General features: G+C 36.0%; 6 protein-coding genes and 3 pseudogenes across 9 annotated transcripts; 8 read left to right on the top strand and 1 right to left on the bottom strand.

Moving 5' to 3' along the window:
- Nucleotides 1–25,118: 25,118 nt before the first annotated feature.
- LOC110668126 (uncharacterized) lies at nt 25,119–59,400 on the top strand. Of its 2 annotated transcripts, none has more exons than XM_058144437.1 (6): nt 25,119–25,366; nt 56,213–56,287; nt 57,127–57,215; nt 57,455–57,539; nt 58,358–58,439; nt 59,098–59,400. In XM_058144437.1, exons 1-6 carry the CDS (start codon nt 25,181–25,183, stop codon nt 59,187–59,189), a joined length of 609 nt encoding a protein of 202 aa, XP_058000420.1. In that variant the 5' UTR covers nt 25,119–25,180; the 3' UTR covers nt 59,190–59,400. The 2 variants fall into 2 exon arrangements, with proteins under 2 accessions (XP_058000420.1, XP_058000422.1); XM_058144439.1 differs by lacking the exon at nt 25,119–25,366 and adding an exon at nt 39,970–40,199.
- A 494-nt stretch (nt 59,401–59,894) lies between these two features.
- On the bottom strand, nt 59,895–78,278 carry LOC110668163 (DNA-directed RNA polymerase II subunit 4). 2 transcript variants are annotated; one of them, XM_058144442.1, is made up of 7 exons: nt 77,828–78,278; nt 62,358–62,407; nt 61,752–61,860; nt 60,975–61,052; nt 60,690–60,723; nt 60,531–60,599; nt 59,895–60,142 (listed from the first exon to the last, which is right to left on the bottom strand). In XM_058144442.1, exons 2-7 carry the CDS (start codon nt 62,404–62,406, stop codon nt 60,065–60,067), a joined length of 417 nt encoding a protein of 138 aa, XP_058000425.1. In that variant the 5' UTR covers nt 62,407; nt 77,828–78,278; the 3' UTR covers nt 59,895–60,064. The 2 variants fall into 2 exon arrangements, with proteins under 2 accessions (XP_058000425.1, XP_021684994.2); XM_021829302.2 differs by lacking the exon at nt 77,828–78,278 and adding an exon at nt 63,051–63,186.
- On the top strand, nt 63,345–66,363 carry LOC110668125 (uncharacterized). 2 transcript variants are annotated; one of them, XM_058144440.1, is made up of 8 exons: nt 63,345–63,695; nt 63,788–63,847; nt 63,927–63,974; nt 64,440–64,733; nt 65,538–65,636; nt 65,722–65,792; nt 65,881–65,971; nt 66,058–66,363. In XM_058144440.1, the coding sequence occupies exons 4-8, from the start codon at nt 64,605–64,607 to the stop codon at nt 66,166–66,168; spliced, it is 501 nt and encodes a 166-aa protein (XP_058000423.1). In that variant the 5' UTR covers nt 63,345–63,695; nt 63,788–63,847; nt 63,927–63,974; nt 64,440–64,604; the 3' UTR covers nt 66,169–66,363. The 2 variants fall into 2 exon arrangements, with proteins under 2 accessions (XP_058000423.1, XP_058000424.1); XM_058144441.1 differs by having other exon boundaries at nt 63,345–63,847.
- Nucleotides 63,495–64,583, top strand: LOC131178442 (uncharacterized). The gene is made up of 4 exons (XM_058143399.1): nt 63,495–63,695; nt 63,788–63,847; nt 63,927–63,974; nt 64,440–64,583. The coding sequence occupies exons 1-4, from the start codon at nt 63,495–63,497 to the stop codon at nt 64,581–64,583; spliced, it is 453 nt and encodes a 150-aa protein (XP_057999382.1).
- On the top strand, nt 68,879–70,320 carry LOC131178756 (putative B3 domain-containing protein At2g27410). The gene has a single exon (XM_058144436.1). The coding sequence runs from the start codon at nt 68,916–68,918 to the stop codon at nt 69,813–69,815; it is 900 nt and encodes a 299-aa protein (XP_058000419.1). The 5' UTR covers nt 68,879–68,915; the 3' UTR covers nt 69,816–70,320.
- On the top strand, nt 70,228–72,406 carry LOC110668124 (uncharacterized; annotated as a pseudogene).
- Nucleotides 76,449–77,379, top strand: LOC131178757 (putative B3 domain-containing protein At3g24850; annotated as a pseudogene).
- Nucleotides 78,276–81,236, top strand: LOC110668164 (uncharacterized; the record flags this gene model as incomplete). The annotated part of the gene is given in 9 exon segments (XM_058143401.1): nt 78,276–78,467; nt 78,560–78,619; nt 78,696–78,743; nt 79,220–79,352; nt 79,437–79,531; nt 80,304–80,402; nt 80,488–80,558; nt 80,662–80,752; nt 80,839–81,236. Coding segments are annotated over 9 exon segments (900 nt in total), but the record flags the coding sequence as incomplete, so codon positions are not given.
- Nucleotides 81,237–87,280: 6,044 nt separating this feature from the next.
- On the top strand, nt 87,281–88,345 carry LOC131178443 (uncharacterized; annotated as a pseudogene).
- Nucleotides 88,346–144,179: the final 55,834 nt, after the last annotated feature.

Here is a 144,179-nt window from a genome sequence, read left to right on the forward strand (position 1 = left end):
CTGTCTAGCCCAAGTTATGACCAAATGAACAAACACTATTTATTTGGTCATTATTGTACAGAGGCAGTGCACATTACCCAGATTTGACCTAATTGTTCACTATGTTAATGTCATTTTCTGGGCATGGTTTCCAAATAGAAAATGTGCCATTATGTATCTATTTTCATTCCCAATTGGCCTCACACCAATTGGGTTGGTAAAATTTCAGTTTTGGTCCCTGAAAGGGACCTAGGTCAAGCTGCCAGATTATGAACCCTACCCAATCCGAATTGCATTTTGTTTCCACTCATTCAAACACATCACAATTGGTCCCAATTGACCATTTCTAACCTCAATTAAGGTCATTTGCATCAATTGACCATTTTCTCTAATTTTTCTCCCAATTTCAACACTAAAAAACCCTAATTCTAATTTTTATTCACTTTAATGAAATCAAAGTGTAGATCTTTAATCTGCATACTTCATTCAACCTAATTAACACTTCAATTTCATCAAATCATGAAATTTCTACCCCCCCTTATTGCTGGCCGAATTTCACTATGAGTCCTCCCACTTGATTTATTTCATTTCTTTCATCAATTCTAAGTTACTTTAACTAGAAACACATAAATTAAACTAGAGATTACAAGTTTAGCTCACTAACCTTTGTTTGATTTTCCAATTCCTCAATTCTTTCCTTTTCTCCTTTCTTTTTCCTCTTCAATCTCCTTCTCAAGTGAATATAGCAAGGATTTATAGAGTAATTTTGGGGAATTTAGGGCTAATTTATTGGATTAAAAGCTTGCATCAAGCTTTAATGGAGGATGGAAATGGAGGTGGGAGTGAGGGAGGAGTTGGCGGAAACTCTTGGGGGAAGACAAGTGATTTTTCCTTTAATTTTTATGTATTTTATGTCTAATTTAAGTTAATTTTGACTTGGTCAAAAATTCCAATAATTAAAATTTCATTTTGACATCATACATGATGTCACCTAAATGATGTAATAAAACCAATTTTCATTGTTTTTCCTTTTCCTTTAATTTTTCTATTGTTCTTTAATTTAATTATAGATTTTGAAATTTTTGTTTCTCTGATTTTATTGGACAATTAGGTCAGGAGTCACCTCTAGGGGTAAACTGACCAATTTTCCTCTTGCCGGTCTGATTCGGTTTGTAAATAATTCGATATTTCTTTCGAATCCCTGACCTAATTATTTGACCTTCTTATCAGCTCTTTTCTATGAGTTTCTCTTTTCTGCTAGGTTCGCAATAGTCCTTAGGACCGCAACGTCACATTTTTCGGTTCAAAAGTAGGGTTAAGACTCACCTCGCAGTCACTTCCCGGTAAGGTCACCCATCGCTGTGACTCTCGGCTCATTTAACCTTTTATGCTCTGTTTTTCTTATTTATACTTAACTATCTGGCAATCACTATTTATTTTCATTCAGGGTTTTTCTAAGTGTCTTAAATGTGGTTCTAATCCTCTTAATTGTCCGGACCGACACCGGTCTCCGGAACAGTGTAATATACCAAGCTATGCATATAGGAGTGTTACAATTCTTTCCCCCTTAAAATAAATTTTGTCTCAAAATTTTACCTGGTATCAGTCTCTGAATAGCTGTGGGTGCTGTTTTCTCATGTCCTCTTCTCATTCCCAAGTAGCTTCCTGGCCTGAGTGATGGTTCCACAGCACTTTTACCAGCGGTATCTGCTTGTTTCTCAGCTGCTTCACCTCATAAGCCAGAATCTCTATGAGTTCTTCCTCATATGTGAGGTCTGGATTTACTTCAATCTCTTCTACTGGTAGTACATGAGATGGGTCTGATCTATACCTCCTCAACATGGACACATGGAAGACGTTATGTATCTTCTCTAACTCTGGAGGTAGTGCCAAATGATATGCCAAAGGACCCACTCTTTCCAGAACCTCATATGGTCTGATAAAATGAGAACTTAATTTTCCCTTTCTGCCAAATCTCATAATTTTCTTTCAAGGGAAAACCTTGAGGAATACTTTTTCACCCACTGCATATTCAATATCTCTCCTCTTTAGATTAATGTAGGACTTTTGACGGTCTGCTGCAGCCTTGAGTCGATCTCTGATCAATCTAATTTTTTCCTCTGTTTGTTGAACAATTTCTGGCCCAATCATCTTTCTTTCGCCCACTTCATCCCAACACAAAGGAGTTCTGCACTTTCTGCCATACAAAGCTTCATATGGAGGTATCCTAATGCTTGATTGGTAGCTTTGTTATAAGCAAACTCAATCAGAGGCAAGTGTGTGTCCCAACTACCTTTAAACTCAATTACACAAGCCCTTAGCATATCCTACAATATCTGTATTACCCTCTCAGACTGGCCATCTGTCTATGGATGGAATGTCGTGCTGAAGTTCAATCTAGTTCCTAGGGCTTTCTGAAGACTACCCCAGAATCTAGAAGTGAACCTAGGATCTCTGTCAGATACAATCGATATTGGCACTCCATGTAACCTTACAACCTTATCTATGTACAATTTGGCCAATCTCTCCAGGCTGTAGTCCATCCGGACTGGCAGAAAATGAGCAGACTTGGTCAGTTTGTCAACTATGACCCATACTGCATCATGGTTCTTCTGTGTCCTCGAAAGTCTCATTACAAAATCCATAGTTATCCGTTCCCATTTCCACTCAGATACTGGCAATGGATGTAACAAACCAGCTGGTACTTGATGCTCTGCCTTCACTTGCTGACAAGTTAGGTATTTGGAGACAAAATCAGCAACATCCATTTTCATATCCATCCACCAGTAATGCTCCTTTAGCCCTATGTACATTTTAGTGTCACCAGGGTGCATAACAAAAGGAGACTCATGTGCTTTTTTCATAATGATCTGTCTCAAGTCAACATCATTAGGAATGCACATTCTGCCCTGGTGTAGTAGTAGGCCATCACCTCTCACTGAGAATTTAGTTCTCTTGCCCTGCCAGACTTCTTCCAGTAGCTTCTGATATTTTTCATCATTCTGAGCAGTCATTCTAATCTGATCAATCAACACTGGCTGTACATGCCATACAACTACTGTCTGCCCCTCATCATTAATCTCTAAGCTAGCATGCAATGCTCTCAACTCATGTACCATAGACAAAGGAGAAACTCTTAGACTTGTCATAGTCTTGCAACTTAAGACATCAGCCACCACATTAGCTTTTCCTAGCTGATAGTCTATCAGACAATCATAATCTTTAATCAGTTCTAACCATCTCCTTTATCTCAAGTTCAACTCTTTCTGGATGCCCAGATACTTCAAACTCTTATGATATGTGTAGATTTAGCATTTTTTCCCATATAAGTAGTGTCTCTAAATCTTAAGAGCAAATACAATAGCTGCAAGCTCTAAGTCATGTGTTGGATAATTCCTCTCATGCGGTTTTAGCTGGCGTGATGCATATGCAATAACATTCCAATCTTGCATCAGTACACAGCCTAACCCATTATGAGAAGCATCACTATAAACTGTGTATTCTTTACCCGGGGTAGGTAAAGTCAGGACTGGAGCTTTAATCAAACATCTCTTCAGTTCATCAAAGCTCTGCTAGCATTTTTCCGTCCACTGAAATTTCACATCTTTCCGAAGCAGCTTGGTCAGTGGAGAAGCTAACATAGAGAACCCCTTCACAAATAGGCGATAGTATCCAGTTAAACACAGAAAACTATGAATTTCTGTGACATTCCTGGGTGGCTTCCAATTAAGGATAGCTTCAATCTTGCTGGAATCTACCTTAATGCCTTCTGCTGATACTATGTGCCCCAAGAAAGATATTTCCTTCAGGCAAAATTCACACTTTGATAATTTTGCATATAGTTGTTTCTCCCTTAAAGTTTACAGCACAATCCGCAGATGTTTATCATGCTCCTCTGCACTCCTTAAATACACCAAGATGTCATCAATAAATACCACCACAAACTGATCTAAGTATGGTCTGAAGATAGTATTCATCAGATCTATAAATGCAGCTGGAGCATTAATAAACCCGAATGGCATGACCAGGAACTCATAATGGCCATATCGAGTTCTAAAGGTAGTTTTTGGAATACTCTGCTCTTGCACATTCAGCTGATAATAACCCGATCTCAGGTCAATCTTGGAGAACATAGCTGCACCCCTTAACTGATCAAACAGGTCATCAATGCGGGGCAACAGATATCTATTTTTTATTGTCACCTTATTCGACTGCCGGTAGTCAATACATAAGCAGAGAGTGTCATCTTTCTTCTTAACAAACAACACTGGCACTCCCCAAAGTGACACACTAGGGCGAATAAAGCCTTTATCAAGCAACTCTTGCAACTGTACCTTCAACTCTTTTAATTCTGCTGGTGTCATTTTGTATAGTGTTATGGAGATTGGGTCCACACCAGGCATTACATCAATATCAAACTACACCTCTCTTTCTGGAGGTAATCCTGGCAACTCATCAGGGAATACATCTGGAAAGTCACATACTGTAGGGATGTCCCCCAATGCTAGACTCCCCACTTGGGTGTTTATCACATGTGCTAAATATGCTTCATACCCTTTTCTGATCATCTTCCTGGCTAGTGTAGCGGAAATGATGTTTGATGGCAATAACTGCCTCTCCCCGTGTATTACCACATTACCGTATAAAGGGAGACCAAAAGTGACTGTCTTCAGTCTACAGTCTATCATTGTATGATGCCTGGCTAACCAATCCATGCCCAAGATGATATCATAATCTCTGAAGGGCATTTTAATCAAATCTGACAGAAAAATATGTCCTTGGATCACCAAAGGATAATCTCTATACATTCTGTTGACCCTGACCTCTTACCCTAACGTCCTTGTTACTAGCACTTCGAAATCCATTTTGACACACGGAATAGCAAGGGAACTAACGATGCTAGCACTTACATATGAGTGGGTAGAACCCGGATCAAATAATACAAATACATCTTGATCAGAGATAGAGAATATACCGGCCACAATGTCAGAAGTCTCAGCTTCTTCCTACTGTCTCATAGTGTAGACTTTAGCCGGAGCACTACCTTGTTCTGACTGGTTTACTGTACCCTGACTGCCTGAAGTGCTGACTCTACCTCTGCCTCTTCCTCTGCTAACTGGTTCTGAACCTCTGATAGTAGAACTCTGAGTGGATCCTTCTGCAGTAGTAGGAGGTGGCCCAAATCTATGAGTACTGGTACAGTCTTAAGCTAGATGCCCCGTACCCCCGCAGTTAAAACAGGCTCCCGAAGCCCAATAACATATCCCACCATGAGTCTTACCACATGTCTCATAAGGGCAAGGAGGGTGAGAACTCCTAGTCGTCTGCTGACCAGACCAAGGGGGTCTCTGCCCAAAAAATCTACCCCTACCAGACCTTTCACCTCTGCTTGATCCCCCAAATTTCTTTCTTTTTCTATTATTGCCACTGGAACTTTGATCCGCTGACTTTCCACTTTTCTCTTTTTCTGATTTCTCTGTCTTCTCTGTTTTCTCTTTCACCGGTGCCCCTTCTGACTCAATTCTTTCTAACTCAAGTGCTTGACAGATGAGTTCAGAGAAGTTATTATGTCTGAATCCAACCACTTACATCCTCAGACTAGGCTTCAGGCCGATTTCAAACCTCTTGTACCTTTCTCTGGTGGTAGAAAGTAAACTCCCTGCATAGTGGCTCAAGCGGGAGAACTCCCTTTCATATTCTGTCACTGATCTGCTTCCTTGTTTCAGGCTTAAGAACTCCTGTAGCTTATGGTCCATATAGGCATCGGGGACATACTTTTGTCTGAACTCTCTGAGGAAGTCTTTCCATGTCAGTACTGGAGGTTCTAGCAAGCTATGGGGGATGGTTTTCCACCAATCATACGCATCCCCTTACAGATATGACACTAAATACTCAAATTTCAATTCATATGTGCAGCACAGTTTCTTGAACACTTTATCCATTCTCTCCAACCACTGCTCTACCTCCAAAGGGTCCACTGTACCCTTAAACTCTGTAGCCCCAAACTTCAGTAGTTTATCATACTGTTTGGCTGGAGCCTGAGGTTGCACCACTAGTGTCTGAAGTGGAGCTTGAGCAGGCATACTTCCGGCCATTTGTTGAAACATCGTAGCCATCTGCTGGGCAAATTGTGCTGGAAACTGCAGTATTGGAGGAACCGGAGTGGCTGACCCACTCACATTCTGAAGAGTTGGGGCTTCTCCTTGTGCCTCAACCTCTACTGATTGTTCTACAGAATGATTCCATAGTTTATCAAAGGGTATTCTATCTCTTGAGCAAATAACACAAGGAGATTTTCCTCCATTAGTTCATATTTATAATGTAATACACTGTATGTATCAAATAAGGACATTGAGCAGTTGTACTTATCAAAGAAAATATAAAAATTCACAAGTCAAAGCATACTTTAAAAATTTGCTCTGATACCACTAAAATATGTCACACCTTACCCCTCTGTAAGGCATAACATGATCCCGTAGTATACCTAATAAATTACCGACTCCGTCTACCGATAACTCATTAAATACACTATAAGGGATTTTAAAACAATTTTCTTACTTTTTGAAAGTGGTGAGCATTTCTAGCAGGCATTAAAAACATATAATTGAAGTTTAAAAGTTATGTAAAATTTTTGTCTATTTTTATTTTTCCGCAAATTTTGAAAAAATTTCGGTAGAGTGCCGGCTATAATTGAGAAAAACAAAAAATTTTCACCTGTAGAAAATACTTTCAATTTATGCACTTCATTAAAATCAACCACCATCATAGCTCAATTCATCACAATTTTTCCCAAACTCCACAATTCAAGTCAATTTTCAACTCAAATATCTTCAAAAATAATGCTAAATAATTTCATTCACATTCTATTAAAGAAAAATTAGTTTACATTCATCAGTATAAATTTATAGTAGAAAATCCAAAAATAATATTATTACAGTTCCTGTACAAACTGCTCAAGACCAATTTACAATGTACATATAGTCATTTACATCAAAATAAAGATATACAATGAGGGTATAATGTAATACCCGACAAAAGATCCAAGGTAGTACTATGATCTTCAGCAGCTCACTCGGTTGCTTTACTAGTCTCTCTACTTGCGACAGCAATAAAAGCCATCGCTGGGTACAATGACTCAGTGGTGCACAACATACTAAAAATACTCCTTTATGCATTATTAAATCACAAATATCCAATTATAATGATGAAGTCAGCAAATAGATGCAAAACACAATTTTGAATTTTATTCAAAGCATTTTTGTTTCATAAGTCACAAAACAAACTTTATAAAAATATACAATCATATCATGCCATCAATATAGTGTTCATCTCAATAGCCAGAGGCATATGAGGCATACCAAGGCTAGTTAGCTCAAACTATAGGTATCCATTCAAATTTCTTCCTCTACTGGCACACACCTTAACACTTCGGCTAGAAAGGGAATTCAAAACTATTTCCTCCCACTAGTCATGCTAATGAGGCATTCAGATGTATGGTCATGACACTATGGTTTCAAAACTATCTTAACAATTTTCTAAACATTTATTTGCAATTCATCACATACCACTAAATTTTTCAACAATTTAGGTCAAAAGCATATTGTTCCATTAAATCACAATTTCCATTACAATTTCCATTAAATTTAATTTTAATTAAATAAAAAATTAAAATATAAAAATATTACTATAATAAAAAATTTAAATGAAAACCTGGACGTCAACATAAGTAGCGTCCAGCTTCTTATTTAATTTTTTAATTATTTTATTTTTATATTTTAAATAAAATATAAATATTATTTTAATAAATAATATTATAATAACTAATATTATATATTATAATATTTTTATTATAAAAAAATTATTTTTTAATTTAAAATTAAATTAAATTTTAATTAAATAAAAAATTAAAATATAAAATATTATTATAATAAAATAATAAAAAATTAAAAGAAAAAATCTGACACGATTTATAACAGCGTACAGATTTTATTTTTAAATTTTTAATTATTTTATTTTTATATTTTAAATAAAAATATAAATATTATTTTAATAAATAATAGTATAATAATTAAAATTATATATTATAATTTTTTATTAAAAAAAATTATTTTTCAATTTAAAATTAAATTAAATTAAAAAAATATAAAAAATTTTTAATTTAATTTAATTTTAATTTTTAATTTAATTTTAAATTGAAAAATAATTTTAATTTTTTATTTAATTAAAATTTAATTTAATTTTAAATTGAAAAATAATTTTTAATAATAAAAAATTATAATATACAATTTTAATTATTATATTATTATTTATTAAAATAATATTTATATTTTTATTTAAAATATAAAATAAAATAATTAAAAAATTAAAAATAAAATCTGGACGCTATTTATAATAGTATCCATATTTTTCATTTTAATTTTTAATTATTTTATTATAATAATATTTTATATTTTAATTTTTTTATTTAATTAAAATTTAATTTTAAATTAAAAAATAATTTTTTTATAATAAAAATATTATAATATATAATATTAATTATTATAATATTATTTATTGAAATAATATTTATATTTTATTTAAAATATAAAAATAAAATAATTAAAAAATTAAATAAGAAGCTAGACGCTACCATAGGTAGCGTCCATATTTTCATTTAATTTTTTTAATTTTTTATTATAATAATATTTTATATTTTAATTTTTTATTTAATTAAAATTTAATTTTAAATTAAAAAATAATTTTTAAAATAAAAATATTATAATATATAATATTATTTATTAAAATAATATTTATATTTTATTTAAAATATTAAAAAAATTAAAACAAAAGCTGGACGTTACTATAAGTAGCGTCCAACTTTCTTTTTTTTTCTTTTTGAGACATTGTTAAAATCAGTGTCCCGACTACTTCGCCTTCGCACGCTATCTTTAATAGCGTCCCAACTAAAAATGTTATTTTGACTTTCGTCTGTATTTTCAACTCACCCCGTTCTTGCAAATTTTGAATGTTCAACCCTTTTTTTGTATTTTCATTCCCATGACACCCTCGCACGGTAATTAACCCCTATTGATATCTATCTATAAATTCATTAAACAGACCAATAATAGCCCTGGACCATGTAGATAGTGAATCGTTGTTCAAATGTGTTAATATAAATATATTATAAATTAATTAATGATTAATTTATAATTAATGATTAATTTACAATTAAAAAAATAAATTGCTTTTCTCTCAATACTTAAAATTTTTTTATAATATTATTATTTTAATAGAAAACCTTAAAATAATAATTAAATGATTATCTTATGAAATAATGTCAAAAATTAAAAATTTAAAAATCTCATCATCCTTTTTGTAATTAATTTTTTTTTCACATTTTCAAAATTAAATTAACTATCGAATTGGATTGAAATTGAAAGTGCTTTTACGTAGAGTTTAGAGGAAGAGAGGAGGAATTCGTGGAGGAAGCTTGGATAAAACAAAAAATACAAGTATAGTGAGTGATTAATGCTAGTTAATATAATCTGTTTGATTTGATAATTATATATTTTAGTTAGAATAGGAAAGAGTCAAAGGTATTTTAATTAGTTAATAATTCTAATGGTAAATTAATAATCACTATAGAAACTTTAATTATATAACAATCCCTTCAAGATTATGATTTTATTTGAATATATCTTTTACTTAGTTTATTAGCATTAATACCATAAAATTTTTAAAGTTTAAATTCAAACCATTCAGCATTTTATTTGAATATCTAGTATCTTATCTATAAATTAATAATTAAAATGTTTAATAATTTAATTTTAATTTTAAACCATGTATTTTTATTTTTAATATTCATAATATTATTTAAAATTGTTTATTATATCTATGAATTGATGAATTGCCAGCAGAGCTACTTGCACATCCAGCAGACCATGCCACCATGGTGGATTGGGGTGGCGAAGTGGTCAACTCTAGGGCCAATGGCCATCACACTTCAACCCATATGGGCTCAGGCCACTTTACCGAAGATGGGTTCGGAAAAGCAAGCTATTTACGGAACCTGGAGATTGTCGACTCCGACAACAGGCCTAGCTTAGCCCAAGCTATCTCTATACTTGCCGAGAGCACAAATTGCTACAAAATCCAGAGTTCCTACAACAATGAATGGGACACATATTTTTACTATGGGCCCCTGCAAACAATCCGCAGTGCTCGTGATCACATCTATATCATCACCACTATCATTATTATTATTATTATTATTATTATTATTATTATTATTATTATTTAAAAAAAATAATTTCTTAAAAGTTTACGATAAATTTTCTATTATCAAATACTTTTAAAGTGAGAAGTAAAACTTTCAACAAATGAATAGTCAAACAAGGGCACCATTCCCTATCTTTGAAACTGTATTTCCTATATTGAAATTGATACACTCAAACAAGGCCAGATGCTTCAGGACTAGGAGCAACTAATTTCTGCTTCGGGGGTCTTCAGGTTGGGATTCTATAGTACCAACCCAACATATTCAGCTTAGCATGGCCCTTCAATTCCCCTGCCACTTGGGAATATGATTTGATCGCATACCATTTTATTTAGTATGGGTAGCCAACCAAGAAGATCCTGTTCTTGATTCCTCTGGTTGTAACACCCCAAAAATTTTAAATTTTATTATTTTATGAGTATTATTGATATTTTAATTTTAATTAAAATATCAGAAATTATTTGAGATTTTTCGGATTTTAAAAATCGGGTTCGATTTTTCGAAAATATAAATTTTGATGATTTTTAAAAATTAATTTAAAGACCACGTGGCAAAACTAAAAATATATTTGGAGTCTACGAATTTTTCTGAGTTTTCTGAAATTTTTTCGGAATTTTTGGACCTCATTTTCTGTCCCGAGGCAGAGTAAAAATTCAAAATTTTGTATCCTAAATCGGACCGGCCGAATCGAACCGGACCGGATCGGACCGGTCGAATCGGACTGGCCTTTTCTTTTTCTTCCTTCTTCCTCCCGCGCGCGTCTGACCTCCTCCCCTTCTCTCTCTCTTTTCTCTCTCCTCCCTCCTCCCCTTGCCGCGCCGCCACCTCCCCTGCCTCCCCACCTCGCCGGCGCACCACCTTGGCCCTCCCCCATGGCCAGCCGCCGCCTGGAACCCCCGGAAAACGGCCCCAGAAGCAACGCGCAGTGCGCGCGTAACCGTTCACCTTCCCAACCAAAATCCGGCCGATCCGGCCACCAATCGGACCGGGTCTTGTGTCTAAACTCATCTACTCATCGAGAGCTTTCCATAGACACCAAGAACACCGAAATCCATCGAGCGGTTTGTCCAATTTTTGCCCGGGAAGTTTTAGCCCATTTTGACTTTTGGGCTAGATTTCTCACAAACCGTAAACCCCACGAGAAAACCGAGAGTACCCGAGCGCTCCACTCGTCGAGAGCTTCGCGGCGACATAAATTTCAAATTTTTCCGACACCGTTTTTCGGTGGGTCCCACGAAACTTCGTAGTGTTTTTCCGAGCATTTAACGAGCTTAGAAAATTCTGAAAAATTTATGTGCTAACCCCCGTGTTATGGGCTTCGTGTAGGTATCCTCAATTCGCGGAAATTCGACAGTTGTCCGAGTTTGTGAATTTCCGCTGCATGCACTGATTCTGGAAAAGTCTCCGAATTGGACCGAGGTTTTGGCTACCCCCCCATTGTCAGACATCCCGAGCGCGTTCCCGAAGTCGGAATCGGCAAAGGTAAACTCGAACCTTGCTTTTTCGTAATTTTCTAGTGCTTAAATAGGATTAAAAATTCATAAAATATTCGTGGTAGCTTAGAAAATTATGATTCTTTTTGCAATAGCCTAGTAATATTGCTAGGGACCGCGGGGCAAATTTTTAGAATTTTTAGAGCTTGTTTGGGAAGTTTTTGCAAAAATGATCAATTATAAGGACTAAATTGAAATTTTACATATTGTGATGGATGACTGATTTGATGGGCCCAGGAGGGGCTGTGTGATATGATTGGGCTGTGGATATATGGATTGTAAATATGGAAGTGTGTTTTGAGCCATTTTGCAGGTTGGGTAGGTCCTAGGTATAGGGGAGACTCTGCCGGATTTTCGGCACGACTTAGGACGTATTTGGTCTTTTTCTTTGTTTGTATTGAGTCAAATTTATTAAATGATTGTAATAAAATTGTCAGGTGAGCCGGGACAGCCTTCTTCCTCCGCCCAGCCGCCTCAGTGACCACCGTCAAGTCTGTGAGTAAAATATTAATTTTAATTGTAATTTCACTATTATTATATGTTCAAGCATGCTCATGCATCACTTATCTGCATATATTTATGTAGATAAACTTTAGGCTCGATTTATGTTGCATTCATAACTGTGAAAGTGCCATGTATGTTGTTGTGGTAATTTAGAGCAGTTTGCGTGCGTTGGCGTGCGTGTGATGTGGTGTGGACTATGGATAGGACGGGTAGTCACGGCTTGAGTTCTTCGCTGGGACCCGATCCTTCGGGGGGTAGTCACGGCTTGAGTTCTTCGCTGGGACCCCCGATTTGGTTTATTAAGCGAAAGTCCGACTTGAGTTCTTGGCACCAAAGTTGGATTTAAGAGAGTCAGATAGGGATCAGCTCCCATATATTATGATTGATATTACTGGGTGTGTGAGTGCTCCAAATTACCTTTTTGATGTTATGATGTGAAAATATTGTTGATGTTGCATTTCACTCTACAGGGCGCATTAGTTTTAGATAGTTATAGAGATTATGGTTAAAATTGATATTTTACTCTCTGAGTCGAACGCTCACTCCTGTTCAATAAATTTTTTCAGGCTACAGGAGGATTTTATTGTGGTTAACCTGCTTTTCTCCTTCGCAGGTTGTTTATCAGTATTTGTGTAATTTTATTTACTCCTAGAATTTCCGCATGTGTTAGAAATATTTAACTGATTCGGGTCTGTAATGTAAATTGTTATGTGGACCTGTAAAATTATTATATGCATGTTTGATGGACTGGATGAGGGAGCTGAGCTCCCATTTATCTTTATATTGATTGAGTTTGTGAAGGGTGAGCTGAGCTCCCCAATTGATGATATATTTTGTTTACAGGTCGGGTGAGTCAAAAACTCCCCGTTGAAAGGTCCACTTTATGGCCGGACTTTGTCCAGTTGGTTTCTTAAATTTGGGCCCAAATGGGCCTTAGAGTTGGGTTAATGAACAATTAGGCTTACTACGGGCCTCGGGGGCTTTAGGCTGGCCCAGGTCCTAGTGCCGGTCCAGCCCATAGGTTGGGTCGTGACAAATGTGGTATCAGAGCTTAGGCTTCAGATTCTTAGGGAATGTTTGTCTAAAGTGTTGGGAAGAGTCTACTAGGGGTCACATGCGGAAAATAGGGTTCACATTCGTCTTGCATTGTCATCTTTGCTTCTAGTTTCTGCTCCATATATTGTGTATAAATATGAGTCTATAGAGCTGTGTAATGTGCAGTTTTGAATTTTGTGGGCTAATGCTGCTGAATTTCAGGAAAATGTGTAGAAGGTGAGAGCCGCCATCGCACTGTAACTGGATGTGCCTGACGAGGTGTCAGCACAGGATGAGGCGCCTGCCTCGAGGAGGCGGGGTAGGAGGCCTAAAGCTGCTCAAGTAGAAGAGCAACTGCCAATAGTTCAGGATCAGTCTTTCATGGCACAGGGTCCCATGGACCCCATGGCAGCTACCCTAGCTGGGTTGTAGAGAACCATCGATATGATGGCGCAATATATGGTTCACCCTCCACAGCAGCAGCAGTCCACCGCACCATGAGGAGAACCTTACAAACAGATCATAAATTTCAAGAAGTTGGTGCCTAGTACTTATGATGTGTCAGACGATGCATATCGGTTTTTGGATTCTCGCATGTGCAGAATGCAGTCTGATTGACTGATAGAAGACTAATAGAGTGTATACAGCATGTCATGGGGCCTATGCCTAGGCAATGGATGAATGACTACGTGTTACCTCGGATGGAGGGTTTGTCGTGGGCTCAGTTTGTGGAACTGTTCATCAATCGGTTTGTGCCAGAAAGCTTCAGAGATCAGAAACAGTGGGCCTTTGAGGCCTTAAGACAGAATGGCAGGTCTGTAGATGAATATGCTACAGAATTTCTGGAATTGAGCAGATATGCCCCTACAGCAGTAGCTACAGAAACTATGAAGGTGAAGAGATTCCTAAAGGCGCTTGACAGGAGGTATGCGAACCTGGCCATGATGTCTGATCAGTCTTTTGATGTGGTGGTTGATCGAGCCAGACAGATTGAGATTAGCTATGCTGTGGATGACAGCGGAAGAGCAAAGAAAAACAGAGCAGAGGGTTCTACCGGTGTTCCCCAAATGGGTACACCGGATAGTGGTGGCCAGAGTAATTATAGAGGAAAGAGTAGGAACAAGAAGAGTAATTTTAGACACAAACCTCGAGGATTCGCACTGAGTACGGATCCAAAGAAGGGTCACGCTCAGTGCAGCAGCCTGGTCTGGTTCAGGATCCTCCTTGGCACCTTGTGCACAGTGTGGAAGAGGACATTCAGGACTTTGTTTGATGGGTTCAGGAGTATGCTTCAGGTGTGGCCAACCAGGTCACTTTGCTAGGGAATGCCCCGTGTTCAGCGAGCTACAGATGGGGTCACAAGGTTCTGTTGCAAATGTTCCTCGTCAGTTGTATCCTGGTGCTTCCAGCATGGCAGGTAGTCAGTTCAGTGGCCAACAGGGCCGAGGACAAGGGGGACATGGATTTGGAGGCAGATCAGGAGGTAGAAGTCAGTATCAGGGTTCAGCCACTCAGGGTAGGGGTCAAGCTCGGGTTTTCACCCTGACCCACTAGGATGCTCAGGCTTCAAATGCAGTTGTAAGGTGTATTCTTCCAGTGCATTCCTATGAAGCTCGTGTTTTGATAGATCCGGGTGCTACGCACTCTTTTGTCTCCCCTGTGTTTGCCATGAGGTTGGGTAGAAACCCTACAACTTTAGAATGCCCTTTGTCGGTAGCTACCCCACTTAGTGACAACATAGATGTAGATATGGTTTTTCTGGGTAGCCCAGTGGTAGTGGGTGGAAAGATCCTCCCAGCAGACTTGGTTCCTCTACCAGTAATGGATTTTGATGTAATTTTGGGGATGGATTGGTTGGCAACTCATTATGCCACCTTAGACTGCAGGAACAAAAAGGTGTATTTCCACATACCGGGTGTGGAAGAATTTAGTTTTGATGGTGACAGGAGCGTGGCTCCATATAATTTAGTGTCAGCAATTAGTGCTAGAAAAATGTTGAGGTGTGGATGTCAAGGGTATTTGGCATTGGTGAGAGATACATCTGTAGAAGGTGTTAGAATGGAAAATGTTCCTGTTGTCAGAGAATTTATGGATGTCTTCCCAGAGGAGCTTCCAGGGTTGCCACCAAGAAGGGAAATAGAGTTTTGCATTGATGTTGTGCCGGGTACAAACCCCATTTCAATGCCGCCTTACAGGATGGCACCAGCATAATTGAAAGAGCTGAATGAGCAACTACAGGAGCTTTTGGACAAGGGTTTCATACATCCGAGCACTTCACCTTGGGGCGCTCCTGTTCTATTAGTGAGAAAGAAAGATGGGTCATTGAGGTTGTGTATTGACTATAGACAGCTGAATAAGGTGACTGTGAAGAACAAGTATCCACTTCCTCGGATCGATGATTTGTTTGATCAGCTCCAAGGGGCTAGATTCTTTTCCAAGATAGACCTGCGATCAGGCTACCATCAGTTGAGAATTAGGAGTGAAGATGTGTCCAAAACGGCATTCAGGACAAGATATGGTCATTATGAGTTCTTGGTGATGTCTTTTGGACCACTAATGCACCAGCAGCCTTCATGGACTTGATGAACCGGGTGTTCAAGCCATTTTTGGACCGTTTTGTCATCGTATTCATAGATGACATTTTGGTATACTCCCAGACCGAGGAAGAACATGTGTGGCACTTGAGGATGGTGTTGCAGACTTTGAGGGAGCACCAGCTATATGCCAAATTTTCAAAATGTGAATTTTGGCTAGAAAGCATCTCATTCTTGAGACACGTGGTTTCTAGTGACGGCATTCAAGTGGATCCCAAGAAAATTGAAGCTGTAACTGATTGGCTTAGGCCTACAACAGTCATTGAGGTGCGAAGTTTTCTGGGTCTAGCTGGTTACTATAGGCATTTTGTGCAAGATTTTTCCAGGATAGCGGCTCCCCTAACTAAGTTGACCAGGAAGAATGTTCCATTCATTTGGACAGATGACTGTGAGGAGAGTTTCCAGAAGCTTAAGGAGTGTCTAACCACCGCCCCTGTGTTGACACTACCTATGAATGGTGAAGGATACACCGTGTACTGTGACGCTTCCAGAGTTGGCGTAGGGTGTGTTTTGATGCAGAATGGAAAGGTAGTGGCTTATGCTTCAAGGCAGCTGAAGAGGCATGAGCAGAACTACCCCACCCATGACTTGGAAATGGCGGCTGTAATCTTTGCACTAAAAATCTGGAGACACTACCTGTATGGTGAAGTGTGCGAGATATACACCGACCATAAGAGTTTGAAGTACATCTTCCAACAGAGGGATTTAAACTTGAGACAGAGGAGATGGATGGAGCTTCTGAAAGACTATGATTGCACCATCCAGTACCACCCTGGGAAGGCCAATGTAGTAGCAGATGCCTTGAGCAGAAAATCTTCTGGCAGTTTGGCGCACATTTCAGTAGAGAAGAGATCGTTGATTCAGGAAGTACTTGAGTTGATGGATCAAGGTTTAATCCTAGATCTGTCAGATGAGGGGGTATTATTGGCTCATTTTTCAGTGAGGCCAGACTTGCGAGATAGGGTCAGAGTTTCCCAGCACAGAGACCAACAATTGATGAAGATCATAGAAAGAGTACAGCAAGGTGAAGGTGGTGAGTTTGGATTTGCCAATGATGGCGCCCTAGTGCAAGGTTCTAGGATATGTGTGCCCGATGTGGACAACCTCAGGAATGAAATCATGCGAGAGGCACACTATACACTGTACAGTGTCCACCCAGGTTCCACCAAGATGTACCATGATGTGAAAGATAGCTATTGGTGGAATGGCATGAAGAGAGACATAGCAGACTTTGTGTCCAAGTGCTTGACTTGTCAGAAGGTGAAGTTTGAACACCAGAGACCGTCAGGGAAGCTGCAAGAGCTCCCTATCCCAGAATGGAAGTGGGAAATGATCACTATGGATTTTGTGACTGGGTTGCCTCGTACCACGCCAGGATATGATTCGATATGGGTAATTGTAGACCGTTTAACCAAATCAGCTCACTTCTTGCCTGTGAAGACTACATATTCTGTGGCACAGTATGCCCGACTCTACATTCGAGAAATAGTCAGATTGCATGGAGTTCCTGCTTCCATAATATCTGACAGAGGGCCCCAGTTCACTTCTCGGTTTTGGAGAAAGTTGCAGGAGGCACTTGGCACACAGTTGAACTTTAGTATGGCTTTCCACCCTCAGACGGACAAATTGAAGGACAATCCAAACACTGGAAGACATGCTTCGCATGAGTGTTATGGATTTTGGAGGTCAATGGGATGAGTAGCTAGCTTTGGTGGAGTTTGCCTACAACAACAGTTACCATTCCAGCATAGGAGTAGCACCCTATGAGGCACTATATGAAAGAAAGTGTAGGTCTCCTCTGTGTTGGACAGAAATGGGGGAAGCAAAGGTGCATGATGTAGACCTAGTGCAGTACACTTCAGAGGTAGTTCCTTTAATCAGGGAACGACTGAAAACAGCTTTCAGTAGGCAGAAGAGTTATGCAGACCCCAGACGGAGGGATGTGGAGTTTGCAGTGGGCGACTATGTATTCCTGAAGGTTTCTCCAATGAAGGGAGTCATGAGATTTGGAAAGAAGGGCAAGTTAGCACCTCGGTATATTGGACCTTTTGAGGTTACTGATAGAGTTGGAGCAGTTGCCTACCGGTTGGAGCTACCACCCAACCTTTCTGACGTTCATCCTGTGTTTCACATCTCCATGCTCAGAAAATACATTCCAGATCCTTCTCATGTACTACAGCCGGATGTAATAGAGCTAAAAGAGAACTTGACGATTGAGGAGCAACCTGTAGCCATAGTGGACTACCAAGTGAGACAATTAAGATCAAAACAGATCCCTATGGTGAAGGTTTTGTGGAGGAGCCAGTCAGTGGAAGAGTGCACCTGGGAGTCAGAACGGGATATGCGTAGCAAGTACCCTTATCTGTTCAATGTGTAATCATGTACTTTATTCTGCCTTGTGTAAAATTCGAGGACGAATTTTCTGTAAGGGGGGAAGAATGTAACACCCCAAAAATTTTAAATTTTATTATTTTATGAATATTATTAATATTTTAATTTTAATTAAAATATCAGAAATTATTTGAGATTTTTCGGATTTTAAAAATCGGGTTCGATTTTCCAAAAATATAAACTTTGATGATTTTTAAAAATTAATTTAAAGACCACGTGGCAAAACTAAAAATATATTTGGAGTCTACGAATTTTTCTGAGTTTTCTGGAATTTTTTCGAAATTTTTGGACCTCGTTTTCGGTTCCGAGGCAGAGTAAAAATTCAAAATTTTGTATCCTGAATTGGACCGGTAGAATCGAACCGGACCGGATCGGACCGGTCGAATCGGACCGGCCTTTTCTTTTTCTTCCTTCTTCCTCCCGTGTGCATCTGACCTCCTCCCCTTCTCTCTCTCTTTTCTCTCTCCTCCCTCCTGCCCTTGCCACGCCGCCACCTCCCCTGCCTCCCCACCTCGCCGGCGCACCACCTTGGCCCTCCCCCACGGCCGGCCGCCGCCTGGAACGCCGGAAAATGGCCCCAGAAGCAACGCGCAGCGCGCACGCGACCGTTCACCTTCCCGGCTAAAATCCGGCCGATCCGGCCACCAATCGGACCGGGTCTTGTGTCTAAACTCATCTACTTGTCGAGAGCTTTCCATAGACACCAAGAACACCGAAATCCATTGAGCGGTTTGTCCAATTTTTGCCCGGGAAGTTTTAGCCCATTTTGACTTTTGGGCTAGATTTCTCACAAACCGTAAACCCCACGATAAAACCGAGAGTACCCGAGCGCTCCACTCGTCGAGAGCTTCGCGGCGACATAAATTTCGAATTTTTCCGACACCGTTTTTCAATGGGTCCCATGGAACTTCGTAGTGTTTTTCCGAGCATTTAACGAGCTTAGAAAATTCTGAAAAATTTATGTGCTAACCCCCGTGTTATGGGCTTCGTGTAGGTATCCTCAATTCGCGAAAATTCGACAGTTGTCCGGGTCTGTGAATTTCCGGCCAAACAGACCCATTACCGGAAAAGTCTCCGAATTGGACCGAGGTTTTGGCTATCCCCCCATTGTCAGACATCCCGAGCGCGTTCCCGAAGTCGGAATCGGCAAAGGTAAACCCGAACCTTTCTTTTTCGTAATTTTCTAGTACTTAAATAGGATTAAAAATTCATAAAATATTCGTGGTAGCTTAGAAAATTATGATTCTTTTTGCAATAGCCTAGTAATATTACTAGGGACCGCAGGGCAAATTTTTAGAATTTTTAGAGCTTGTTTGGGCAGTTTTTGCGAAAATGATCAATTATAAGGACTAAATTGAAATTTTATATATTGTGATGGATGACTGATTTGATGGGCCCAGGAGGGGCTGTGTGATATGATTGAGCTGTGGATATATGGATTGTAAATATAGAAGTGTGTTTTGAGCCATTTTGTAGGTTGGGTAGGTCCTAGGTATAGGGGAGACTCTGCCGGATTTTCGGCACGATTTAGGACGTATTTGGTCTTTTTCTTTATTTGTATTGAGTCAAATTTATTAAATGATTGTAATAAAATTGTCAGGTGAGCCGGGACAGCCTTCTTCCTCCGCCCAGCCGCCTCAGTGACCACCGTCAAGTCTGTGAGTAAAATATTAATTTTAATTGTAATTTCACTATTGCTATATGTTCAAGCATGCTCATGCATCACTTATATGTATATATTTATGTAGATAAACTTTAGGCACGATTTATGTTGCATTCATAACTGTGAAAGTGCCATATATGTTGTTGTGGTAATTTGGAGCAGTGTGCGTGCGTTGGCGTGCGTGTGATGTGGTGTGGACTATGGATAGGACGGGTAGTCATGGCTTGAGTTCTTCGCTGGGACCCGATCCTTCGGGGGGTAGTCACGGCTTGAGTTCTTCGCTGGGACCCCCGATTTGGTTTATTAAGCGAAAGTCCGGCTTGAGTTCTTCGCTGGCACCAGGTTGGATTTAAGAGAGCTGTATAGGGGATCAGCTCCCATATATTATGATTGATATTACTGGGTGTGTGAGTGCTCCAAATTACCTTTTTGGTGTTATGATGTGAAAATGTTGTTGATGTTGCATTTCACTCTACAGGGCGCATTAGTTTTAGATAGTTATAGAGATTATGGTTAAAATTGATATTTTACTCTCTGAGTCGAACGCTCACTCCTGTTCAATAAATTTTTTCAGGCTACAGGAGGATTTTATTGTGGTTAACCTACTTTTCTCCTTCACAGGTTGTTTATCAGTATTTGTGTGATTTTATTTACTCCTAGAATTTCCGCATGTGTTAGAAATATTTAACTGATTCGGGTCTGTAATGTAAATTGTTATGTGGACCTGTAAAATTATTATATGCATGTTTGATGGACTGGATGAGGGAGCTGAGCTCCCATTTATCTTTATATTGATTGAGTTTATGGGGGGTGAGCTGAGCTCCCCAATTGATGATATATTTTGTTTACAGGTCGGGTGAGTCAAAAACTCCCCGTTGAAAGGTCCACTTTATGGCCGGACTCTGTCCGGTTGGTTTCTTAAATTTGGGCCCAAATGGGCCTTAGAGTTGGGTTAATGAACAGTTAGGCTTACTACGGGCCTCGGGGGCTTTAGGCTGGCCCAGGTCCTAGTGCCGGTCCGGCCCATAGGTTGGGTCGTGACACTGGTGCTCTAACCATAGACGGGGATGGAAAACTGAAGATCACATATCAAGGAGGCCTGCCAATAGTTATGAATTCCAATATGGCTGTAAAAACTGGCAATAATATTACTGCCACCCTATTCAATTCTAGAAACCTTGTCGTTCAACAAGTTGATTCCAGTGGAATTGCAGGACCTGTTTTATGGCAGAGTTTTGACTGTCCCCTTAACATGTTACTGTCTGGAATGAAACTAGGCATGAATCTCAAAATTGGGCAGAACTAGTCACTCACTTCATGGTTAAGTGAAAAAGCTCCTACTCTAGGGGCTTTCAGGCTAGGCCTGGATCCAAGTGCCGCTAACTAGCTACTTGTTTGGCAACGAGGTGACATTTACTGGTCAAGTGGGGTGTGGCAGAATCGGAGTTTTCTGTCAGCACCTGAGCTGACAAAAAGAAATGATATATATGACTTCGAGTTTGTAGCAAATGAGGGGGAGAAGTACTTCTCATATTCTATCAAAACCAAGTTCGTATTATCTAGATGGGACTTGGACACATTAGGCCAAATTACAGTATCATTCTAGAACAGAGAGATAATTTTAGTACTTGGATATTTGAAACTACTGGTCCATGCAAGTACAGTTCCAAGAATTCAACCGCAGTTTGCCTAACTGAAAAGCATACAAATTGTAGGAATGGTTTAGAGATTTTCGTGCCAATAAGAGGGTATTTTGATTTTAATGAATATAATACATATTTTGATTTTTATATGAACTCTTCTCCTAGTGATTGTCATGCCAAATGCTGAAAAAATTGCACTCGTGTGGCTTATAAGTCTGCATCTAGTGATGGAATTGGATGCCAGTTTTTGGAGCTAAGGATCAAAGTTCTAGTGAAGATAACTTGGACTTTATTTACCTTCTTACTCATGAGAAAAGTGAAGGTAATAGAATTTAAGGTGTTATTTGAGTGTGGGCAAATTTAGAAAAAAAAAAAAAATTGTTCTAGAAATAAAGGCATAATTAGCCTCTTAGTGAAATCTGTAAGCTTTTTCTTGATTGTATGATGTTTTATTTTTATAAACTATTAATAAGTTAAGAGGTGAAAAGCACCTATATTTATCAGAATATCTCAGAATGGATGAATAATAGCTCCAAGCCAATTGTCTTATTATTGCTTGGAATTAAGAATAGCCAAGACCAAAGATTTCCATGCTTTTCCAAGCCTGCCTGCTTCTTCTTCTTCTTCTTCTTTTATTGTTGACTTTAATGTTACTTTGAAATATAAAGCCATGAAGTCTGGGTGTGGGACGTTATATTTGGGAAATTCTTTCCTCTAGTATACATTTATTTTCTTCAGTATAGATTAAGATACAGACATATGATATTTATATATTTAATAAATAAATTTTATTTATATTTTATGTCATAAATTTATAATAAATTAAATGTAAAATTTTTTTTTATTTTATTACGTAGGTCATGCTGGGATAGAATGCAATTGCTGTTCTCAACAAAATTGCTTTCCAAGAAGAAAGGGTGATTAGCGGACCAATAATATCAGGGAAACGTATGTCTTTTACTCAATATAATACTGATCTCTGTAGCATTCCAGGTGGCTTAAAGTCCAATTTTTCCCCCCAAGCTTAAAGTTCCAATTGACCAGGTAATATTAACGCTAAAATTGTAGCTCCATTTCTAGTAGTCAAGGTGGTTTTGGAAGTTGTTCTGGGTTTATTTGTCCATTGATGTTGACTCATTTTCCAGTAAATCATTATTTATGTATTCAAGAGAACCATATCATCACCAGTTCGTTAACCATCATCTGCCGCTGCTCCTCCTAAAGGCCTCGGCATGAAGCTTGGTAAAACCAGAAGGACAAACCAGTTTTTGGAATCACTGAAAGCAGAAGGTGAAATGATTCTAGACGAATTGCAGTCAAAAGAAGGCCAATCCAGATCTGCTGCGGTGCTACCCCACCACTGACACAGATACCATTGCTTTGATTGTTGAGAAACTCAATATGATTCTAAGACCAGATGGTGGAATGAATAGCTTTGATGTTAAATCAAGTTTTATGATATATTTTAATTGAAGAGACTTAGATATTATGCATATTAAAATTAAGTAGTCAACCTAAAATATTGAAACTCAGGGATAAGGTGCAATTCATAAACAAAATTTTATTATTTCTGACAAAGATTAATCCTGCCTTGGCTCCAAAGCAAAAGATGAACCACTAAATTGCATTGAAGTTCTGGTATAAAGCTGCATGAATCCAAACTCATAATGTGATGTGAACACTTTCATCCTACAGCGATTGAATTATATAGGCTAACCATTTGATTGATTAATTAATTAATTTCCATCTCATAATACTCATGATTGATGAAGATAGGTTTGATTAGTTAGGATAAAGCTTAGCTTGATGGCCAAAAATCAAGGCAAAATAAGCCAAATTAAATTGTCAATTTCTAAATATTAGGGGGAGGTGCTCCTATAGTATTAGGGCATTAAATTTTCCATGCAAGAAAGAGACAAGTTCATAATAAAATGGAACCCACAAAGGAAGTCACCCAAAGATTGATAAGATATTGAGAATGGAATCATATCATTCTTTAGGGGTTGAGTGCATGGGGGCATATTGGCTGAGGCCTGAGAGTGAAGTAACTTTGTAGCATGTCTCCTACTCCTTGTCAGGAAAGGGAATGCAATGTTTTGTAGCATCTTCCGTAGGTATGTGGACATTAAGACTTTAAAGAGGGCATATATCATTAAATTTGATATAATATATAACACATGAATATCAAAATTCAAAAACCCAAAAATCAAAATTTATTTCTTGATTTCTTGCTCTGTTCATGTGCCCATGCAACTCAGCTTAAAAAAAAAAAAAAAAAGGCAAAACAACGAAGACAACCACTTACCTGAATTAAAGTGATGATCAAGAATAAATCTCTGAACCCGCAGTAGGTTTATGATGCTGCAACAAAGTTTGAAGAGGGCGGATGAATTTTTTCTTTCTGATACGTTGCTCTATGCTCAACTTCCTAAGCTCCAACAAGCCTCACTCAACACTATATATAGTTTATAACCGACCCATTAATGTAATTAATGTATACTAATATAATCTATTTGATTTGACAACTATATGTTCTAATTAAAATAGGAAAGAAATAAATGTATTTTAATTAGTTAATGATTCTTATGGTAAATTAATAATCAATGTAGAAACTTTAACTATATCACAATCCCTTCAAGATTAGAATTTTATTTGAATGTATCTTTTACTTAGCTTTTGTTCTTCTTCTTAGTTCCAAACTCACTAAACGCAGACATGAATTAACGTCACAAAGTCCGTAAAGTTCAAGCCATCTATTGATTCCTACCTATAAATTAATAATAAAAATATTTAATAATTTAATTTTTAATTTTAGACTATGTGTTTTTATTTGTAATATGCATAATATGATTTAATATTGTTTGTTATGTGCGTGTATATACATAGAAAATACTTTTTAAAAATTATAATTTATACGTAAAATATAATTTAATAATCAATGTAAGAGCTTTAATTGATATGGGATTTTATAATCCTTTCAAGATTAGGATTTTATTTGAATAAATCTATTGATATCTATCTATAAATTTACTAAACAGAGTAATAATAGCCCTAGACAATGTGAATAGTGAATTCTTGCTCAAATAGGCTAATATAAATATATTATAAATTAATTAATGATTAATTTACAATTAAAAAAATTAATTACTTTTCTCTCATACTTAAAATTTTTTTTATAATATTATTATTTTAATAGAAAACCTTAAAATAATAATTAAATAATTGTCTTATGAAATAATGTCATTTTTTAAAAATTTAAAAATCCCATCATCGTTTTTGTAAAAAAAAAAGGATAACTTTTTTTTTCACATTTTTAAAATTAAATTAACTATCGAATTGGATTGAAATTGAAAATATTTGTATATAGAGTTTAAAGGAAGGGGTGAGGAATTCGTGGAGGAAGCTTGGATAAAACAAAAAATACAAGTGTAGTGAGCAATTAATGTTAGTTAATATAATCTGTTTGATTTGATAATTATGTATTCTAATTAGAATAGAAATAAGTTAAAAAGTATTTTAATTAGTTAATAATTCTAATGCTAAATTAATAAGGTATTTTCACGAGTAACCTGCCTACCCGTTTCCATCTAGAAGAGAATCAGACAGAGACAGAATCAGAGAGAATGCAAGACGAAGAACAAGAAGAAGAGATGGTGACACCAGGAGAGGTGTTAGGGAGAGCAGCTGAAGTGAAACCAGGGAAAGGTGCCTACTTGACACCCTATCGTAACACTGAAATCCTCTACGTCTACTCCTCCCTCACTGGTCTTCGCCGCACTCTATCACCTCCCCCGGACTCTCCCGACCAGGTCTCTAATCACTCTGTCCCTTGCTATCAAGGGTTTTCTTGCTTTTTACGTTATTTCATTTACTTTATCGTAGGTTCAATGCTGCTAACTTCTTTGTGTTCCTATCATTATGTTATTGTTTTTAACTTCAATGTTCAATTGAGCTATTTGGGTGATGAGTGAAATGGGGAAAATCAGATAAATTCAAATCTTCTTTGCATTTTTGTGCACTCGCTTCTGTGGTTTATGTGAATTGAAAGTTTTTGGTTTTGCTTTTTTGATGTTTGAATCTTTTCTCTGTTCTTAATTCTTGGTCAAGTTTTTTGGGGTTGCTTGGAGTGACGAGTAAGAAGGGAGTTGTTTTAGGGGTTGAGTGCATGGGGGCATATTAGCTGAGGCCTGAGGGTGAAGTAACTTTGTAGCATGTCTCCTACTCCTTGTCAGGAAAGGGAATGCAATGTTTTGTAGCATCTTCGGTAGGCATGTGGACATTAAGACTTTAAAGGGGGCATATATCATTAAAGTTAATATAATATATAACATATGGATATCAAAATTCAAAAACCCAAAAATCAAAATTTATTTTTTGATTTCTTGCTCTGTTTATGTGCCCATGCAACTCAGCTTAAAAAAAAATTAGGTAAAACAACGAAGATAACCACTTACCTAAATTAAAGTGATGATCAAGAATAAATCTCTGAACTCGCAGTAGGTTTATGATGCTGCAACAAAGTTTGAAGAGGGGGAGAAGTACTTCTCATATTCCATCAAAACTAAGTTCGTATTATCCAGGTGGGACTTTGACACATTAGGCCAAATTACAGTGTTCATTCTGGAACAGAGAGATAATTTTAGTACTTGGATATTTGAAACTACTGGTCCATGCAAGTACAAATCCAAGAATTCAACCACAGTTTGCCTAACTGAAAAGTGTATCAATTGCATAAATGGTTTAGAGATTTTGGTGCCAAAGAGAGGGTATTTTGATTTGAATGAATATAATATATATTTTGATTTTTATATGAACTCTTCTCCTAGTGATTGTCATGCCAAATGATGGAAAAATTGCACTTGTGTGGCTTAGAAGTCTGCATCTAGTGATGGAATTGGAAGCCAGTTTTGGAGCTAAGGATAAAAGTTCACCCCAGAAGATAACTTGGACTTTATTTACCTTCTTACTCATGAGAAAAGTGAAGGTAATAGAATTTAAGGTATTATTGGAATGTGGACAAATTAAAAAAAAATTAAAACTATTCTACAAAAAAAGGCATAATTAGCCTCTTAGTGAAATCTGTAAGCTTTTTCTTGATTATATAGTATGATGTTTTATTTTTATAAACTATTAATAAGTTAAGAGGTGAAAAGCACCTATATTTATCAGAATATCTCAGAATTGATGAATAATAGCTCCAAGCCAATTGTCTTATTATTGCTTGCAATTAAGAATAGCTAAGACCAAAGATTTCCATGCTTTTCCAAGCCTGCCTGCTTCTTCTTCTTCTTCTTTTATTGCTGACTTTAATGTTACTTTGAAATATAAAGCCATGAAGTCTGGGTGTAGGATGTTTTATTTGGGAAATTCTTTTCTTTAGTATACATTCCTTTCCTCTGGTATAGATTTAAAATACAAATATATGAGATTTATGTATTTAATAAATAAATTTTATTTTATATTTTATGTTTTAAATTTATAATAAACTAAACATAAAAAAAAAATTCTATTTTATTATATAGGTTGTTATATGACCTCTAGTTGTACGGTATGAGAGAAAAGTAAAATGTTCATGTACTTAAAACAATTAAATAGCCTTTTATAAGACACTAACACCATGCCAATGAATTTTAAATAAACTAACTTATTAACTTTGAATTTGAATGTCACACCTTACCCCTCTGTAATGCATAACATGATCCAGTAGTATACCTAATGAATTACCGATTCCGTCTACCGATAACCCATTAAATACACTACAAGAGATTTTAAAATAATTTTCTTACTTTTTGAAAGTAGTGAGCATTTCTAGCAGGCATTAAAAACATTTAATTGAAGTTTAAAAGTTATGTAAAATTTTTGTCCATTTTTATTTTTCCACAAATTTTGAAAAAATTTCAGCAGAGTGCCAGCTATAATTGAGAAAAACAAAAAATTTTCACCTGTAGAAAACACTTTCAATTTATGCACTTCATTAAAATCAACCACCATCATAGCTCAATCCATCACAATTTTTCCCAAACTCTACAATTCAAGTCAATTTTCAACTCAAATATCTTCAAAAATAATGCTAAATAATTTCATTCATATTCCATTAAAGAAAAATTAATTTACATTCATCAGTATAAATTTACAGTAAAAAATCCAAAAATAATATTATTACAGTTCATGTACAAACTGCTCAAGACTAATTTACAATGTACATACAGTCATTTACACCAAAATAAAGATATACAATAAGGGTATAATATAATACCCGACAAAAGATCCAAGGTAGTACTATGATCCTCAGCAGCTCACTCGGCTGCTTTACTAGTTTCTCTACTTGCGACAGCAATAAAAAGCTATCGCTAAGTACAATGACTCAGTGGTGCATAACATACTAAAAATACTCATTTATGCATAATTAAATCACAAATATCCAATTATAATGATGAAGTCAGTAAATAGATGCAAAACACAATTTTAAATTTTAATCAAAGCATTTTCGTTTCAGAAGTCACAAAACAAACTTTATAAAAACACAAAGTCATATAATGCCATCAATATAGTGTTCATCTCAATAGCCAGAGGCTTATGAGGCATACCAAGGCTAACTAGCTCAAACTAAGGATACCCATTTAAATTTCTTCCTCTACTGGCACACACCTCAACACTTCAGCCAGAGAAGGAATTTAAAATTATTTCCTCCCACTAGTAATGCTAGTGAGGTATTCAGATATATGGTCATGACACTATAGTTTCAAAACTATTTTAACAATTTTCTAAACATTTATTTGCAATTCATCACATACCACTAAATTTTTCAACAATTTAGGTCAAAAGCATATTGTTCCATTAAATCACAATTTCTAATACAAATAAGTTACAATTTATTCATTCAAACAATTTGCCAAAGAAAATTTACAGAAAAATTCTATGTTGCGCACAAACCTCGTGCGAGTCGCCTCTAAGCCTTGACTCGGTGATTTATGTTCTTTTCCCATATTCTTTTCAACTGAAACACACAATTTGCAGTGTTTCAGTATCACAACTTATAATAAATTCAATAATAAATAAATTCATGTCTACTTAATTCTAATCTTAATATGCTTAAAATCATGTTCTTAAAAATTTGCATTTCGGGGTTACTATTTATAGTACTATTCAAGTCAAAATGTTAACTTTCTCATGCTTAATAGGTATGTGAATTCCAATTACATCCACATACCACATTTTGGGTACTTAATTTGTTAGTTTTGGTTGCCCCTTCATTTTTTAGGTCTCCTAATAACAATTTCAAATTTTTAATTTTTGTGCCATGTTTTATACTGTTCCATTGGCCTGTTTACTGTGAGAATTTGGTTAAGTGTCCTTCATCAAAGTTGTTCCTTATTGTCTTATTTTTAATTTCCTTTTTGAATCACTTCATTTGGAGTTTTGTAGCCCAAAATATGGTCATTTGAATAAGGCTAGCCAGATTGGTTCTTAACCCAGAATTCTGGGCTTGTTTAGGTTCTGGCAGTATTGGACAACTAAATTTGGGTGGCAAAATGACTTGGTTATGCGCAGAATTTGGGTTGGTGTCCTCCATGAAAGCTGTAGTGCTATGTCATACATTTTCAATGCCACAAAAATCAGGTCATTTGGACCTGTCTAGCCCAAGTTATGACCAAATGAACAAACACTATTTATTTGGTCATTATTGTACAGAGGCAGTGCACATTACCCAGATTTGACCTAATTGTTCACTATGTTAATGTCATTTTCTGGGCATGGTTTCCAAATAGAAAATGTGCCATTATGTATCTATTTTCATTCCCAATTGGCCTCACACCAATTGGGTTGGTAAAATTTCAGTTTTGGTCCCTGAAAGGGACCTAGGTCAAGCTGCCAGATTATGAACCCTACCCAATCTAAATTGCATTTTGTTTCCACTCATTCAAACACATCACAATTGGTCCCAATTGACCATTTGTAACCTCAATTAAGGTCATTTGCATCAATTGACCATTTTCTCTAATTTTTCTCCCAATTTCAACACTCAAAAACCCTATTTCTAATTTTTATTCACTTTAATGAAATCAAAGTGTAGATCTTTAATCTGCATACTTCATTCAACCTAATTAACACTTCAATTTCATCAAATCATGAAATTTCTACCCCCCCTTATTGCTGGCCGAATTTCACTATGAGTCCTCCCACTTGATTTATTTCATTTCTTTCATCAATTCTAAGTTACTTTAACTAGAAACACATAAATTAAACTAGAGATTACAAGTTTAGCTCACTAACCTTTGTTTGATTTTCCAATTCCGCAATTCTTCCCTTTTCTCCTTTCTTTTTCCTCTTCAATCTCCTTCTCAAGTGAATATAGCAAGGATTTATAGAGTAATTTTGGGGAATTTAGGGCTAATTTATTGGATTAAAAGCTTGCATCAAGCTTTAATGGAGGATGGAAATGGAGGTGGGAGTGAGGGAGGAGTTGGCTGAAACTCTTGGGGGAAGACAAGTGATTTTTCCTTTAATTTTTATGTATTTTATGTCTAATTTAAGTTAATTTTGACTTGGTCAAAAATTCCAATAATTAAAATTTCATTTTGACATCATACATGATGTCACCTAAATGATGTAATAAAACCAATTTTCATTGTTTTTCCATTTCCTTTAATTTTTCTATAGTTCTTTAATTTAATTCTAGATTTTGAAATTTTTGTTTCTCTGATTTTATTGGACAATTAGGTCAGGAGTCACCTCTAGGGGTAAACTGACCAATTTTCCTCTTGCCGGTCTGATTCGGTTTGTAAATAATTCGATATTTCTTTCGAATCCCTGACCTAATTATTTGACCTTCTTATCAGCTCTTTTCTATGAGTTTCTCTTTTCTGCTAGGTTCGCAATAGTCCGTAGGACCGCAATGTCACATTTTTCAGTTCAAAAGTAGGGTTAGGACTCACCTCGCAGTCACTTCCCAGTAAGGTCACCCATCGCTGTGACTCTCGGCTCATTTAACATTTTATGCTCTGTTTTTCTTATTTATACTTAACTATCTGGCAATCACTATTTATTTTCATTCAGGGTTTTTCTAAGTGTCTTAAATGTGGTTCTAATCCTTTTAATTGTCCGGACCGACACCGGTCTCCGGAACAGTGTAATATACCAAGCTATGCATATAGGAGTGTTACAATTCTTTCCCCCTTAAAATAAATTTTGTCTCAAAATTTTACCTGGTATCAGTCTCTGAATAGCTGTGGGTGTTGTTTTCTCATGTCCTCTTCTCATTCCCAAGTAGCTTTCTGGCCTAAGTGATGGTTCCACAGCACTTTTACCAGCGGTATCTGCTTGTTTCTCAGCTGCTTCACCTCATAAGCCAGAATCTCTATGAGTTCTTCCTCATATGTGAGGTATGGATTTACTTCAATCTCTTCTACTGGTAGTACATGAGATGGGTCTGATCTATACCTCTTCAACATGGACACATGGAAGACGTTATGTATCTTCTCTAACTCTGGAGGTAGTGCCAAATGATATGCCAAAGGACCCACTCTTTCCAGAACCTCATATGGTCTGATAAAATGAGAACTTAATTTTCCCTTTCTGCCAAATCTCATAATTTTCTTTCAAGGGGAAACCTTGAGGAATACTTTTTCACCCACTGCATATTCAACATCTCTCCTCTTTAGATTAATGTAGGACTTTTGACGGTCTGCTGCAGCCTTGAGTCGATCGCTGATCAATCTAATTTTCTCCTCTGTTTGTTGAACAATTTCTAGCCCAATCATCTTTCATTCGCCCATTTCATCCTAACACAAAGGAGTTCTACACTTTCTGCCATACAAAGCTTCATATGGAGGTATCCTAATGCTTGATTGGTAGCTTTGTTATAAGCAAACTCAATCAGAGGCAAGTGTGTGTCCCAACTACCTTTAAACTCAATTACACAAGCCCTTAGCATATCCTACAATATCTCAGATACCCTCTCGATCGCCATCCTGTCATGAATGGAATGTCGTGCTGAAGTTCAATCTAGTTCCTAGGGCTTTCTGAAGACTACCCCAGAATCTAGAAGTGAACCTAGGATCTCTGTCAGATACAATCGATATTGGCACTCCATGTAACCTTACAACATTATCTATGTACAATTTGGCCAATCTCTCCAGGCTGTAGTCCATCCGGACTAGCAGAAAATGAGCAGACTTGGTCATCACAACTATGAGCCATCTCGCATCATGGTTCTTCTGTGTCCTCGAAAGTCTCATTACAAAATCCATAGTTATCCGTTCCCATTTCCACTCAGATACTGGCAATGGATGTAACAAACTAGCTGGTACTTGATGCTCTGCCTTCACTTGCTGACAAGTTAGGTATTTGGAGACAAAATCAGCTACATCCCTTTTCATATCCATCCACCAGTAATGCTCCTTTAGCCCTATGTACATTTTAGTGTCACCAGGGTGCATAACAAAAGGAGACTCATGTGCTTTTTTCATAATGATCTGTCTCAAGTCAACATCATTAGGAACGCACATTCTGCCCTGGTGTAGCAGTAGGCCATCACCTCTCACTGAGAATTTAGTTCTCTTGCCCCGCCAGACTTCTTCCAGTAGCTTCTGATATTTTTCATCATTCTGAGCAGTCATTCTAATCTGATCAATCAACACTGGCTGTACATGCCATACAACTACTGTCTGCCCCTCATCATTAATCTCTAAGCTAGCATACAATGCTCTCAACTCATGTACCAAAGACAAAGGAGAAACTCTTAGACTTGTCATAGTCTTGCAATTTAAGACATCAGCCACCACATTAGCTTTTCCTAGCTGATAGTCTATCAGACAATCATAATCTTTAATCAGTTCTAACCATCTCCTCTGTCTCAAGTTCAACTCTTTCTGGATGCCCAGATACTTCAAACTCTTATGATCTGTGTAAATTTAGCATTTTTTCCCATATAAGTAGTGTCTCCAAATCTTAAGAGCAAATATAATAGCTGCAAGCTCTAAGTCATGTGTTGGATAATTCCTCTCATGCGGTTTTAGCTGGCGTGATGCATATGCAATAACATTCCAATCTTGCATCAGTACACAGCCTAACCCATTATGAGAAGCATCACTATAAACTGTGTATTCTTTACCCGGGGTAGGTAAAGTCAGGACTGGAGCTTCAATCAAACATCTCTTTAGTTCATCAAAGCTCTGCTAGCATTTTTCCGTCCATTGAAATTTCACATCTTTCCGAAGCAGCTTGGTCAGTGGAGAAGCTAACATAGAGAACTCCTTCACAAATCGGCGATAGTATCCAGTTAAACACAGAAAACTATGAATTTCTGTGACATTCCTGGGTGGCTTCCAATTAAGGATAGCTTCAATCTTGCTGGAATCTACCTTAATGCCTTCTGCAGATACTATGTGCCCCAAGAAAGATATTTCCTTCAGCCAAAATTCACACTTTGATAATTTTGCATATAGTTGTTTCTCCCTTAAAGTTTACAGCACAATTCGCAGATGTTTATCATGCTCCTCTGCACTCCTTGAATACACCAAGATGTCATCAATAAACACCACCACAAACTGATCTAAGTATGGTCTGAAGATAGTATTCATCAGATCCATAAATGCAGCTGGAGCATTAATAAACACGAATGGCATGACCAGGAACTCATAATGGCCATATCGAGTTCTAAAGGTAGTTTTTGGAATACTCTGCTCTTGCATCTTCAGCTGATAATAACCCGATCTCAGGTCAATCTTGGAGAACATAGCTGCACCCCTTAACTGATCAAACAGGTCATCAATGCGGGGCAACAGATATCTATTTTTTATTGTCACCTTATTCGACTGCCGGTAGTCAATACATAAGCGGAGAGTGTCATCTTTCTTCTTAACAAACAACACTGGCGCTCCCCAAAGTGACACACTAGGGCGAATAAAGCCTTTATCAAGCAACTCTTGCAACTGTACCTTCAACTCTTTTAATTCTGCTGGTGTCATTTTGTATGGTGTTATGGAGATTGGGTCCACACTAGGCATTACATCAATATCAAACTACACCTCTCTTTCTGGAGGTAATCCTGGCAACTCATCAGGGAATACATCTGGAAAGTCACATACTGTAGGGATGTCCCCCAATGCTAAACTCCCCACTTGGGTGTTTATCACATGTGCTAAATATGCTTCATACCCTTTTCTGATCATCTTCCTGGCTAGTGTAGCGGAAATGATGTTTGATGGCAATAACTGCCTCTCCCCGTGTATCACCACATTACCGTACAAAGGGAGACCAAAAGTGACTGTCTTCAATCTACAGTCTATCATTGTATGATGCCTGGCTAACCAATCCATGCCCAAGATGATATCATAATCTCTGAAGGGCATTTTAATCAAATCTGACAGAAAAATATGTCATTGGATCACCAAAGGATAATCTCTATACATTTTGTTGACCCTGACCTCTTACCCTAACGTCCTTGTTACTAACACTTCGAAATCCATTTTGACACACGGAATAGCAAGGGAACTAACGATGCTAGCACTTACATATGAGTGGGTAGAACCCGGATCAAATAATACAAATACATCTTGATCAGAGATAGAGAATATACCGGCCACAATGTCAGAAGTCTCAGCTTCTTCCTGCTGTCTCATAGTGTAGACTTTAGCCGGAGCACTACCTTGTTCTCGATCGGTTTCTGTACTCGATTGCTCAAGTGCTGACTCTACCTCTGCCTCTTCCTCTGCTAACTGGTTCTGAACCTCTGATAGCAGAACTCTGAGTGGATCCTTCTGCAGTAGTAGGAGGTGGCCCAAATCTATGAGTACTGGTACAGTCTTAAGCTAGATGCCCCGTACCCCCGTAGTTAAAACAGGCTCCCGAAGCCCAATAACATATCCCACCATGAGTCTTACGACTCTTACCACATGTCTCACAAGGGCAAGGAGGGTGAGAACTCCTAGTCGTCTGCTGACCAGACCAAGGGGGTCTCTGCCCAAAAAATCTACCCCTACCAGACCTTTCACCTCTGCTTGATCCCCTAAATTTCTTTCTTTTTCTATTATTGCCACTGGAACTTTGATCCGCTGACTTTCCACTTTTCTCTTTTTCTAATTTCTTTGTCTTCTCTGTTTTCTCTTTCACCGGTGCCCCTTCTGACTCAATTCTTTCTAACTCAAGTGCTTGACAGATGAGTTCAGAGAAGTTATTATGTCTGAATCCAACCACTTACATCCTCAGACTAGGCTTCAGGCTGATTTCAAACCTCTTGTACCTTTCTCTGGTGGTAGAAAATAAACTCCCTGCATAGTGGCTCAAGCGGGAGAACTCCCTTTCATATTCTGTCACTGATCTGCTTCCTTGTTTCAGGCTTAAGAACTCCTGTAGCTTATGGTCCATATAGGCATCGGGGACATACTTTTGTCTGAACTCTCTGAGGAAGTCTTTCCATGTCAGTACTGGAGGTTCTAGCAAGCTATGGGGGATGGTTTTCCACCAATCATACGCATCCCCTTACAGATATGACACTGAATACTCAAATTTCAATTCATCTGTGCAGCACAGCTTCTTGAACACTTTATCCATTCTCTCCAACCACTGCTCTACCTCTAAAGGGTCCACTGTACCCTTAAACTCTGTAGCCCCAAACTTCAGTAGTTTATCATACTGTTTGGCTGGAGCCTGAGGTTGCACCACTGGTGTCTAAAGTGGAGCTTGAGCAGGCATACTTCCAGCCATTTGTTGAAACATCGTAGCCATCTGCTGGGCAAATTGTGCTGGAAACTGCAGTATTGGAGGAGCCGGAGTGGCTGACCCACTCACATTCTGAAGAGTTGGGGCTTTTCCTTGTGCCTCAACCTCTACTGATTGTTCTACAGAATGATTCCATAGTTTATCAAAGGGTATTCTATCTCTTGATCTTCAGCAGCTCACTCGGTTGCTTTACTAGTCTCTCTACTTGCGACAGCAATAAAAGCCATCGTTGGGTACAATGACTCAGTGGTGCACAACATACTAAAAATACTCCTTTATGCATTATTAAATCACAAATATCCAATTATAATGATGAAGTCAGTAAATAGATGCAAAACACAATTTTGAATTTTAATCAAAGCATTTTTGTTTCATAAGTCACAAAACAAACTTTATAAAAATATACAATCATATCATGCCATCAATATAGTGTTCATCTCAATAGCCAGAGGCATATGAGGCATACCAAGGCTAGTTAGCTCAAACTATAGGTATCCATTCAAATTTCTTCCTCTACTGGCACACACCTTAACACTTCGGCTAGAGAGGGAATTCAAAACTATTTCCTCCCACTAGTCATGCTAATGAGGCATTCAGATATATGGTCATGACACTATGGTTTCAAAACTATCTTAACAATTTTCTAAACATTTATTTGCAATTCATCACATACCACTAAATTTTTCAACAATTTAGGTCAAAAGCATATTGTTCCATTAAATCACAATTTCCATTACAAATAAGTCACAATTTATTCATTCAAACAATTTGCCAAAGAAAATTTACAGAAAAATTCTATATTGTGCATAAACCTCGTGCGAGTCGCCTCTAGGCCTTGACTCGGTGATTTAGGTTCTTTTCCTGTATTCTTTTCAACTGAAACACACAATTTACAGTGTTTCAGTATCACAACTTATAATAAATCCAATAATAAATAAATTCATGTCTACTTAATTCTAATCTTAAACTCAACTCAACTCAACTAAGCCTTTATCCCAAAAATTTGGGATCGGCTATATGGATTCACTTTCTCCACTCTAAACGATTTTAGGTTAAATCCTCAGAAATGTGAAATGCTTCTAGGTCATGTTGTACTACTCTCCTCCAAGTCAATTTAGGTCTACCCCTTTTTTTCTTTCTATCCTCTAACCTAATGTGCTCTACTTGTCTAACTGGAGCCTCCGTATGTTTACGTTTCACATGACCAAACCACCTCAATCTCCCTTCTTTCAACTTATCTTCAATTGGTACCACTCCTACCTTTTCTCTAATACTCTCATTACGGACTTTATCTAGTCTAGTATGGCCACTCATCCACCTTAACATTCTCATCTCTGCAACTCTTATCTTAGACGCATATGACTCTTTCAGTGCTCAACACTTACTACCATATAACATAGCCGGTCGTATGGCTATACGGTAAAATTTTTCTTTCAACTTATTGGGAATCTTGCAATCATATAAAACTCCCGTGGCATGTCTCCACTTCAATCATCCGGCTTTAATCCTATGACTAACATCCTCCTTACATCCCCCATCTACTTGAAGGACTGAGCCTAGATATTTAAAGTGATTACTTTGGGACAGTACCACTTTATTCAAACTAACTCCTTCCCTATCACCAGTTTGGCCTTCACTGAACTTGCAATGCATGTATTTTGTCTTCGTTCTACTTAACTTAAAACCCTTTGACTCTAGAGTACTTCTCCAAAGCTCTAGCTTTCTATTGACTCCTTCTCGTGTCTCATCTATCAGAACAATATCATCCGCAAACATCATGCACCAAGGAATACTCTCTTGTATATGTTTTGTCAATTCATCTAAAACTAATGTAAAAAGGTAAGGGCTTATGGCTGATCTTTGGTGTAATCCAATTGAGATTGAAAAATCTCTTGTGTCCCCTCCCACTGTGCGCACAATAGTAGTTGCTCCTTCATACATATCTTTCAACACTTGTATGTACCTAATAGATACCCTCTTTTATTCTAACACATTCCATAAGACATCTCTTTGAACACTATTTTAAGCCTTCTCCAAATCAATAAAAACCCCATGTATCTATTTTCATTCCCAATTGGCCTCACACCAATTAGGTTGGTAAAATTTTAATTTTGGTCCCTGAAAGGGACCTATGTCAAGCTGTCAGATTAGGAACCCTACCCAATCCGAATTGCATTTTGTTTTTATTCATTCAAACACATCACAATTGATCCCAATTGACCATTTCTAACCTCAATTAAGGTCATTTGCATCAATTGACCATTTTCTCCAATTTTTCTCCCAATTTCAACACTCAAGAACCCTAATTCTAATTTTTATTCACTTTAATGAAATCAAAGTGTAGATCTTTAATCTACATACTTCGTTCAACCTAATTAACACTTCAATTTCATCAAATCATGAAATTTCTACCCCCCCTTATTGCTAGCCGAATTTCACTATGAGTCCTCCCACTTGATTTATTTCATTTCTTTCATCAATTCTAAGTTACTTTAACTAGAAACAAATAAATTAAACTAGAATTTACAAGTTTAGCTCACTAACCTTTGTTTGATTTTCCAATTCCTCAATTCTTCCCTTTTCTCCTTTCTTTTTCCTCTTCAATCTCCTTCTCAAGTGAAGATAGCAAGGATTTATAGAGTAATTTTGGGGAATTTAGGGCTAATTTATGGGATTAAAAGCTTGCATTAAGCTTTAATGGAGGATGGAAATGGAGATGGGAGTGAGGGAGGAGTTGGCTGAAACTCTTGGGGGAAGACAAGTGATTTTTCCTTTAATTTTTATGTATTTTATGTCTAATTTAAGTTAATTTTGACTTGGTCAAAAATTCCAATAATTAAAATTTCATTTTGACATCATACATGATGTCACCTAAATGATGTAATAAAACCAATTTTCATTGTTTTTCCTTTTCCTTTAATTTTTCTATTGTTCTTTAATTTAATTCTAGATTTCGAAATTTTCTTTTCTCTGATTTTATTGGACAGTTAGGTCAGGAGTCACCTCTAGGGGTGAACTGACCAATTTGCCCCTTGCCGGTCTGATTCGGTTTGTAAATAATTCGATATTTTTTTCGAATCCCTGACCTAATTATTTGACCTACTTATCAGCTCTTTTCTGTGAGTTTCTCTTTTCCGCTAGGTTCGCAATAGTCCTTAGGATCGCGACGTCACATTTTTCAGTTTAAAAGTAGGGTTAGGACTGACCTCACAGTACTTCCCGGTAAGGTCACCCATCGCTATGACCCTCGGCTCATTTAACCTTTTATGCTTTGTTTTTCTTATTTATACTTAACTATCTGGCAATCACTATTTATATTCATTCAAGGTTTTTCTAAGTGTCTTAAATGTGATTCTAATCCCCTTAATTGTCCGGACCCATACCGATCTCCGGAACAGTGTAATATACCAGACTATGCATATAGGGGTGTTATATTGAATTTTAATTAAAATCAAATAAAAAATAATATTAATTAATTATTATAATTAAATTAAAAAAAATTATATGCACCAATAACATTAAAGTTTTTATCTATATTAATAATATTAAACTAATATATAGATGGAACTCACTTATATTGAGTGGAGTCAATTGACCCATTTAATTAAAAAAATTAAAAAAAATGTATTATATAAGAATATTTATTAATTTAATTACCTAAAATTATTTAAAAAATATAAAATTAAAATCTATTTTATATGTTGACTTAATTTAGACTAATCAAATTTAAAAAATGGATAGTCTATTATTTCATTAATTTTTATTTTCAAAATTTAATCATTTAAATGATATAAAATTTTAATTATTTAATTATTTTTCAATGAAGTTAACTATTTATTATTTGTATTTTATTAATATGTTCTATTTTTTTTTATTGTGATTGGAAATTTTCTAAGTGCTTGATTTATAAGTTATTGTTTCTCAAATTATATTTACAAATTAATTATTTAAACACCACTTAAAATAATTTCTTACAAATTAATTATTAAACGCCGCTTAAAATAATTTTTAACTATGCAAAAAAACACTCAATTTTGTTCAAAAGCTTGAGCTTCAAAGATTTCCTTTTTTGGGTTTTTAAAAGCCTAAGCTATGAGAGGCCCAAATTTTAACATTAATTGGTATTTAAAACGCGTGTTACCGTGCGTGCGTGTCACATCTATGAAATTTTTTTTTTGTATATTTATATGAATATTAAAATATTAAATATATTTTAAATATTTTTATTTTTATTTTTATTTTGAAAATATTTATATTTTATATTAGTTTTTAGGATATGCGCATGGCACGTTAAGGTTGATTTGAGTAACATGCCTAAAAAGTATTGATGGGGATTTATAAGTAAGTTTCAAGAGCAAAAACAGTCTTCAAATTATTTTCTTCTTATTTTAAAAATAATGACTCAACATTAGCTTTTTTTCATATTTAAATGAGTGCTCTTATGAAATTGTGATATTAATTTTACTTTCTTCATATGTAAAAAATAAAAAAATAAAATTATTAATAGTGAAAAAAAGTGTAAGAACTTTAAATAACAATTTTTACATTAAAATATTAACGAAATTGTAATTTTAGATGGGTTGAACGACGACGTTTGGAATAAAGTAGAAAAATTTGCAATTTCCTCTAGGTCACTCCTCCAATGGAACTTTTCTGTGTAGGGAATTTGAGGCAATTCATTTGCTGAGCACATTCATGGAAGAAGAGAAGCAGACAGAGACAGAATCAGAGAGAATGCAAGACGAAGAATAAGAAGAAGAGATGGTGACACCAGGAGAGGTGTTAGGGAGAGCAGCTGAAGTGAAACCAGGGAAAGTTGCCTACTTGGCACCCTATCGTAACACTGAAATCCTCTACGTCTACTCCTCCCTCACTGGTCTCCGCCGCACTCTATCACCTCCCCCGGACTCTCCTGACCAGGTCTCTAATCACTCTGTCCCTTGCTATCAAGGGTTTTCTTGCTTTTTACGTTATTTCATTTACTTTATCGTACGTTCAATACTACTAACTTCTTTGTGTTCCTATCATTGTCACGACCCAACCTATGGGCCGGACCGGCACTAGGACCTGGGCCAGCCTAAAGCCCCCGAGGCCCGTAGTAAGCCTAACTGTTCATTAACCCAACTCTAAGGCCCATTTGGGCCCAATTTCAAGAAACCAACCGGACAGAGTCCGGCCATAAAGTGGACCTTTCAACGGGGAGTTTTTGACTCACCCGACCTGTAAACAAAATATATCATCAATTGGGGAGCTCAGCTCACCCTCCACATACTCATATCAGCATAAAAATAAATGGGAGCTCAGCTCCCTCATCCAATCCATCAAACATGCATATAATTTTACAAGTCCACATGACAATTTATATTACAGACCCGAATCATTTAAATATTTCTAACACATGCGGAAATTCTAGGAGTATATAAAATTACAAAACTATTGATAAACAACCTGCGAAGGAGAAAAGCAGGTTAACCACAATAAAATCCTCCTGTAGCCTGAAAAAATATTGAACAGGAGTGAGCGTTCGACTCAGAGAGTAAAATATCAATTTTAACCATAATCTCTATAACTATCTAGTACTAATGCAACCTGTGGAGTGAAATGCAACAGCAACAACATTTTCACATCATAACATCAAAAAGGTAATTTGGAGCACTCACGCACCCTGTAACATCAATCATAATATATGGGAGCTGATCCCCTATACAGCTCTCTTAAATCCAACCTGGTGCCAGCGAAGAACTCATCTCGGACTTCCACTTAATAACCAAATCGGGGTCCCAGCGAAGAACTCAAGCCGTGTCTACCCCGAAGGACCGGGTCCCAGCGAAGATCTCAAGCCGTGTCTACCCGTCCTATCCATAGTCCACACCACATCACACGCATGCCAACGCACGCACACTGCTCCAAATTACCACAACAACATCCATGGCACGCTAACAATTATGAATGCAACATAAATCGTGCCTAGAGTTTAACTACATAAATATTTGCATATAAGTGATGCATGGGCATGCTTGAACATATAATAATATCGAAATTACAATTAAAATTAATATTTTACTCACAAACTTGTGGCAATCACTGTGGCGGTGGGCGGAGGAAGAAGGCATCGCTCACACGACAATTATATTACAATTATTTAATACAAATGACTCAATACAAATCAAGAAAAGACCCAATACGTCCTAAGTCGTGCGAAAATCCGGTGAGTCTCCCTATACCTAGGACCTACCCAACCTGCAAAAGGGCTCAAAACACACTTCTATATCCACAATCAATCACATCACACAGCCCCTCCTGGGCCTATCAAATCAATCATCCATCACAATATGTAAAATTTCAATTTAGTCCTTATAATTGATCATTTTTGCAAAAACAGCTCAAATAAGCTCTAAAAATTATAAAACTCTGCCCCGCGGTCCTTAGAAATATTACTAAGCCATTGCAAAAAGAATCGTAATTTTCTAAGTTACCACGAATATTTTATGGATTTTTAATCCTATTTAAGCACTAGAAAATTACGAAAAAGCAAGGTTCGGGTTTACCTTTGCCGATTCCGACTTCAGGAACGCGCTCGGGATGCCTGACAATGGTGGGGTAGCCAAAACCTCGATCCAATTCGGAGACTTTTCTGGTAGTGCATGCGTAGGAAATTCACAGATCCGGACAACTGTCGAATTTCCGATAATTGAGGATACCTACACGAAGCCCCATAATAATATATAAAATCAGGGGTGTTACATTCTTCCCCCCTTACAAAAAAATTCGTCCTCGAATTTTACACAAGGCAGAATAAAGTACATGATTACACATTGAACAGATAAGGGTACTTGCTACGCATGTCCCGTTCTGACTCCCAGGTGCACTCTTCCACTGACTGGCTCCTCCACAAAACCTTAACCATAGGGATCTGTTTTGATCTTAGCTGTCTCACTTGGTAGTCCACTATGGCTACAGGTTGCTCCTCAAATGTCAAGTTCTCCTTTAGTTCTATTACATCCGACTGTAGTACATGAGAAGGATCGGGAATGTATTTCCTGAGCATGGAGATGTGAAACATGGGATGAACGTGAGAAAGATTGGGTGGTAGCTCCAACCGGTAGGCAACTGCTCCAACTCTATCAGTAACCTCAAAAGGTCCGATATACCGAGGTGCCAACTTGCCTTTCTTTCCAAACCTCATGACTCCCTTCATTGGAGAAACCTTCAGGAATACATAGTCGCCCACTGCAAACTCCACATCCCTCCGTCTGGGGTCTGCATAACTCTTACGCCATCTTTTTGTCGTTTCACGATTAAAGGAACTACCTCTGAAGTGTACTGCACTAGGTCTACATCATGCACCTTCGCTTCCCCCATTTCTGTCCAACACAGAGGAGACCTACACTTTCTTCCATATAATGCCTCATAGGGTGCCATCCCTATGCTGGAGTGATAACTGTTGTTGTAGGCAAACTCCACCAAAGCTAGCTGCTCATCCCATTGACCTCCAAAATCCAAGACACTCATGCGAAGCATGTCTTCCAGTGTTTGGATTGTCCTTTCGGATTTGTCCCGTCTGCATGCGAGGTGGAAAGCCGTCTTGAAGTTCAATCGTGTGCCAAGTGCCTCTGTAACTTTCTCCAAAATCGAGAAGTGAATCGGGGCCCTCTGTCGAATATTATGGGCCGGAACTCCATGCAATCGACTATTTCTCGAATGTAGAGCCGCGTCTTGTGCCCAGAATATGTAGTCTTCTGAGGCAGAAGTGAGCTGATTTGGTTAGACGGTCTACAATTACCCATATCGAATCATATCCTCGCGTGGTACGAGGCAACCTTGATCCACAAAATCCATAGTGATCATTTCCCACTTCCATTCTAGGATAGGGAGCTCTTGCAGCTTCCCTGACGGTCTCTGGTGTTCAAACTTCACCTTCTGACAAGTCAAGCACTTGGACACAAAGTCTGCTATGTCTCTCTTCATGCCATTCCACCAATAGCTATCTTTCACATCATGGTACATCTTGGTGGAACCTGGGTGGACACTGTACAGTGTATAGTGTGCTTCTTGCATGATTTCATTTCTGAGATTGTCTACATCGGGCACACATATCCTCGAACCATGCACTAGGGCGCCATCATTGGCAAATCCAAACTCACCACCTTCATCTTGCTGTACTCTTTCTATAATCTTCATCAATTGTTGGTCTCTGTGCTGGGAAACTCTAACTCTGTCCCTCAAGTCTGGCCTCACTGAAAAATGAGCCAACAATACCCCCTCATCTGAAAGATCTAGGATTAAACCTTGATCCATCAACTCATGTACTTCCTGAATCAACCGTCTCTTCTCTGCTGAAATGTGCGCCAAACTGCCAGAAGATTTCCTGCTCAAGGCATCTGCTACAACATTGGCCTTCCTGTGGTGGTACCGATGGTGCAATCATAGTCTTTCAGAAGCTCCATCCATCTTCTCTGTCTCAAGTTTAAATCCCTCTGTTGGAAGATATACTTCAAACTCTTGTGGTCGGTGTATATCTCGCACACTTCACCATACAGGTAGTGTCTCCAGATTTTCAGTGCAAAGTCTACAGCCGCCATTTTCAAATCATGGGTGGGGTAGTTCTGCTCATGCCTCTTCAGCTGCCTTGAAGCATAAGCCACTACCTTTCCATTCTCGCTCAAAACACACCCAAGGCCAACTCGAGGCGTCACAATACACGGTGTATCCTTCACCACTCACTGTAGTGCCAACACAGGGGCAGTGGTTAGACACTCCTTATCCTCATCATTATAACTGACTCTATCGAGCTCTCTTCCTGTCCTTTGCATCTTATCCACTTCCCTTTTCCTATTTTTGGTATTGTTGGTATCTTTTCAACCTGCTGTATTTATTCCTTAATTTTAGTCCTATCTCATCCTTACACCTTTTCCTTCGAAGATGTCTATCCCATCATCAACTTTAACTTTCTTTTTATTTCTTAGTCTTATCTTGATTACTAGTTCCGTTACTTGGGAATTCTAACCTTACGATTTTCTCCTACCAAAGACATTCTTCACCTTTTGTAACACTTATAATTAACCATAGAAAATTCGCTTTTGTAACCCCTTTCCCAACTTAACTATCGAACATTATCATTCCCTACCAGCCTTAGTAGGAAATTGCTCATCTGGATGGATAGGAGCTTCAGAAACTATAAGTTCCATCTGAACTAACACGGCTGTGGGAAATGTGTGTCATGCCTTAATTCTAAATAAGATACTTCACGTGTTTATTCTCCTTAATATAATCACATATCGCCCACAACTTTCCAAACTTCAACCTCAAATTACCCATTAGCAATAATTTCATCTATTGAAACTCATCCACAATTAGTATTTCCTCCAAATTTCATAGTTTAAAACAGTTGCAAGCCTTAGTAGCTAACTCAATTTAACTCATGTCATTACTGCTCGTCCTTTCATACTTAATACTAGGTATGCACTTACTGTCATTCTCATATCAGAAATTATGTATGAATTTGTGCCTACCAAACTCTCAATAACTAGGTCTCCTTGACTCATTGCATTCCTTATATAACCTTCTAAAACCAAAAGCACAAGCTAAACTTGAAAAGAAAGAAAAATATCCTTTTATATTCAACTACGCCAATTGTCCATATAATAACGTTTAACCTATGTTTCTTGGTATTTCTCTTCAAATTTCATCATCTCTTAGCACAATTGTGCTCTACCTATAAGATATCATCTGCATGAACACTTTACCGTACCATTGTCCTTCCTGACATAATATTTTATAATTTATTAACTTTACTTATACTCAACCAATGATTCATATCTATCATCGTTTATATTGTGCCATTAACTTTTGTTGATTCCTGAAAGATTTCTCTCACTAATAAATTCTTCCAACACCAATTCCACCCTTATCTATGGTCATTAATTTGATCCTTGAACTTTCTAGTGATTTATAACCACCCAGACTTGTCACTTTTCGTTCTACTCCTACTGTTGTTCTGTCGTTATTGCTTCACTGCAAAGTGATTCGGTTGATCACACTAAAAATGTTTGCCTAACATTCATAACGAACCTCTAACTACCTTCTCACTATCTCAAAAGTCTAACCTAAAACCTATGTGTCATTATCTATCATTCTTTTCCTCTCATCATACCTATTTGATCCCTTAGACTGACTTTTATTCAACTTACTGCTTACTAACTTCTCTTTCTCTACCTATTTAGGTAGTCCGCAATACCATCACACACCTTCTAACATTTACTCATTATTATTGTATTCCATACCTCCATCACTTTTCTCATTAATGTGGTCCCATTTTGGGTTTTCCATCCTTGTCATTCTCCTTGCCAAGAATAACACTTAGCCTATCCTATATCTTAACTCTGTTCCTTTTATTATGCGCTCTTTAGGTTGTCCTTTCATTTATTTCCTTTGTCTTACCCAAAATAGAACTTGACTATTCTATCCCTGGTTCCATTCTTCTTCCTAACATAACAGCTGTACTTGCTAACTATATCTTTCAGAGTCTCTATCGCGTTATCATATGTCTGTGCTACTCAGATTTGGTCCTTTGACCACTCTAGCTAGTACTCCCACTGGCACTTAGATTATATTGCATCTGTAATCAATTATCCCAATTTTCATTCTACACTTTCTCTATCTACTGGCCTTTTGTGATTTATCTTCGCTAATTTATTACTCTTAACACTATTATAATTAGATTTTACTACTGTTTGAACAATATGAAGTCAGAAAGGAACTCAGGAAATTGCAGTCATACCTTTATCGTATGATTTCTATTCTTATCCTTTAGCTTACATAATACCCTTACTACCTCGAGAACTGATTCTGCAGTAATTTTATTGATTATTATTTATTTTTTTTTATTATTATTATTATTTTCCATGTTTACTTAATTCCAAAACTTAAGATTTCGGGCACCCAAACCCGTCATCCAATTCAAAGGATTTACATCCATCGTGATCTGATTATATATGATTCCTATAATGGAACTTGTATCCTCTCCAGGATACCCGAGCCAACTACTCTCTACCACACTCTACAGGGAATCTGGTGCGCTATTTTGTGGGTCACCATTATTAGTAATAACTTTCGATCCCTTCTGAAAAGATAGGACTATACCCTAACTTGCTACAACAAAGGTACTACATTTACCACCTTGCCCAAAACCATGTCAAACTAATGTCTCTCTTATCATATCATAGCTCTGGAAATCATATATTCAGAGTTTCGACCTTCTCTAGGTAGTAGGGTTGTACTTTATTCCATACTGATACACACAAGGTATACTATTCTCACTAAGCTCTAAGCAAAATGTTTGTCATACTGCAAAAACCATCCAAAATTCCATACCGAAGACTAGATGGTCTCACTCTATAGGTGTCACCTTTACTTTGCAACTAGTCCGAAACCTTTGGTCTGATAGCAACTCCATCGTAACTCTAGCTCATGCTAGGTAATCAGTCACTGACTCTAGTTACCACCCAATTGTGACCTTCGATATTCTAGCTCTAGATCCCTAACCAGGAGTTCCCAACTCCTTTGCAGATATAGAACTCTGTTCTGGCATTACTGTACCAAAACAGAGACTGCCTACAACATCCTCATCATAAGCACTATAGGGAAGTACGCAGCTCTATACAATAATCTCATGTCGGCATCAGAATCTGCAATTACAGAGCGGACATCGAGAACATTGTATAGTTACTACGATACGTCCGGACCGACTAGGCCTCCTAATTTCTTATCTCTATTGAATCTTATATTATCATAAACTTATTCTGACGGGGTCATCCACTGATGACTGCATGCAGTGGTATCCTCATCCTTATCTAGGGCAACTGTACTTTCAAGACTCACGTTTATGTACTCGTGCCTTGCACGAAATGGGCACACCATTTAAACCCATCTGCATGAAACATAGCATTTCTTGGAGTACGTATCCTCATGATGGACCGCACATGTCTACTAACTCTATTTCACATTTCTGTGTACTCCACGAAAATCAAGACACTAACTGAGGTAATCTTATACTTCCCGAGGTATAACGTAGAATCTAGAAACAAAGAATTACAGGGAAAGACGAAATGTAATCCTATACTCCGCATGTGACTCCTAGTAGACTCTTCCCAACACTTAGATAATTTTTCCTATGAATCGAGCCTAAGCTCGATACCACATCTGTCACGACCCAACCTATGGGCCGGACCAAGACTAGGACACAGGCCACCTAAAGCCCCGAGGCCCGTAGTAAGCCTAACTGTTCATTAACCCAACTCTAAGGCCCATTTGGGCCCAATTTCAAGAAACCAACGACAGAGTCCGCCATAAAGTGGACCTTTCAACGGGGAGTTTTGACTCACCCGACTGTAAACAAAATATATCATCAATTGGGGAGCTCACCCTCCTCCACATACTCATATCAAAGATAAAATAAATGGGAGCTCACTCCTCATCCAATCCATCAAACATGCATATAATTTTACAAGTCCACATGACAATTTATATTACAATTCGAATCATTTAAATATTTCTAACACATGCGGAAATTCTAGGAGTATATAAAATTACAAAACTATTGATAAACAACTGCGAAGGAGAAAAGCAGTTAACCACAATAAAATCCTCCAGAGCTTAAAAAAATATTGAACAGAGTGAGCGTCGACTCGGAGAGTAAAATATCAATTTTAACCATAATCTCTATAACTATCTAGTACTAATGCAACTTTGTGGAGTGAAATGCAACAAAGAACAACATTTTCACATCATAACATCAAAAGGTAATTTGGAGCACTCACGCACTCGTAACATCAATCATAATATATGGAGCCGATCCCTATATAGCTCTCTCTTAAATCCAACTCGTGCCAAGAAGAACTCAAATTTCTGACTTCCACTTAATAACCAAATCGGGTCCAATGAAGAACTCAAGCCGTGTCTACCAGAAGGACCGGGTCCCAGCGAAGATCTCAAGCCGTGTCTACCCGTCCTATCCATAGTCCACACCACATCACACGCACGCCAACGCACGCACACTGCTCCAAATTACCACAACAACATCCATGGCACGCTAACAGTTATGAATGCAACATAAATCGTGCCTAGAGTTTAACTACATAAATATTTGCATATAAGTGATGCATGGGCATGCTTGAACATATAATAATATCGAAATTACAATTAAAATTAATATTTTACTCACAGACTTGACGGCAATCACTGTGGCGGCTGGGCGGAGGAAGAAGGCTGTCCCGGCTCACCTGACAATTATATTACAATTATTTAATACAAATGACTCAATACAAATCAAGAAAAGACCCAATACGTCCTAAGTCGTGCCGAAAATCCGGCAGAGTCTCCCCTATACCTAGGACCTACCCAACCTGCAAAAGGGCTCAAAACACACTTCTATATCCACAATCAATCACATCACACAGCCCCTCCTGGGCCCATCAAATCAATCATCCATCACAATATGTAAAATTTCAATTTAGTCCTTATAATTGATCATTTTTGCAAAAACAGCTCAAATAAGCTCTAAAAATTATAAAACTCTGCCCCGCGGTCCTTAGAAATATTACTAAGCCATTGCAAAAAGAATCGTAATTTTCTAAGTTACCACGAATATTTTATGGATTTTTAATCCTATTTAAGCACTAGAAAATTACGAAAAAGCAAGGTTCGGGTTTACCTTTGCCGATTCCGACTTCAGGAACGCGCTCGGGATGCCTGACAATGGTGGGGTAGCCAAAACCTCGATCCAATTCGGAGACTTTTCCAGAGTGGTTCGTCTCGCCGGAAATTCACGATCCGGACAATAATTTAATTCCGATAATTGAGGATACCTACACGAAGCCCCATAATAATATATAAAATCAGGGGTGTTACAATCATTATGTTATTGTTTTTAACTTCAATGTTCAATTGAGCTATTTGGGTGATGAGTGAAATGGGGAAAATCAGATAAATTCAAATCTTCTTTGCATTCTTGTGCACTCGCTTCTGTGGTTTATTTGAATTGAAAGGGAGTTTTGTTTTGGTTTTGCTTTTTTGATGTTTGAATCTTTTCTCTGTTCTTAATTCATGGTAAAGTTTTTTGGGGCTGCTTGGAGTGACGAGTAAGAAGGGAGTTGTTTTTGGGGGTGGGTGGGTGCGGTGGCGGGGTTAAATGCCCTAAAATTCGGGTCCCTTTTGCGTTAGTGGGTTGCTTTGAACAGCGCAAGAGAAGAAGAAATCTTTTTTTTTTTCTTAAATCAGCCTTGGAAGGAAAAATTTTTAAATGCAGGAATGTGGAAATAAAAGCAAAATTTTGTGCCTTTTTGCTTTGTTTGGCTGTTGAGAAGTTGGAGAAAATAAATTATTTGAGTAATAAATTAATAATGTAATGAAAATTAAGGTCTGCTGTGAAAGCAGACACAAATTCTCAAGGTTATTCATCTTTTGCGTCTGAAAGACCCATACGTAAAATATGCATAGAAAATGTTTGTAATATGCATAATATTATTTAATAATGTTTGTTATGTGTGTGTATATACATAGAAAATATTTTTTAAATTTTATAATTTATACGTAAAATATAATTTAATAATCAATATAAAAGCTTTAATTAATATGAGATTTTACAATCCTTTCAAGATTAGGATTTTATTTGAATGAATCTATTGATAAGGAAAATTATCGTACGGGTGTCTCATGGGAAAGAAAATACTGAAAAGGGGTTAAAAACTAAAAAATTATCAGAATGGGGTGAGTTGAAAATATAGACGCGAGTTAAAGTAACATTTTTAGTTCGGACACTATCAAGAATAGCGTGCGGAGGCAAACCTCGCAAGAAACACGACCATTCGCATCCAAATTTTAAAAAAAAAAAAAAAAAGCTGGACGCTACTTATAGTAGCGTCCAGCTTTTGTTTTAATTTTTTAATATTTTAAATAAAATATAAATATTATTTTAATAAATAATATTATAATAATTAATATTATATATTATAATATTTTTATTATAAAAAATTATTTTTTAATTTAAAATTAAATTAAATTTTAATTAAATAAAAATTTAAAATATAAAATATTACTATAATAAAAAATTTAAATGAAAACCTGGACGTCAACATAAGTAGCATCCAGCTTCTTATTTAATTTTTTAATTATTTTATTTTTATATTTTAAATAAAATATAAATATTATTTTAATAAATAATATTATAATAACTAATATTATATATTATAATATTTTTATTATAAAAAATTATTTTTTAATTTAAAATTAAATTAAATTTTAATTAAATAAAAAATTAAAATATAAAATATTATTATAATAAAATAATTAAAAATTAAAATAAAAAATCTGACGCGATTTATAACAGCGTATAAATTTTATTTTTAATTTTTTAATTATTTTATTTTTATACTTTAAATAAAAATATAAATATTATTTTAATAAATAATAGTATAATAACTAAAATTATATATTATAATTTTTTATTATAAAAAATTATTTTTCAATTTAAAATTAAATTAAATTAAAAAAATATAAAAAATTTTTAATTTAATTTAATTTTAATTTTTAATTGAAAAATAATTTTAATTTTTTATTTAATTAAAATTTAATTTAATTTTAAATTGAAAAATAATTTTTAATAATAAAAAATTATAATATACAATTTTAATTATTATATTATTATTTATTAAAACAATATTTATATTTTTATTTAAAATATAAAATAAAATAATTAAAAAATTAAAAATAAAATCTGGACGCTATTATAAATAGTATCCAGATTTTTCATTTTAATTTTTAATTATTTTATTATAATAATATTTTATATTTTAATTTTTTTATTTAATTAAAATTTAATTTTAAATTAAAAAATAATTTTTTTATAATAAAAATATTATAATATATAATATTAATTATTATAATATTATTTATTGAAATAATATTTATATTTTATTTAAAATATAAAAATAAAATAATTAAAAAATTAAATAAGAAGCTAGACACTACCATACGTAGCGTCCAGATTTTTATTTAATTTTTTTAATTTTTTTATTATAATAATATTTTAATTTTTTATTTAATTAAAATTTAATTTAATTTTAAATTAAAAAATAATTTTTTAAAATAAAAATATTATAATATATAATATTATTTATTAAAATAATATTTATATTTTATTTAAAATATTAAAAAAATTAAAACAAAAGCTGAACGTTACTGTAAGTAGCGTCCAGCTTTCTTTTTTTTTTTGAAACATTGTTAAAATCAGTGTCCCGACTACTTCGCCTCCGCACGCTATCTTTAATAGCGTCCCAACTAAAAATGTTATTTTGACTCCCGTCTGTATTTTCAACTCACCCCGTTCTTGTAATTTTTAAATTTTCAACCCTTTTTTTGTATTTTCTTTCCCATGACACCCTCGCACGGTAATTAACCCCTATTGATATCTATCTATAAATTCATTAAACAGACCAATAATAGCCCTGGACCATGTGGATAGTGAATCGTTGTTCAAATGTGTTAATATAAATATATTATAAATTAATTAATGATTAATTTATAATTAATGATTAATTTACAATTAAAAAAATAAATTACTTTTCTCTCAATACTTAAAATTTTTTTATAATATTATTATTTTAATAGAAAACCTTAAAATAATAATTAAATGATTATCTTATGAAATAATGTCAAAAATTAAAAATTTAAAAATCTCATCATCCTTTTTGTAATTAATTTTTTTTTTCACATTTTCAAAATTAAATTAACTATCGAATTGGATTGAAATTGAAAGTGCTTTTATGTAGAGTTTAGAGGAAGGGAGGAGGAATTCGTGGAGGAAGCTTGGATAAAACAAAAAATACAAGTGTAGTGAGTGATTAATGCTAGTTAATATAATCTGTTTGATTTGATAACTATATATTTTAGTTAGAATAGGAAAGAGTCAAAGGTATTTTAATTAGTTAATAATTCTAATGGTAAATTAATAATCACTATAAAAACTTTAATTATATAACAATTCCTTCAAGATTATGATTTTATTTGAATATATCTTTTGCTTAGTTTATTTTCTGTTAGCATTAAATACAGATAATAATTAATACCATAAAATTCTTAAAGTTTAAATTCAAACCATTCAGCATTTTATTTGAATATCTAGTATCTTATCTATAAATTAACAATTAAAATGTTTAATAATTTAATTTTAATTTTAAACCATGTATTTTTATTTTTAATATTCATAATATTATTTAAAATTGTTTATTATATCTATGAATTGATGAATTGCCAGCAGAGCTACTTGCACATCCAGCAGACCATGCCACCATGGTGGATTGGGGTGGCGAAGTGGTCAACTCTAGGGCCAATGGCCATCACACTTCAACCCATATGGGCTCAGGCCACTTTACCGAAGATGGGTTCGGAAAAGCAAGCTATTTACGGAACCTGGAGATTGTCGACTCCGACAACAGGCCTAGCTTAGCCCAAGCTATCTCTATACTTGCCGAGAGCACAAATTGCTACAAAATCCAGAGTTCCTACAACAATGAATGGGACACATATTTTTACTATGGGCCCCTGGGAACAATCCGCAGTGCTCGTGATCACATCTATATCATCACCACTATCATTATTATTATTATTATTATTATTATTTTAAAAAAATATAATTTCTTAAAAGTTTACGATAGATTTTCTATTATCAAATACTTTTAAAATGAGAAGTAAAACTTTCAACAAATGAATAGTCAAACAAGGGCACCATTCCCTATCTTTTCAGTCGAAACTGTATTTCCTATGCTGAAATTGATACACTCAAACAAGGGCAGATGCTTCGGGACTAAGAGCAACTAATTTCTGCTTCGGGGGTCTTCAGGTTGGGATTCTATAGTACCAACCCAACATATTCAGCTTAGCATGGCCCTTCAATTCCCCTGCCACTTGGGAATATGATTTGATCGCATACCATTTTATTTAGTATGGGTAGCCAACCAAGAAGATCCTGTTCTTGATTCCTCTGGTGCTCTAACCATAGACGGGGATGGAAAACTGAAGATCACATATCAAGGAGGCCTGCCAATAGTTATGAATTCCAATATGGCTATAAAGACTGGCAATAATATTACTGCCACCCTATTCGATTCTAGAAACCTTGTCATTCAACAAGTTGATTCCAGTGGAATTGCAGGACCTGTTTTATGGCAGAGTTTTGACTGTCCCCTTAACATGTTACTGTCTGGAATGAAACTAGGCATGAATCTCAAAATTGGGCAGAACTGGTCACTCACTTCATGGTTAAGTGAAAAAGCTCCTACTCTAGGGGCTTTCAGGCTAGGCCTGGATCCAAGTGCCGCTAACTAGCTACTTGTTTGGCAAGGAGGTGACATTTACTGGTCAAGTGGGGTGTGGCAGAATCGGAGTTTTCTGTCAGCACCTAAGCTGACAAAAAGAAATGATATATATGACTTTGAGTTTGTAGCAAATGAAGGGGAGAAGTACTTCTCATATTCTATCAAAACCAAGTTCGTATTATCTAGATGGGACTTGGACACATTAGGCCAAATTACAGTATCATTCTAGAACAGAGAGATAATTTTAGTACTTGGATATTTGAAACTACTGGTCCATGCAAGTACAGTTCCAAAAATTCAACCGCAGTTTGCCTAACTGAAAAGCATACAAATTGCAGGAATGGTTCAGAGATTTTCGTGCCAATAAGAGGGTATTTTGATTTTAATGAATATAATACATATTTTGATTTTCATATGAACTCTTCTCCTAGTGATTGTCATGCCAAATGCTGAAAAAATTGCACTCGTGTAGCTTATAAGTCTACATCTAGTGATGGAATTGGATGCCAGTTTTTGGAGCTAAGGATCAAAGTTCTAGTGAAGATAACTTGGACTTTATTTTCCTTCTTACTCATGAGAAAAGTGAAGGTAATAGAATTTAAGGTGTTATTTGAGTGTGGGCAAATTTAAAAAAAAAATTTAAAATTGTTCTAGAAATAAAGGCATAATTAGCCTCTTAGTGAAATCTGTAAGCTTTTTCTTAATTGTATGATGTTTTATTTTTATAAACTATTAATAAGTTAAGAGGTGAAAAGCACCTATATTTATCAGAATATTTCAGAATGGATGAATAATAGCTCCAAGCCAATTGTCTTATTATTGCTTGCAATTAAGAATAGCCAAGACCAAAGATTTCCATGCTTTTCCAAGCCTGCCTGCTTCTTCTTCTTCTTCTTCTTTTATTGTTGACTTTAATGTTACTTTGAAATATAAAGCCATGAAGTCTGGGTGTGGGACGTTATATTTGGAAAATTCTTTCCTCTAGTATACATTTATTTTCTTCAGTATAGATTAAAATACAGACATATGATATTTATATATTTAATAAATAAATTTTATTTATATTTTATGTCATAAATTTATAATAAATTAAATGTAAATTTTTTTTTTTAATTTTATTACGTAGGCTATTATATGACCTCTAGTCATACGGTACTAGAAAAGTAAAATATTTTGTATATTTATATAAATATTTAAATATTAAATATATTTTAAATATTTTTATTTTGAAAATATTCATATTTTTATATTAGTTTTTAGGATATGCACAAGGCACGTTAAGGTTGATTTGAGTAACATGGCTAAAAGGTATTGATGGTGATTTATAAGAAAGTTTTATCATCTGCAAATATTATTTCAAGAGCAAAAACAGTCTTCAAATTATTTTCTTCTTGTTTTAAGAATAATGACTCAACATTAACTTTTTTTCATATTTAAATGAGTGCTCTTATGAATTTGTGATATTAATTTTACTTTCTTCATATGTAAAAAATAAAAAAATAAAATTATTAATAGTGAAAAAAAGTGTAAGAACTTTAATTAACAATTTTTACATGAAAATATTAACGAAATTGTAATTTTAGATGGGTTGAACGACGACGTTTGGAATAAAGTAGAAAAATTTGCAACAAGACGAAGAACAAGAAGAAGAGATGGTGACACCAGGAGAGGTGTTAGGGAGAGCAGCTGAAGTGAAACCAGGGAAAGTTGCCTACTTGGCACCCTATCGTAACACTGAAATCCTCTACGTCTACTCCTCCCTTACTGGTCTCCGCCGCACTCTATCACCTTCCCTGGACTCTCCCGACCAGGTCTCTAATCACTCTGTCCCTTGCTATCAAGGGTTTTCTTGCTTTTTCATTATTTCATTTACTTTATCGTAGGTTCAATGCTGCTAACTTCTTTTTGTTCCTATCATTATGTTATTGTTTTTAACTTCAATGTTCAATTGAGCTATTTGGGTGATGAGTGAAATGGGGAAAATCAGATAAATTCAAATCTTCTTTGCATTCTTGTGCATTCGCTTCTGTGGTTTATGTGAATTGAAAGGGAGTTTTGTTTTGGTTTTGCTTTTTTGATGTTTGAATCTTTTCTCTGTTCTTAATTCATGGTCAAGTTTTTTGGGGTTGCTTGGAGTGACGAGTAAGAAGGGAGTTGTTTTTGGGGGTGGGGGGGTGGGTCGGTGGGGTGGGTGCGGTGGCGGGGTTAAATGCCCTAAAATTCGGGTCCCTTATGCGTTAGTCGGTTGCTTTGAACCGCGCAAGAGAAGACGAAATCTTTTTTCTTTTTTTTTTTTTTAAATCAGCCTTGGAAGGAAAAATTTTTAAATGCAGGAATGTGGAAATAAAAGCAAAATTTTGTGCCTTTTTGCTTTCTTTGGTTGTTGAGAACTAGGAGAAAATAAATTATTTGAGTAATAAATTAATAAGGTAATGAAAATTAAGGTCTGCTGTGAAAGCAGACACAAATTCTCAAGTTTTTGAACTTTATACTTTAATTTAACTGAAGTGTACGCCTTAGTGTATTTTGCATTATTATTGTTGATGATTCTAATAATTTCAGAGAGCAATTGTGGAAGTAATTGGACACAAGGCACAGGGTGCTGTTCCAGAGCCTGGTTATGTTGTCATTGCCCGAGTGAGTTTCTTATTATGTCTTAACTCTTTAAGGTTATTCATCTTTTGCATCTGAAAGACCCATGAACAGTGGCAGATCCAGAAAATTTTTTCACTGGGGGCAATATGCGTTAAGTATATAACACTATACACATGTATTCAAAACAAAATAAATATGAAAAATATCAAGAATAAAACTAATAAAGCTTATTAGAATTTTTTATATATTTTATGAATTGTTGAATTTCCATTTTTTTTGATTCCATCATCTAATAAGCCATTTATTATTGTGTAATTAACTATTTGAATTTTCACGTGAGAGTGAATTTAATTCTTTAGGGAAAGTTTTTTGGTTGGAAAGATAATTGAGAAAAAAACTAATATGTAATAAATATAAAGATTTTATAATATGCATAGAAAAATTTTTTTTTCTTTAGTTTAAGGATGAAGATTGACACATATAAGTTTGAACCTGGCAAAAATATATATTGCAATGAATAAATTAATCTAATTTAGTGGTAATTCTATTTATTTTCTAATTTTTACTAGCATTCTAACTAAAATTAAAATAATGATTTGTATTTAGTCTAAGTACAATAAATAAACAACTTAAAAGAATAAGTGAACTATGGGCCATAATTGATAAATTTAGTGGGGGCAAAATTAATAAATTTTATGGGGACAAAATTTTTAAATTTAGTTGAAAATATTAAAAATATTCTACCTATACAAACCCCCATTGTAAATCCGCCCCTGCCCATGAAGGTTCATGTAGAAATAAATTGTTAATGAGATTACTTCACCTTATAAGGTTCATTTAGAAATAAATAAATCTTATTTTGGTCCTTACAATTTGGATAGGTTACTAAAGTGATGGCTAAAATGGCTTCAGCTGACATTATGTGTGTTGGTCCCAAGTCTGTGCGAGAAAAGTTTACTGGCATAATAAGGTATGTAGTTCAGTTTCATCTGTTAAGTAAAACATTATCATGTTGAGTTGATGCCTTGTGGAAATAAAAAACTGTAGTTTGTATAGGACTCCTAGTAATCTTCATACCATTAACACAATAGAATAATTGTATTATTCCGTCTTGCATTTGCACTAATCCTCCTTTTCATTAGAATTACAATAGGATGCGTTATTTTGGGAGCTTAGTTGTATGTGATCTCAAACTCTTTATTTTAACAGGCAACAAGATGTAAGAGCTACTGAGATTGACAAAGTGGATATGCACTTATCATTTCGCCCTGGTGACATTGTCAGAGCTCTAGTGGTATCCTTTTCACTTGAAGTTCTGCTATTGTTTCGCGAAAGATAGATGTAAATATACATTTATTATTACGGTATTACAACAGATCATTGTGCATGCTAACCATGATACACTTAAATAAATCATGCAATTTTATTATTTTTTTTCTGTGTGTGTGTGGTTTAAATGCTTGGACAAGTTGGTTCCAAATAAAAAAATTTATTGAATTATAATAGTTATTGACAATTTTAATAATTGAGGTGGAATAATTAAGAGTATACATGTGACACTCTTGATATCCTATATCACAAACTAATATTACTGGATTATAACAACATTATGACTGGGGACATATGGACATGTCACAGCTGGAAAGGGCAATGGTTTATCCATGATGTCAATGGGTTCTTGCGGATATCCATATCAATGGTTTTATGTAGAGTTTAGAGGAAGGGAGGAGGAATTCGTGGAGGAAACTTGGATAAAACAAAAATAGAGTTTTTAATCTTGGGAATTAGGTACATCCTGGCATGCTAGCTTTATTGACTGCATAGGAGTGAAATGTCTTGGTGGACCATACTAGTTGCTCTTAGTTCAAGCGCATAACCAGGGAATTGTTGAATTGAGCATATGTGGCAGAAAAAGGGTCTATTCTGTGGATTATCCCAAATTAGAAGTTTGGCCCCTCTACCCCTCCCCCTTCTTTTTATTCTCTCTCTCATTCTCATCTGATTGCATTTTATGATTGTTCTTAAATTCTTTATGTGATTACATCAATTTGTATTTACCCTGACTTTTAAAGTTAGTCGTTACCGTATAAAGTTTTCTTTGATACTAAATAGCTGTCCCTTGGAGATGCACGGGCTTATCACCTTTCTACTGCCAAGAATGAGTTAGGTGTTGTATCTGCAGAGAGCACAGCAGGTAAATAATTGTTCCATTTTGGGTTATTGAACTGATTCAGCCAAATAAAAAAGACCAGCAAGCATGTTTTTTTGCTCGAATGTACAAGTCACTAGTATTTATGTCATTACCATGTTTTCTGGAAATAGGCGAAGAAGAGTCAAAAATTGGGTTTTAATTGTCTCATTATATATGAGTTCCTTTTTCTTTATTTTTTATATAGAGGTTTTCCCTGTCAACATAGTGATATTTTGTCCTATTTTTTGAAAGTCCAAGTCTAAATACTCGCAGGCTTAGAATTGCTTTAATTCTATAGATGTTTATGCTTTTATTTCTTTTACATTTCAATAGAATAGAGAGCACAATTTTTAAAGATTTGAAAAAAAAATGCAGTTTTGCTTTTGAGTTCACATGATACAATTTCAACCCCAAGTGCCGAAGGGATAATAAGGCTGATACTGAAGAAATTGCGAACCTTAGAATATTTTATTTGCTCTGTTTTTTTTTTTTTTCCCTTCTCCTTTTAATCTTTTTAGGAGCAAATTTTGATAGAATTCAGATTGAAACTTGTTTGTGTTTGATTGCTTTACACATTCTTCTCAAGCTTGGGTTTACACTGTCAAACATGATCTGCTTTGTATGACGCATCAATTTATCTGTGTTTGGTGTTTTGGTATAGGTGCAACAATGGTTCCCATAAGCTGGACAGAGATGCAATGCTCATTGACTGGCCAAATTGAGCGTAGAAAGGTTGCTAAGGTCGGAAGTTGACCCTACTGTAAAATCAAGCCACAGCAAGAGATACTTCCACACATGCATCGTCCTGAAATTTATACAGGAAGTGCACTTAGAATTTCTTGTTAGTTAGGGAGATCAATGATCTACCAAGTTGTTTTGGTTATTGCCATAATAAAACACTATACTAGGGATTAATTCCAAATCTCATTTCAATAATTTACAGGTTGTGTTGTTATCTCTTTCATTAGTCTCTTACTGCTGCTACTGAACTTAAGTAGTAAACACAGCAATTAACTAGAAGAACTTTAGTTTAGCTCAATTCATTTGTTTTACGGCGTATGTGTTGTAGTGGCTAATAACTCGCATATGAACATATTGCCAATTGAGAAGTGAATTTATAGAATTTTTACAATTTTGTTTTGTTTTTGTGTGTGTGATTATTTACTTTTTGCTTTCAACTTGATTAATTTTAATAATTAGAAGTGACAAACTTAAGTTTATAATTTTATAGAACTTGGCTAAAAAAACAAACTAATACATTCAGAAGCAGAAGAGCGATGGTTGTTTATTTTGAAATCAGAAAGTAGCAAACAGGTCCTTTCTTTCCTAATTCAGTTAAGTCCAGTGATGTCATTGTTTACTAAAGTGCTTGATTTTAATCTGGATTTATTGATCATTCCATGTTCTAGAATTATAGATCATCCCTGCTAACCCATGAATGCAGATTAGAAAAACAAATTGGCACCAAGTCTAAAACTAGCATGTCATCCATATTCTCATGTTGCAGTTATATCAAAGTAGTATTATAAATCAACATTTCCATAGCCACACAAGTGAATGTATTAATTGGTATGATCACAACATGAAATCCCATTTAAAACTGATATCAACAGAAGATTTTGCTTCCACTATTCGAATTTCTTGATCAATGACAGGTCGTTCAACATTTTCTCAATTGCCTCATCATCATGAGCCCTTCCTTTTGTCTGCATAACAAAGGCATTCAGGCAAAAACAAAGAAATTCCCATTTGAAGGGCTGTAACAAAAACTACACATGGCATAGTATTAGGCATTCCAATTTGTTTCCATAGATTATGCCACGGTAATAAGGATTCTAAAAATAGTTGCCTTCAACATCAAGGAAGCCCCGAGTCCCCACAGAACACCTAAAGTTATTATCATTTTTTTTTAAGGACACAGACAGATAATCATGGGGCTGAGCTTCGCCTATTTTGCTAGCAAATGAACAGGCTCAGATGCATCCTGTAGCTTATATTTTATTTGTTTTCAGCAATGTCTATTCTAATAAAACTATAGATCAATTTAAGCATGAGTAATCAAAGTAGAAAGGCCGGATTTTGAACAAGTAATACCTTGATAGAAGGCACCATGGCAATAGCTTCCTCCACAGTTTCAGGGCAAAGGTTGCCAAGAACACATAGCTGGACAAAAAGGGAGTAAAAGGTCAGTAGTTTTCATTTTTAACTTTCAGACCAAGTTTTATTAATTTCAGTTCATTGGGTTACACCTACCTCGAATTCAGCCAACTGGTATCGGCTAAGAATTCTAAGAATTGGTTAAGTTTCACACAGATGACGGTTGATACGAGAAGCAAGAAAATTTTGTTTTTGAACCTCAATCAAGTAAAAAGCTAAGGCACCTCAATCAAGTAAAAAGCTAAGGCGACTGAATTGATGCAAAATTCACTTTAAATGGTTAGATAAGAAATTTGATCCAGAGAAAAGGTCACATACAATAAATGTTCAAATATACGATAAATAGGGCTCTATTATCAATTCAACAATGTTCATGGATACTCTCGAACTTGTCTGACAGCATCAGGATTTTTATAACGGCTAAAGCGCTTCACATACTGTAGTGATTTCTCAAATACCCTGCAAAAAAGAAAAACCAAATTTTGAACTAATTTGGATGTATGGTTTTGAGGCATCCAAATTTTGTGAATCCCGAGTCTTTTTTGCACCATCCATTCTCACTAACTTGCTTATTTTTCATATTCTGAACATAATGCTAGGGCATATTACAAAACCTGAAAGAAAACACTGCATAAAAGTCCTCCCATTGATAGACTCATCATGGTTGTGTACAAAGTGGAATTAGAAATAGCCAGGGGAAAATGACTATAAACTTCTTATATTGCATAGACGATCACATATTCACGGAAACTTCAACAATGTGAGTTTAGTGGTTAATGAAATTATTGCTTTGTTCTTTTCCTATTAGGGAACAGAAATAAGACAGTTTGCAGGATAACAGATTGTTTCCCATTTTAAATCTTATAGTTCACTGAATTTAAGCCATTCAACTTTAACAGATACCAGAAAGTCAGCCGGCCAAGTGCCAATACAGGTTACACCAAAATGTTTCAGTTACTTTTGTTAAGTTTTCACCTAAGCAATATGATCTCACAGACTACAAAACACTGGCATCATAAACTTGAAAGTGTAACCTTGCGACTGGCTAGTCGCTACTAGCAAACCAAATCCAAATAGCTAAACTTCAGCCAATATTCTCAATGCATTCTCTGTAATACAGAGAGCAGTGAAAAAAGCAGTAAGTGGTCTATTACTTACTGAGAGATTTGGTTCATTGGATCATCAGACATTTGCTGAAGCTGCTCATATTTATGATCAAGAATTAATGCTACTTCACAATTCATTAAGCACTTGGCCTTCAAAAACTCTGGCATAAGGGGAAAAACAACCACAATTGTTATTTGGCACTTCAAGTATGAGTACGAAATAAAAAATAAAAAATAAAAATGTTCTATTCAATTTGGCTTGAAGCAATATATTTAAACACTTCTACACCAGAGAACAAATTTAATTTGTCTGCCTTTGAAAGTTTAATCAGTTTCTCATATACATTCAATACACACCATTAGCAATCATGGTTGGTTCAATTGCTACCCCTAGTGTCACTTTGTTATAGGGTTAAGGGGGGTTATTATTACTAGTAAAGGATTTACACGCATCATTCATTTAACCTTATAAGTATATGCAAACAAGTTAAACACTTAAAAATGTAACCAATACTCCTTTGATCATTACACTATCAACAAGAACTCCTGCAACTCGTGAACCCTGGTTTTAATACATCCTAATTGTCAAATTCCTATTTCCCATTTATATTCTTTCCTTCAAAATTTAATTTATTATCATGTGGGGGTATATCCTTACCATCTCCGATTTTGAGCTCAGCGGCATTTTCTTCCTCTTCTCCAGACATTCTGGAAAACAAAAGATTAGATTAAACAGAAGAAAATCAACATCTTATCTTAAACAAAGGATTCTAATAAAGTATAACCAATTAAATGTGAAAAACCCCAACTCATATTTTGATTTGAAACATATGACTTTGAAATAACAAAACAGATCAGCTGACATTTTCCAAAATCGTGAAAATACATATTTGCAGCCTAACTAGATTTCAAGGCAAATAAATTACCTAAGAGGGAGAGAAACGGAGACTTGCAATTTCGTTTTTGTTTTGAGCTTAGAAATAGAAAACATGAAAGCTTACTACTACCTAACAATTCCTCTTTAAACTTAACACACAAATAAACAAGATATACACAAAGCTCAAAAATCGGAATAACGAAGCAAACAAACACAGATTCTGCCTGGGTACAGATTACAAAAATAACATAATAGTTGGGGAAGCCGCAGAAAGCAAGAAATATCAAATTTTTAGCACCCTTCCCTTCCCATGTGATTGAAAAAAGGGATGAAACAATAAAACATAAAAATTGAAGACGAATGAGGCAAGAACTAATACAATATTCTGATCAAAACCCATATCTGAATAGCCAAATTTGTTATAGAACACAATGGAATAGCAGAAAAAAGGCGAGATTTGTTGCGCTATAGTACCTGAATCAAACAAAAGCTTCACAAATCAAAAGCCTCCAAAAACCCTCTCTTTTTCCTTCTCCCTTCCCTGAGTTCGTTGTAGAAATTAGGTGTATTTTCCATAAATAGTCCCCTTCTGAAAAATATTTGGAAGCAGGCCGGGACAAGATTCTGCACTGCGCATAGTTTTTAAGCCCAAACGAAAATCAGCCCAACCCATAAATCGCATTGATTTCTGCACAATTTGGGATTTGCGTTTTGGGTTGGGTTGTGGAGGGGGGAAGAATTTCTTTCGGATATCATGTATGGCAGCTTGGCTACAATCGAATTGGAGCAAAATCAGAACTGAAGGGAGGAAAGATTTCATTTTTCTTTTTGGGGCTTTTTTTTTTTTAATTTCTTTTTTAATTGACAAAATCCTACCAATTATTGTATCTGATATCCAAAAAATCGTTCGCAGCAGATATGACTTCTCTTCTTCTTCAACCTCTTCCCGCGCTCTCTTCCTCTGTTTTCCTCCAAAATTCTGGCTATGTCCCTTCTCCGACCTCTGTAAAAACCAAAAGAATTCTTCAATCAAGACCCCTCACTACTACGTTACTTGCCCTTACTGAATCACCTGACTCTTCCCAATCCCCTCAATCCCTCCTCCTCCTCCAGCTCTCTGTAATGATTACTATGTGCATATATTTGTATGAACATGCTCATACAAACATTTCATAGTTACATTGTAAATTTGACTCCTTTTATGGTTGCAGGATTGCTTTGATCTTCCGTCGGAGTATTTTGAGCAATTACCTCGTGATCTTCGATTAGATGTGATTAGAATCTGTTTTTTTTTTTTTTTAATTCTATATAAATTGAGAGATTTTTATTTTCTTTTATTTTTGTGTGTAGTTAAATGATGCAGCTTTCGATCTTTCAAATGGACCAGTCATTGATGAGGTTAGTTCTTCTTGCTCTGCTGCTAGTTGTAATGTGGAAACTAGAATTAAATGTTGTTAGATTTTGATGAATAATTGTGGTCATCTTGTGTTGAGAATTGATGATTTTAGTATTCCAACATTGTCACGAAATATCTTGAAAGGAACCTCATTTATTTTATTTTCAGCACTTCATCATTTGAACCATTCTTGTGCACCTTTCAGCTTAAAAGAATCTTCAGAAACCAAGTATCCATATTAATTGTCATACTCGCATTCAGAATGATTTGGGATGTTGGCACTAGGATATAAACGCTAAGATTTTAATACCATGCTTCTAGAATTGTTTGTCCAAGGCATAGTTAATATGTTGTTTGCCAAATAGGTTATAAACTTTCAGCTGAAGAGCTCTTTTTTTTTTTTGTTGGGGGGGTGGGGGGTGGTGTGAGAAGAGAGGAACTAGTAATAGTTATCATTTTTCTTTCAGTGTGGTCAAGAGCTGGGAGAACTCCTGTTAAATCTCTCTCGAGCATGGGAATTAGCTGACACATCAACTTCCCGTGCTTTAGCTAGCAAGCTCCCTATGCTGGAGGGTACTTTGACAAATAAGGCCAAGGCAGGCAAGAATTGAAGCATAAACAATTGATGCTGGATGCATGTTAAAGAGCTTGTTTTGAAGCTTACTTCATTTTTTCGCTGTTTAGCATTTGGAAAGCGTTTGGTATCTGCTGGAAGGAGGTTCCAATCAATGGGACAGTATGGCCAGGGTGAAATGCAGAAGGTAACTTTGATAATTAAAAGTTGGTGCAGTGCTTTGAGAGTTGTTTTTCTGTTCCTATATTTAGCCATGATACTTTAGACAAAAGAATGCTCTATTTTGAACTTAAGTTGCAAGTTTGGATCAAACATCTCATAGTGACATAAGTAATGTTTATAGTTTCTACAATTGTTGAGCATTCTCCTAAATACTTTTTTTCTTTTTTAGTCAAAACTTGTATCAGTGAGATGTCTGTTCAAAAAATATTAACTTTTCAGATGCTGCAGGATAACTAAAAGTTACTTTATTGTTGCTATGTTGCTTACTGTAATTATTTTTAATGGATTATTTTGCTGGCGTCTCTATTAGATATGCTAGTATTTCTCATTTCTGTGTTTTGGGTAAATCTGTTAAAAAATTTTCCATGCCTCATTATAAAGGGTCACTTGCTCAGATCTTCTCTCTGTTCTCTCTTTTCAGCGATGCTTTCAATTAAAGATTTTTAAATAAGAAACATTTATGTTTAACATTCTCTTTTACATTGTGCAATTCAATCTGTTCACAATTTGCTTTAGCTCTTGCAAGTTAATATTTAATAGCTGTGATTAATCCCATTTGCAACTGCAGCTTTTCTGCTCAAAAGCAAAATAATTATCTTGCAGTTGCTTTTGGATGCTTTGTGAGAAGAATGAGGGATGGATTTGTACTTTCTGGCATGCTATGCTCAAATTATAATCCATAGTTTAGGATTAGGAGTTAATAAACAAATTATTCACCTCTTATATGCAGTAATTAAGTGTGCTCTTTACTTCTGTTAAATCTTTATAGATTGCGCAAGCAATGATAACAACTGGAAAACTTCTGTCTGCAAGTCCAATACCAACAACTCCAGACGAGGAGCCAAAGAAAGAAACCAGAGTCTTCAAGGTAGACGATAAACCAGTATTTGTTGGGGTGTTGTCTAAAGGACACTGAATATTAAACATATATCAAAAATCTATCCTATCTGCAGTTTGGAGAACTTCAGGTTGAAGTAACACCAGTGAAAGCCAATATTGGAGCTGTAATTGGAGTTGCTTTTGGGTAAATATTCCATTTTAACCTTGAGTGTTTTTTTTTTTTTTTTAATTTTATTTTTTGACAAAAAGAGGATTGGAATATTGAAATGTAGGATTCTTTCATGGGAACTAGCCCAGGGTATTCAAAGCATACCAGAGAGCTCCTTGCAGTATCCGAATGACAATGCTATACTGCTGGCTAAGGTTCTTGGAAAAGTTTGTCTTAGATTTTTATTGGCCATTATCATCTCTTAACTAACCGTTCCATCCTAATAATTTTCTGGATGCAGTCTCTAAGGGGAGCTTTGCTTGTGCTTTTTTACTCATCTACATTTTTATCTGCTTTTACCTCTGTGGGACTTTTCTTGCTTGGAAGACAACTCAAGTCAAAGGAAAAGTGAGCTTCTGTGGTGCAAACTTTCAGTTCATCGGATCCTCTAACATTGATGTGTGAAGTATTGGGTATTTCTGTCTGACAATGGCCCAAGAAATCATGGATGTACCATACTATGGAATCATAATTGTGTAATCATTTTCTGGTTTTGATGCCTTTGAAAACTGTATCATAGATGGTAGTGTGAGTTGAAATTTTACTATGTACGTGTAGCTTTTATTTTGTTTCATAAAGGGGATAAAACCATTTATGTACAATTTTTTGAATTATAACTATATATAGTCATTTGGCGAGCAAAATTGTATGTATAGTTGTTTTGGCTTTCCTCTATTTCATATCAATTCTGAAATGTTTATTTGTCTGATGGCTCTTAAGCCTTGTAATGCTTTTTGCAATTAAAAAAAAAAACCAATGAGTAAAACTCGTTGGTCTTTTTTTTCAATAATTCTCACACGCTGGATGTCACAATCAAGCCCCTTGTCTTGATCATTTTTTTTTTCTAAGCCTTTGTCTTCATCAATTGAGCCTGTACAAAAGCAAACGATACAGGAGTTTGATGCATCCAAGTTTATGGTCTCTGCCAAATGCCCATGTATCGATCACATGGGCCTTTGTTTGGGCTCACCAGTACCACAGAATTCATGCTGAGGCAGCTATTGTTTTAGGGGTAAAGAATTGGTATCCACACAATGTCAATTTTTTTTTATTACTTCTAACTAAAATTTAAATTTTAAATATTTTAAAACAATTATAATATTATTAAATTAATTATCATTGGAAACGGAACATGATATCATTCAATAAATTTTATTTTTAATAATATTATATCATCTTAATATCTCAATTTCATACATTGGAATGAAAGAGAATTACTTTGATTGTTAAAAAATATAAAGTAATTATCGTTAATAAATCTTGACGATAAATATAAAAAGGATTAATTTTTTTTTTTCTAAAAAGTATGATGAGATTTTTAAATATTTAATTTTTAACATTATCTCATAAGATAATCATTTAATTATTATTTTAAAGTTTTTTATTACAATAATAATATTATAAAAAATTTTAAGTATTGAAAAATTTTAATTTATTTTTTTAATTGTAAATTTAAATTTTATGAATGTAGCCGATAATTTATTTTACAAATAAGTTGGACTTTTTTATTTAGGAAAACTTTATTGTATACTTTTCGTTTTGTATAAAAAAAGAAAAAAATTATGTTAGACACACATAAGCAAATTTATAGATAAATATTAATAGATTCATTCAAATAAAATTCTAATCTTAAGAGATTATGATATAATTCTACACTCGTAATATCATGGTTAGCATGCATCGTAATCTGTTGCAATATCATGATAATAAATGTATATTTACATCTATCTTTCATGAACCAGTAGCAGAATTTCACGTGAAAAAAAATACCATCAAGACTCTGACAAAGAGCGAAAGCATATCCACTTTGTCAATCTCAGTAGCTCTTACATCTTGTTACCCGTTAGAATAAAGAGTTTGAATTCACATACAAATGAGTTCCCAAAATAACACATCCCATTGTAATTCTAATAAAAGGGAGGATAAGTGCAAATGCAAGACGGAATAATACAATTATTATTCTACTGTGTTAATAGTATGAAGATTACTAGAGCCCTATACAAACTAGAGTTTTTTATTTTCACTTAATATCAACTCAATATGAACATTTAAAATATGCTTAATATTTAAATATTCATATAACTATATGCGAAGTTAGAAATTATTTTAAGTAGTGTAGTTTTAAATATAATAATTTTTTTTAATTGTAAATTAATAATTAATTTATAATATACTTATATTAACCCATTTGAACAAGGATTCACTGTCCACATGGTCTAAGGCTATTATTGGTCTCTTTAGTGAATTTATGGATAGATATCAATCGATTCATTCAAATAAAATTTTAATCTTGAAAGGATTGTGATATAGTTAAAGTTGCTACATTGATTATTAATTTACCATAACAATCATTAACTAATTAAAATGCGTTTGTCTCTTTCCTATTTTATTTAGAACATATAGTTATCAAATCAAACAGATTATATTAATATATATTAATTACATTATTGGGTCTGCAGTAAAGTATATATAATGCTGAGTCAGGCTTGTTGGAGCAGCGATAGGTTGAGCATAGAGCAACTTATAGGAAAGAAGAAATTCATCTGCTCTCTTTAAACTTTGTTGCAACATCATAAACCTATTGCGGGTTCAGAGACTTATTTTTTTATCATCACTTTCATTCGGATAAGTGGTTGTCTTCGTTGTTGCACCTAGGATTTTTTTTTTTTTTTTTTTTTTTTAAGCTGAGTTGCTTTGTACCTGTTGAGAATAATAGCGATCAGTTTTTGTTCTTCTTTTCAACATTGGAATGCTACAGCGATCAGTATTGCGATCAGTATTATATTGAGTAGAAGACATACGTTTCTCTAATATTATTGGTCTGCTAATCACCCTTTCTTCTTGGAAAGCAATTTTGTTGAGAACAGCAATTGCATTCTATCCCAGCATGACCTAACTGAATTGAGTATATTATATAGATATTTATGCCTCATTACTGGTTGAAAGTGTTGATTATTTTTTTTTTCTTCTAGAGAAGAGGAAAAACCTAAGATGGCAAGAGCTTTTCCTTCTGATTTTGATGATGATGGGTATTTCGATAGAATGGTGGAAAAGGCTAAAGTTGAGCATGCTGCAATCAAGTTGCTTGCAGAAGATATTATGTTTGCTTTTATGCAACGCATTAGAGAAGAAACCATGAGAAGTAAGGACCTGCTTGCTGCTTATGTACCCAAAGGAAGGAGGGGCTCCCATGGTGTACGCAGAGTTATCAAGATATCTCCTCCTTTTTTTTCTTCTTCTTCTTTACTTGCCCACGTAAAGGCTTCTCAAAGCTTGATCCAGAACAAGAAAAAGAAGCGATCCTTTGAAAGTGTCAATACTACTACTGAAGTTCATCAACAAAAGAAAAGGAAATCATCGAAAAAAACCTACACCAAGAGGCCTGAGAGATTTGATTTTAAAAAACTGCACTTAGATCCACCACCAGATTTGTCTCGTGAATGGAGAGCTAAAATTGAAAACAAAGGAGGCATTGATATTAAGTTGGTGATAATGAAACAGATGTTTCCTACAGATTTAAACACTCACCATGATCGTCTCTCAATCCCCTTCAACCAGATAAAAAATTCTGATTTTCTTAATGAGAAAGAGAAGAAGAAGTTAGAAAAGCAAGAGAACATATCTGTTACAGTCATGGAACCTTGTGGTGAAGAGTCTCAATTGTGTCTTAGGAAGTGGAATTTGGCAATTACCAGTTCCTATGTGTTGACTAGTTGGAATAAAGTTTTGGCGAGGAAGGAGTTCAAGCAAAATGACGTCATCCAGCTTTGGTCATTTAGGGTCCAAGGAGAACTCCATTTGGCACTCATTAAGGTTGCCTTGGATGGAGGGAATAATGGTGATGGTGCTGGTGTTGGTGCTGCTGCAAGTGGAGGTGCAAGCCACGGTCTTATGGAGAACCAAGATGGTGATGGTGCTGGTGCTACTGCTGGTGCAAGTCACAGTATTATGGAGAACCAAGATGGTGCTGGTGCAGGTGCAAATCTTATTACTGGATAACCAATAACAAGATTAATTAATTAGAGGGTTTCAAATTTTCATTGTAGTTTTGTTTGCTTACGAAGGTTAATTAATTAATTCAAATTTTCAAATCTTAGTTCTTCTTGCTCTGCTGCTAGTTGTAATGTGGAAACTAGAATTAAATGTTGTTAGATTTTGATGAATAATTGTGGTCATCTTGTGTTGAGATTTGATAATTTTAGTATTCCAACATTGTCACGAAATGTCTTGAAAGGAAGCTTATTGAAGCTCATTTATTTTATTTTCAGGACTTCATCATTTGAACCATTCTTGTGCACCTTTCAGCTTAAAAGAATCTTTAGAAACCAAGTATCCATATTAATTGTCATACTTGCATTCAGAATGATTTGGGATGTTGGCACTAGGATATAAATGCTAAGATTTTAATACCATGCTTTTAGAATTGTTTGTCCAAGGCATAGTTAATATGTTGTTTGCCAAATAGGTTATAAACTTTCAGCTGAAGAGCTCTTTTTTTTTTTTTTTTTTTGGTTGGGGGGGGTGGGGGGCGGGGGGGAAACTACTAATAGTTATCATTTTTCTTTCAGTGTGGTCAAGTGCTGGGAGAGCTCCTGTTAAATCTCTCTCGAGCATGGGAATTAGCTGACATATCAACTTCCCGTGCTTTAGCTAGCAAGCTCCCTATGCTGGAGGGTACTTTGACAAATAAGGCCAAGGCAGGCAAGAATTGAAGCATAAACAATTGATCCTGGATGCACGTTGAAGAGTTTGTTTTGAAGCTTACTTCATTTTTTCGCTGTTTAGCATTTGGCAAGCGTTTGGTTTCTGCTGGAAGGAGGTTCCAATCAATGGGACAGTAAGGCCAGGGTGAAATGCAGAAGGTAACTTTGATAATTAAAAGTTGGTGCAGTGCTTTGAGAGTTGTTTTTCTGTTCCTATATTTAGCCATGATACTTTAGACAAAAGAATGCTCTATTTTGAACTTAAGTTGCAATTTTGGATCAAACATCTCATATTGACATAACTAATGTTTATAGTTTCTACAACTGTTGAGCATTCTCCTAAATACTTTTTTTCTTTTTTAGTCAAAACTTGTATCAGACAGATGTCTGTTCAAAAAGTCTTAACTTTTAACTAAAAGTTACTTTATTGTTGCTATGTTGCTTACTGTAATTATTTTTAATGGATTGTTTTGCTGGCGTCTCTATTAGATATGCTAGTATTTCTCTTTTCTGTGTTTTGGGGAAATCTGTTAAAAAATTTTCCATGCCTCACTATAAAGGGTCACTTGCTCAGATCTTCTCTCTGTTCTCTCTTTTCAGCGATACTTTCAATTAAAGATTTTTAAATAAGAAACATTTATGTTTAACATTCTCTTTTACATTGTGCAATTCAATCTGTTCACTATTTGCTTTAGCTCTTGCAAGTTAATATTTAATAGCTGTGATTAATCCCATTTGCAACTGCAGCTTTCCTGCTCAAAAGCAAAATAATTATGTTGCAGTTGCTGTTGGATGCTTTGTGAGAAGAATTAGGGATGGATTTGTACTTTCTGGCATGCTATGCTCAAATTATAATCCATAGTTTAGGATTAGGAGTTAATAAACAAATTATTCACCTCTTATATGCAGTAATTAAGTGTGCTCTTTACTTCTGTTGAACCTTTATAGATTGCGCAAGCAATGATAACAACTGGAAAACTTCTGTCTGCAAGTCCAATACCAACAACACCAGACGAGGAGCCAAAGAAAGAAACCAGAGTCTTCAAGGTAGACGATAAACCAGTATTTGTTGGGGTGTCGTCTAAAGGACACTGAATATTAAACATATAACAAAAATCAATCCTATCTACAGTTTGGAGAACTTCAGGTTGAAGTAACGCCAGTGAAAGCCAATATTGGAGCTGTAATTGGAGCTGCTTTTGGGTAAATATTCCATTTTAACCTTGAGTGTTTTTTTTTTTTTAATTTTATTTTTTGACAAAAAGAGGATTGAAATATGTTTAAACATATTGGAATATTGAAATGTAGGATTCTTTCATGGGAACTAGCCCAGGGTATTCAAAGCATACCAGAGAGCTCCTTGCAGTATCCGAATGACAATGCTATACTGCTGGCTAAGGTTCTTGGAAAAGTTTGTCTTAGATTTTTATTGGCCATTATCACCTCTTAACTAACCGTTCCATCCTAATAATTTTCTGGATGCAGTCTCTAAGGGGAGCTTTGCTTGTGCTTTTTTACTCATCTGCATTTTTATCTGCTTTTACCTCTGTGGGACTTTTCTTGCTTGGAAGACAACTCAAGTCAAAGGAAAAGTGAGCTTCTGTGGTGCAAACTTTCAGTTCATCGAATCCTCTAACATTGATGTGTGAAGTATTGGGTTTTTCTGTCTGACAATGGCCCAAGAAATCATGGATGTACTATACTATGAAATCATAATTGTGTAATCATTTTCTGGTTTTGATGCCTTTGAAAACTGTATCACAGATGGTAGTGTGATTTGAAATTTTACTATGTATGTCTAGCTTTTATTTTGTTTCACAAAGGGGATAAAACCATTTATGTACAATTTTTTGAATTATAACTATATATAGTCATTTGGCGAGCAAAGTTGTATGTATATTTGTTTTGCATTAAACAATTCTCTTCAGTATGTGATTTTTACAGGGAGGTGGTTTTTTCGCTTAGCATAAATTACTCTAGGTTGGTTTTTCCGGGAAGGTCTATTGGCCAGGATTTAGTGGAGTTATTTATGCTAAGTTTTTCCTGATTTTTATCAATAAAATATCTTGCTTATCAAAAAAAAAAAAAGTGATTTTTAGCTATGTGGTATTATGTCTCGAATCAAGCCTTCAAACCAAGATGGCAGGTGCAAATGGTTAGGATATGGGAATTGAATCAGAAAATTTACTTGTCCTTTGTTAGAATATCAGGTATAAGTACTGCTATGGCCTCATAATTTATATTAATATGCTATTGTTTTAAAAGCAATATTGAACAATTTTAAAAGATTGTAGTTATGCAAATCTAAGTGATCTGTGCGCTCTTCAGAAAGTGTAAACCCCAAAGCCTCCATCTCCTCTCCCTTCCCAACCCCATACATTCCCTGTCCATACATCCCCTGTGTTTGTAATTGATGTTGGGATATAAAAACTTATATGTTTTGGTGCGCTTAGCTGTTTGATGCATTTGATGAGATTGCTTGAATGAGGGGTATGGAAGGGTTGAAAATGACAAATGAAATTTCTGGAAAGTGATCAGTAATCTTTTGGCAGTGTTGAGAATATGCAATGTTGTTGTGGGTGATGGTGGGAAGCTTTTAGCGCTTAGATCATCCAAATTTTGGTGACATTAGGGTGGGTCACGGTGACTATGGGCCCACTCTTTTATGGGCTTAACAAGTTGCTTTTGTTGAGGATCGCAAATGAGGATGAAATGGCAGGGATGAAATTGACCAGGCATGGAGGATTTTGCTTATGTGTACCATGATGAAGATGATCCATCACTTAAAACCTTCATTTACGATGAGAAGGAATGAAGGACAGAGCTTGTTAATGAAACCACATCAAATCATCAGCTCTCGCCTACTGTGATCAATGTTTAATAAAATTTTTTATCACTTTCTTGAGAAAAATTGTTGATACTTGCACAATTATAGGTGTGTGGTGTGCTAATCAAATTGTTGTGTCATAACTCTCACTACAAAAGTTTTTGTACAGCTTTCTCTTCCCTCTTATCGGGGATGCTCTAGCTATGAGGGAAGCGATGATTCTTGCCATCTCTATGAGTTGTCCGTCAGTTGTCTTTGAATCAGATTCATAGCTTCTAATAAGAATCCCCACATTGAGCAAAGATGGGATATTAGAGCCATTGTCAGTGCCATTTTATAAAAATCTCATGCTTTTAATCACATTTCCTTCTCATATGTTAAAAGAGAAGCCAATGAGACAACCCATTTTTTAGCCAAGCTTAAATTTAAGGATGAACTGCCTTATAATTGGCTTTCCTCTATTCCACATCAATTCTGAAATGTTTATTTGTCTGATGGCTCTTAAGCCTTGTACAAAAGCAAACGGTACAGGAGTTTGATGCATCCAAGTTTATGGTCTCTGCCAAATGCCCATGTTTCGATCACATGGGCCTTTGTTAGGGCTCACCAGTACTGCAGAATTCATGCTGAGCAGCTATTGTTTTGGGGGTAAAGAATTGGTATCCACATAATATCATTTTTTTTATTACTTCTAACTAAAATTTAAATTTAAAATATTTTAAAACAATTCTAATATTATTAAATTAATTATCATTGGTAACGAAACATGATATCATTCAATAAATTTTATTTTTAATAATATTATATCATCTTAATATCTCAAGTTCATAAATTGAAATGAAAGAGAATTACTTTGATTGTTAAAAAATATAAAATAATTATCGTTAATAAATCCTGACGATAAATATAAAAAGGATTAATTTTTTTTCCAAAAAGAATGATGGGATTTTTAAATATTTAATTTTTAACATTATCTCACAAGATAATCATTTAATTATTATTTTAAAGTTTTTTATTAAAATAATAATATTATAAAAATTTTAAGTATTGGAAAAAATTAATTTATTTTGTTAATTGTAAATTTAAATTTTATGAATGTAGCCAATAATTTATTTTACAAATAAGTTGGACTTTTTTATTTAGGAAAACTTTATTGTGTACTTTTCGTTTTGTATAAAAAAAAGAAAAAATTTATGTTAGACACACATAAGCGAATTTATAGATAAATATTAATAGATTCATTCAAATAAAATTTTAATCTCAAGGGATTATGATATAATTAAAGTTTCTATATTAATTATTAATTTACCATTCGAATCATTAACTAATTACAATACCTTTGGCTCTTTTCTATTTCAACCAGAAAAATTAGTTATCAAATCAAACAGATTACATTAATAAGGATTAATTGCTCACTAATCTTGTATTTAAGTTTTATCCAAGCTTCCTCCGCCAATTCCTTCTCCCTTCCTCTATGTTAAACAGTTGATATGGATATCAGCAAGAATCCATTGACATAATGGATAAATCCCCAGTCATAATAATGTTATTATAATCCAGTAATATTAGTTTGTGATATAGGATATCAAGAGGGTCAATGCTACACTTGTAATATTATGGTTAGCATGCATCCTGATCTGTTGCAATATCATGATAATAAATATATATTTACATCTATTTTTCACGAACCAGTAGCAGAATTTCACGTGAAAAGGATAACATTAAGGCTCTAACAAAGAGCGAAAGCATATCCACTTTGTCAATCTTAGTAGCTCTTACATCTTGTTGCCTATTAAAATAAAGAGTTTGAATTCACATACAAATGAGTTTCCAAAATAATGCATCCTATTGTAATTCTAATAAAAGGGAGGATAAGTGCAAATGCAGGACGGAATAATACAATTATTATTCTACTGTGTTAATAGTATGAAGATTACTAGAGCCCTATATAAACTAGATTTTTTTATTTTCACTTAATATCAACTCAACATGAACGTTTAAAATATGCTTAATATTTAAATATTCATATAACTATATGCGAAGTTAGAAATTATTTTAAGTAGTATAGTTTTAAATATAATAATTTTTTTAATTGTAAATTAATAATTAATTTATAATATACTTATATTAACCCATTTGAACAAGGATTCACTGTCTACATGGTCTAGGGCTATTATTGGTCTCTTTAGTGAATTTATGGATAGATATCAATCGATTCATTCAAATAAAATCCTAATCTTGAAGGGATTGTGATATAGTTAAAGTTGCTACATTGATTATTAATTTACCATAACAATTATTAACTAATTAAAATGCCTTTATCTCTTTCCTATTTTATCCAGAACATATAGTTGTCAAATCAAACAGATTACATTAATATACATTAATTACATTAATGGGCGGCTGTAAACTATATATAATGTTGAATGAGGCTTGTTAGAGCTTAGGAAGTTGAGCATAGAGCAACGTCTCGGAAAGAAGAAATCCATCCCCATCTTTAAATTTTGTTGCAGCATCATAAACCTACCGCGGGTTCAGAGACTTATTTTTTATCATCACTTTAATTCGGGTAAGTGGTTGTCTTCATTGTTACACCTAGCTTTCTTTTTTTTTTTTTTTTTTTTTTAAGCTGAGTTGCTTTGTACCTGTTGAGAATAATATCGATCAGTTTTTATTCTTCTTTTCAACATTGGAATGCTACAGCAATCAGTATTATATTGAGTAAAAGACATACGTTTCTCTAATGTTATTGGTCTGCTAATCACCCTTTCTTCTTGGAAAGCAATTTTGTTGAGAACAATAATTGCATTCTATCCCAGCATGACCTAACTGAATTGAGTATATTATATAGATATTTATGCCTAATTACTGGTTGAAAGTGTTGATTAATTTTTTTTTTCTTCTAGAGAAGAGGAAAAACCTAAGATGGCAAGAGCTTTTCCTTCTGATTTTGATGATGATGGGTATTACGATAGAATTGTGGAAAAGGCTAAAGTTGAGCATGCTGCAATCAAGTTGCTTGCAGAAGATATTATGTTTGCTTTTATGCAACGCATTAGAGAAGAACCCATGAGAAGTAAAGACCTGCTTGCTGCTTATGCCATGAGAAGCAAGGACCTGCTTGCTGCTTATGTACCCAAAGGAAGGAGGGGCTCCCATGGAGTACGTAGAGTTATCAAGATATCTCCTCCATTTTTTACTTTTTCTTCTTTACTTGCCCACGTAAAGGCTTCTCAAAGCTTGATCGAGAACAAGAAAAAGAAGTGATCCTTTAAAAGTGTCAATACTACTACTGAAGTTCATCAACAAAAAAAAAAGGAAATCGCCGAAGAAAACCTACACTAAGAGGCCTGAGAGACTCGATTTTAAAAAAGTGTACTTAGATCCACCACCAAATTTGTCTCGTGAATGGAGAGCTAAAATTGCAAACAAAGGAGGCATTGATATTAAGTTGATGATAATGAAACAAATGTTTCCTACAGATTTAAACACTCACCATGATCGTCTCTCAATCCCCTTCAACCAGATAAAAAAATTTTGATTTTCTTAATGAGAAAGAGAAGAAGAAGTTAGAAAAGCAAGAGAACATATCTATTACAGCAATGGAACATTGTGGTGAAGAGTCTCAGTTGTGTCTTAGGAAGTGGAATTTAGCAATTACCAGTTCCTATGTGTTGACTAGTTGGAATAAAGTTTTGGCGAGAAAGGAGTTCAAGCAAAACAACATCATCCAGCTTTGGTCATTTAGGGTCCAAGGAGAACTCCAATTGGCACTCATTAAGGTTGCCTTGGATGGAGGGAATAACGGTGATGGTGCTAGTGTTGGTGCTACTGCAAGTGCAGGTGCAAGTCACGGTATTATGGAGAACCAAAATGGTGATGGTGCTGGTGCTACTGCTGCTACAAGTCATAGTATTATGGAGAACCAAGATGGTGCCGGTGTAGGTGCAAATCTTATTACTGTAGAAAACCAAGAACAAGATTAATAAATTAGAGGGTTTTAAATTTTCACCGTAGTTTTGCTTGCTTATGAAGGTTAATACTTATCTAGTTGCTTTATTTACATTTAATTGTCCTTAAGTAGTATTAATTTTTAGTTTAGTTTATGTGATATATGGTGTGCAATTGACAGTTTTGTCTTCTTTCTTTTAATTTTGTACGTCTCTTAAGAATATTTTTATTAAATTTCTACCATTATTCATCTGTAACCTCATTTATGAAGTTATTATATTCCACCTATGATTCTGCCTGGATGCATATTACAAAAATAACATCAGAAAGCAAGAAATATCAATTTTTTAGTTCCCTTCCCTTCCCATGTGATTGGAAAAAGGGATGAAACAATAAAACATAAAAATTGAAGACGAATGAGGCAAGAACTAATACAATATTCTGATCAAAACCCCTAGCTGAATAGCCAAATTTGTTCTAGAACACAATGGAATAGCAGAAAAAAGGTGAGATTTGTTGCGCTATAATACCTGAATCAAACAAAAGCTTCACAAATCAAAAGCCTCCAAAAACCCTCCCTTTTTCCTTCTTCCTTCCCTGAGTTCATTGTAGAAATTAGGCGTATTTTCCATAAATAGTCCCCTTCTGAAAAATATTTGGAAGCAGGCCGGGACAGGATTCTGCACTGCGCATAGTTTTTAAGCCCGAACGAAAATCTGCCCAACCCATAAATCGCATTGATTTCTGCATAATTTGGGATTTGCGTTTTGGGTTGGGTTGTGGAGGGAGGAAGAATTTCATTCGGATATCATGTATAATAGCTTGGCTACAATCGAATTGGAGCAAAATCAGAACTGAAGGGAGGAAAGTTTTCATTTTTCTTTTTGGGGCTTCTGTTTTTTTAATTTCTTTTTGAATTGACAAAAGCCTACCAATTATTGTATCTGATATCCAAAAAATCGTTAGCAGCAGATATGACTTCTCTTCTACTTCTTCACCGCGCTCTCTTCCTCTGTTTTCCTCCAAAATTCTGGCTACGTCCCTTCTCCGACCTCTGTAAAAACCAAAAGAATTCTTCAATCAAGACCCCTCACTACTACGTTACTTGCCCTCACTGAATCACCTGACTCTTCTCAATCCCCTCAACCCCTCCTCCTCCTCCAGTTCTCTGTAATGATTACTATGTGAATATATTTGTATGAACATGCTCATACATACATTTCATAGTTACATTGTAACTTTGACTCCTTTTATGGTTGCAGGATTGCTTTGATCTTCCGTCGGAGTATTTTGAGCAATTACCTCGAGATCTTCGATTAGATGTGATTAGAATCTGTATTTTTTTTTTAATTCTATATAAATTGAGAGATTTTTTATTTTCTTTTATTTTGTGTGTAGTTAAATGATGCAGCTTTCGATCTTTCAAATGGACCGGTCATTGATGAGGTTAGTTCTTCTTGCTCTGCTGCTAGTTGTAATGTGGAAACTAGAATTAAATGTTGTTAGATTTTGATGAATAATTGTGGTCATCTTGTGTTGAGAATTGATCATTTTAGTATTCCAACATTGTCACGAAATGTCTGGAAAGGAAGCTTATTGAAGGTCATTTATTTTATTTTCAGCACTTCATCATTTGAACCATTCTTGTGCACCTTTCAGCTTAAAAGAATCTTTAGAAACCAAGTATCCATATTAATTGTCATACTTGCATTCAGAATGATTTGGGATGTTGGCACTAGGATATAAACGCTAAGATTTTAATACCATGCTTTTAGAATTGTTTGTCCAAGGCATAGTTAATATGTTGTTTGCCAAATAGGTTATAAACTTTCAGCTGAAGAGCTCTTTTTTTTTTTTTTGGGCGGGGGTGGGGGTGTTGTGTTTGTGGTGAGAACTACTAATAGTTATCATTTTTCTTTCAGTGTGGTCAAGAGCTGGGAGAACTCCTGTTAAATCTCTCTCGAGCACAGGAATTAGCTGACATATCAACTTCCCGTGCTTTAGCTAGCAAGCTCCCTATGCTGGAGGGTACTTTGACAAATAAGGTCAAGGCAGGCAAGAATTGAAGCATAAACAATTGATGCTGGATGCATGTTAAAGAGTTTGTTTTGAAGCTTACTTCATTTTTTCGCTGTTTAGCATTTGGCAAGCGTTTGGTATCTGCTGGAAGGAGGTTCCAATTAATGGGACAGTATGGCCAGGGTGAAATGCAGAGGTAACTTTGATAATTAAAAGTTGGTGCAGTGCTTTGAGAGTTGTTTTTCTGTTCCTATATTTAGCCATGATACTTTAGACAAAAGAATGCTCTATTTTGAACTTGAGTTGCAATTTTGGATCAAACATCTCATAGTGACATAAGTAATGTTTATAGTTTCTACAACTGTTGAGCATTCTCCTAAATACTTTTTTTCTTTTTTAGTCAAAACTTGTATCAGTGAGATGTCTGTTCAAAAAGTATTAACTTTTAACTAAAAGTGACTTTATTGTTGCTATGTTGCTTACTGTAATTATTTTTAATGGATTGTTTTGCTGTTGTCTCTATTAGATATACTAGTATTTCTCTTTGCTGTGTTTTGGGTAAATCTGTTAAAAAAATTTCCATGGCTCATTATAAAGGGTCACTTGCTCAGATCTTCTCTCTGTTCTCTCTTTTCAGCGATGCTTTCAATTAAAGATTTTTAAATAACAAACATTTATGTTTAACATTCTCTTTTACATTGTGAAATTCAATCTGTTCACAATTTGCTTTAGCTCTTGCAAGTTAATATTTAATAGCTGTGATTAATCCCATTTGCTTCTCTTCAGCTTTTCTGCTCAAAAGCAAAATAATTATCTTGCAGTTGCTGTTGGATGCTTTGTGAGAAGAATTAGGGATGGATTTGTACTTTCTGGCATGATATACTCAAATTATAATCCATAGTTTAGGATTAGGAGTTAATAAACAAATTATTCACCTCTTATATGCAGTAATTAAGTGTGCTCTTTACTTCTGTTGAACCTTTATAGATTGCGCAAGCAATGATAACAACTGGAAAACTTCTGTCTGCAAGTCCAATACCAACAACTCCAGAACAGGAGCCAAAGAAAGAAACCAAAGTCTTCAAGGTAGACGATAAACCAGTATTTGTTGGGGTGTTGTCTAAAGGACACTGAATATTAAACATATAACAAAAATCTATCCTATCTGCAGTTTGGAGAACTTCAGGTTGAAGTAACACCAGTGAAAGCCAATATTGGAGCTGTAATTGGAGTTGCTTTTGGGTAAATATTCCATTTTAACCTTGAGTGTTTTTTTTTTTAATTTTATTTTTTGACAAAAAGAGGGTTGAAATATGTTTAAACATATTGGAATATTGAAATGTAGGATTCTTTCATGGGAACTAGCCCAGGGTATTCAAAGCATACCAGAGAGCTCCTTGCAGTATCTGAATGACAATGCTATACTGCTGGCTAAGGTTCTTGGAAAAGTTTGTCTTAGATTTTTATTGGCCATTATCACCTCTTAACTAACCGTTCCATCCTAATAATTTTCTGGATGCAGTCTCTAAGGGGAGCTTTACTTGTGCTTTTTTACTCATCTACATTTTTATCTGCTTTTACCTCTGTGGGACTTTTCTTGCTTGGAAGACAACTCAAGTCAAAGGAAAAGTGAGCTTCTGTGGTGCTAACTTTCAGTTCATCGGATCCTCATTGATGTGTGAAGTATTGGGTATTTTTGTTTGACAATGGCCCAAGAAATCATGGATGTACTATACTATGAAATCATAATTGTGTAATCATTTTCTGGTTTTGATGCCTTTGAAAACTGTATCACAGATGGTAGTGTGATTTGAAATTTTACTATGTATGTCTAGCTTTTATTTTGTTTCACAAAGGGGATAAAACCATTTATGTACAATTTTTTGAATTATAACTATATATAGTCATTTGGCGAGCAAAGTTGTATGTATATTTGTTTTGCATTAAACAATTCTCTTCAATATGTTATTTTTACAGGGAGGTGGTTTTTTCGCTTAGCATAAATTACTCTAGGTTGGTTTTTCCGGGAAGGTCTATTGGCCAGGATTTAGTGGAGTTATTTATGGTTTTTCCTGATTTTTATCAATAAAATATCTTGCTTATCAAAAAAAAAAAAAGTGATTTTTAGCTACGTGGTATTATGTCTTGAATCAAACCTTCAAACCAAGATGGCAGGTGCAAATGGTTAGGATATGGGAATTGAATCAGAAAATTTACTTGTCCTTTGTTAGAATATCAGGTATAAGTACTGCTACGGCCTCATAATTTATATTAATATGCTATTGTTTTAAAAGCAATATTGAACAATTTTAAAAGATTGTAGTTATGCAAATCTAAGTGATCTGTGCGCTCTTCAGAAAGTGTAAACCCCAAAGCCTCCATCTCCTCTCCCTTCCCAACCCCATACATTCCCTGTCCATACATCCCCTGTGTTTGTAATTGATGTTGGGATATAAAAACTTGTATGTTTTGATGCGCCTAGCTGTTTGATGCATTTGATGAGATTGCTTGAATGAGGGGTATGGAAGGGTTGAAAATGACAAATGAAATTTCTGGAAAGTGATCAGTAATCTTTTGGCAGTGTTGAAAATATGCAATGTTGTTGATGGGTGATGGTGGGAAGCTTTTAGCGCTTAGATCATCCATATTTTGGTGATATTAGGGTGGGTCACGGTGACTATGGGCCCACTCTTTTATGGGCTTAACAAGTTGCTGTTGTTGAGGATCGCCAATGAGGACGAAATGGCAGGGATGAAATTGACCAGGCATGGAGGATTTTGTTTATGTGTACCATGATGAAGATGATCCATCACTTAACCCTTCACTTACGATGAGAAGGAATGAAGGACAGAGCTTGTTAATGAAACCACATCAAATCATCAGCTCTCGCCTACTGTGATCAATGTTTAATAAAAAATTTTATCACTTTCTTGAGAAAAATTGTTGATACTTGTACAATTATAGGTGTGTGGTGTGCTAATCAAATTGTTGTGTCATAACTCTCACTACAAAAGTTTTTGTACAACTTTCTCTTCCCGGGGATGCTCTAGCTATGAGGGAAGCGATGATTCTTGCCATCTCTATGTGTTGTCCGTCAGTTGTCTTTGAATCAGATTCATAGCTTCTAATAAGAATCCCCACATTGAGCAAAGATGGGATATTAGGGCCATTGTCAGTGCCATTTTATAAAAATCTCATGCTTTTAATCACATTTCCTTCTCATATGTTAAGAGAGAAGCCAATGAGAGAACCCATTTTTTAGCCAAGCTTAAATTTAAGGATGAACTGCCTTATAATTGGATTTCCTCTATTCCACATCAATTCTGAAATGTTTATTTGTCTGATGGGCAAACGGTACAGGAGTTTTATGCATCCAAGTTTATGGTCTCTGCCAAATGCCCATGTATCGATCACATGGGCCTTTGTTAGTGCTAACTAAAATTTAAATTTAAAATATTTTAAAACAATTTTAATATTATTAAATTAATTATCATTGGTAATGGAACGTGATATCATTCAATAAATTTTATTTTTAATAATTTTATATCATTTTAATATCTTAAGTTCATAAATTGAAACGAAAGAGAATTACTTTGATTGTTAAAAAATATAAAGTAATTATCGTTAATAAATCTTAACGGTAAATATAAAAAGGATTAATTAATTTTTTTTCAAAAAATAATGATGGGATTTTTAAATATTTAATTTTTAATATTATCTCATAAGATAATCATTTAATTATTATTTTAAAGTTTTCTATTAAAATAATAATATTATAAAAAATTTTAAGTATTGACAAAAATTAATTTATTTTGTTAATTGTAAATTTAAATTTTATGAATGTAGCCAATAATTTATTTTACAAATAAGTAGGACATTTTTATTTAGGAAAACCATATTGTATACTTTTCATTCTGTATAAAAAAAAAGGAAAAAAAATTATGTTAGACACACATAAGCGAATTTATAGATAAATATTAATAGATTCATTCAAATAAAATTTTAATCTTAAAGGGATTATGATATAATTAAAATTTCTACATTGATTATTAATTTACCATTCGAATCATTAACTAATTAAAATACCTTTGACTCTTTCCTATTCCAACCAAAATAACTAGTTGTCAAATCAAACGGATTACATTAATAAGCATTAATTGCTCACTAATTTTGTATTTAAGTTCTATCCAAGCTTCCTCCGCCAATTCCTTCTCCCTTTCTCTATGTAAAACAGTTGATATGGATATTGGCAAGAATCCATTAACGTCATGGATAAATCCCCAGTCATAATAATGTTGTTATAATCCAGTAATATTAGTTTGTGATATAGGATATAAAGATTGTCAGTGCTACGCTTGTAATATCATGGTTAGCATGCATCTTGATCTGTTGCAATATCATGATAATAAATGTATATTTACATCTATCTTTCACGAAACAATAGCATAATTTCAAGTGAAAATGATACCATTAAGGCTCTGACAATGAGAAAAAGCATATTCATTTTGTCAATCTCGGTAGCTCTTACATCTTGTTGCCTGTTAAAGTAAAGAGTTTGAGTTCCCAAAATAACGCATCCTATTATAATTCTAATGAAAGGGAGGATAATTGCAAATGCAAGATGGAATAATACAATTATTATTCTACTTTGTTAATAGTATGAAGATTACTAGAGTCCTATAATTGTAAATTAATAATTAATTTATAATATACTTATATTAACCCATTTGAATAAGGATTCATTATCCACATGGTCTAGGGCTATTATTTATCTCTTTAGTGAATTTATGGATAGATATCAATCGATTCATTCAAATAAATTCCTAATCTTGAAGGGATTGTGATATAGTTAAAGTTTCTACATTAATTATTAATTTACCATAACAATCATTAACTAATTAAAATACCTTTGGCTCTTTCCTATTCCAACCAGAATAACTAGTTGTCAAATCAAACATATTACATTAATAAGCATTAATTACTCACTAATCTTGTATTTAAGTTTTATCCAAGCTTCCTCCGACAATTCCTCCTCCCTTTCTCTATGTAAAACAGTTGATATGGATATCGGCAAGAATCCATTGATGTCATGGATAAATCCCCAGTCATAATAATGTTGTTATAATCTAGTAATATTAGTTTGTGATATAGGATATAAAGAGGGTCAGTGCTACACTTGTAATATCATGGTTAGCATGCATCCTGATTTGTTGCAATATCATGATAATAAATGTATATTTACATCTATCTTTCACGAAACAGTAGCATAATTTCAAGTTAAAATGATATCATTAAGGCTCTAACAATGAGTGAAAGCATATCCATTTTGTCAATCTCGGTAACTCTTACATCTTGTTGCCTGATAAAATAAAGAGTTTGAGTTCCCAAAATAACGCATCCCATTGTAATTCTAATGAAAGGGAGGATAATTGCAAATGCAAGATGAAATAATTCAATTATTATTCTACTTTGTTAATAGTATGAAGATTACTCGAGTCCTATAATTGTAAATTAATAATTAATTTATAATATACTTATATTAACCCATTTGAATAAGGATTCACTATCCACATGGTCTAGGGCTATTATTTGTCTCTTTAGTGAATTTATGGATAGATATCAATCGATTCATTCAAATAAATTCCTAATCTTGAAGGGATTGTGATATAGTTAAAGTTTCTACATTGATTATTAATTTACCATAACAATCATTAACTAATTAAAATACCTTTGGCTCTTTCCTATTCCAACCAGAATAACTAGTTGTCAAATCAAACAGATTACATTAATAAGCATTAATTGCTCACTAATCTTGTATTTAAGTTTTATCCAAGCTTCCTCTGCCAATTCCTCCTCCCTTTCTCTATGTAAAATAATTGATATGGATATCAGCAAGAATCCATTGACATCATGGATAAATCCCCAGTCATAATAATGTTGTTATAATCCAGTAATATTAGTTTGTGATATAGGATATAAAGAGGGTCAGTGCTACACTTGTAATATCATGGTTAGCATGCATCCTGATCTGTTGCAATATCATGATAATAAATGTATATTTACATCTATCTTTCACGAAACAGTAGCATAATTTCAAGTGAAAATGATACCATTAAGACTCTGACAATGAGCGAAAGCATATCCATTTTGTCAATCTCGGTAGCTCTTACATCTTATTGCCTATTAAAATAAAGAGTTTGAGTTCCCAAAATAACGCATCCTATTGTAATTCTAATGAAAGGGAGGATAATTGCAAATGCAAGACGGAATAATACAATTATTATTCTACTTTGTTAATAGTATGAAGATTACTAGAGTCCTATAATTGTAAATTAATAATTAATTTATAATATACTTATATTAACCCATTTGAATAAGGATTCACTATCCACATGGTCTAGGGCTATTATTGGTCTCTTTAGTGAATTTATGGATAGATATCAATCGATTCATTCAAATAAATTCCTAATCTTGAAGGGATTGTGATATAGTTAAAGTTTCTACATTGATTATTAATTTACCATAACAATCATTAACTAATTAAAATACCTTTGGCTCTTTCCTATTCCAACCAGAATAACTAGTTGTCAAATCAAACAGATTACATTAATAAGCATTAATTGCTCACTAATCTTGTATTTAAGTTTTATCCAAGCTTCCTCCGCCAATTCCTCCTCCCTTTCTCTATGTAAAACAGTTGATATGGATATCGGCAAGAATCCATTGACGTCATGGATAAATCCCCAGTCATAATAATGTTGTTATAATCCAGTAATATTAGTTTGTGATATAGGATATAAAGTAATATCATGGTTAGCATGCATCCTGATCTGTTGCAATATCATGATAATAAATGTATATTTACATCTATCTTTCACGAAACAGTAGCATAATTTCAAGTGAAAATGATATCATTAAGGCTCTGACAATGAGTGAAAGCATATCCATTTTGTCAATCTCGGTAGCTCTTACATCTTGTTGCCTGTTAAAATAAAGAGTTTGAGTTACCAAAATAACGCATCCTATTGTAATTCTATTGAAAGGGAGGATAATTGCAAATGCAAGACGAAATAATTCAATTATTATTCTACTTTGTTAATAGTATGAAGATTACTAGAGTCCTATAATTGTAAATTAATAATTAATTTATAATATACTTATATTAACCCATTTGAATAAGGATTCACTATCCAAATGGTCTAGGGCTATTATTGGTCTCTTTAGTGAATTTATGGATAGATATCAATCGATTCATTCAAATAAATTCCTAATCTTGAAGGGATTGCGATAGAGTTAAAGTTCCTATATTGATTATTAATTTACCATAACAATCATTAACTAATTAAAATACCTTTATCTCTTTCCTATTTTATCCAGAACATATAGTTGTCAAATCAAATAGATTACATTGATATACATTAATTACATTAATGGGTCGGCTGTAAACTATATATGGTGTTAAGTGAGGCTTGTTGGAGCTTAGGAAGTTGAGCATAGAGCAATGTCTCAAAAAGAAGAAATTCATCCGCCCTCTTTAAACTTTGTTACAGCATCATAAACCTACCGCCGGTTCAGAGACTTATTCTTGATCATCACTTTAATTCGGGCAAGTGGTTGTCTTCGTTATTGCACCTAGTTTTTTTTTTTTTTTTTAAGCTGAGTTGCTTTGTACTTGTTGAGAATAATATCGATAAGTTTTTGTTCTTCTTTTCAACATTGGAATGCTACAACGATCAATATTGCGATTGGTATTAAATTGAGTAAAAGACATACGTTTCTCTAATATTATTGGTCTGCTAATCACCCTTTCTTCTTGGAAAGTAATTTTATTGAGAACAGCAATTGCATTATATCCCAGCATGACCTAACTGAATTGAGTATATTATATAGATGTTTATGCCTCATTACTGGTTAAAAGTGTTGATTTTTTTCTTTTTTCTTCTAGAGAAGAGGAAAAACCTAAGATGGCGAGAGCGTTTCCTTCTGATTTTGATGATGATGGGTATTTCGATAGAATGGTGGAAAAGGCTAAAGTTGAGCATGTTGCAATCAAGTTGCTTACAGAAGATATTTTGTTTACTTTTATGCAACGCATTAGAGAAGAAACCATGAGAAGTAAGGACCTGCTTGCTGCTTATGCCGTGAGAAGCAAGGACCTGCTTGCTGCTTATATACCCAAAGGAAGGAGGGGCTCCCATGGAGTACTCAGAGATATTAAGATATCTCCTCCTCCTTTTTTTTCTTCTTCTTCTTTACTTGCCCATGTAAAGTGTTCTCAGAGCTTGATCGAGAATAAGAAAAAGAAGCGATCCTTTGAAAGTGTCAATACTACTACTAAAGTTCATCAACAAAAGAAAAGGAAATCGTCGAAGAAAACCTACAGCAAGAGGCCTGAGAGACTCGATTTTAAAATGCATTTAGATCCACCACCGGATTTGTCTCGTGAATGGAGAGCTAAAATTAAAAATAGAGGAGGCATTTATATTAAGTTGGAGATAATGAAACAGATGTTTCCTACATATTTAAACACTCACCATGATCATTTCTCTATCCCCTTCAACCAGATAAAAAATCCTGATTTTCTTAATGAGAAGGAGAAGAAAAAATTAGAAAAGTAGGAGAACATTTCTGTTACAGTCATGGTACCTTGTGGTGAAGAGTCTCAATTGTGTCTTAGGAAGTGGAATTTGGCAATTACCAGTTCCTATGTGTTGACTAGTTGGAATAAAGTTTTGGTGAGGAAGGAGTTTAAGCAAAATGATGTCATCCAGCTTTGGTCATTTAGGGTCCAACGAGAACTCCATTTGGCACTCATTAAGGTTGCCTTGGATGGAGGGAATAATGGTGATGGTGCTGGTGTTAGTGCTACTGCAGGTGCAGGTGCAAGTCACGATATTATGGAGAGCCAAGATGGTGATGGTGATGGTGCTGGTTCTACTACTGGTGCAAGTCACAGTATTATAAAGAACCAAGATGGTGCCGGTGCAGGTGCAAATCTTATTACTTTGGAGAACCAAGAACAAGATTAATTAATTAGAAGGTTTCAAATTTTCATTGTAGTTTTGCTTGCTTATTGTAACACCCCTTTATTAAGCAGTCTATGCATTCTACTGTTCCGGTGACCGGTGTTTGTCCGAACAGTCAGAATGTCTAAACATATGCTTATATCACCTAGAAAAGCCCTGAACAAAAATTAATAGTAATTACCAGAAGGTTAAATACAGACCAGAAAAATAAAACATAAAAAGTTAAATGAGTTGAGGGTCACAGCGGTGGGTGACCTTACTGGGAAGTGACTGCGAGGTCAATTGTAACCTTAATTTCGTTCGGGACATTGTGACACTGTGGTACTAAAGACTATTTCAAACCTAGTGGAAAAGAGAGAATCACATAAAAGAGTTGATAAGTAGGTCAGGACTCCAGAAGAAATACCGGATTATTTGCAAACCGGATCAAACCGACGAGGGACAAATTGGTCAATTCACCCCTATAGGTGACTCCTGACCTAACCGTCTAATAAAATCAGAGAAATGAAAATTTACAAAAATAAAATTAAATTAAAGAAGAATGGAAAAATAGAGGAAATAGAAAAAAGAAAAGAAAAATTGAATTGATTACATTATCGACATTACATATGCATGATGCAATAAAGGAAAATTTTAATTAATTAAATTTGACTAAGTCAAAAAGCCAAATAAATACATAAAAATCAAAAGAAAACAAAAAAAGTTGTCTTCCTCTCCTACCTATGCCGTCCCTCACTGCTCTCTCATCTCTCTCTTTGTTTTCTTTTCCACCATGAAAGCTCCCTTCAAGCTTCCATAAACCCTTATTCTAGCCATAAATCTCATAGTCCCCTTAATTAAACCTTATCTTTGAGTCTTGAAAAGAAGATTGGAGCAAGAAAGAAAAGGAAAAATTAAAGAAATAAAGACTTAGAAAATCCAACAAAAAGGTTAGTGATGAATTTTCAAATTTCCTCTTTGTATTCATACTTAGGCAATTAAACTAAGTTAGAAAGTGTTAAAAATTGAAACAAATTGATAAGGTAAGGAACCATAGAAAATTCAGTCAGCTATGAGTGGTTAGGGTTTGGTGTGCTTTGACCTAATTGAATATGAATTCTAAGGTTAGTAAAGTTATATGTATGTTTAGAGTATTGAAATTGTATGAATTGAAATAATTATATAATTAGGGTTCATGGCACTTAGGGTTTGGGGGAAAATTTAGAGAAAATTGGTAATTGATGTAATGGAACCTAATTGAGGTTTGAAATGGTCATTTAGAGTCATTTGTAATGTATTTGAATGGTTGGAATGGGATTGAAATGGTGAATGTGATGCTGCCTCAATTGAGCAGTTTGACCTTGGTCAACTCAAGAGGGCATAATTGAAAATTGCTTGCTCCAATTGGTGTGAGGCCAATTGGAGATAAAAATTTAGACCCAAAGCTACAATTTTGGTGAAGAAACCTTGCCCTAAAACCAAACACAAATTGGTGAAAAGTTAGGTCAAATCCAGATTTAGGCACACTGCCCTGTACAAAACTGACCATATGAACAGTACTTGTTCTAATGATCATAACTTGGTCTAGGAAGGTCCAAATGACCTGAATTTTATACCGATGGAAAGCTGATACATAGCACTACAATTTTTGTGAAGAACACAAACTCAAATTTTGACCATAACCCATCCAAAAAGCGAGCTATAGTCAACACACCAAAACTGCTAGAACCAAAAAAGTGCTCAGAATTCTAGGTTTGAACAAATCATACTAGCCTTAGGAAAATGGCCATATCTTGGGCTACAAAACTCCAAATGAAGTGATTCAAAAAGGAAATTAAAGCTAAGACAGTAAGGAACAACTTTGATGAAGGAAAGTTAGTCAAATTCCCACTATAGACAGATTAATGGAACAGCACAAATAAGTAACCCAAAACTGAAATTTTGAGATTTAACCCTAATAGGCTTTGAATTGAATTTGGCAATGAATGCCAACAAAAATATAACTCAAAATATGGTATGTGGGTGTAATTAGAATTAGCATATCTAATTAGTATGAAAAAGTCAATATTTTGATAAAATGGTCAAATGAATAGTAACTACAATTACACTAAGTACAAAGGACTCAATTTTATGGGGTAAATTAAGTGTATAAAATTTAATTATTGAATTTATTAATTAGAAATAAATTGAATAGATATTAAAACACTCTAATTATGTGTTTTAGTGGGAAATGAGCCCTCCAATTAAGGAGGAGGAATTGAACCAAGACAAGCCTAGATAAGAGGTTTGTGCACAATTAACTCTTTTTGTTATTTTTGACTTCCAAATTGATTTGAATAAGTTTATTGTATGATTTATGATTTTTTGTTGTGTTGATAAATTTAACTTGTTGAATGAAATTGTTTAAATTAAATATAAATTTTCTTATGCATTTAAGGATTTATTGCATAATTTTGAGAATTGCAAATTTTAAGTTTGATGTGTTGCCAACCTTGAGCATGAATTTATAATGATTAAATATGTTAATGGTTTGTAAACACTTTTGTAAATAGAAATTGTTTTGAATATGATTTGAAACCACAGTTGACATGGCAATATGTTTTGAATTCTCATTAGTTTATCTAGTGAGATATCTCCTCCATTAGATGGGGTGAGTTCCTTCCTCTCTGGCTTGCCAGTTGGGGAAGAGTTTGAATGAGTACTCATATATACTAGCTAGTTTTTGTTCCTCCCTTTTAGCCTCGGTTATTGGGAGAGTTTGAAATGCCATGGTGTACAACACGGCATCTATTATGAAATTTTGTGTCATAGGTCCAACTGTATGAATTATTGGTAACGCCCTTTAAATTATGCATAATTTGATAAATTGTGATCGAAATAAATAATTTATTAGTGATTCAAAAATATTGTATTGTTTCATGATTAAAAAAAAATGTAAATAAATAGTTACTATTTGATCAAAATGTTATTCAAATAAATAATTTGCATAATTGAAAATATTGATTTTTGAATGTCATGAATTTTGAAGAATTTATAAATTTTAAATTTTTATTTGTTATGAGTTGTTAAAGAATAACTTGTATTAAGTTTTAAATTATTAGTTTGTGCATCACTGAGTTCACCACTCAGCGATAACTTTGAATGCTATCGCAGGTGAAAGAAAATATAGAGCAGCGGAGTGAGATTACTTGAAAACACAGTGAGACTATCTTCGGGTATATCATAGGTATACCCTTGTACATTAAATTTTGATGTAATTATGTGATTATATGTATGTAATTTCATTCGAGCAGTTGCATCAACTCTTTTGTAATATATTTTTGAAATGTAATCAAATACAAATTATTGTAATATTATCTTAAGATTTTATGTACTTATAAAGTTTTGTACTACTAAATTTGTAATACTCTCATGAATGTAAATATTAATTTTGTTACCTTAATGAAATGTTTCAATGTTTGATTTAATTCAAACTGGGTATTGAGTTGCTTGTATTGATTTGTAAAATGAAATTGAATAATAAAATTGTGATTGAGAAAATGTATATTAGAAGTGTTTTTCACAAGTTTTTGAAGAACTATTTTCTCGGGTATATCATAGGTATACCCTTGTACATTAGATTTTGATGTAATTATATGATTATATGTATGTAATTTCATTCGAGCAGTTGCATCAACTCTTTTGTAATATATTTTTGGAATGTAATCAAATACAAATTATTGTAATATTATCTTGAGATTTTATGTACTTATAAAGTTTTGTACTACTAAATTTGTAATACTCCCATGAATATAAATATTAATTTTGTTACCTTAATGAGATGTTTCAATGTTTGATTTAATTCAAACTGGGTATTGAGTTGCTTGTGTTGATTTGTGAAATGAAATTGAATAATGAAATTGTGATTGAGAAAATGTATATTGTAAGTGTTTTTCATAGGTTTTTGAAAAACTGTTTTTTGGGTATATCATATGTATACCCTTGTACATTAGATTTTGATGTAATTATATGATTATATGTATGTAATTTCATTCGAGCAGTTGCATCAACTCTTTTGTAATATATTTTTAGAATGTAATCAAATACAAATTATTATAATATTATTGTCACGACCTAGCCTATGGGCCGGACTGGCACTAGGACCTGGGCCAGCCTAAAGCCCTCGAGGCCCGTAGTAAGCCTACAGTTCTCAAATCCATAACCAAATCCTAAAATTTAGGTCCAATATACATATAAAATAATTTAAAATATTTTTATTCGGGTCAACCCAACCCGATAACTAAAAAAAAAAATAGTAAAACAATTAAATAACTGATGTTAAACCTGCAAGGAAGAAAACAGGTTGCTCTGTAAAAAAACTCCTCCTGTAGCTTGGAAAAATAGGTGAACATGAGTGAGCGTTCGACTCAGAGAGTAAAATATCAATTTTAATCATAATCTCTATAACTATCTAAAGCTAATGCACCCTGTAGAGTGAAATGCAATATCGGCAATATTTTCACATCATAACAGCAAAAAGGTAATTTGAAGCACTCACACACCCGATAATGTCAAACAATACATATATGGGAGCTAATTCCCTATACAGCTCTCTTAATCCAACCTGTGCCAGCGAAGAACTCACCTCGGACTTCCACTTAATAACCAAATCAGGGTCCCAGTGAAGAACTCAAGCCGTGTCTACCTCGAAGGACCGAGTCCCAGCGAAGATCTCAAGCCATGTCTACTCGTCCTATCCATAGCCAACACCACATCACACGCACGCCAACGCACGCACACTGCTCCAAATTATCACAACAACATACATGGCACTTTAACAGTTGTGAATGCAACATAAAACATGCCTAGAGTTTAACTACATAAATATATACATATAAGTGATGCATGGACATGCTTGAACATATATTAATATCGAAATTACAATTAAAATTAATATTTTACTCATAGTATACCGATGACTATTATGGCTGCTGGATGCAGAAAAATAGCTGATCTCGATCACCTAATAATTAAATTATAAATTTATTAGTACTAAGTTAAGATAAAACTCTAAAGAGGCAACAGACAGCCTAATTCATGCCGAAAATCTGGCAGAGTTTCCCCTATACCTGAGACCTACCCAATCTGCAAAAAGGCTCAAATAACATTTCTAAATTCAACTCATATCTCATCATCATTATATGGCCCCTCCTGGGCCCTCCAAACCAAGCAATACTCAAGATCTTAAAAAGTATGTTTTAATCCCTATAATTGACATTTTGCAAAAATCCACTCAAACAAGCTCTAAAAATTCTAAAATTTCGCCTCGCGGTCCTTAATAATATTATAAGACTATTGCAAAATGAATTGTAATTTTCTAATCACCCATGAATATTTTATTCAAGAATATTACTCAATTCCATAAGTTTTCAAAAGCTAACATATTCTTAATTCAACCCAATTCAATATTCACATATTTAAACCTCCATCCTCAAGCTTCAACCAATCATATAAAATTTAAATATCATAACTTCAAATAATCTTATATGCCCATATGCTAAAAATCTAACTAAATACATCTATATTTTTCAAAAATATTCTACAATCACTCAAAAATTCAACAAGTACCATAGAATATCTCCAAATAATTTTACTTTCATCATATATTTTTCTTAGAATTTTTCTCCAATTTTTCCTGTTTAAGAAACACTGTATTTATGCTCCACAGACAGAGAAATAATGAAAATAGTTTTACCCGAAGTTTATCTGTGTCTCAAAAATTTCAAAAATTTATGAGGAAGCATCTGAAAGTTGAGTCATCTCCGAAGCCCACCGGAGCCACCGCTGGAACCACCGCGCACGGTGGCCGGTCGCCGGCAACATCTGCCGGATCTGATCATACCATCATGTTCCTCCCCTCTTCCTCAGTCCATATGTGGTCTCGGATCGTCGATCCAACGGTCGGATCGTCCTACATCTGACGAAAAAACTTGAAAAACCCGAAACTTCTCTCCTCCATATCTCACTCATTCGACCTCCATTTGCTGCAAAATTGGTATCAAAAGAAAGCTCTCAGAACAAGCTTTCCAACACCACCTGAATCGCCTCGATCGGACTTCGGATGAAGCCGGAATCGCGCCGGAAAGCTGCTACCCACTATGCGCTCGTTTTCTCTCTCTTCTCCCTCTCTTGCTGCCATTTCTGGTGGTTCTGGCCGTCGCTGGAGGGTCGCTGGCCAGGTGGGGAGCCACTTGGGAGGTCGCCGGCCGGTCACCGGAGAAGGAAAGAAGAAGAAGAGAGGGGAGGAGAGGAAAGAAGAGAAATTTGGGGGGGGGGGGTGTCCTCCTGATTTTAACCCCTTTTTTTTTTTTTATAAAAAAAGACTGGCAGTGACAGTGGAAATCCACTGTCACACGCCAAGTCCCATCCTTTTTTTTTTTTAGTTGTTACATTCTTCCCCTGTAACACCCCTCACCCGACTACAGTATAGCCGAGCAAAGTGTGCTACATTCGGTGCCGGAGCACCCTATCTTATCTTACTTTATTCCCTTCATAATTTGATCTCATTATATTTTAATATTAATTATTTTTCGACGGAGAAACTAGCGGAGTTTCCCCTATTTTTTTTACCAGTTGACGTATTTTACTATTTACCTGTTTGAAAATTTCAATAATATTTTACAAATAAAATCTCATCAATTATTTTCATAACCATCTCATTCATATATCTCAATTTCATATTCATTTCCATGCATTATCTATATATTTCAAATCTGTCTTCGAATCCATACAATCTCATTCATGCTCAAATCACATAAGTAAAATTTTCAAATTTCTTTAATTTACATAATTTCATAATTTACATGATATATAAATTAATTACATATGAAAAAGCTAATTTATTAAATTACATTACATTTCTATTAATTACCTGCTCATAATCTACATTATAATACAATATTTAGCATTTTATACTAAATACAAAATATGATCTATATGGGCCCTATCTACATGCATTGCTGAGGAGGTGACATACTCCAACCACTTCTGCAGATCTGGACTCCAAAAATCTTAGTCAAAGTACCTGCGCGAGGAAACAAATCCATCGCGCTAAGCATTGCTGCTTAGTGGTGCAATAATACAACAAGAAAATAAAATATACAAATAAAGAAAGAACGAAGCATAATTTGAATATTTAAGAATCTGTTTAATTTAATACAATGTGTCTAATATTAATTATCTTTTGTTCTCATTTGTTTCGCTTTGGAAGCGTTTAATTCCGAAATTCACAGTGATAATGTACAACATCTGAAATTAATAAAAATACTCAGTTTATATTTATATGGCAATAGAAGGTACATTTAAAATATTTAGTTAAGTTATACCTATTTTTGCAACTCTTTTATCATTTTACTTAACAATTTTTTTTTATGTGGTTTGGATCATTTCATAATTCTAACTAATTCTTTTGAAGTCTTATTAACTCATTTATTTGATTTCTAATATTTTTAATTACTAATAGTCTTAATTATTTCAATAAATTACACTGCTCAAGTAACCTACGACAGGCTGACTAAACTGGATAACGGGTCGTTGGCTCTAGACACCGCGGTGCCTCTGGCCGTCATACCATGGGACGCAGAACGTCAACCACGTATCACGATCGGTATGGCTAAAAAGACATAATAACACATAATGGGGCATAAAAGCCATGAATGTTGGCATAAAGCCATGAATACGGGCATAAAGCCATGAATACAGGCATAAAGCCTTTCGCAGTACTGCTAAAACAATACCCTATTGGCATGCCAAACTATCCAATCTGACACACATGTCTAGGAAATACAAGGGCACATAATATCATTAAATATTAATATATTGTGTTTTATGAGTTTATTATTTCATGATAAATTTCAATTATAATTCATACATTCATTTGATCATTTATATGATCACAATTCACATTAATTATCCTTTTATATCATTGTGCTCAAAATACTTCTCCTCTCTACAATAATGAGAACTAATGTCTCATTCATACATTAATATGGTTCATTTATTCATTCATTATGTTATTCATATTGATCATAATTCTAAACAATGGTTCACATGTTCCATTGTATTCAAAACATTTTTCCTTTCTCATTTATACATTTAAGAATCTACTCATGTAATTACAATTTTTATATTTCAAGTTGAGTTATTAATATGTTATGAATTCCATTTGTGATGGGCATATAAGCCCTAACTAATTATTCACATCAATTTGGTGACTTATTTTTCATGTTTCAAGTAATCCATAAATATTTCATGGATTTCAAATTTGTGGCCTTAATTTCTTTTTAACAATTTTGACTAGGATGCATAGTCCACATTTGTCATACAATTCTAAGCATTTAAGCTTAGAATTGGTTCTAGGTCTTCATCTTAATTTACTAATCATTTTGATTACTATTCACCTTACTAGTCAACCCAAAATGTTGACCTTTTTATACTTAATGGATATATTAATTCTAATTACACCAAGATCCCACATTTTGAGTTTTATATTTGCTAGTATTAATTGCCAATTGCAATTTAAAGTTCCCTAGATGCATTTCTAAATTTTAAACTTTGAATTTCAAGTTTGGTGTCACTATTCACCTCATTGGTCAACAAAAATGTTGACTTTTGGATAGAAAATAGGTACATTGGTTTTAACACTCCCAATGCACCACATTTTACATTTAAAACTTGTTGGAATTGATTATCATTACCATTTCTAAGCTTAACACAAGAGAGAGAATTTTCAGTTTTTGAAGCTTAACTTTACTGTTCCATTAAGCACTGTTGTAGTGGGAATTTGAGGAAATGGTAAACATGAAAGTTGTTCCTTATTTTGTCTAGTTGAATTTCATTTTTTGAATCACTCCATTTGGAGTTTTGTAGCTCCAGTTATGGTCCAAAAACCACAGCTGGCCGGATTGGAAAAACTGCAGAATTACCAAATCTACAATACCATGAACAGTGACTGCCATTGCCTTGTTGAATAGGTTCTGGTCATATTTTGGGGTAGGTTTCTTCATGAAAGTTGTTTGTCTATGTCTTATCTTGTTGCTGTAAAAATTTCAGGTCAATTGACCCATTCTACAGTGAGTCCTTTGGGCATGGTTTCTTCAGTAAAATTGTGCCATTATAAGTCTAGTTTCATGTCCAATTGGCCAAACACCAATTGAACCTACACAGCCAAAGATATGGCAGTCCAAACAGGCTGGACTCACAGCCTCCCTGCTGCTGTCACTAGGCAGCCTGCCCATTTCACTTTGCCATACAATAGTTCACTCCTAATTATGGTCAACTTACCTCAAATGGTCACTAATTGACCATTAGAATGTTCTTTAACAATTTCATAAGCAAAGTCAAATTTTCACTCCCAAACCCTAGCTCAAATTCATGGTTTTGTACAAACTACCCTAGTTAACTAACTAAATCAATATCCTTATGTTTATATACTTTAAACATGATTTCTAGTTCACTCCAAGTCCATCAAAAACACTCAATCCTATTCCTTCCTTAGGGCAGCCGAAATTCATAGAGTACATATACATGAGTTTAGTTCATTTAATCTACCATTTCATAACAATTTCAAGTTTCTAACATGAAATAAAAGAAATACTTATATAAATAAGCACTAACCTCACTTGAGAGCTTTTCAAGAGCTCAAATTCTTCACTTTCTTTCCTTTTCTAGGCTGCCAATCACTTTCCCAAGATGAGTGGACAAGTTTTAATGAAGAGACCTAAGGGTTTTAGGGTAAGAAATCAAAGATTGGAAGGTATAAAAAAAATAAAAGCTATGGAGGAAGAGGAATGGATTTTCGGCTGGTTGAAGATGAAGAAGGAGACCAGAAATTTTTGGTCTATTTTTGACTCTTTTAAGTGTTTTAAGAATGCTTGTTAACTTGTGATTGGTTGGGAGTAAGTGAGTGACATCATGTGATGTCATTATCTTTAATTTTCTTTATTTTCTTTTCTTTTATTTTCTACTAACTTCAAATTAATTTTTCATCAACATTAATTCATATTTTATGTCATAATAATTATTTACTCAACTGGACAAGTAGGCCAAAAATCGTCTCTGAAGGCGAAATGACCAAAATGCCCTCCGTTTGGCTTAACGGGTCAAAATTGTCTGTACCGATTGAAAAATTTTTCTAAATATTTTCTTGGCATTCTAATGCCATAGGAACCTCAATGACCCTTCTCTGGAGTCCCAAAAATTATTTTATGAATTTTTCCCGGGTCTAGGGCTCCTCGTTGCGAGAACCGCAACTTCCCTCAGTTACCCATCGCTAGGCAGGCTTCGTTTAACTTGGTTGTATTTTATTTCTAAAATTTTTCCTAAATTTTTCTTATTAATATTTGAGTTAATTATGGTTCCTGACTTTAGTTTAAATATTTTTCCGGACGTTCTAGCTGTCCGGACTGACACCGGTCACCGGAACAGTAGAATGTACGGAGTTGCTACCGAGAGGGTGTTACAACTCTTCCCCTCTAATTTAAATTTTGTCCTCGAAATTTACTGGGTGTTTTGGGTTCTGAGATAATTCTTTTACCTTTCTATTACTCCATCTGTCTACTTCTTTTGTCTATATGGTACTATTTATTTTTTTTTGTAATCTATTATGATACACTTAGGTATATCATAAAGGAAATACTTTACCTCAAATTCACATCAGGGCTTCTTGTTTCTCTCCGACTTGGGTAACATTTGGAAGTGGTGTTCTTGTTGTACTTGGTCCTTCCACGACCTGCATGCAGGTCCGTGGTAAATTCTTCTTAGGACAATCTTTGGGACGATGGTCTATGGCCCCACATCTATAACGAGCTCAGTCAATCCCCTACATTCACCTTTATGCCACTTGTTACAATGACCACATTTTCTTGCTAGTCTCGATGCACTCACTACTAGTGTTTTTGGTTGATCTCTTAGGTATAGGCACAGTGCGGATCTCCTACTTTGATCAAATGTCGACTTAATTGTTCTCTCGGCCTCTTATTACTATTGTCCAAATTTCCTTTTTCTTGATTACCACTCCTCTTCATTCCTCTTCATGAACACACTAATATATTTCTTCTCGAACTCTATCGGAAAGAATTCCCAAGTTACGTTGGCTGGTTGCACTACCTTGTTACGACATCCCACCATCGATATGCGACTTCTTGTAACAATGAAGCGCACACTCCAAACTACGTTACGGTGTGCAATGGAGTCTGCAAGACTCTTTTAGTCCTTTCTAACCAATACTCAGCTGCTACAAAATCGTCTTCCTTTCTACCATTGAAATCTACAGCTCCATATTTTCTAATTTTTCCTAGAGGTGATTTCCGCTGAAGCGGTGGTGGAATAACTTGATCATCTGTCCAGAAGAATTCGATCATCTGCTCAAACAAGGCTGTTGGGGTTGTCTGGGCACCTCTTGCCTTTGGTGGAGCAGGATCTCCACGATTTCCAATATCACTCCCGATCGGGATAGGACTTACTACTTCTTCTTCTCACGCCTCTGCGATTCTGAGTCCATACCTTAACCTAAAATAACTAAGAAAACATATCTGCATTAGTGTCACCTCAACTCATATAAATGCAATGCATGTTATGCACACAATCTTATTCTATCTATCTATGCCTAGGAACGCCTAAACTGCGCTTTGATACCAATAAATGTAACACCCCTCACCCGACTACAGTATAGCCGAGCAAAGTGTGCTACATTCGGTGCCGGAGCACCCTATCTTATCTTACTTTATTCCTTTCATAATTTGATCTCATTATATTTTAATATTAATTATTTTTCGACGGAGAAACCAGCGGAGTTTCCCCTATTTTTTTTACCAGTTGACGTATTTTACTATTTACCTGTTTGAAAATTTCAATAATATTTTACAAATAAAATTTCATCAATTATTTTCATAACCATCTCATTCATATATCTCAATTTCATATTCATTTCCATGCATTATCTATATATTTCAAATCTGTCTTCGAATCCATACAATCTCATTCATGCTCAAATCACATAAGTAAAATTTTCAAATTTCTTTAATTTACATAATTTCATAATTTACATGATATATAAATTAATTACATATGAAAAAGCTAATTTATTAAATTACATTACATTTCTATTAATTACCTGCTCATAATCTACATTATAATACAATATTTAGCATTTTATACTAAATACAAAATATGATCTATATGGGCCCTATCTACATGCATTGCTGAGGAGGTGACATACTCCAACCACTTCTGCAGATCTGGACTCCAAAAATCTTAGTCAAAGTACCTGCGTGAGGAAACAAATCAATCGCGCTAAGCATTGCTGCTTAATGATGCAATAATACAACAAGAAAATAAAATATACAAATAAAGAAAGAACGAAGCATAATTTGAATATTTAAGAATCTGTTTAATTTAATACAATGTGTCTAATATTAATTATCTTTTGTTCTCATTTGTTTCGCTTTGGAAGCGTTTAATTCCGAAATTCACAGTAATAATGTACAACATACAGAATTAATAAAAATACTCAGTTTATATTTATATGGCAATAGAAGGTACATTTAAAATATTTAGTTAAGTTATACCTATTTTTGCAACTCTTTTATCATTTTACTTAATATTTTTTTTTATATGGTTTGGATCATTTCATAATTCTAACTAATTCTTTTGAAGTCTTATTAACTCATTTATTTGATTTCTAATATTTTTAATTACTAATAGTCTTAATTTATTTCAATAAATTACACTGCCCAAGTAACCTCTGACGGTGACTAAACTGGATAACGGGTCGTTGGCTCTAGACACCGCGGTGCCTCGGGCCGTCATACCATGGGACGCAGAACGTCAACCACGTATGCAGTCAGTATGGCTAAAAAGCCATGATAACACATAATGGGGCATAAAAGCCATGAATGTTGGCATAAAGCCATGAATACGGGCATAAAGCCATGAATACAGGCATAAAGCCTTTCGCAGTACTGCTAAAACAATACCCTATTGGCATGCCAAACTATCCAATCTGACACACATGTCTAGGCAATACAAGGGCACATAATATCATTAAATATTAATATATTGTGTTTTATGAGTTTATTATTTCATGATAAATTTCAATTATAATTCATACATTCATTTGATCATTTATATGATCACAATTCACATTAATTATCCTTTTATATCATTGTGCTCAAAATACTTCTCCTCTCTACAATAATGAGAACTAATGTCTCATTCATACATTAATATGGTTCATTTATTCATTCATTATGTTATTCATATTGATCACAATTCTAAATAATGGTTCACATGTTCCATTGTATTCAAAACATTTTTCCTTTCTCATTTATACATTTAAGAATCTACTCATGTAATTACAATTTTTATATTTCAAGTTGAGTTATTAATATGTTATGAATTCCATTTGTGATGGGCATATAAGCCCTAACTAATTATTCACATCAATTTGGTGACTTATTTTTCATGTTTCAAGTAATCCATAAATATTTCATGGATTTCAAATTTATGGCCTTAATTTCTTTTTAACAATTTTGACTAGGATGCATAGTCCACATTTGTCATACAATTCTAAGCATTTAAGCTTAGAATTGGTTCTAGGTCTTCATCTTAATTTACTAATCATTTTGATTACTATTCACCTTACTAGTCAACCCAAAATGTTGACATTTTTATACTTAATGGATATATTAATTCTAATTACACCAAGATCCCACATTTTGAGTTTTATATTTGCTAGTATTAATTGCCAATTGCAATTTAAAGTCCCCTAGATGCATTTCTAAATTTTAAACTTTGAATTTCAAGTTTGGTGTCACTATTCACCTCATTGGTCAACAAAAATGTTGACTTTTGGATAGAAAATAGGTACATTGGTTTTAACACTCCCAATGCACCACATTTTACATTTAAAACTTGTTAGAATTGATTACCATTACCATTTCTAAGCTTAACACAAGAGAGCAGAATTTTCAGTTTTTGAAGCTTAAATTTACTGTTCTATTAAGCACTGTTGTAGTGGGAATTTGAGGAAATGGTAAACATGAAAGTTGTTCCTCATTTTGTCTAGTTGAATTTCCTTTTTTGAATCACTCCATTTGGAGTTTTGTAGCTCCTGTTATGGTTCAAAAACCACAGCTGGCCGGATTGGAATAACTGCAGAATTACCAAATCTACAGTACCATGAACAGTGACTGCCATTGCCTTGTTGAATAGGTTCTGGTCATATTTTGGGGTAGGTTTCTTCATGAAAGTTGTTTGTATATGTCTTATCTTGTTGCTGTAAAAATTTCAGGTCAATTGACCCATTCTACAATGAGTTATGGCCAAATGAACAGTTACTATGCATTTGGTCATTCTGCAGAAGCTGATTGCAGGGTATCCGGATTGGGGCCAACTTTTGGTCCTCTTGCTTTGGTCCTTTGGGCATGGTTTCTTCAGCAAAATTGTGCCATTATAAGTCTATTTGCATGTCCAATTGGCCAAACACCAATTGAACCTACACAGCCAAAGATATGGCAGTCCAAACAGGCTAGACTCACAGCCTCCCTGCTGCTGTCACTAGGTAGCCTGCCCATTTCACTTTGCCATGCAATAGTTCACTCCTAATTATGGTCAACTTACCTCAAATGGTCACTAATTGACCATTAGAATGTTCTTTAATAATTTCATAAGCAAAGTCAAATTTTCACTCCCAAACCCTAGCTCAAATTCATGGTTTTGTACAAACTACCCTAGTTAACTAACTAAATCAATATCCTTATGTTTATATACTTTAAACATGATTTCTAGTTCACTCCAAGTCCATCAAAAACACTCAATCCTATTCCTTCCTTAGGGCAGCCGAAATTCATAGAGTACATATACATGAGTTTAGTTCATTTAATCTACCATTTCATAACAATTTCAAGTTCCTAACATGAAATAAAAGAAATACTTATATAAATAAGCACTAACCTCACTTGAGAGCTTTTCAAGAGCTCAAATTCTTCACTTTCTTTCCTTTTCTAGGCTGCCAATCACTTTCCCAAGATGAGTGGACAAGTTTTAATGAAGAGACCTAAGGGTTTTAGGGTAAGAAATCAAAGATTGGAAGGTATAAAAAAAATAAAAGCTATGGAGGAAGAGGAATGGATTTTCGGCTGGTTGAAGATGAAGAAGGAGACCAGAAATTTTTGGTCTATTTTTGACTCTTTTAAGTGTTTTAAGAATGCTTGTTAACTTGTGATTGGTTGGGAGTAAGTGAGTGACATCATGTGATGTCATTATCTTTAATTTTCTTTATTTTCTTTTCTTTTCTTTTCTACTAACTTCAAATTAATTTTTCATCAAAATTAATTCATATTTTATGTCATAATAATTATTTACTCAACTGGACAAGTCGGCCAAAAATTGTCTCTGAAGGCGAAATGACCAAAATGCCCTCCGTTTGGCTTAACGGGTCAAAATTGTCTGTACCGATTGAAAATTTTTTCTAAATATCTTCTTGGCATTCTAATGCCATAGGAACCTCAATGACCCTTCTCTGGAGTCCCAAAAATTATTTTATGAATTTTTCCCCGGGTCTAGGGCTCCTCATTGCGAGAACCGCAACTTCCCTCTGGTTACCCATCGCTTGGGCACCGGCTCGTTTAACTTGGTTGTATTTTATTTCTAAAATTTTTCCTAAATTTTTCTTATTAATATTTGAGTTAATTATGGTTCCTGACTTTAGTTTAAATATTTTTCCGGACGTTCTAGCTGTCCGAACCGACACCGGTCACCGGAACAGTAGAATGTACGGAGTTGCTACCGAGAGGGTGTTACATCCCCCCTTAAGAAAAATTCGTCCTCGAATTTTCAAATAAACAAAGAAATAAAGAAAAAGAAGATTATTAGAACAAGTGCAATCATTACTATAGTGTCCTATGCAGAGATTGGTAAAACATTTATTCTTCAAACTCTTCGTATATTATATATGACATTCTACCGCTCTCTGATTCTACTATAGTGTCCTATTTGTCATCATCTCTTTTTAGAGGGCTTTTATCTTGTAACTATTTATTGACCATTTTTCTGACATTTCAAGTATTCACTATACCTCACTGTTCTTGACTTGATGTCTCATAACTTCAATCAACTTTGGTGCTTACCTCACTTTTATTACGCCCTAACATGTTTCTTGGTGACTTCAGTCCTCATTTCTTTGTTTCAATAATCTCTGTTTCCCCATTGACATAACTTATGTTTCTTATTCCATGGTATCCTATGAGTAGCCTTCCTGTAGCACCTAATCTAGGCATCTTGTTCGAGATCTTCACTCTTCTTATGACCTCAGTGGTCAATACCTATAAATCTTCTCACTCCCATGATACTTCAAATTTTTAATCTCTTTTATGTCATTCCTAAGGTACTTAGACCAAACTCTATCCATCTTATGTAACTAGTCAGGTAGAGTCTCCTCTAAGGGCCAAGTGTATCATTTATCAACATTGAAAAGTAAACTGGGTCTCTCCTTCTAGGTAACAAAAGTGTTTATATTCCCTGACAACTCAATCCATGTGACTTTATCAATTCTCACTCCTTCTCTGGAATGGAAATATCTAGACTTCTTCCTATAACTTCTTAGTATGTGGCTTACTTCTGACACATTGGCACTCAGATCGAGGCTCTACTACTCCTTTAATCTATCATCTCATAATAACTTGTTTTAAATATCTCTTAGTGTATTCCTAGCATACCTATTACTCCTTATCCTCATCATTATAACTAGCTCTACCGAGCTTTCTTCCTATCCTTTGGTTCTTATCCACTTCCTTTTCCTATTTCTGCTATTGTTGATATCTTTTCAACCAACTGCACTTATTCCTTAATCTTAATCCTATTTCACCCTTACACCTTTTCCATCAAGGATGTCCATCCCATCATCAACTTTAACTTTCATTTTATTTCTTAGTCTTATCTTGATTACTAGTTCTATTACTTCGGGAATTCTAACCTTACGATTTACTCCTACCAGTACATTCTTCACCTTATGTAACACTTGTAATTAACCATAGAAAATTTTTCTTGTATCCCCTTTTTCCAACTTAACTATCAGAACATTATCATTACTTACCAGCCTTAGTAGGAAATTGCTTATTCTGGATGGATATGAGCCCCAGAAACTATAAGTTCCATCTGAACTAACACGGCTATGGAAAATGTGTGCCATGCCTTAATTCTAAACAAGATACTTCACATGTTCATTCTCCTTAATATAATCACATATACTGCCCATAGCTTTTCAAACTTCAGTCTCAACTTTTTCCATTAGCAACAATTCTATTCACTGTAACTCATTAGCAATTAGCACTTCCTCCAGCTTATAGTTCAAAAGGGTTATAAGCCCTAGTAACTTGCTCGATTTAACTTTTGTTATTACTCTGATCGTCCTTTCATACTTAACACTAAGTATGCACTTACTGTCATTCTCATATTAGGAAATTGTGTATGGATCGGTGCCTACCAAACTCTTAAATAACTAGGTCTCCTTGACTCAGTTTATGTTCCTTATATAACGCTCTAGAATCAAAAACACGAGCTAAACTTGAAAAGAAAGAAAAATATTCTCTTATATTCAACTACGCTCGATTGTTCATATAATAATGTTTAACCTATGTTTCTTGGTTTTTCTCTCCAAATTTCATTATCTCCTAGCACAATTGTACTTTACCTATAAGGTATCATCTGCATGAACCCCTTACCGTACCATTGTCCTTCCTGACATAATATTTTATAATTTATTAACTTTACTTATACTCGACCTATGATTCATATCTATCATCGTTTATATGGTGCCCTTAACTTTTGTTGATTTCTGAAAGATTTCTCTCACTAATAGATTCTTCCAACACTAATTCCACCCTTATCTATGGTCATTAATTTGATCCTTGAACTTTCTAGTGATTTATAACCACCCATACTTGTCACTTCTCGTTCTACCCCTCGTTATTCATCGTTATTGCTTCACTGCAAAGTGATTCTGTTGGTCACACTAAAAATGTTTGCCTGACATTCATAATGAACCTCTAACTACCTTCTCACTATCTCAAAAGTCTAACCTAAAGCCTATGTGTCATTATCTATAATTCTTTCCACTCATCATACCTATTTGATCCCTTAGATTGACTTTTATTCAACTTACTACTTACTAACTTCTTTCTCTCTGCCTAATTAAATAGTCTGCAATACCATCGCACACCTTCTAGCATTTACTCATTATTATTGTATTCCATACCTCCATCACTATTCTCACTAATGTGGTCCTATTTTGGGTTTTCCATCCTTGTTATTCTCCTTGCCAAGAATAACACTTAGCCTACCCTATATCTTAACTTTGTTCCTTTTATTATGCGCTCTTCAGGTTGTCCTTCCATTTATTTCTTTTATCTTACCCAAAATAGAACTTGACTATTCTATCCCTGGTTCCATTCTTCTTCCTAATATGACAGCTATACCTGCTAACTATATATTTCAGAGTCTCTACCATGTTATCACATATCTGTGCTACTCCAATTTGGTCCTTTAACCACTCTAGCTAGTACTTCCATTGGCATTTAGATCATATTGCATCTGGCACCAATTGTCCAAACCTTCATTCTGCACTTTCTCTATCAATTGGCCTTCTATAATTTATCTTCGCTAATTTATTTCTCTTAATACTATTATAATTAGATTATACTATTGTTTTGAACAATATGAAGTTAGAAAGGAACTCAAGAAATTGCAGTCATACCTTTATCGTATGATTTCTATTCTTATCCTTTAGCTTACATAATACCCTTACTACCTCGAGAACTGATTCTACAGTAATTTTACTTCTTATTATTATTATTATTATTATTATTATTATTATTATTATTATTATTATTATTATTATTATTATTATTTCATGTTTACTGAATTAGCCAAAACTTAAGATTCCGGCACTCAAACCCGTCATCCAATTCAAAGGATTTACATCTATCGTGATCTGATTATATATGATTCCTATAATGGAACTTGTAGCCTCTGCAGGATACCCGAGCCAACTACTCTCTACCACACTCTACAGTCCCATCTGGGGCACTATTTTGTTGGTCACCATTATTAGTAATAACCTTCGATCCCTTCTGAAAAGATAGGTCTATAACCTAACTTGCTGCAACAAAGGTACTACATTTACCACCTTGCCCAAAACCATGTCAAATTAATGTCTCTCTTATCATATCATAGCTCTGTAAATCATCAATTCATAGTTTTGACCTTCTCTAGGTAGTAGAGTTGTACTTTACACCTTGCTAATACACACAAGGTATTCTATTCTCACTAAGTTCTAAGCAAAACGTATGTCGTTCTGCAAAAATCGTCCAAAATTCCATACCAAAGACTAGATGGTCTCACTCTATAGGTGTCACCTTTACTTTGCAACTAGGCCGAAACCTCTAGTCTGATGGCAACTCTTAATGCAACTCTAGCTCATGCTAGGGTAACTGAGTCACTGACTCTAGTTATCACCCAACTGTGACCTTTCAATATTCTAACTTTAGACCCCTAACCAGGAGTTCCCAACTCCTCTGCAGATATAAAACTTTGTTCTGGCATAATTGTACCAAAACAGAAGCCATCCGCAAACACCCTCATTATGGAGCACCACGGGGATGCACGTAGCTCTACACAATAATCTCATGTCGGTACTGTAATCTGCAGCTTACAGAGCAGACATCGAGAATATTGTATAGTTACTACGATACGTCCTGACAAACTAGGTCTCCTAATCTCTTATCTCTCTTGAATCTACTATTGTCATAAACTTATTTTAATTGGGTCATCCACTGATGACTGCCAGCAATGGTATCCTCATCCTTATCTAGGGCAACTGTACTTTCAAGACTCACCTTTATGTAGTCGTGCCTTACACAAAATGGGCACACCATTTAAACCCATACAGACAGAAACATAGCATTTCTTGGAGTACGTGTCCTCATGATAGACCTCACACGTCTACTAACTCTATTTCACATTTCTATGCACCCACGAAAATCAAGACACTAATTGAGGCACTTTTATATTTCCCGAGGTATAACGCATAATCTAGAAACAAAGAATTACAGAAAAAGACGAAACAGAATCCTATACTCCGCATGTAACATCCTAACAAGACTCCTTTTACACTTCCAATTATATTATTTCCCATGAATCTAGAGCCTAAGCTCTGATACGAACTTTGTCACGACCCAACCTATGGGCCGGACCGACACTAGGACCTGGGCCAGCCTAAAGCCCCCGAGGCCCGTAGTAAGCCTACAGTTCTCAAATCCATAACTAAATCCCAAAATTTAAGTCCAATACACATATAAAATAATTTAAAATATTTTTATTCGGGTCAACCCAACCCGATAACCAAAAAAAAAAAATAGTAAAACAATTAAATAACTGACGTTAAACCTGTAAGGAAGAAAACAGGTTGCTCTGTAAAAGAACTCCTCCTGTAGCCTAGAAAAATAGGTGAACAGGAGTGAGCGTTCGACTCAGAGAGTAAAATATCAATTTTAACCATAATCTCTATAACTATCTAAAGCTAATGCGCCCTGTAGAGTGAAATGCAACATCGGCAATATTTTCACATTATAACAGTAAAAAGGTAATTTGAAGCACTCACACACTCGATAATGTCAAACAATACATATATGGGAGCTGATCCCCTATACAGCTCTCTTAATCCAAGCTGTGCCAGCGAAGAACTCAGCTTGGACTTCCACTTAATAACCAAATCGGGGTCCCAGCGAAGAACTCAAGCCGTGTCTACCCCGAAGGACCGAGTCCCAGCGAAGATCTCAAGCCGTGTCTACCCGTCCTATCCATAGCCAACAACACATCACACGCACGCCAACACACGCACACTGCTCCAAATTACCACAACAACATACATGGCACTTTAACAGTTGTGAATGCAACATAAAACGTGCCTTGAGTTTAACTACATAAATATATATATATATATATAAGTGATGCATGGGCATGCTTGAATATATAATAATATCGAAATTACAATTAAAATTAATATTTTACTCACAGTACACCGATGACTATTATGGCTGTTGGATGCAGAAAAATGGCTGATCTCGATCACCTAATAATTAAATTATAAATTTATTAGGACTAAGTTAAGATAAAACTCTAAAGAGGTAACAGACAGCCTAATTCATGTCGGAAATCCGGCAGAGTTTTCCCTATACCTGGGACCTACTTAATCTGCAAAAAGGCTCAAATAACACTTCTAAATTCAACTCATATCTCATCATCATTATATGGCCCCTCCTGGGCCCTCCAAACCAAGCAATACTCAAAATCTTAAAAATTACGTTTTAATCCCTATAATTGACATTTTGCAAAAATCTACTCAAATAAGCTCTAAAAATTCTAAAATTTCGCCCTGCGGTCTTTAATAATATTATAAGACTATTGCAAAATGAATTGTAATTTTCTAATCACCCATGAATATTTTATTTAAGAATATTACTCAATTCCATAAGTTTTCAACAGCTAATATATTCTTAATTCAACCCAATTCAATATTCACATATTTAAACCTCCATCCTCAAGCTTCAACCAATCATATAAAATTTAAATATCATAACTTCAAATAATCTTATATGCCCATATGCTAAAAGTCTAACTAAAATACATCTATATTTTTCAAAAATATTCTACAATCACTCAAAAATTCAACAAACACCATAGAATATCTCCAAATAATTTTACTTTCATTATATATTTTTCTTAGAAATTTTCTCCAATTTTTCCTGTTTAAGAAACAATGTATTTATGCTCCACAGACAGAGAAATAATGAAAATAGTCTTACCCAAAGTTTATCTGTGTCTCAAAAATTTCAAAAATTTATGAGGAAGCATCTGGAAGTTGAGTCATCTCTGAAGCCCACCGGAGCCACCGCGCACGGTGGTCGGTCGCCAGCAATATTTGCCGGATCTGATCATACCATCATGTTCCTCCCCTCTTCCTCAGTCCCTATGTGGTCTCGGATCGTTGATCCAACGGTCGGATCGTCTTACATCTAACGAAAAAACTTGAAAAACCCGAAACTTCTCTCCTCCATATCTCACTCATCCGACCTCCATTTGCTGCAAAATTGGTATCAAAAGAAAGCTCTCGGAACAAGCTTTCCAAAGCCACCTGAATTGCCTCAATCGAACGTCGGATGAAGCCGGAATCACGCCAGAAAGCCGCTACCCACTGTGCGCACGTTTTCTCTCTCTTCTCCCTCTTTTGCCGCCATTTCTGGTGGTTCTGGCCGTCGCTGGAGGGTCGCTGGCTAGGTGGGGAGCCACTTGGGAGGTCACCGGCCGGTCACCGAAGAAGGAAAGAAGAAGAAGAGAGGGGAGGAGAGGAGAGAAGAGAAATTGGTTGGGGGGGGGGGGTCCTCCCGATTTTGACCCCTTTTTTTTTATATAAGAAAGACTGGCAGTGACAGTGGAAATCCACTGTCACACGCCAAGTCCCATCCTTTTTTTTTTTTGGTTGTTACAATTATCTTGAGATTTTATGTACTTATAAAGTTTTGTACTACTAAATTTGTAATACTCCCATGAATGTAAATATTAATTTTATTACCTTAATGAGATGTTTCAATGTTTGATTTAATTCAAACTAGGTATTGAGTTGCTTGTGTTGATTTGTGAAATGAAATTGAATAATGAAATTGTGATTGAGAAAATGTATATTGGAAGTGTTTTTCACAGGTTTTTGAAGAACTATTTTCTTAAAATATAGACGGCACTTTGTCAAAATTTTTATAAAAATTGCGGAGATTTTAAATATCAAAAAAATTTGATTTATGTTTTCACTTCAAATAAAGGTTTTTAATATCTAAAAAAAATTAAAAAAATTACCCACCAATTTAAAAATGAACGAAAATTGTTTTAAAATCTCTTGTAGTATATTTAATGGGTTACCGGTAGGCGAAATTCGGTAGTTCATTAGGTGTACTACGGGATCATGTTATGCCTTACAGAGGGGTAAGGTGTAACACTTATGAAAGTTAATACTTACCTAGTTGCTTTATTTACATTTAATTGTCCTTAAGTAGTATTAATTTTTAGTTTAGTTGAAGCAAGTATGGTGTGTAATTGGGAGTTTTGTCTTCTTTCTTTTTAATCTTGTATGTTTCCTAATAATTTTTTTATTAAGTTTCTACAATTATACATTTATGATCTCATTTATGAAGTAATTCTATTCAATTGATATTTTTTAATCAATGTATAGAGGATATAGATAAATTGAATTTTTAAATGAAAAGTTTTAAGTTGCATTCTTTGTACAATGAGTTAATTTTAACAATTAATTTATATTAATTTTCATATAAATTTTACTATATGATGAATTCGTTACATAACTAAAAAAATTTACCAATTAGTTTGTCATATATGACCTTTTAAATAGTTTCCAGTTTATATAACTTGAAAAAACAAAACTTCACCATTTGATCTCCTTTTCAATCTTTTTAGATAAAATTCCTGTTGTGAGCAAGTGAAGAGGTTAGATAGAAAGTGAATTAAGAAATTTTTATATGACTGATTAATTTAATTAGTAGCTAAATTAAAACCAAAATAGTAAAAGATTTGCAGTGACTTCAATATCATTATTAATAAATCCTAATTTTGAAGAAATCTAATCCCAAATCCACTGAATTTCCAATGTAGTTAGTGTCATTAATCGCAACTAAAAATACCCCTAATCTTGTCCTCGTCTTTCCTTCCTCTCAAGAAAATAGTTGTCAAAGTTAATACATTGAGAATCAAGTTACAATCTTTCTCTATCTGATTTTCTTAATGAGAACGAGAACAAGAAGTTAGAAAAGCAAGAACCAGTGGTCGGTGAGGGTCCCAAGCAACTCCAGCGTCCTCCAGCAAGCTCCCTGAACATCGGACGATCACCACACGGCCCAAGAAACGGCAAGCAACAAGGAAGGAAAGAATGTGAAGTTAACACCTTTCCAGCATCCTGGTCATCGTTCGCCTTGTCATTTTGCCTGGTTAAAGTGTTTCAATCCAAGGGAAAAGTTTCAACTCTTCCCCACCGGTTTTAATGGAAGTTTCCGGCGAGAAATAAAAATAAAGAGAGAGAAATGGGTACAGGATCTTTTAGGGCAATTTTTGGCTAATCCGACGTTGGATCGGAAATCCGAGGCCACCGATGGACTCAGGACGACGAGATCTTCGAGATAGGACTGGTCCTGCTCCGATCGGACACCGTTTGAAAAAGGCGATAATCGGACGGTCCAGATCGCTTGGTGAGATTTTCGAACTTTTTCGATTTCTAAAATTTAAAAATAATATAATTATTAACAAAATTTGGATTTAATTTAGGTGCGATCGGATCGAGGATAGCTCACCGGCGTCGGGACTGCATTTTCAGCCAGATCCGGCTGCCCGATGGCCAGTCTCAGAACGTGGTCAATATTACAGTCAATCCTAGCATTTTCAGATGTTCTGGACACGTTTCAGGTATCAGAATTGGCATAGGTAAACCCGAACTCCAAGTTGCTCATTTTCGACTAATATCGATTTAGAATAAAATTCATAAAATATTCGTGGATGATCTAAAAATTATAATTCCTTTTGCAATAGTCTTATAATATTATTAAGGACTGCGGGGCAAAATTTTAGAATTTTTAGAGCTTGTTTGAGTAGATTTTAACAAAATGTTAATTATAGGAACTAAAACGTAATTTTTAAGATTTTGAGTATTGTCTGATTTGGAGGGCCCAGGAGGAGCCATGTGATATTGATGAGATGTGATTGTAAAAATTGAGAATTTAGAAGTGTTAGTTGAGCCTTTTTGCAGGTTGGGTAGGTCCCAGGTATAGGGAAAACTCTGCCGAATTTCCGGCATGAATTAGGCTGTCTATTGCCTCTTTAGAGTTTTATCTTAACTTAGTACTAATAAATTTATAATTTAATTATTAGGTGATCGAGGTCAGCTATTTTTCTGCATCCAGCAGCCACAATAGTCATCGGTGTACTGTGAGTAAAATATTAATTTTAATTGTAATTTCGATATTATTATATGTTCAAGCATGCCCATGCATCACTTATATGCATATATCTACGTAGATAAATCCTAGGCACGATTTATGTTGCATTCATAACTGTGAAAGTGCCATGTATGTTGTTGTGGTAATTTGGAGCAGTGTGCGTGCGTTGGCGTGCGTGTGATGTGGTGTGGACTATGGATAGGACGGGTAGTCACGGCTTGAGATCTTCGCTGGGACCCGATCCTTCGGGGGTAGTCACGGCTTGAGTTCTTCGCTGGGACCCCGATTTGGTTTATTAAACGAAAGTCCGGCTTGAGTTCTTCGCTGGCACCAGGTTGGATTTAAGAGAGCTGTATAGGGGATCAGCTCCCATATATTATGATTGATATTATTGGGTGTGTGAGTGCTCCAAATTACCTTTTTGCTGTTATGATGTGAATTTATTGCTGATGCTGCATTTCACTCTACAGGGTGCATTAGTTTTAGATAGTTATAGAGATTATGGTTAAAATTGATATTTTACTCTCTGAGTCGAACGCTCACTCCTGTTTAATATTTTTCTAGGCCACAGGAGGAGTTATTTTATAGAGCAACCTGTTTTCTTCCTCGCAGGTTTAACGTCGGTTATTTAATTGTTTTACTGTCTTTTCTAAATTTAAAATCTAGAACTCCACATGAGTTAGTAACAGTGTGGACCTTATTAGGAATCGTGTTAATTTAAATTTTTCAGATTAATAAATGAAGATTTGTATGGTATTTAAACAGTTTGTAAAATGAGGTAACAGGGTTGAGCTGGGCTCCCCTAATTTTAGTCTCTGATGATTTCTGGGCTAAGTTGGCCTGAAATAAAATTATAACAGTTTAATTTAAATTATTTTTATATGCATATTGGGCCTAAATTGTAGGTTTGTTTATGGGTTGAGGAATAGTTAGGCTTACTATGGGTCTCGGGGGCTTTCGGCTGGCCCAGGTCCTAGTGCCGGTCCGGCTCATAGGTTGGGTCGTGACAAAGTTGGTATCAGAGCCTAGGCTCTAGATTCATGGGAAATAATATAATTGGGAGTGTAAAAGGAGTTTTGTTAGGATGTTACATGCGGAGTATAGGATTCTATTTCGTCTTTTTCTGTAATTCTTTATTTCTAGATTCTGCATTATTCCTCGGGAAATATAATAGTACCTCAGTTAGCGTCTTGATTTTCGTGGAGTACATAGAAACATAAAATAGATTTAGCAAACTTATTGAGGTCTGCCATGGAAACACGTATTCCAATAAATACTATATTTTTGTCAGTATGGGTTTAAATGGTGTGCCATTTCGTGCAAGGCACGAGTACATAAAGGTGAGTCTTAAAAGTACAGTTGCCCTAGATAAGGATGAGGATACCACTGCTGGCAGTCGTCAATGGATGACCCAGTCAGAGTAAGTTTATGATAATAGAAGATTCAAGGGAGATAAGAGATTAAGAGACTTAGTCTGTCAGGACGTATCGCAGTAACTATACAATGTTCTCGATGTCTGCTCTGTAAGCTGCAGATTACAGTACCGACATGATATTATTGTGTAGAGCTGCGTGCATCCCCGTGGTGCTCCATAATGAGGGTTTTTGCAGATGGCTTCTATTTTGGTACAGTTATGCCAGAATAGAGTTCTATGTCTGCGGAGGAGTTGGGAACTCCTGGTTAGGGGTCTAGAGTTAGAATATCGAAAGGTCACAGTTGGGTGATAACTAGAGTCAGTGACTCAGTTACCCTAGCATGAGCTAGAGTTATAATAATAATTGCCATCAGACTAGAGGTTTCGGACTAATTGCAAAGTAAAGGTAACACCTATAGAGTGAGACCATCTAGTCTTTGGTATGGAATTTTGGATGGTTTTTGCAGTATGACAAACATTTTACTTAGAGCTTAGTGAGAATAGTATACCTTGTTGTATCAGTATGGAATAAAGTACAACCCTACTACCTAGAGAAGGTCGAAACTATGAATTGATGATTTACAGAGCTATGATATGATAAGAGAGACATTAATTTGACATGGTTTTGGGCAAGGTGGTAAATGTAGTACATTTGTTGCAGCAAGTTAGGGTATAGTCCTATCTTTTCAGAAGGGATCGAAGGTTATTACTAATAATGGTGACCAATAAAATAGTGCCCCAGATGGGACTGTAGAGTGTGGTAGAGAGTAGTTGGCTCGAGTATCCTGCAGAGGATACAAGTTCCATTATAGGAATCATATATAATAAGATCACAATGGATGTAAATCCTTTGAATTGGATGACGGGTTTGGGTGCCCGGAATCTTAAGTTTTGGCTAATTGAGTAAACATGGAAAATAATAATAATAATAATAATAATAATAATAATAATAATAATAATAATAATAATAATAATAATAATAATAATAATAATAATAATAATAAAATTACTGCAGAATCAGTTCTCGAGGTAGTAAGGGTATTATGTAAGCTAAATGATAAGAATAGAAATCATACGATAAAGGTATGACTGCAATTTCCTGAGTTCCTTTCTAACTTCGTATTGTTCAAAATAATAGTATAATCTAGTTATAATAGTGTTAAGAGTAATAAATTAGCGAAGATAAATCACATAAGGTCAATGGATAAAGAAAGTGCAGAATGAAAGTTTGGACAATTAATTACAGATGCAATATAATCTAAATGCCAGTAGAAGTATTAGCTAGAGTGGTCAAAGGACCAAATCTGAGTAGCACAGATATGTGATAACGCGGTAGAGACTCTGAAAGATATAGTCAGCAAGTACAGCCGTCATGTTAGGAAGAGGAATGGAAACAGGGATAGAATAGTCAAGTTCTATTTTGGGTAAGACAAAAGAATTAAATAAAAGGACAACCTGAAGGGCGCGTAATAAAAGGAACAAAGTTAAGATATAGCGTAGACTAAGTGTTATTCTTGGCAAGGAGAATGACAAGGATGGAAAACTCAAAATGGGACCACATCAGTGAGAACAGTGATGGAGGTATGGAATACAATAATAATGAGTAAATGCTAGAAGGTGTGCGATGGTATTGCGGACTACCTAATTAGGTAGAGAAAGAGAAGTTAGTAAGCAGTAAGTTGAATAAAAGTCAGTCTAAGGGATCAAATAAGTATGATGAGTGGAAAGAATTATATATAATGACACATAGGCTTTAGGTTAGATTTTTGAGATAGTGAGAAGGTAGTTAGAGGTTCATTATGAATGTCAGGCAAACATTTTTAGTGTGATCAACAGAATCACTTTGCAGTGAAGCAATAACGACAGAATAACAGTAGGGGTAGAACGAAAAGTGACAAGTCTGGGTGGTTATAAATCACTACAAAGTTCAAGGATCAAATTAATGACCATAGATAAGGGTGAAATTAGTGTTGGAAGAATCTATTAGTAAGAGAAATCTTTCAGAATTCAACAAAAGTTAAGGGCACAATATAAACGATGATAGATATGAATCATAGGTCGAGTATAAGTAAAGTTAATAAATTATAAAATATTATGTCGTGAAGGACAATGGTACGGTAAAGGGTTCATGCAGATGATACCTTACAGGTAGAGCACAAATGTGCTAGGAGATGATAAAATTTGAAGAGAAAAACTAAGAAACATAGGTTAAACGTTATTATATGGACAATCGGGCATAGTTAAATATAAGAGGATATTTTTCTTTCTTTTCAAGTTTAGTTTGTGCTATTGGTTCTAGAGGGTTATATAAGGAACATAGACTGAGTCAAGGAGACTGAGTTATTTGAGAGTTTGGTAGGCACCAATTCATACATAATTTCCTGATATGAGAATGGCAGTAAGTGCATACCTAGTGTTAAGTATGAAAGGACGATCAGAGTAATGACAGGAGTTAAATTGAGTTAGCTATTAAGGCTTGCAACTGTTTTAAACTATGAGCTGAAGGAAATACTAATTGTGGATGAGTTTCAATAGATGAAATTGTTGCTGATGGGTAATTTGAGGCTGAAGTTTGGAAAGTTGTAAGCTGTATATGTGATTATATTAAGGATAATAAACACAAGAAGTATTTTGTTTAGAATTAAGGCATGACACACATTTCCCATAGCCGTGTTAGTTCATATGGAACTTATAGTTTCTGGGGCTCCTATCCATCCAGGATAAGCAATTTCCTACTAAGGCCGGTAGGGAATGATGATGTTCTGATAGTTAAGTTGGAAAAAGGGGATACAAAAAGAATTTTCTATGATTAATTATAAGTGTTATGTAATGTGAAGAATGTGCTGGTAGGAGTCAATCGTAAAGTTAGAATTCTCGAAGTAATGGAACTAGTAATCAAGATAAGACTAAAAAGAAAAGAAAGTTAAAGATGATGATGGGATGGACATCCTTGATGGAAAAGGTGTAAGGGTGAGACATGACTAAGATTAAGGAATAGGTACAGCAGGTTGAAAAGATATCAATAATAGCAAAAATAGGAAAAGGAAGTGGATAAGATCTAAAGGACAGGAAGAAAGCTCAGTAGAGCTAGTTATAATGATGAGGATAAGAAGGAATAGGTATGTTAAGAACACACTAAGAGGTGTTTAAAACAAGTTATTATGAGATGATAGACTAAAGAAGTAGTGGAGCCTCGGTCTAAGTACCTTAGTAATGACACAAAAGAGATTAAAAATTTGAAGTATCATGAGAGTGAGAAGATTTATAGGTATTGACCACTGAGGTCATAAGAAGAGTGAAGATCTCGAACAAGATGCCTAGATTAGGTGCTACAGGAAAGCTACTCATAGGATACCATGGAATAAGGAACATAAGTTATGTCATTGGGGAAACAGAGATTATTGAAACAAAGAAATGAGGGCGAAAGTCACCAAGAGACACGTTAGGGTGTAATAAAAGTGAGGTAAGCGCCAAAGTTAATTAAAGTTATCAGATATTAAGTCGAGAGTAGTGGAGTTATAATGAACACTTGAGATGTCAGAAAAATAGTCAATGAATAGCCAAGAGATAAGAGCATCTCTAGAAAGAGATGATGACAAATAGAACACTATAGTAGAATCAGAGAGCAGTAGAATGTCATCTATAATATATGAAGAGCTTGAAGAATAAATGTTTTAACCATCTTTGCTTAGCTGGAGGAGTAAATGCTCGCACCTATTCCAATAACCATTTTTTTTTTATCCCTTACTGTTTGTTTGAAAATTCGGGGATGAATTTTTTTTTAGGGGGGAAGATTGTAATGACCTGAATTTTAAATACTCATATATTTGGTTTTATTTACAATACTTTAATTATAATTTAGTTATTTAAAGTATGTGCTGAAATCAATAGTTATATTATGAGAATATTTTATATATATGTATTGTTTTAAATAGATCACCTCTAATTTATAAATAATTTTAATTTTATATATATATATTATAAATAACAATTTATGCATTTATATTAAATAAGCAATAATAAATGATAATATAGATTCTAAAATTTCTATTAAAAATTTTAATGTTTTATTTTAGTTAACTAGTTGATAATTTAATTAATTCAGATTAAATGATTTTCTAATTTACATTAATATATCATTAACAATAAAATAGGATAGATTAAATTGTAAGCAAATAATTTATAGTATAATCTAGCTCTAAGTATAAGTTAGTAATATATTATTTTAAGAGAATAGTAAATATGTTTTACTTGAAAAATTAATAATAGTTATAATAGTATATATATAATATAAATAGGAGAGAGGACAACAGCATGTGAATTTTTTTTAATGAAGAGCGTCTCCTCTGTCAACAACCAATAAAAAAATAAAAATAAAATAAAAAGTTTAAGTTGGAACCACGAAGAACAAACCCAAGAAATGGGTCCTTAACTCGTCTCTTCCCCGAGGAGCTTTTAGCTCCAGTAGTTTTGTCCGGCAAGAACCAGTGGCCGGTGAGAGTCCCAAGCAACTCCGGCCCTCCAAAGAAGCTCCCGAACGTCGGACGATCACCACACGCCCAAGAAACGGCAAGCAACAAGGAAGGAAAGAATGTGAAGTTAACACCTTTCCAAAGATCACGGTCATCGTTCGCCTTGTCATTTTGCCTGGTTAAAGTGTTTCAATCCAAGGGAAAAGTTTCAACTCTTCCCCACCGGTTTTAATGGAAGTTTCCGGCGAGAAATAAAAATAGAGAGAGAGAAATGGGTACAGGATCTTTTCGGGCAATTTTTGGCTAATCCGACTGTTGGATCGGAAATCCAAGGCCATCGATGGACTTAGGACGACGAGATCTTCGAGATAAGACTGGTCCCGCTCCGTTCGGACACCGTTTGAAAAAGGCGATAATCGGACGGTCCAGATCGCTTGGTGAGATTTTCGAACTTTTTCGATTTCTAAAATTTAAAAATAATTTTATGATAATTATTAACAAAATTTGGACTTAATTTCGGTGCGATCGGATCGAGGATAGCTCACCGGCGTCGGGACTGCATTTTCAGCCAGATCTGGCTGCCCGACGGCCAGTCTCAGAACGTGGTCAATATTATAGTCAATCCTAGCATTTTCAGATGTTTTGGACGCGTTCCAGATGTCAGAATTGGCATAGGTAGACCCGAACTCCAAGTTGCTCATTTTCGACTAATATCGATTTAGAATAAAATTCATAAAATATTCGTGGATGATCTAAAAATTATAATTCCTTTTGCAATAGTCTTATAATATTATTAAGGACCGCGGGGCAAAATTTTAGAATTTTTAGAGCTTGTTTGAGTAGATTTTAACAAAATGTTAATTATATGGACTAAAATGTAATTTTTAAGATTTTGAGTATTGTCTGATTTGGAGGGCCCAGGAGGGGCCATGTGATATTGATGAGATGTGATTGTAAAAATTCAGAATTTAGAAGTGTTAGTTGAGCCTTTTTGCAGGTTAAGGAGGTCCCAGGTATAGGGGAAACTCTGCCGGATTTCCGGCATGAATTAGGCTATCTATTGCCTCTTTAGAGTTTTATCTTAACTTAGTACTAATAAATTTATAATTTAATTATTAGGTGATCGAGGTCAGCTATTTTTCTGCATCCAGCAGCCACAATAGTCATGGGTGTACTGTGAGTAAAATATTAATTTTAATTGTAATTTTGATATTATTATATGTTCAAGCATGCATCACTTATATGCATATATCTACATAGATAAATCCTAGGCACGATTTATGTTGCATTCATAACTGTGAAAGTGCCATGTATGTTGTTGTAGTAATTTGGAGCAGTGTGCGTGCATTGGCGTGCTTGTGATGTGGTGTGGACTATGGATAGGACGGGTAGTCACGGCTTGAGATTTTCGCTGGGACCCGATCCTTCAGGGGTAGTCACGGCTTGAGTTCTTCGCTGGGACCCCGATTTGGTTTTTTAAGCGAAAGTCCAGCTTGAGTTCTTCGCTGGCACTAGGTTGGATTTAAGAGAGCTGTATAGGGGATCAGCTCCCATATATTATGATTGATATTATTGGGTGTGTGAGTGCTCCAAATTACCTTTTTGCTGTTATGATGTGAATTTATTGCTGATGCTGCATTTCACTCTACAGGGTGCATTAGTTTTAGATAGTTATAGAGATTATGGTTAAAATTGATATTTTACTCTCTGAGTCAAACGCTCACTCCTGTTCAATATTTTTCCAGGCCACAAGAGGAGTTATTTTACAGAGGAACCTGTTTTCTTCCTCGCAGGTTTAACGTCGGTTATTTAATTGTTTTACCATCTTTTCTAAATTTAAAATCTAGAATTCCGCATGTGTTAGTAACAGTGTGGACCTTATTAGGAGTCGTGTTAATTTAAATTTTTCAGATTAATAAATGAAGATTTGTATGGTATTTAAACAGTTTGTAAAATGAGGTAACAGGGTTGAGCTGGGCTCCCCTAATTTTAGTCTCTGATGATTTCTGAGCTAAGTTGGCCTGAAATAAAATTATAACAGTTTAATTTAAATTATTTTTATATGCATATTGGGCCTAAATTGTAGGCTTGGTTATGGGTTGAGGAATAGTTAGGCTTACTACGGGCCTCGGGGGCTTTAGGCTGGCCCAGGTCCTAGTGCCAGTCCGGCTCATAGGTTGGGTCGTGACAAAAACGACGTCATCCAGCTTTGGTCATTTAGGTTCCAAGGAGAACTCCATTTGGCACTCATTAAGGTTGCCTTGGATGGCGGGAATAATGGTGATGGTGCTGGTGTTGGTGCTACTGCAAGTGCAGATGCAAGTCACGGTATTATGGAGAGCCAAGATGGTGATGGTGATGGTGCTGATGCTACAAGTCCCAATATTATGGAGAACCAACATGGTGCCGGTGCAGGTGAAAATCTTATTACTGTGGAGAATCAAGAACAAGATTAATTAATTAGAGGGTTTCAAATTTTCATTGTAGTTTTGCTTGCTTATGAAGGTTAATACTTACCTAGTTGCTTTATTTACATTTAATAAGTAGTATTAATTTTTAGTTTAGTTTAAGCGATATATGGTGTGTAATTGGAAGTTTTGTCTTCTTTTTTTTTTTAATCTTGTACGTTTCCTAAGAATATTTTTGTTAAGTTTCTACAATTATACATTTATGATCTCATTTATAAAGTTATTATTTTCCATTTATAGTCATCACCTTGCCATTTAAAAGTTATTTTTTTTAAAAAAAAATATAACAAAATTCTTCTTTTGAGCAAGTGAAGAGGTTAGTTATATCTCTTTCCCTAGAAAGTGAAGAGAAAAATATCAAATGTATTTATTTTTGTTCTTGACACTACAAAACAAAGAAAGTACATATCAAAATCTTGCCAAAGATTTCCTTTTGATTTTGTATCATATTATATCCTTTGTATATTTTCTTCTGAATTTTTGTTTTTATTTTATATTTATGCCTGTATGTTGTTAGAGGCCGAAGTAAAAGCAAAGTATCAGAAATGAAGATGTGGGCTTACCCACATAGCCCATATTAATGATAAGCCCATGACACTGATATAAGCATATGAGAGGTTATGTAATGGCTAATTGAAAAATAAATAATGAGAAAAATACTACTAATTATGATGGGATTATGATATATATGTCTTACCTGATTTTTGTTCTGTGGCGTAGTAAGCCAAATTAGAAAAACAATATAAATATATATGTATAAGAAAGAAAAATACGTATATAATAATGGTAATAATACTGGTAAGCTAACTAAATTTAAAATTAACTTAGCAGCAAAGTATGCTATCAGCTAGTCATAATATTATTGTTCTCTCTCTTTAACCAAGAAAATGTTAAAGCTATTGTTGTCTCTTATCTTGGCTTTGTTGAGTCAGAATAACAACTTGCAAGTTATTTTCAAGCAAATTAAAGGATCTTGCCTTTGATAAGACTAACTAAAGATTCAAGAATTGATAGTGTTGACCAATTTTACTGGATAGCTTTCAAAGCCATACTCTAAAATGGAAATTCTTCACTTGTATCAGATTTTCAGATGTGGTTTTGTTGGATATACTTTCATATCAAGCAAATATCATAAAACCATACTGAATTCAACATATTGTTTTCTTTCTTTTCTCTTTGGTGTTACTTTTTCTTGAAAAGTAGACGTAAATAAAGTGCCTAAAGTCCAAAAGGAAGAATCAGTCTTTAATGACAAGAGACTTCATGCTGAAAAACCAAATATATCAATCAAGAAACTAAAGACTAAATTAAGATTAGAAAGAAAAATGCAGGAGAAAATGAAGAGTTGTGAGTTTCTTTTATTGTAGTTTGATTGGATTGGTCACCACCTTGAACAAACAACAAATGAATATAGTGAAAAACAATAAAGTATTGTAACAATTTCTATAACCAATAATGCACCAAAATGCTTACAACCCATCAAAATATAAAAATCAAATTTCACGAAATGTAATGCATTACACAAAATTGAAATAATCTCGTTTTTGGACAGGAAAATACCATTAGGCCAAACTACCATCAAGTCAATTCAACATATAGTTAAAATCTATCTCCCCCACCCTATCCCTCTTTCACTTTTTCACTTCTACTAACCTAATAAATTTAATAATGATTAATCCATTGAGCCCATGAAAACCAATCTCTTTAATTTCACTCAATTGAGAAGTAGAAACATCACTTCATAACATATATCAAGTCAAAACATCCACAGTCCACAAAATTGAAATTATTTTAAAAAAGTTTAGCATTTCAGGTTCTTAGTTTTCAGTTCATTCTGTTACTATCACTTTGCACTGATTTTAGTCATATTGAGAAGTGCTAAATTTATTAGTGTCACTTTGCACTAAGTTCCTTTTCCTAGTCTCTAGTCCTTGTCGACACCATATTTTGGCCGATCTCCAGAATTAATAAACTTTGAAACCGATCCCCAGTACTAAGTCTCCCTTTAATAGCTAACCACATTTCCGATCTCTCTTTTGCTAGATAACCACATTACCGATCTCTCCTCACAAGGAAATGAATCAATGCTAGGTCCTCACATCAGTCAAAGCCTTACCGGTCTATTAAATCACTCACCGATCTCTCAAACCCATTGTCGAATCTCCTGACCAGTCGAGTATATTCCTGATCTCTGTTGACAAACGAAATTGAACTGACACTAGATCTTTGTTACCATCTTTGTTGCCGATCTCCCTTTCAAAAGTTTAAGAATAATCAAAGGGTCCGTTCCGGTTTAATGATGATCCCGATCTTAAATGTTCAAGCCAAATTTCTAATTTTGGTCAAGTCTCGTTTAGCATTGGTTCCCTACCGATCTCATGCTCATTATGTTTTCCGATCTCTCATACTTAGGTTAATAATCACTTTTAGTTATTTCAACATACTTAGGCAATCAAGTGTTTAAATAATTTAGAAATTTTCCGATCACAACCATCCATCGAATAAAAGAGGTATTCCATTTCATTTCAAAAATTTGTACAAGTTATTCAGCTAGAGGATCACCCCCAGCCTGATCTACATTTTGTCCATCTCCTCTCTCACCCTCAGCCCTCTCCTCGCTATCCTCACCTTCATCATCGGGAGCCAGGTTGGCCATCCAGGAGAAGTCCTCCTCAGGGTAACGCTTCTTGAGCTCAGCCAGGAGATCTCTGTGAGCATTCACATAAGCGCCGGCCACTCCAGTCACTATCTCTTCTTCTTTCACCTTGAGCTCCTCAGCAAGGTGAGCGAGTTGAGCAGCTTCATCGGCCCGGAGCGCTTGCACTTCTTCAAAAGCGTGGGCCTGCTCGGCCATCTTGTCCTCATAGAACTTCATTTGCCCCTCAATTTGAGATATGTAGCTCTGAGTGAATGAAAGTTGAGATCAGAGGGAAGCTGCTTCATGACCCATCCTCTCGACCTCTTTACCCAGGCGATGCACCTTCTCCCGTATGATGTGCTGGTTCACCAGGCACTCCACGTTCAAGCTCATGGATCGGGTCAAGATATCATCAAGGTTATCCGGAGACAGCCTATCCCGATCTTCCCGAAGACAAATGGAGGACGCCAAGACCTTAGCGAAACCAGGGTTTTCTCGAACCGTACGATTCTTCTCCAGTGAGTGGACTAAGACTTGGGCACCGCGGGAGATAGTCCTCACGTTAGGTTGAGAAGAACCCTCTTCTGCATTCGGAGCAACTGGAGGAGGTGGAGGCGGCTCTTCCCGGCGAGGAGGGGATCGGACCACTTCTGCGATCACCGGTCCCGAAGGTTGAGACGAGCCTTCTTGTATTTCCCTGGGCTCATACCTGGGTGTCTGCATTTCCTCAACTCGTTTCATCTCCCGTACCTTCCGGGAGATCTCTCTCTTTCGCTTCCGGCTCTCCTTGGAGGCTTCGCCGCTGGCCATACCTGCACAAAGAAGAGGTCAGTGAGGTCGCTAAGGTCCTGAGATCTGAGATGTAGAAAATTCCGATGCCGAGGTCAGAGAGCTAGAGTCCGCGATCTTTGCCGGTGATCAATTCCATAGTCCAATGGTGCAGCTCGGCGGTCATTGCATCCAAGCAAGAGAACTTCTCTCTGGACGCCTGCTCCTTCAACTCCATCACCATGGTGCCCTCTTCCCTATTCAACACGAGACGCTTCGGAATTAAAGGGCCTTGGTGTAGCCAGCTACGAGGGAAACCCTCAAAGCCGTTCGAAATTTTGCTCCTTAGAATGAAGAAGCGGTTCTTCCAGTTTTTCAGGGAGGAGGGCAGATCGATGAAGACCCCGCAATGTGGCTTCGCCTGGAAAAACCAGTACTCGTCATCCTTTCGACGAGTTAACCTATGCAGCTCGACGAATACCTTAGGCGTAGGACGGAATCCCTTAGCTCGGCAAAGGCCTCGAAAGGCTACTAAGATCCGCCACGAGTTCGGGTGAACTTGAGCTATGCACACTTGGAAAAATTTCAAGACTTCCTTAAAGAAGTCGTCAAGAGGGAACCGCAGCCCGGCTTTCAACTGTTCTTTGTATACCATAATCATGTCGTTCTCTTCAAAGAAATGATCGGCCCGGAGATCGTCGTGACACCGGATAAGTTCATATGAATCGGGCTCAATGTTATACTCCTGGCTGAATGACTGTAGATCGGTTTCTTGAAGGACCGATGGCAGCTCGTCCATGGGAAGATTCTCTCTCCTTGAAGAAGGCGCATGCCTTGATGACGTCACTTGTTCCAGAGCTGGGATGGAGACTCTAGGAGGTTCAGGTCGCGCCCCTGGCCCGACCACCTCTACTTCATCAGATGACCACGAGAATTGGATGGAAGGAGGACTCGCTGCTCTCTGACCTTCGGCGCCGCTCATTTTCAAAGGAAATAAAGAATTTAAACTAAAAGAAGGATCTAAACCCTTACCGGAGCTTGATCGGAGTCGGAAGAGCTTGAGAAAACGAGAGAATTTCGAAGTTGTTCGCGAGAAACTGAAAATGACACAAGAGAGCAAATGGCTAACCCCCACCCCTATTTATACTCGTCCGAGTATTTAATGCTCACGGCATCCCAAGCGGTGCATCGGTCAGCGAGATCTGCCAGCTGTTTCTGACACATCTCATGAATATTCCGGAAATTCCATAAAGAGATCGGATGACTAGAGATCGGCAGATTAAGATAAATCTTTTGAATTACGGATCATTTAGGGTCATTTAAATTAAAGGTCAGATCGGGTAAATACTTCAGAGATCGGAAAATAATTAATGCAATAATAATAAGATGATAATTGACAAAATAAAATCTTTATTTCCAAGAGATCAGATTGTATTAAAATTGGACTACATCATTTCGGTGGCCTCTAGAGATCGGATTGCATTAAAATTGGACTACATCATTTCTGTGATCTCTAGAGATCAGATTACATTGAAAATAAAATACATCATTCGGGCGATCTCAGAGACCAGTGGAACATCCCATCTAAAGGACCTATGTCAAAGTCAACATTGTGACTGATCCAAAGGATGTCATCGACCGGAACCGAGCCACTGTCGAAACACCCAATGTGGAGGAAAGCCGCTGTCGGAACACCCAATGTGGTGAGAAGCTAAATAAACTTGGAAGAGCCACCGCCAAGGGTCGGCGGAACATTAGTAGTCTTATCGGCCGAAATCGGTTCGCCGATTATACCGGTCGAACGACTCGAGATCGGCACGATCAAGGTCCGCGATCTAGATCGGTTAATTGGTCCAGTTCTCTCACCATCATCAGACAAGGTTATCACGATTATTCGAGCACCGGGGTCGTAAATTTTCAATCGAGGAATAAAGAGGTCCATCGGAAAGGGATCAACAGCCACAATCATGGCCGGAACTTCTGCCGGAGCAGCTAGAACTGGAAAGTAAAAAGGAAGAGAGGAAAATTGAATGAAGAAAGTCTCTTATGTCAGGGGTATATATAGGGGAAAATCGGGCATTTATTGCTAAGCAGAAAACGAAGCGGACACTTCGGGAATCGAGGGAAATTAATGCTTTGACCGGACCGGGCCTGATTGAGAGAAGGATTGGAATTATAGAGATCGGAAGAGGGGAGACCGGTATGAGAGATCAAAAAAGGATCACGTTGAAAAGACCGAAAAAGAGGGGAGTTCGGGAGACAAAAAGAATAAGACAGCTCCTGGCAATTATCGTCATAATCAGAGCCGAGGTAGTTAAAGAGTTGAAGGAGAAATCTCAACCGACGCCTGCAATCGCCCGCATTTCGACATGCGCACGTCAGACAAACAGTACATCCTAATCTCCACCGTTGATCTTACTTGTAAGGACGAGCTCGGAGCCCTTGGATCAAAGAAGAAGACGACAAAACCAGCATCTTTCACTCCTAGCCCTTGGATCGCCCCGGACAAGAGAATTTGGGACCGTCAGATTAGAGGAGAAAAAAGACAAATATTCTGAAATGGATCTCGGCCGTTTATTCTGATTCTCTTTAATTCTTGAGCTTAGGATTATGTCCTTCGAAATCCTGACCCTCCATCTCCCTCAAAATAGATCCTGACCCTTCATGGGGAGCACCCGGTTCCTATAAATACCTGCATGAAAACTGTTCAAAGGGGGGACGGACAAAAAAGGAGGAAGTTACTATAGCGGAAGAACTCTGAAATTTAATTCAGATTGTTATTCTGCTTTCATAAGAAGAACTTTTGGAACCAGTTTTCTGAAGTATTTTCTTAAAAAGATTTTGAACACTGAAACTTTCCATTTTCAGCTCGTTCATCATCCCGCAGCGTTCACATTTTGCAGTCCCTTGTTATCTTTATATTCACTTCCACCGTCCATGTCCGATCTCGTTTAAACTCGGGTATAATTCTGACTCGATAGCATTTAGTGAAGCACTCTTTGTTCTAAGGAGAATCTTATTCTACGGGCTATCAACTTGCAATCTTATTGCATTTTGTGATTCTCGGTTAGTTCACTAGAATCGACTCCTTACAGGTCAGTATTCATGTTGCCATTTTATTAAGTTTAGTTTTTGTTTTACACATTTCCATTCTTCTTTCTTTATATATGTTATTTTCTTCAAGTTCATATCACGCCAGAAAGATACAGAGAAAGGTTGTGCTCTAGTTTATTTCTGTGTCGATACCTTTGTTAATCTTTATTATTTCTGATCGTAAGTCATCTAGTTCCAAGCGATACATAAGTGGTTGGATGAGATGTGGGTAATGACAACTTAAGAGTCCTTTAGAAATAATGAAAGGTCTGAATAATAAGCCTGGAAAATGGTAAAGCTGAGTCACTAGGATGACTCAGTAGGTCATAAGGCAAGACGTCATAAGACAGTAAAACCAAACCCTGGATAACTAAATGGAATAGATCGGCTACCAAAAATGCTGGTGAGGCGACCATATAGGAAGGTCGGAGGATTCGGTTTGGCATCCCTTGCCTAGTCCAAAGGTACCAATAAGTTAAAGAAGTCTTGCACAGACCTCCTAGCATCTTTGAACGTCAGAACCCTTAGCCTTAGGCCCTCTCGATAGGTAAAATTTAGAGAGATCGGAAAAATCCTTATCCGACTACCATTTAATTAAAAGAGATCGGAGGAGAGTTCTTATCCGATTCTCAATCTAAAATTTTAATAAATATTTTAAAGGAGATCGGAGGAGAGTTCTTATCCGGTTCTCAAGCTTAAAAATTTTGATAAATATTTTAAAGGAGATCGGAGGAGGGTTCTTATCCGGTTCTCAAGCTTAAAAATTTTAATAAATATTTTAAAGGAGATCGGAGGAGGGTTCTTATCCGATTCTCAAGCTTAAAAATTTTAATAAATATTTTAAAGGAGATCGGAGGAGGGTTCTTATCCGATTCTCAAGCTTAAAAATTTTAATAAATATTTTAAAGGAGATCGGAGGAGGGTTCTTATCCGATTTTCAAGCTTAAAAATTTTAATAAATATTAAAAAAGATCGGAGGAGGGTTCTTATCCGATTCTCAATCCAAAAATTTTAACAAATATTAAAAGAGATCGGAGGAGAGTTCTCATCCAATTCTTGGATTCAAATAAAATAGCCCTTCAAACAAAACTAACATGCAACAGTAACTCACTAAGGTTGTCTCATTTACTTATGTATTTGGGTAATCCGAATTAGTGAAAAATCAAATATTCCTTTTGTCAAAAGGATTAACATTTTCATTCGAGCCCTTCCTAACTAATTTATAAAGAGTGCGAAGTTAAATCTACTTACCCTAATTAAGGGACGAGGTGGGGTGCCTAACACCTTCCCCACCCGTTTACGAACCCCGAACTTAGAATCTCTGTTTTGAAGTGGTTTTATTTCAATTTATCTTCACAAATGGTTTTCTTTAGTTTCCCTCAAAACTAAGGTGGCGACTCCTCATTCTTTTCCACTTGGGTGAGGGTTCGTTCAGGCGACCGCAAAAACACCTTGCGACAGCTTGGCGACTCCGCTGGGGACTATTTTTTTACTTGACCCCGGTCCAGAGGTCCAAAAGTAGATCTAATTTCTCAATCAAATTATAGTTAGGTGGGCTCACCCGGTAATATTTTATGTGTTAATTTTTGTTTATTCCTTCTAACTGTTTTGCTTGTTTTGCTTGTTTTACTCCTTGCAGTGCTCTTTGTTTGAAAAAAAAAAAAAAGAAAAATAAAATCCCCCTGAATTGGGAAGAGGTAAAGATATCCCTTCACACACTGAATACTCACACGATGTCCTCACACACTTCGGCCCTATACCCGGGCTTTCTTACCTTTTTAGGAAAGTAGGAGGGGGTCATGTAGCGGTACCCGTGGGTTCTACCCCGTTAGTATCCGTGAAGGCTTCTGCTCAAATTGAAACTCGTTCTATTCACCGTGATATCCGTGGAATTTTCCCGACAATATCATGGGGATAGAATGAGGCTCTACTGTTTACAGTAGAGGCAATTTGGGAACCTGTGGCTCTTAGAAAACTAGATCCTGAGCTAAACTATCACGATAGCTGAAAGCCGTAGTAAGCTACCTTATAAGATAGAACTATCCAATTAGGTAGCACTCATATGGTATCAGGAGTCTCCCTATCCTAGGACAAAAGGGGCATACTTACTCTTACCCTATTCTGTTAATTTTATCTTGTTCTTATTATTGAAGGTAATCTTGAATCATATTGTTAAGAAAACCTACACATTTTCCTACTTTGATAAATGCGTAGGTACCACTCTGCCAATAATATAATACAAGATTACATGAATTTATCCTGTTAAAGAGTTTTTCTGCAGGCATCACCAAACCAAAAGTCTGTAAAAATGATAGGCATCATTTTTATCATGGCATCCTCGAGTCAGTCAGCAGAAGAAGTTCAGAATGCTAAACTTTGGTCCAAATCAGCTCATACTCCAGTACCCCCACGAAATGATGTTTCCAAGGCACATGATAGCTTGCCACCTTCATTGGATCTGAATAAAATTGAGGTCAGAATGAACAGCCTCGAGGGTCTATCTAACGGTTGGAGGTCGCTTCCCGATCAGGTCAAGGCATGATTTGAGAAGAAGTACGGGAGGATTGCAACCCTAATGCGAGTCAATGTCCAAATCCCGGCATTAAAGGCCATGCTGTCGGTTTGGAGTCCTAAGTACGAAGTATTCTCTTTCAATGATATTGATACAGTTCCCACTATGGAAGAATATCAGACATTACTAGAAATTCCTTACCTGACGCAAAATCGGATTTACCTTCATCTCGAGCATAGGCAGGCTTGGAAACGATTGACACATATGATTGGTATTTCCCCAGAAGAAGTAAAGTCAAAAGAAACCGTCAAAGGAAACACGCATGGTTGGTATTGGACACATCTCAAGAAATGGTTAGATCAATACATCCAAGAGAAACAGTGGGATCGAGCTTCAATGACACTCGCCTTGGGAATCTATGGCCTGATTTTGTTCCCGGGACCATCGGGAATCATAACCAGCAGCACGGTGGAAGTATTCTGGGCGGTAGAAAAGCAGGAGGTCAATCCGATACCAGCAATTCTTGCAGAGACCTTATTAACCCTTACCTACTGCAGACAATAGGGCAAAGGGTCCATTAAGAATTGTTCTCAATTGTTGTACCTCTGGATTATCAGTCACATGTGTCCTGTGGAGACAAAAGGATTGACTTGGTACCTTGACCAGCCTCCCATCAAGAAGATGACCCGGTTGGTAATCAGTCCGAAGAATGAACAGTAGTGGCGGGAACGGATTTTGAGTTTCAATAGCCATGATTACTGTTGGAGGAAATTGTGGGCGTCAGGCCAATCCATTTTGATCAGCACGGGAGGTAATCAATCGGTATCCCTAATCGGAGTGACCGGATACATAAGTTACACTCCGGCATTGGTAATGAGGCAGTTTGGCTCAACACAGTCCAAAATCAACTTTGAAGAATACCACCAAGGTCATTTCTACCATGAGATCAAGGAAGAGGAAGGGTTGAAAATGGCTCGCAGATCTTGGGAAAACATCTCTCTGATGGAAAGGTCGCCTAAAGGTCCAAGTGCCACACGCGATTATCTTGAATGGAGGGCTGACAGGGATCGAGAACACTCAACTGCAGAATTCGAAGACAGCGACCCTCGCCGAAACGTCCTATTAGAAGAAGCTGATAATCGTCTAGCTGACTCACTACAAAAAGCAAATACCGAGAGCTCACAATTGCAAGAACAAATGAAACAGTTGGAGGACCAACAGCGGAACCTTAAAAGAAAGGTGAGAAGACTCAGGGAAGAGGCAAGGGCCAAAAAGATAGGGTTCGAAGAGCAAGAGGAACAATGGGAAAAGGAAAAAGACTCTCTCCAAGCTATGGTAAAAGAAGTAGAAATACAAAATAGTAAGCTTCAGGAAAAAATAAAATACCAAGAAATACTCGTTGAGGAGTATAAACAAGAAAACAAAAAGAAGAAGCTCGAATTGAAAGAGCAGGCACTACTCATCAACGATATCTTGAAAGAATGCGCTAAGGAAAGGAAGGAGAAAGAAAGACAAGCTGCTCTTTATCAAGAGCTAAAAGAGAAAGTTGACCAGCTGGAGAGAACAATAGCACAGGGAAAACAAGAATTATTACCTGAATCCGAGTATGCTCTGAAAGCATTCGACCCTGCCAAACAAGAAGAAAGGTTATATGAGTATCTCAGAAAATGTCATCTCATTATAAAGAACCTCCCAGAGCCTAGGCCGATGTAAAGAATACGGTGTACAAATTATTCAGTTAATGAAATGATTTTTGGACCATTGTTTAGCAAATTTGTGAATGAATAATATGACTGGCGTAGTAACTGCCTCGCTAGGTTTATTTGATAATTTGAATGCGCTATATGGACAGGTATCATAAATGCGCATTCAATCCAGTCATTCACAGTCAGACTATCGAATGATGCCATGATAAAATTGATGCAACCATCCTTTCGCAGATTTCATTCTGGCTCCCACATGCCATTGTATCCTTCGTCCGGACCAGGACTTTTAGCTTTTTTTTATGAAATTCTAAATTTGTTAAAACCTTTTTTTACTCCTTACAGAAAATCAACATTGCTTCAAACAAGGCAAGCCTGACCAAGCACACGGTTCAATCCAAGCGAGTGTACTTAACAAGATCCCGAACAAAGAAGATAATGGAAGATCAGGAACAAGTATAGAACCTACAAGGGCAGGTTTCCGAATTGAAGGATCAAGTCTCAGAACTTATGAGACTAATGAGGGAAATGTCCCAGAATAAATCTGCTTCAGAACCTAACTTACCACTACCTCCTCCACCTCCTACAACAATGGATCCTCACCAAGCTTCAACTTCTTTTACCTTTCAGTCGCCTATCCCGGACCCGACAATCACTGTCAATCCGGCTACCATGAATAATGACCTACCTTATTCTCAGTACCTAACCGTTTCAAACACCGACCCATACCCTTCAATTCTAATCCCTCCAGTTCACTCCACCCCTCACCTCCCAACTGGGGGAGCATTTCATGCAGTGAGAGGGGAAAATAAGACGAGAGAAAACGAGAAACTATTTGCTCTAGAAGAGAGATTGAGAGCAATCGAAGGACTGAATATGTATGGTTCAGTTGATGTGGCATTGCTTAGATTGGTTCCTGATGTGGTGGTGCCGCCCAAGTTCAAGGTCCTTGATTTCGACAAGTACACTGGGAATTCAGACCCTCGCATTCACTTAGCCACCTATATCGCCAAGATGTCCGCTCTGACAGATGATGACAGATTGCTAGTCCACTTCTTTCATGAGAGCCTCTCCGGGGCAGCCCTGAGGTGGTGCATTCGGTTGGACAGAAGCAAACTGCGCTTCTGGAAGGATTTAGCTGATGCCTTCTTAAGACAGTACAAATTTAACTGTGATGTGGCCCCTACAAGGAGGGGCCTCCAGAACCTGGTGCAGAAAGACAGAGAAAGCTTCAAGGAGTATGCCCAGAGATGGAGATAAAAGGCGGCAGAAGTACACCTCCCGGTGACCGACAACGAGCTATGCTTTATGTTCATAGAGACTTTGAAAGCTCCTTACTTCAACTTGATGATTGGAAACACTTCCAACAGCTTCTCCGACATCATCCAGGCCGGTGAAAGAATAGAGGCCAATTTAAGAATGGGACGACTGCAGGAGTTGGCTGAGAACCCTGCAAAGAAGACTGCCAATTTTGGCAAGAAAAAGGAGGGTGATGTGCATTCCATCACTCGGCAGAATAATTACTCCCCACTTCCCCAAAATAACTACCGGCCATATCCTTCTCCTCATGGCCAAACCATCGCAAACATTCCGCCTCCTTTCCCGAATTATCCACACCCGCGCCCACAGTATCCCCCACCTACAAATTACCAACCTAGACCACCTCCTCCTCCTACTCAACCAAGACCACCATAAAACAACCCAAGACCCCCAAGAAACCCTGATCCACCTCTTCCCCTCCCGCTCAGTGAAATATACCGATACCTTATCGGTATAAACCAGATTGTACCCGTTCCCCTAGACCCAATTCAGCCTCCATATCCCAGGTGGTATGATGCCACTGCCCGTTGTGAGTATCATGGGGGGGGCACAAGGGCATTCAACTGACAATTGCGGAGCACTCAGGGGGAGAGTGCACGCTTTAATCCGGAACTGATGGCTGAAAATTGAGGGAAATGGTTCCCTCCCTAATGTTACCTCAAACCTATTGCCCAACCATAATGCGGGCAATGGTGTAAATGTGATAGAGTCTGACGGAGAGAGGTCGACACCAGAGGTAGACGAGCTGATTCCTCACTTTGAGGATATTTTTGCAGTGGCAATGAGGGAAGGCTACCTTTGCCCTCAGGCATCAAAGTCAGTAGAGGATACGGGATGTCCTTACCATGGAGGGGCAGCTGATGATGAGCTGCAGGACTGTGAGGAATTCAAGCAAGAGGTTCAGAACTTATTATCCCTCAAAGTTCTGAGGTGCCGGACCAGATCGAAGACGGAAGGAGGAGTGAACACAACTAGATACAGCCAGAATGCCTCTACCTCCAAACCCAGAATTACCTTCTCACCTCCAGTAGCCTCACCGCCAGTAACGGTTATCCGAACTCCTCCTCAGCTCCCTGTCACCAATACTCACGCTGTCCCTTGGAACTATAATTTCCAAGTTTTCACTCAAGGAGCATCAAGCAGTACATCAGCTCCTAATCTTGCCTCACCTCCGGCATCACCAAAACCATGTTTTACTCCTCATGAGCATTTTAAAATGACTTATGCCTGACCTACCGCCAGTACTACTCCCCAGGTTAATCTTCAGCCAGTTGCCGCCACAAAATCCTCCCCACCTGAGCAAGAAATCGAGTTTATAACTCGAAGTGGGAGGTGTTACGGGAACGAAAGAGAAAGAAAAGAGAAAAGGGAAAGTAAAGATGGGAGAGTCACCGAAGAATACAGAAGAGGAGGTTGAAAAGACAGGGGAAGTAGAGCCTGCCGAACATAAAGAAGAGGAGGAGCTGCTGCTCCAAATAATGAGACAAAGTGAGTATGATGTGGTGGAGCAGTTGAGAAAGACACCTGCCCGAATTTCACTGTTATCACTGATCCTGAACTCAGAAGTGCACCGCCAAGCCTTGCAGAAAGTCCTAGATCAGGCCTTTGTAAACCCTGACATCACTCCGGGGCAATTTGAGAAGATAGTGGGACAAATCCAGGCATCCAGTTTTGTTACTTTCTCAGAAGACGAGATAGACCCAGCGGGTTTAAGGCACACTAAAGCTCTGCATGTAACAGTGAAATGTAAGGGTTGTATAGTAGCCAAGGTACTTATTGATAACGGATCAGCTCTCAATGTACTCCCTAGTGCTACCTTGGCTAGGTTACCAGTTGATCAATCAGATATACGTCAAAGTGCTATGGTAGTAAGAGCCTTTGACGGTACCAGAAGAGAAGTGTTGGGAGATATTGATTTACCACTCCAAATTGGCGCATGTACCTTCAACGTCACATTCCAGGTGATGAATATTGAGCCGGCTTACACTATGTTGCTGGGGAGGCCTTGGATCCATTCTGCGAACGCCGTTCCCTCAACTTTGCACTAGAAGATAAAATACATTATAGATGGTAAAATCATCACTGTAAGAGGAGAAGAAGCCATTTTGGTCACCAAGCCACAATCACTCCCTTATGTGGAAGCGGCCGAGGAGTCGTTGGAAAGCTCCTTCCAGGCCCTTGAGTTGCAAGAAACTAGAAATGAAGGGGCTATGGCTATGGTAGCCAAGATAATGTCAAGGAGTGGGTACAAAAAAGGCAAAGGCCTAGGCGCCACATTACAGGGAATCATTGAACCTATACCGACTATCCAGAAGATAGGCCGCTACGGTTTGGGATATGAGGAAGATGCCCTTATGAATGGGAGATTCTGGATGAGGAAAATGCTTCGGGATCAAAGATTTGACCAAAAAATGGGAAAAGGGAAGGTAGTCCCGAGAATCGCGGAGATCTTCACCGAACCGGTCATTGAAAATCTGACAGAGGTTAAAGAATCACCTGATGAACCATCCATTGACGTCATCCACCTAGATTCCTTGTATGAGGCTTTGGTCTCGCCGATAGCTGAGGGGCAAGAGTTGGACAACTGGACAGCAGAGGACATCCCTGTACTTAATTTCGAGTAAAGTACCTCTGGTTATCTACACTAGATCATTTCGTCCATAATGACAAGTGTAACATTGTAAATGGACCCTTTTCTTATGCCATAAATTTTTAATGAATTAATAACGCATTTATTTCCAATTCTTGTCTCCTTTTGAATTCCATCCTTATAATATATTCTATTTTCGTTCATTCAGGACCATTCATCAATTAACACCTAATAATTCTATAGACTCAGAAATTCCTCTGGTTAATTTTGAAACCCCTATAACTGCCATTACTTCAAGTGATTCTGGGGTGGAGCTCACAGAAGAAAGCGATGAAAAGGATGAACCTTCCCTAGTGCCTTGTGGCAATGAAACACGCACCATAAACCTAGGCATGGAAGAAGTGAAGAGGGAACTTAAGGTTGTGGAGAGTGAAGAATTGGGAGATATGATCAGTTTGCTTAGAGAATTCCTGGACGTATTTTCCTGAAGCTATGATGATATGGTTGGCTTGGACCCCCAGATAGTGGCACACAAAATTCCCCTTATTCCGGGGACAATCCCAGTGAAACAGAAACTAAGAAGAATGAATCCTGACACACTGCTCAAGGTTCGGGATGAAGTCAAGAAACAGTATGATGCTGGGTTCCTGGAAGTAGTCAAATATCCCCAATGGATAGCTAACGTTGTCCCGGTAATGAAGAAGGACGGGAGAGTTAGGGTGTGCGTTGATTACAGGGATCTTAATAGAGCAAGCTTAAAGGATGATTTCCCTCTCCCCCACATTGATGTGTTAGTAGACAATGCTGCAGGATTGGGCAGATGTTCATGCATTGATGGGGCATCTGGGTACAATCAAATCCCAATGGATGAGAAAGACAAAGAGAAAACCGCTTTTATCACTCAATGGGGAGTATTTTGCTATCGGGTTATGCCTTTCGGATTGAAGAATGCCGGTGCTACCTATTAACGCGCTATGGTCACATTATTCCACGATATGATGCACAAAGAAGTGGAGGTATACGTGGATGATATGATCATCAAATCTAGGGGAGAAGAGAGCCACGTGCAGGTGGTAAGGAAAGTATTGGAGAGACTCAGGAAATATCAGTTGAAACTGAATCCCGCCAAATGCATATTCGGAGCTAGGTCAGGGAAATTGTTGGGATTCATAGTGAGCGAGAAGGGAATAGAGGTAGATCCCGATAAAGTTCGAGCTATTCAAGAGATGCCATCCCCAAGAACAGAAAGGGAGGTGCACAGTTTCCTGGGAAAATTGAATTATATATCAAGGTTTATTTCCAACCTCACCGCTAAAGCCGAGCCTATTTTTAGACTGCTCCGAAAGAACAACACCACTCAATGGGATTCAGTTTGTCAAGAGGCTTTCGAGACAATCAAGCAGTATCTGTCAAGCCCACCAGTATTGGTTCCACCCGTGGCGGGGAGGCCTCTGATCCTGCATATGGCAGTCCAACAGAACTCGATGGGATGTGTTTTGGGACAACATGATGACACTGGCCGAAAAGAGAGGGCTATCTATTACCTGAGTAAAAAGTTCAATGATTGTGAGTCAAGGTATTCTTTCCTGGAAAATACTTGTTGTGCACTAGCTTGGACGACGAACCGCCTCAAGCACTACATGTTGAATCACAAGACATGGCTCATCTCCAGGATGGATCCTATCAAATATGTATTCGAAAGTCCATTCGTGCCAGGCAGGATAGCCAAGTGGCAGGTCATACTCTCCCAATATGACATAGTCTATATGACCCGGAAGGCGGTGAAAGGTAGCGTGATCGCTGACCTCCTAGCAGAAAATCCTATCCAGGATTATGAAGCCCTGGATTTTGAGTTCCTTGATGAGCATATTAATGAAGTAGACTGCGAAGAAGAGGGGCCAGCCGATGTATGGGAAATGTATTTCGACGGAGCTGTCAATTTGTCCGGTAATGGAATTGGAGCTGTGTTGATATCCCCGAATGGAAAACACTTTCCGATAGCTATCAAGTTGAGATGTGACTGCACCAACAACGTCGCAGAATACAAAGCTTGTGTGATGGGTCTACAGGCTGCCATCAAAATGAAAATCAGGAAGTTGAAGGTATATGGAGACTCAGCCCTGATCATTTATCAAGTCAAAGGGGAATGGCAAACTAAGGATCCTAAACTAATCCCGTATCAGAAGTACTTACTGGAGCTGATTAAGAAATTCGAAGAAATCTCTTTCACTCATCTTAATAGAGACAAGAATCAATTTGTTGATGCCTTAGCTACTCTAAATTATGGCTCAAATCGAAGAAGGGCGGATGACTCGAATCAAGATTAAGACAAGGAATGAGCGACTTATTGCCGTGATTGAAGAAGAACGATGATGAACCTTGGTATCATGACATCACAGTCTCTTGCAAAACCAGAGAATTCCCTTCGGGGGCAAGCAAAAACGAAAAGAGGATGATTCAGAGATTAGCATTGGGATACTTCCCCAGTGGAGAGACCCTATACAAGAGGAGCTCCAACGGCGAATTGTTGAGATGTGTGGATGCAAAAGAGGCGAAGAAAATCCTTTTTGAGACTCATGAGGGAAACTGTGCCACCCATACTAATGGACATATGATGGCTAAGCAAATCATGCGACGGGGATATTTCTGGACCACCATGGAAAAAGACTGCATCGAATATTTTCGAAAATGCCATAAGTGTCAGATCTACGCAGATCCGATAAATGTTCCACCTCACAAATTGTTCAACCTCGTTTCGCCATGGCCTTTCGCAATGTGGGGCATTGACGTGATTGGTCCCATCAACCCTAAGGCATCCAATGGGCACAGATTTATCCTGGTAGCAATCGACTATTTTTCTAAATGGGTCGAAGCCACATAATACGCCCATATTATACAGAACACGTTTCTCAAATTCCTCAGAAACAATATCATATGCCGGCATGGTCTCCCCAATGAAATCGTCACTGATAATGCCAAGAATCTGAATGGTCCTAAGATTCAGAAATTGTGTGATCAATACAAGATCCGACATCTCAATTCCTCCCCATACCGTCCCCAGATGAATGGAGCGGTGGAAGCCGCAAACAAAAATCTCAAAAGAAAAATCCGAAAAATGACAGTCACATATAGGGATTGGCATGATATGCTTCCCTATGCTCTTCACGCATACCGGACTTCTATAAGAACCTCAACCGGGGCAACTCCATACTCACTGGTTTACGGGATGGAAGCAGTATTACCCATTGAAGTTGAAATTCCTTCTTTAAGGATTCTGAAGGAATCGGGGATTGATGAGTCAGAATGGATCCAGTCAAGGTTGGATCAATTAAACTTGTTGGACGAGAAAAGGTTAGCAGCAGCATGTCATGGGCAATTGTACCAGAGGAGAATGGCTAGGGCATTTGACAAAAGCGTTCGCCCACGCGAATTCCAACCCGGGGACCTAGTTCTGAAGAAGATGCTGCCAAATCAAAGCGATCCCCGGGGCAAATGGTCAGCAACCTACGATGGACCCTATGTGGTTAAAAAGGCATTTTCTGGAGGAGCCTTGATCTTGACCCACATGGACGGTGAAGAATTGCCAAGACCTGTGAATGCTGACACCGTCAAGAGATACTATGCCTAAAAATAAAAAAAAAAGGGGGGGGGGGGGGTAGGAGTGAAAACCCGAAAGGGCGCTCCCAGCAAAATGTGTGAAAGAAGGCGAAAACCCCGAAGGGGCGCTTTCTGTAAAATGAGTGAAGGATGAAAACCCGAAAGGGCATCCTGAAAGAGCGACCTAAAAAAAAAAAAGAAGGAAATCTAGGAGCGAAAACCCAAAAAGGGCGCCCCTGGAACCAGAAAATGGAGGAATAAGGGAGAACCACGAAACCGAGAAAGGAAATGAATCATCACGACATGAAACTTCAGAAATGTTTGAAATAATGGCAGTTAAGGGATTTCAAAGCTAGCCACAAGGAATATGTGAGATCTATCCTTGTACCCTTTTCCTTTGAAATTCTATCTTTGTTTTTATTAAAGCTATAATAAAGTCATATTTCATTCCCTATGCTTTTATCTTCCCTTTATACTCACTCTTTAACATTATCTCTCTACAATCTCGTTATTTAATGCGCTATTAATCTGTTAAATTTTTTTTGCCATAAGATTAGGATTTGACAATTGATAACCTCACGTACTCTACTATGAGATTTGTAGGGAATGTCTTGGAGAAAAGGGGGTAGGGGTGAAAACCCGAAAGGGCATCCTGAAAAGACCTAAAAAAAAAAAAAAAAAAAAAAACTAGAGGTGAAAACCCGAAAGGGCGCTTCTAGTCATATAGACGAAGGGGAAGTGAAAACCCGCAAGGGCACTTTTCGGGAGAAAGTCGAAAAAAACAGAAATGGGGCATTGGAAGGAATGAGGCCATAAGTCAAGTCTTGCAACTCGTCCTCCATTCATCATTGGCCTTCGGGATTCTGTTAAGTACACTTCATTGGGGAAGAACTTCTTGTGTCCGGATTAGGCTTGCTTTGTAAGTGCAATTTAAATTTCCTGTTATCAACCTCTGGTTCCTTGATCTAAGTTGATTTTAATTTCATGCAATTTAAATTTCCTGTTATCAACCTCTGGTTCCTTGATCTAAGTTGATTTTAATTTCATGCAATTTAAATTTCCTGTTATCAACCTCTGGTTCCTTGATCTAAGTTGATTTTAATTTCCTGCAATTTACATTTCCTGTTATCAACCTCTGGTTCCTTGATCTAAGTTGATTTTAATTTCATGCAATTTACATTTCCTGTTATCAACCTCTGGTTCCTTGATCTAAGTTGATTTTAATTTCATGCAATTTAAATTTCCTGTTATCAACATCTGGTTCCTTGATCTAAGTTGATTTTAATTTCCTGCAATTTACATTTCCTGTTATCAACCTCTGGTTCCTTGATCTAAGTTGATTTTAATTTCATGCAATTTAAATTTCCTGTTATCAACCTCTGGTTCCTTGATCTAAGTTGATTTTAATTTCATGCAATTTAAATTTTCTGTTATCAACCTCTGGTTCCTTGATCTAAGTTGATTTTAATTTTCTGCAATTTACATTTCCTGTTATCAACCTCTGGTTCCTTGATCTAAGTTGATTTTAATTTCATGCATTTAAATTTCCTGTTATCAACCTCTGGTTCCTTGATCTAAGTTGATTTTAATTTCATTTTCCAGTTATCAACCTCTGGTTCCTTGATCCAAGTTGATTCTAACTTTCTAGCATTTTAACTTCTGTCGCCGATCTCTAGGTCACTAACTTAGGTATGCTTTAGTTCCCTAACTTTGAACACCTAATCGTCCAAAATATGGGTCTAAATCTTTACATAATTTCTACACGGGAAAATTTTTCCCTTTAATAGAAATTATGTAAAGAGGGGCAGCTGTCGACACCATATTTTGGCCGATCTCCAGAATTAATAAACTTTGAAACCGATCCCCAGTACTAAGTCTCCCTTTAACAGCTAACCACATTTCCGATCTCTCTTTTGCTAGATAACCATATTACCGATCTCTCCTCACAAGGAAATGAATCAATGCTAGGTCCTCACATCAGTCAAAGCCTTACCGGTCTATTAAATCACTCACCGATCTCTCAAACCCATTGTCGAATCTCCTGACCAGTCGAGTATATTCCTGATCTCTGTTGACAAACGAAATTGAACTGACACTAGATCTTTGTTACCATCTTTGTTGTTGATCTCCCTTTCAAAAGTTTAAGAATAATCAAAGGGTCCGTTCTGGTTTAATGATGATCCCGATCTTAAATGTTAAAGCCAAATTTCTAATTTTGGTCAAGTCTCGTTTAGCGTTGGTTCCCTACCGATCTCATGCTCATTGTGTTTTCCGATCTCTCATACTTAGGTTAATAATCACTTTCAGTTATTTCAACATACTTAGACAATCAAGTGTTTAAATAATTTAGAAATTTTTCGATCACAACCATCCATCGAATAAAAGAGGTATTCCATTTCATTTAAAAAATTTGTACAAGTTATTCAGCTGGAGGATCACCCCCAGCCTGATCTACATTTTGTCCATCTCCTCTCTCACCCTCAGCCTCCTCCTCGCTATCCTCACCTTCATCATCGGGAGCCAGGTTGGCCATCCAGGAGAAATCCTCCTCAGGGTAACGCTTCTTGAGCTCAGCCAGGAGATCTCTGTGAGCATTCACATAAGCGCCGGCCACTCCAGTCACTATCTCTTCTTCTTTCACCTTGAGCTCCTCAGCAAGGTGAGCAAGTTGAGCAGCTTCATCAGCCCGGAGCGCTTGCACTTCTTCAAAAGCGTGGGCCTGCTCGGCCAGCTTGTCCTCATAGAACTTCATTCGCCCCTCAATTTGAGATATGTAGCTCTGAGCGGATGAAAGTTGAGATCGGAGGGAAGCTGCTTCATGACCCATCCTCTCGACCTCTTTACCCAGGCGATGCGCCTTCTCCCGTATGATGTGCTGGTTCACCAGGCACTCCACGTTCAAGCTCATGGATCGGGTCAAGATATCATCAAGGTTATCCGGAGACAGCCTATCCCGATCTTCTCGAAGACAAATGGAGGACGCCAAGACCTTAGCGAAACCAGGGTTTTCTCGAACCGTACGATTCTTCTCCAGTGAGTGGACTAAGACTTGGGCACCGCGGGAGATAGTCCTCACGTTATGTTGAGAAGAACCCTCTTACGCATTCGAACAACTGGAGGAGGTGGAGGCGGCTCTTCCCGGCGAGGAGGGGATCGGACCACTTCTGCGATCACCGGTCCCGAAGGTTGAGACGAGCCTTCTTGTATTTCCCTGGGCTCATGCCTGGGTGTCTGCATTTTCTTAACTCGTTTCATCTCCCGTACCTTCCGGGAGATCTCCCTCTTTCGCTTCCGGCTCTCCTTGGAGGCTTCGCCGCTGGCCATACCTGCACAAAGAAGAGGTCAATGAGATCGCTAAGGTCCTAAGATCTGAGATGTAGAAAATACCGATGCCGAGGTCAGAGAGCTGGAGTCCGCGATCTTTGTCGGTGATCAATTCCATAGTCCAATGGTGCAACTCGGCGGTCATTGCATCCAAGTAAGAGAACTTCTCTCTGGACGCCTGCTCCTTCAACTCCATCACCATGGCGCCCTCTTCCCTATTCAACAAGAGACGCTTCGGAATTAAAGGGCCTTGGTGTAACCAGCTACGAGGGAAACCCTCAAAGCCGTTCGGAATTTTGCTCCTTAGAATGAAGAAGCGGTTCTTCGCTTTTTCGTGGAGGAGGGCGATCGATGAAGAGCCCGCAATGTGGCTTCTCTGGAAAAACCAGCACTCGCCGCCCTTTCGACGAGTTAACCTATGCTTTCTGGCGAATACCTTAGGCGTAGGACGGAATCCCTTAGCTCGGCAGAAGCCTCGAAAGGCTACTAAGATCCGCCACGAGTTCGGGTGAACTTGAGCTATGCACACTTGGAAAAATTTCAAGACTTCCTTAAAGAAGTCGTCAAGAGGGAACAGCAGCCCGGCTTTCAACTGTTCTTCGTATACCATAATCATGTCATTCTCTTCAAAGAAATGATCGGCCCGGAGATCGCCATGACACCGGATAAGTTCATATGAATCGGGCTCAATGTTATACTCCTGGCTGAATGACTGCAGATCAGTTTCTTGAAGGACCGATGGCAGCTCGTCCATGGGAAGATTCTCTCTCCCTGAAGAAGGCGCATGCCTTGATGACGTCACTTGTTCCCGAGCTGGGACGGAGACTCTAGGAGGTTCAGGTCGCGCCCCTGGCCCGACCACCTCTACTTC

Source organism: Hevea brasiliensis, chromosome 3, assembly GCF_030052815.1.
Source record: "Hevea brasiliensis isolate MT/VB/25A 57/8 chromosome 3, ASM3005281v1, whole genome shotgun sequence".
NCBI lineage: Eukaryota > Viridiplantae > Streptophyta > Magnoliopsida > Malpighiales > Euphorbiaceae > Hevea > Hevea brasiliensis.

Excerpts from the sequence above, each read along its gene's own strand:
- LOC131178756 (XM_058144436.1), top strand. The coding sequence starts at position 68,916 with ATGTTTGCTTTTATGCAACGCATTAGAGAAGAAACCATGAGAAGTAAG.
- LOC131178442 (XM_058143399.1), top strand. The coding sequence starts at position 63,495 with ATGACTTCTCTTCTTCTTCAACCTCTTCCCGCGCTCTCTTCCTCTGTT. Across the intron at positions 63,848-63,926 it reads CTCGTGATCTTCGATTAGAT|TTAAATGATGCAGCTTTCGA; the intron begins GTGATTAGAATC and ends TTTTGTGTGTAG. Across the intron at positions 63,975-64,439 it reads ATGGACCAGTCATTGATGAG|TGTGGTCAAGAGCTGGGAGA; the intron begins GTTAGTTCTTCT and ends TTTTTCTTTCAG.
- LOC110668163 (XM_058144442.1), bottom strand. The coding sequence starts at position 62,406 with ATGTCTGGAGAAGAGGAAGAAAATGCCGCTGAGCTCAAAATCGGAGAT. Across the intron at positions 60,724-60,974 it reads GCTGTCAGACAAGTTCGAGA|AATTCTTAGCCGATACCAGT; the intron begins GTATCCATGAAC and ends ACCAATTCTTAG. Across the intron at positions 60,143-60,530 it reads CCATGGTGCCTTCTATCAAG|ACAAAAGGAAGGGCTCATGA; the intron begins GTATTACTTGTT and ends TTTGTTATGCAG.
- LOC110668126 (XM_058144437.1), top strand. The coding sequence starts at position 25,181 with ATGCAAGACGAAGAACAAGAAGAAGAGATGGTGACACCAGGAGAGGTG. Across the intron at positions 25,367-56,212 it reads CCCCGGACTCTCCCGACCAG|AGAGCAATTGTGGAAGTAAT; the intron begins GTCTCTAATCAC and ends TAATAATTTCAG. Across the intron at positions 57,216-57,454 it reads AAGTTTACTGGCATAATAAG|GCAACAAGATGTAAGAGCTA; the intron begins GTATGTAGTTCA and ends TTATTTTAACAG.
- LOC110668125 (XM_058144441.1), top strand. The coding sequence starts at position 64,605 with ATGCATGTTAAAGAGCTTGTTTTGAAGCTTACTTCATTTTTTCGCTGT. Across the intron at positions 64,734-65,537 it reads GCCAGGGTGAAATGCAGAAG|ATTGCGCAAGCAATGATAAC; the intron begins GTAACTTTGATA and ends AAATCTTTATAG. Across the intron at positions 65,972-66,057 it reads ATGCTATACTGCTGGCTAAG|TCTCTAAGGGGAGCTTTGCT; the intron begins GTTCTTGGAAAA and ends TTCTGGATGCAG.